This window comes from Littorina saxatilis, linkage group LG11, assembly GCF_037325665.1.
Source record: "Littorina saxatilis isolate snail1 linkage group LG11, US_GU_Lsax_2.0, whole genome shotgun sequence".
In the NCBI taxonomy this organism is placed as follows: domain Eukaryota; kingdom Metazoa; phylum Mollusca; class Gastropoda; order Littorinimorpha; family Littorinidae; genus Littorina; species Littorina saxatilis.
Genome location: NC_090255.1, coordinates 31,908,037 through 32,033,503, shown reverse-complemented (window position 1 = coordinate 32,033,503; position 125,467 = coordinate 31,908,037). Strand labels below are relative to the sequence as shown.

The following is a 125,467-nucleotide window of genomic DNA, read 5'->3' as shown; positions in this document are numbered from 1 at the left end:
GATCACAGGCACCTGATGTAAGTAGGTCACACACGTGTAAATGTTGTGGCCCAGTCCTTGTTTTTGTTTCTGTTATTATTTTAGTTAGCAGGTCTAGTTGAGCACGTATTAAGTATTATGTACCCACTACTAGTTATTGTGCATTTTAGTTAATGGACTGATGATGTCATTTGTATGGAGTCGACGCACGTGCGAGGATATGTATGTGTGGGAGGGGGGGGGGGGGGGCGCGGGAGATGGAAGCTTGCTGTATGTTATGTAATGTATATATATTGTGTGTGATACGTGGAAATGTGATACTATTTATTTGCATGTATGATACAGGTACAAATGTGATAATTGTAGGCTTATACTAGTGATTACTGTGTGTGATACATGAAATGTGATATGAATGTTGTTTTTATATGTTATACTCTTACTTTCTCCCAAGCGCAAGACAAATTCTTCTATGAAAATTGAAGCCAATAAAATTTGAGTTGAGTTGAGTTGAGTTGAGTTGTAACAAGGTTTCAATTAAAGCAGTGGATCTTCAGTTCAACAACCCCTAAAAACCTGATACAGTGATAGTGCATAGTGATATAGTTACATTTCTGAACATTGTCTATTAGTATTACAAATAAACTAATAGGAGAAACGGTGGTCAAAGCGCACACACAGAATCCCACACCTCCATTATTACACACCTACTATAATTAATTGTGAATTAAAGCTACAGCAACTTACTAAAGAGTTGTTCAGATAAAATAATAACACACCGTATACCGGGGCTGCACTAGGCTGGCGCCGGACGGGTAGGCTGCAGCTTCGTGTCGCCGGATGGCCGTCAACACGGAGGTGAGTTACTCCACAAAATCTGATCTAGCATCTCTCCCAGCCCCGATCCTTCGAAAATAATTGTTTGGGGTGAAGCATAAGACTCCATTTTATCTTATGATTGCTCATTTTTGGCTCACGTAAGTATAGCTAGATGCGATGCTAACTTTTGTCTGTCTGTGTGTGTGTGTGCGTGCGTATGTATGTATGTTGTATGTCTGTGGTAGAAACTTTAACATTTGACTGAACACCGAAATACTAATTTTACCTGGTTATTATTTAAGCAACAGCTTTAAAGTATTGAAGCAATGATCAACATTTCGTCGGCACGTATACAGTTAAAGTGTGTATCCAAAGAAAACGGGTGGTGGGGGGTTTTGCGGGGGTAAAAACAGGTGACTGGTTTGTGTCATGTGTGGTATGTAGACCAGGTCAGGGGTCAAGGTTAGGTCAGATCGCGTGAAGCATTGTGGTATAGATACAGTTATCACCGAGCTGCAGTTCGCCGATTCGGAGAAGACGATTTTACATTGTTCGGTTTCGTAGCTCCAGAAAAATAGATAAAGAAGATACCAAAGGAGATTTCCTACAGGTTAATCTGCACAGCGTGTTTCCAGTGTCTGCCCGAGGAAGCGCAGCGCTGTCGAAAGCGCAGTGTCGATCTGGCCATCTCAGGCAGTTGTGTCCCCGTAAGTAGGCTACAGACAGACAGATCTAGATCTAGTGTCTCGCACTCTTGCACCGTGTCACCTATGCTTACTGTGTGTGTGTATGTGTGACGGTGTGATTGAGTTTGTGTTACTGTTGATTTCTTACGTGAGCCTTACGTGCACATATTAATTCGGACTTTGCGTTCAAACTAATAAACTTTCAACGCTATAATTCGGTAAGAGTGTGCATGAAAAATTGTTGATTGAATTCTTATTCATGAAAGTTCTTTTCTTTTTGTTATTTGTACTTAATTACGTCTCCAAATGGCTATTTACACTGATCGCACAACAAAATTGAAACAAATATAATCCTGTAAGCATGTTGGCCACTTACTCTAAAGAAAATGAGCAATCATAAGATAAAATGGAGTCTTTATGCTTTACCCCAAACAATTATTTTCGAAGGATCGGGGCTGGAAGAGATGCTAGATCAGATTTTGTGGAGTAACTCACCTCCGTGTTGGCGGCCATCCGGCGACACGAAGCTGCAGCCTACCCGTCCGGCGCCGGTGTCACGATTTCATCTTTCGCCTGTGTACATATTTCCCCCTCGACATATACTCAAGACTGAAATGTTGTTTCCTGGTAAAATTAAGAAGTGAAATTATTTATGGACGAAAAGCATGTCAGTTTCTTGCATGTGAAGAAAATTGGTGGTAAAATTTAATAGATTTCACCCCCAAAATCGAATTCTTCGAAAACGTGTACTGAGTGGTTAGGTCCCTTGAGTAAGAAGGAAAACATTTTAGGATGAATCAAATTTCTAAATTAAATAAAACAAATTGGTTGGACAAATGAATGTAAGGTACACAAGGTCGCTCATCAGTACTATCGAAGGGTGTTTTTTTGTTCAGTGTAGAGTTTATACTAGATCAACGAGGCTGAGAAGCGAAATATCAACACGGCGAAAGATGAAAACGTCACAGTACCGGCCTAGTGCAGCCACGGTATACGGTGTGAATAATACCCACCAGATTCTGGTGAAACTGATGGTCCCAAAGGCAATCTTCCTTTTTCATCTGTTGTTGTTCCACCAACGCTGTTAGCAGTATTTTGTTTTTGTGACATCTTTCCCTTTGTAATTCACTTTTACTCAGTGTTTGGCTCAGCTTCCAGTTGACAGTTCCATCCTTTTCGTTTTCATCTATAGATCTCCGAGATAGCAAATTTCTTAAACAGTATGATAATCAAGTCGTTCAATTCTGAAATAGACGGATAAGTGGGATCTGACTAAATGCTACGCGACCGCACGCTACCAAACTAAAGCATGTACATGTACTATTTTTGTGTATATATGTCGTATCCATTCTGTACAATTTGCGCATTATGTACAATGAGCAGCATATCGTGCTCATTGTATACAATGAGCAACAAGTTTTGCTCATTGTATACAATGAGCAAAACTGTTGCCCATTGTATACAATGAGCAAGACCATAAAGTTGCACATTGTATACAATGTGCACCGAGTGAGCAAGATTGTTGAATGACGTTCAAGCTACACTGATATATGAATCATAGTGAATGGTAAAGTGTTCAAATAACGATGTTTATTATGTTTAAGCATTGTTTTAATTCTCATTTCGCTAAAACTAAACAGTGTATTAAGAATTTAATTATTGTAAATTAAAGGGGCAGAAAACAGCTAAAAACAACTTTGTTTTAAAAAATTCTTTGATGCATAGGAACCACTTTAGTGAAACCGCACATCGATAGCGCTGTTAGTTTGGCTGGAAATAACATTTAACTTTGTAGTGGAAGTAGAATGACGTCATATTTTTAATTTTAAAACGGCCGTAACTCGCTTCAAATTTGACCAATATGCATGCGTTTTTTGTTTTGTTTTTTTGCTTTCGGCGTTTTGAACTGGCGTGCATGTGATAAGAAAAAGAATGGAACGAAAAATCCAAAACAATTTTTTTGTCAAAAAAATATTCAAAATCTTTTCTTTTTTAAAAATATATTTTTTGTTACATTTACCTAGAGTAAAGAGAAAAGAGTAAGCAATCTCTTTTTGGCCCGAAAACATGAAACGACAGCAACCTGTTGACTGCCCCTTTAATTAAACAATAAAAACAAATACAACAATTAATGTTGTTTCAACACACGCACACACACATAACATTCGTTCATAATAACGCTCACATTGTCATGTCATGCTAAAAGTAAGAGATAGAAACAACAACGTCAGCTAATGAGAGCTAATTAAATTCCTAATGCACTGTATAGTTTTAGCGAAATGAGAATTAAAACAATGCTTAAACATAACAAACATCGTTATTTGAACACTTTACTCACATATTCCATTCAACCATTCACTATGATTCATATATCAGTGTAGCTTCAACGCCATTCAACAATCTTGCTCACTCGGTGCACATTGTATACAATGTGCAACTTTATGGTCTTGCTCATTGTATACAATGGGCAACAGTTTTGCTCATTGTATACAATGAGCAAAACTTGTTGCTCATTGTATACAATGTGCAAGATATGCTGCTCATTGTACATAATGCGCAAATTGTACAGAATGGATACGACATATATATAGTATCTTCACAACATTATCTGACTTTATACCAAGTTTTAAGTCACAGAAATAAAAAATAAGGGAGTTATGATGTATTTTGCGACGAGCTATCGAGCGAAAGTGAAAGCATCGCGGTTCAGCGTCCGACCATGTTCGGGCATTAAAAGGCTAAGAACGCAGGCTCAACCTCAAAATAAAGAATGCTCATGTAATTTTTTTATATATCTAGAATCTTCACAACATTATCATACTTTGTACCGAGTTTTTAGTCACAGAAAAAAAGGAAGTTATGATGCATTTTCGAAGAGCTAGCGAGCGAAAGTGCAAGCATCGGATAGCTGCGTCCGACCATCAGTGTTCGCATTGTTTTTAGAATCGCAGGCAAGACCATAAATTAAAGGCACAGTAAGCCTCCCGTAAACCATCACAGAGCTCCCCGAGCGTCTACATATAGTACAAGCATACTTCCATTTGAACGCTCACCGAACGGGAACATCCTGGCAGCTGCTTTCTGTCGAGAGGCGTGAGAAATTTTCAAAGAATTTACTTTTCGTGGACTTGGTCCTCAACAACAATGGCGCCTCGTTTTGGTTTATGAATACCGGAATTCACGCCCGGACAGTAAGCCTCCCGTAAACCATCACAGATACTGTCAGGCTTTTACACACAGTAAAAACACCCTTCCATTTGAACGCTCATGCACCAAACGGGAACATCCTAGGTGCCCTACGTAAAGAGCGAGCAATTTTTAAAGAATTAATTTTGCAGATTGTCTCGAACACTTTTTGGACCCATCCTGAACTCAGGTCAAACATGAGTTACTTCCCTTCGGGTCTCATTCTATTTATGTAAATTGGCGATAGCCGTGAATCGATGATTATCAAAATGTTTTTGGACCGTGGTGCGTTTTTGCGCTAGACCTAACTTTTAAAATCTAAATAATAAATTGACAGCTTGTTACACAAACATTCTTTAATCATAAAAGAATTCTTTTTTCATCAAGACAAGATCAGTACAATTCGAAGTTGTGAAAGTTTGAAAAAAGAAAAGCCCGGAAGCAGGGTCACGCAAGGGTCGTAGCAGACGACGGTTTATCAGTGAATATCGCCGTTCCTCTCAACAGTCAAAAGCCATCGCTAGAGTTCATGTGAACCACATCCGTTTATTTCGTGCATAAAAACGTGCTATTGTAAATAAGCTCACATCGAGTCGCATTCAAATGACTAACTGACGACTACATTGTGAACAAGGGAAACTGGATCACACGGGTTCACGATGGCTCAGGGGTAAGATAAACCACCCAAAAATAAATTCTTTGAAAATTGTTCGCTCTTTACGGAGGGCACCTAGGATGTTCTCAATCGGTGAGTAAAGGGTGTTTGTACTGTGTGTAAAAGCCTGACCGTATCTGTGATGGTTTACGGGAGGCTTACTGTGCCTTTAATATTCTTATACACTGAGGGGCGGACGAGGGGGGGGGGGGGTTCTGGGGTTTCCGGCCCCCCCCCCCCCCCCCCCAGACCAAAAAAAAAAAAATGTGTGTGTTTTTTTGGCCGGATGAGTTTCAATTTTTGGGGTCTTAATCAGTGACAAAATCTGCTGCCTGAAACTGGTAATGATCATCCTCAGAATGCACCAGATTGCACCATTTTGCATCCTTTTTTTCAAAATTTTCCGGGGGAGCATGCCCCCGGACCCCCTAGCAAGCTAGGCGCTTCGCGCCGTCGGCTCAGCGCTTTGCGCCTTCACACCCATATCTTCACAATATACTTTTTGAACCCCCCCCCCCTCCATAAAATGAACTGATCCACCCCTGTTATATATCTAGTATCTTCAGGACATCATTTGCCTTTACACCGAGTTTTAAGTCACAGAAATAAAAACTTTAGGGAGTTATGATATGCATTTTGGAAGATCTAGCGAGGAGGATGATAATGATGATGAAAATTATGATAATGATGATTATGATAATGATGATGATGATCGAAGGAATGGAGCAAAAGAGAGCGATAACTTCAAAAAGGAACATCAGCATGTACAACAACAACAACAACAACAACAACAACAACAACAACAACAACAACAACAACAACAGTCTGCGTGTGAGTGTGTGTGAGTGTTTGTGTATGTAACGTGAGTCTGTGTTTGTGTGTGTGTGTGTGTGTGTGTGTGTGTGTGTGTGTGTGTGTGTGTGTGTGTGTGTCCGGTATGTTCATGCAATATTCGTATAGATCTAGTATATCCATAACATTATCTGATTTTGTATCGACTCAAGCTGTGGAACTCACAGAATGAAATTGAAGGCACTGCATTTTTTCACAATGACCGTAGTCCGCCGCTCGTGCAAAACGCAGTGAAATTAACGAGCGTGTTTAGCGCGGTAGTGGTTGCGCTGTGCTGCATAGCACGCTTTTCTGTACCTCTCTTCGTTTTAACTTTCTAAGCGTGTTTTTAATCCAAACATATCATATCTATATGTTTTTGGAATCAGGAACCGACAAGGAATAAGACAAAATTGTTTTTAAATCGATTTCGGAAATTTTATTTTAATCATAATTTTTATCTTTTTAATTTTTAGAGCTTGTTTTTAATCCGAATAGAACATAAAAAAAAAATTTTAATCAGAAAATGATGAAGAGTAAGATTAACGTAATTTTGGATCATTTTATAAAAAGATAATTTTAATTACAATTTTTAGATTTTTAATGACCAAAGTCATTAATTAATTTTTAAGCCTCCAAGCTGAAATGCAATACCAAAGTCTAGCTTTCGTCAAAGATTGCTTGGCCAAAATTTCAATCAATTTTATTGAACAATGAGGGTGTGACAGTGCCGCCTCAACTTTTACAAAAAGCTGGATATGACGTCATCAAAGACATTTATTAAAAAAATCAAAAAAATCTGGGGATTTCATACCCAGGAACTCTCATAAAATTTCATAAAGATCGGTCCACTGAGTAGTTTACTCTGAATCGCTCCGCTTATACACACACACACACACACACACACACACACACACAAGGCACACACACACACACACACACACACATTCACAAGCACACATACACACACACACACACACACACACTGGGCACGCACACACACACACACACACACACACACACACACTGCACACACACACACACACACACACACACTGACACACACGCACACACAAACACTCTCACACCATAGCAGTATCATGGGTCGCGTTTGATTGGCTGACGTGACTCACACTGACGCAGACTGTTGTTGTTGTTGTTGTTGTTGTTGTTGTACATGCTGATGTTCATTTTTCTAGTTATCGCTTCCTTTTGCTCCATTCATTCGAGTATCATCATCATCACCATCACTGATTATCATCATCATCATTATCAAAATCATCATTAATATCATAATTTTCATCATGGAGTCATTACATGATCATCCTCCTCGCTAGAGTCTTCCAAAATGCATCATAACTCCCTTATTTTTTATTTCTCTGACTTAAAACTCGATGTAAAGGCAGACGATGTCCTGAAACTACTAGATATATAAGAATATTAAACAACCGTACTTTAATTTATGGTCGTGTCTGCGATTCTAAAAACAATGCGAACATGGTCGGACGCAGCTATCCGATGCTTGCACTTTCGCTCGCTATCTCTTCGAAAATGCATCATAACTTCCTTTTTTTAAATTTCTGTGACTTAAAACTCGATACAAAGTATGATAATGTTGTGAAGATTCTAGATATATAAAAATATTACGTGAGCATTCTTTATTTTGAGGTTGAGCCTGCGTTCTTAGATCAATGCGAACATGGTCGGACGCTGAACCGCGATGCTTTCACTTTCGCTCGATAGCTCGTCACAAAATACATCTTAACTCCCTTTTTTCTGTGACTTAAAACTTGGTATAAAGTCAGATAATGTTGTGAAGATACTATATATAAAAATTTAAAAAAGTACATGTACATGCTTTAGTTTGGTAGCGCAAGGTAGTGCAAGGCCGCGTGGGTCCGCGTGCGGTCGCGTAGTATTTAGTCAGACCGGGTAAGTGCGAGTGACTTCCGATACACATGGTGGCCCGCGGGACGCCAGTGTCGAGAAACCAAGCGAAGGGAAAGAAGCTTTGTGAGTCATCTTTGGTCATCTCTTTATCTCGTTAAGCGTAAGGAAACATTTTCGACACCGTGCACTTGAAGAATCGGCCATCACTCACACACACACGTACACACACATATACACAGACACAGTGACACGCACACGACGCGACCCTTACGGGAGAATACGTACGAATGTCACATAGTTTTTACTTGCTTGGTGCGTCTATGTTTCATGAACAGTACTCTTGATTTTGGTATCGTTGTGTTCCTAAGACTTTGCACTTTCCTTTGGTATAAGGCTCACTGTGTTCAAACACGTGATGATCACCCGATGATCGCGATGATAATGAATAAAGTAATTAGTTTTGTCCCGAATAAGATTAAGATGCATCTATCTATCTATATATATATACGACTAGTGTCTGTGTGTCTGTGTATCTGTCTGTGTATCTGTCTGTGCGCGATGCACGGCCAAAGTTCTCGATGGATCTGCTTCAAATTTGGTGGGCATATTCAGGTAGACCCAGGACACGACACAACCTGGTCGATATTTCAACACGTGCTCTCAGCGCGCAGCGCGGAACCGATTTTGGTTCCACCTCAGCTACCCGGGCCCCCATACCGACACACCATAGCCGCTACACCACATCACAACGCCAAAGTTCTCGGTGGATCTTTTTCAAATTTGGACACCGTATTCAGCTACACCCCGGACACAATATCATCGATGAGATATTTCAACACGTGCTCTCAGCGCGCAGCGCTGAACTCATTTTCGTTTTTGTGTTCATTTCACCATTATAAGTAACTCTTCCTTATCTTCTCCAGTGTTTGGCGTTTATCTCCCTTCCTTCGTGTGGCTTTCCCGTTCAGTTCTAAGTTACTATTACTATTTTTAGAATGTCACTGCGCTGTCCACTGCGCTGTCCACAACGCTTCCCTTGCACCCGTAAGTTGTTCTTACTGTCAAAGTGAAAAGGTCGAATCAATTTATAGCCACGCGAAAAATACACTCTCACCTATCTCTATATATTTATAGATACAGATATGCATCTATATATATATATACGACTAGTGTCTGTGTGTCTGTCTGTGTGTCTGTCTGTGTATCTGTCTGTGTGTCTGTGCGCGATGCACGGCCAAAGTTCTCGATGGATCTGCTTCAAATTTGGTGGGCATATTCAAGTAGACCCGGGACACGACACAACCTGGTCGATATTTCAACACGTGCTCTCAGCGCGCAGCGCGGAACCGATTTTGGTTCCACCTCAGCTATTTTGGTTCCACCTCAGCTTACCCGGGCCCCCATACCGACACACCATAGCCGCTACACCACATCACAACGCCAAAGTTCTCGGTGGATCTTTTTCAAATTTGGACACCGTATTCAGCTACACCCCGGACACAATATCATCGATGAGATATTTCAACACGTGCTCTCAGCGCGCAGCGCTGAACTCATTTCCGTTTTTGTGTTCATTTCACCATTATAAGTAACTCTTCCTTATCTTCTCCAGTGTTTGGCGTTTATCTCCCTTCCTTCGTGTGGCTTTCCCGTTCAGTTGTAAGTTACTACACTGCGCTGTCCACTGCGCTGAGCGTCTTCGGATATTCCCGGCGTTCTGTTACTGTTACCTATTTTTAGAAGGTCAACGCAGTGTACAGAACGTAAATTGGACCCGTAAATTATCCTCACTGTAAAAGTGCAAAGGTCGAATCAATTTATAGCCACGCGAAAAATACACTGTCATCTATCTCTCTATAGATACGGCTTCTCTGTGTGTGTGTGTGTGTGTGTGTAAGTGTGTGTGTCTCTATGTAAGCAACACCTGTGCATTCTTCAGTTCTGTTTGTGATGTGGTCTGGCGGCTTTTGTGTAATTTTATGTACTGGCCTTCCTTTGAGAAGCCATAACTTGCTCAGTCCTGTTTGAGTGGAGTTCGCCTCCAAAGGTGATTAACACGGTTACATTCGTCGACAAGGATGGGACTCAATATGGTCAGGAATGGCATTATGGCCACTGAATCATTTTCGTGCTGTTCCCATTCCACGAATCTGGGAGGGACCTAAGCTTGGCGGGTCCATAGTTCGGACCCGGCGAAGCCGGCGTACGGCTCTAAGTACTTCTTCCTGGCGAAGCCGGCTACCCGGCGAAGCGGGTATTCATTCTAGTATATATATATATACGGCTTCTCTGTGTGTATGTGTGTTTGTGTGTGTGTGTGGGCAAAAGCCTGTGTATTGTAGAGTTCTGTTTGTGATGTGGTCTAGCGGCTTTTGTCTGTCTGTATGTTCTGGCATGTGAGAAGCCACAGCAGATAATATAGGGCCAAGAAATAAGCTCTAAAATTCTCAATCCCGTTTGACAGGACTTCGCCTTCAAAGGTGATTGTGGTGAACCGCCATGCTGTCTGTCTCTGTCTCGCGCCGTTCACCCCAAATTCCCGTTTCTGAGTAACTATTTTTAGAATGTCACTGCGCTGTCCAGAACGCTTCCCTTGCACCCGTAAGTTGTTCTTACTGTCAAAGTGAAAAGGTCGAATCAATTTATAGCCACGCGAAAAATACACTCTCACCTATCTCTATATATTTATAGATATAGATATACATATATATATATATACGGCTTCTCTGTGTGTGTGTTTGTGTGTGTGTGTGTGGGCAAAAACCTGTGGATTGTAGAGTTCTGTTTGTGATGGGGTCTAGCGGCTTTTGTCTGTCTGTATGTTCTGGCATTTGAGAAGCCACAACAGATAATATAGGGCTAAGAAATAAGCTCTAAAATTCTCAATCCCGTTTGACAGGACTTCGCCTGCAGAGGTGATTGTGATGAACCGCCACGCTGTCTGTCTCTGTCTCGCGATTCACCCCGGCGAAGCCGGGTATTCCTCTAGTAAACTTATAAAGCGACTAATACTGGAACCTGACAGTGAGGAGGGTATCACCGCAACTGTTGGTCTACATCCTTAAGTTATGTACCTGTCTACATATTATGATATATATGTCATATATGTTTAGTTATAATTATCTGCAAGTACAACTGCAAGAGGAAGTAGATATTTTGGAAAATATGAAAATTGAAATGCAAATGGCATCTGTAATTAATATTTTGTTGATATCTTCTTCCTCGAGCAGATAATCAAAACCTAACATAACTAGACGAGTACATAAGGATGTAGACCAACTGTTGCAATAGTTAATACCCACCTCACTGCCAGATTCTAATTAGTCGCTGTATCAGGGTATGTTCGTGTTACCTTAATCAAAACACACACACACACAAAATAATTACTTCATTCTACCGTGTTTGATCCAGTTATACACAGTGAGCCTTATATCAAAGGAAAGTGCAGAATCTGAGAAACACAATGGTACCACTCCCCCCGCAGGTTAGGGGGAAGAATTTACCGGATGCCCCCCAGCATGTCGTAAGAGGCGACTAACGGATTCTGTTTCTCCTTTTACCCTTGTTAAGTGTTTCTTGTATAGAATATTAGAATATAGTCAATGTTTGTAAAGATTTTAGTCCAGCAGTATGTAAGAAATGTTAAATCCTTTGTACTGGAAACTTGCATTCTCCCAGTAAGGTAATATATTGTACTACATTGCAAGCCCCTGGATCAAATTTTTGATTAGTGCTTTTGTGAACAAGAAACAATTGCAAGGCCCTATCCCATCTCCCCCCTTTCCCCGTCGCGATATAACCTTCGTGGTTGAAAACGACGTTAAACACCAAATAAAGAAAAGAACGGTACCACTATCAAAAGTATCTAGGTCAAGAAACAAAAATGCATGAACTGATGAAGTAATTGAAAACTGTGAGTTTTGTACGTATTAGTTGACTTAAAAGTTAACCTCCACCTTAAGCTGAGACAGATATATTTATTGAGGGGCAGGGAGAATGAGAGACAAGAGAGGGAATGAGTAAGTACGTGAGAGAGAAATCACAGACACACACTCAAAAAAGGAAAAGAGTTATAGAAAAAAAAAGGGGGGGGGGGAGACAAATTGGCAATTAAGATCACACATACATATATATTATCTTTCTCTCTCTCTCTCTCTCTCTCTCTCTCTCTCTCTCTCTCTCTCTCTCTCTCTCTGATTTTATGAATAACCACATATGTATGCTCTTCATGCCTCATCTTCATTATCATCATCATCATCATCATCATCGTCATTTGTATTATCACGTGCTGAAGTTTCCGACCTCCTTTTGTTCGTTAACTTTTTAATTTTTATTTTTTTAATTATATAATTGTGTGTCTATGCGTCCCAAGGACAGATTGTAAGAAAAGGCGTAGCCTTAAATCTTAATCCTTGTTAAATAAAGTTCAATTCAATTCAATTCTCTCTCACTCTCAGATAAACAGACACACACACTCACACATTTACCTGTCATAAAAAACAGCATGAAACAGAGAAAAGAGTGAGAGAAGAATATGACAGAGAAGGAAACAGAGAGAGAGAGAGATCACACACACATGCCAGTCAGTTGCCAGGAGAGAACGAACGAACGAACTTGAGAGAGAATGATGACATCACCTGTTTGCCCATGTATTAAAATGGTTCATATGGGCCATCGATGACGCTAAGCGTCTCCATCCACCTTCAACAGCTTTAGGTAGCATTGAATTAAAACTATTTTGATTGGTCGTCACTCCCTTCGTCAAATTTATTATGATTTATGTCACCAGATTGGTACGAATTGTAATACAGTTTCACCCCAAACCGTAGCCTGAGTTAGGTACAGTGGTACTCCCCATGTAAGACCTCCCAAAATCTGACAAATTTAGGTCTTAAAAGGGGGGGGGGGTCTTACATGGGGGGTGAGGTCAGGTCAGAAAAAGACAGTGAGAGAGAAAAAATCAGTGACAAAGAGAAAGAGAGAAATACCTTCAGGGTCCGTCGAAGTTGTGGCATAATTACAGTTGTGGTTTGGTGAATTAATTTGATAATCTAATTCAATAAAAAGCAAGAGGTATGTATTTTTTTCTATTTTTTTTTTTACTTTAATTGTATCCTCTACATGTATTTAAAAAAATATTTGGGAGTCAAAAGAGTTTATGTTCATATGGGTGTCAGTATTTGGAAGAGGACTATACACCTGTCACATTTTACACTGGTTTGAAGAAAGATTTCATGGAAGTCTGAGAAGCTTGACACTTTCTCTTCAAGTGGTCTCCCATCGATTGACCACGTTTTCTTGGTCGCTAACGATCGATTGAATCTGAGTTTTTCCTACCTCAAACGACCGCGCGATCGAAATTGCCGTTTCGCCCTTACGGCTCCGTTTCACCACTTCCATCCTCTGTTCCAGAGTCAAAATTTTCCTCTTCTTTCCGCGCGATTGAGCGTTTGAAGTTGAAGGAGAGTTCGAAGCCATGGTCGAAGAAGAAGATCGTTGATGCTCGCGCGTGTGTTTGTTGATTTTTCGAAAGGAAGTGGACAAAGAAAAGGGCATGTTGGGATCGTAAAATTGTGAACGCCGGACATGCGCAATCGAGACCTAAACGCGTCGTCTGTTATATTTCCGGCCGAGTGATTTTTGCGATCTTTTTTCAGAGATTCAAGCAAAACGTTACGATTTTTTGTTAGGTTTTGATTTGAAAATGTCGTCACAAGGTCGCAAATTGTAACAACTAGTCGGTCGCAAATCGGGTTCTGGGGGGAGTCGGCCATGGGGGGTGATTTATATAGCAAAACTAATCCGTCAGCAAGAATGAGGTCTGAGAAGGGAGAGGGTCTCTGATGGGGGGGTCGTTCGTCGGGAGTACCACTGTAACAGAAAATGCTTTCTCAATCTTGGCGAGAACGTCATTAGCGCACATTGGATACCTATACAGCTGGGTTGATAATGGTTATATTTAAGCATGGGAATTTTCAGATCCTGTTCGACAGCCACAATTACATACAATAGATGATGTTCTGTAATAACTGGCTTTTTATGGGCTGTGAAAGAGTGAATACTTTTACTTTTACTTTCCCACGTGACATTGTAGGCTAGTCACTAGCAGAGGGGGGTGTCTGAAACATTTCGACAAGGAACATGTGCAGAAAACTTGCCTCACTATAATGCAATAAGCAAGAGTATTTGTGACCCTCCACCACGAAATGAGTCGCATGTCACCTTTACATGATTTTTATATTTTTTACATATTCCTAAAGAGTTTTTTATGCTCTATCCAGTGGTGAAAACCGTTTTAGAAAAGAGCGAAAACTGTTTGAGTTATAAGCCTGTGACTAAGGTGACCCTCACACTGTTACCAGACACTTTCCGGACTTATATTAAGCCTAGCGCAGAACCGCGTGAGGTGACATGCGACTCATTTCGTGGTGGAGGGTCACAATTACTCTTTCACAACCCATACAAACCCGACATAGTTAATGTATTTTCTAAATTCCCTTACTTGCAATAATACATTATGCATTCTTTCCCTCAGAATCGTGAAAACAACCACAGAGTGAGGCTCTAAAAACATCATGCCTCCAGCACGAGGTCGAGGCGGAGGGGCCCGGGGGGGACAACAGATGACACGTACACAGGCCAGAACATTAAAGCGTGCAGCAGCTGCTACTCCCGAGAAAAATAAGACGTCAGAAGATGCAGAAAAAGCCACAGAAACTATCAGCACAGAGAAGGAGATTGATGGAAGTGGTCAGGATGTTCAAATGCAGGTTTCAGACGAACCTGAGGAGCCAGGAAATGAAGCTGAACGGGAACATTCTGCAGACAATGTAGCTGCTGAAATGGAGAGTACGGCACTAGAAGTAGAAGCGGATGGTACACAGAGTCGGTCTGAATTGGAGGAAGGCGAGTGTAGCTCCATGGAGGAGGATGGCGACAACCCGACGTCTTTCACGGAACAGATTATCATTAATGATGATGACGTCATTGTTGACAACGCTGAACGGAAGGAGCCAGACGATGTGATTATCATTGACGATGACAGCAATGCCGAAGAACCCGCAAGCAAAACAAAGAAAAAGGATAAAACGCCAAGTGGGTTTATTTTCTTTTATCATTATGAGTTCCAGAACCTGTATGGCATAAAATGTAACAGTTAGATGTGGGTGAGTCCCCCGTGAGACTGAGAGAGAGAAAGAGCGTTGGAGTGTTTTTGTGTGTTACTTTAAAAGGATTGAGAATGAACCTAAGATAGTAAGAAAGCCACTGTTTTGAGGTTAGCTTCTTAATCCGTTTATGTTTTTTAACCACGTAGACCTCATTACAAGCTTAATTTGCTTAGTCTATGACTGAATGTTTGAGTCTTACAAGCAATAATATTGCCACCATTTTTGGAATCACAAAGCTTTTGTGTTGCCAGAAACCACCACAACAACATGTATTTGTAAACTTGGTGTGGACTATGGGATTGCATTTTAGCTTCGAAGCTTTAGAATTAATTAGTTAATTTGTTCATTAATGTAGTGATTAAAATCAAGTGTGCACGACTGGCACAGACTTTGTCGAAACAGCCCAACCCATCTCGGTTTCGCTTTAGTGCAAGTTTAGTAGTCTTGGTGATGCCAGGTTTTGGTTTGCAGTATCGCCCTTTTAGTTTCATGCGGACAGATTGACTAAGAGTATTTATTTTGTTTTAAGCGACTTGTTTCACATCTTTAAATTTAATGTTTTCCTTTCTTTGTCAACTCCAGTGTGGCGGGTGCGAGTGTGTCCAGTGCCGTTCGACGACTTTTGCCACATGGACGACCACTTTCAGAAGATGATGCGGCAGTGTCAGAGTTTTGAGTTCCGCATGTCCAAACTACTGCTGCACCAGAGTGTGAAGGACGTTAACAAAATGTTACACTTTCAGTCGAAAAGCGACCATCCGTGGCAACCGGGAGCTTTGCCACACAAGGACATTATCACATCTGGGTAAGCCTTTTGTAGTCGTAACACCCAGCTTGAAGGCAAACTGAATGGAACCCTCTAACCTTGTTGCTCCTTTTAAGTGCCCACATGGGATAAACTATAAAGCGATGATGATATGACTATAAGCCTTACTGTTCAAAGTACAAGCAAGAGAAAAAAACGAAACAACTGTTTCTTCTTCTTCTTCGTTCATGAGCTGAAAGTCCCCCACGTACAATGGCACATTTATGTTTATTTGCATGACCGTTTTTACCCAGCCATTTAGGCAGCCATATGCTAACTTCAGAGAAAAACAACTGTTTATAGACTTTCTGCGTCTGCAACAGGGATGTTGCCAGAAATTCATACCTATAGGACAAATGTCCTGAGGTCTTCGGCATCAATAGGACATTTGACTGCTTTCAGACATTTTAATAGAACATTATAATTTTGTGCAAAACACAAAATCATGTGCACACACACATATCAGTATATGCACCTACATTGTGTGCGTATACTGTTTTATTACTTTTGTTTCAAACAGAACACACACAAAAAAGAAACTTGAAAGTCACCAAAAACCCCAGCACTCTTACTTTTATTGGCACACAAACTGCATGATTTCCTGACAGAGCTTTTTCTTGACAGATTCAAGAAAAGAGTTTGCCTATATAGATGGTCTCTTTGTTGTCAAATTCTAACCAACTAGAACTAAACAGGGTCAGCCATGAATTAAAACACCGTTAGTGTGAATTTCCTGCTGTACCGACACCATCTTCAAGTGACGAAACTTTACTTTCCGTGGTTGTGGAGGTTTCAGCGGCGACACTGTCATTGGCACTGTCATTTTCTTGAATAATGCTATAGCTAGCCGTATTTTCCCATGTTCTTGGCTCTAATGTAGCACACGATGCCGTTGAAACGCCGAACGTGTTCAGTGTTTGCTGTTCTTTGGCAGGCTTTAGTTTTATTCGGTGGCATAATTCAGTGCCGTGCGCTTCATCTCCAACTGAAAGCAAATTAAAGCAGACGCGAGCCTCGGTGAGTTAGAGTTGTCTCCCGTACTCCTAACTTTAGTGTGCTGTAGACGGGTGTACGCAAACGGCTCATACGGTATGATACCGCAAACGGTTCGGAAAACGCAAGATCTGCACTGCACAACTTCAGTGCACCAGTATGCGAGAGCGCTCATCACTTTTTGAAGATTTCTATCACAAAAGAAAAATTATCAAATAATGCACAGTCCGAAGAAATAGAGTTCTTATCGGACAAGGACCGCGTTCAGTTGAAAACGATAGGACATCTGACCGTCATGCGGGGATGTGAATCGGACAGTTGAGCCTTTTAATCGGTCTATGTTCGATGTCTGACGCCTAACAACATCCCTGCTATAAATTAGATGACACCAGTTAATGCATTTCTCCTTTGGTGAAGTTTGAGTACAGCTGAAGCCCCTTCTAAATATCAGAGAAAACCAGGTCTTAGTGAAGGAAGGAGTCTTAAAATGTAGGTAAATTTACAGAGGCTATACAGAAAAAAATCTGAGCAAGAAAGGTCTTCGGGGGGAGGGGGGGGGGGGGGTGAGGGAGTCTTAAATCGGGAGATCTTAAGAATGAGAAATGGGTTCTACTATAGTATTTCTTTGTTTTCAGCATGGTGGAAATGAAGGTGGAGGATGCGTCTTTGGTGGAGTTGGTTCATTCTGCTCGCAGGGCCAAATTCTCGCAGCTACACACTATGCGCTTTGAGCTGAAACGACTGTCCGAAGAAGAGGCCCTGATGACAGATGAGCAGGAAGATACAGAACATGCGGATAACGGTGGGCAGGCTGAGGAAAACACCAAAACGCTGATCAAGAATTCATCTTCACAGGACCCCTCTGCTGCTCAGGAGCTGTTAGGTATTGTGCATTCAGACATCTGGGATAGATTAACCTTCGCCAGCCCGGGTTATCGACTACACACGGAAGACATCGTGGGGCCATGCGGACCCATGCTTCTCAAAGATGCACGCTTTTCCTTCTTTGAGAAACATGGGTCCGCACCGCCCCACGATGTTTGTAGTCTAAATTTGACTTTTTTTTAAAATTTTTATTGCTTCTCGCTGAAATGTTTGGACATAAAAGCTTTTTAGGTGCCTGAGGCATTCTTAAAAGCTCATTAAAAAATTCCAACTAGTTTAAGAGATATTTGTAATTAAACACCCTTCTGGGTCCACACGGACCCACAACCACCGGCGAAGGTTAAAGATACATTCTTGGAGCATTTTTTTTTCCTGGATTTTCTGATCATTTTCTGTAAACCTAAGAAGTGCTTTCAGATCAGATGTGCCTCCTAAACGAAATGAAAATATGCTTCTTTTTTTTTTTAATATCTCTTTTCAAAATTTGGTGGATGTTGAGTATGTCAGGCTAGTGATGCAGGTGGGAAGGAGGTTGGGGTTGTGCAAGTTTGAATATGTGAAATATTCTTTTGGTTGAAAATGAATAACACAATGGATTGATACAGAATAAGAATAAGAATACTTTATTATCTCATCAGGGTTCCCACAGGTCATGGAAAACCTGGAAAGTCATGGAATTTGATTTTTAATTTTCCAGGCCTGGAAAGTCATGGAATTCCAATTCAAGTCATGGAAAGTCATGGAATTTAACAAAAATAAGAAAGAAAAAAAAATTAACCTTTGAAATGACAGGACCAGCAAACATTACCGATAATCTGACTGCGTAGCAAATGCTTGACTTGCTTGTCGAAGAGACACTGCGTAGAAACTGACTCAAATTCAGTGCAAAGCAAGCCAGTGTCAAAACTGGCAGTGACAAGACGTAAAAAGTTTGCGTGTTCGGAAATGGCGACCTGTGGATCTAGTCATGGAAAATGTTATTGAGGCTCATGGAAAGTCATGGAAAAGTCATGGAATTTTGTTTCTAAAAACCAGTGGGCACCCTGTCTCATAGAGAAATTCATGCGTGGTACATAACAATAATACAAACAAGACATTGATTTTACATAAAACATATAGCATATAACAGGGCAGGTTATAGAAACACCTCCCACATACCTCTCTGGACATTCCTTGCATTGTTCTTACGCATTCAAACATGAACACATCCATGTCTCACATGAGGAGTTCTCTTGAACATTATTTTATGAAGCTGGAACAGCTTCTTTTTTTTTGGGGGGGGGGGGGGGTCATAGGTAGTGGAATCTTCCTTTTAAAACCTACAAAACCCTGAGAAAATCAGGTCTTATAATGGTGGTTAACGTACAGATGTTATGAAGAGAATATAATCTTCTTCTTCTTCTTCTTCTTCTTCTTCTTCTTCTTCTTCTTCTTCTTCTTCTTCTTCTTCTGCGTTCGTGGGCTGAAACTCCTACGTACACTCGTGTTTTTTGCACGAGTGGACTTTTTACGTGTATGACCGTTTTTTACCCCGCCATTTAGGCAGCCATACACCGTTTTCGGAGGAAGCATGCTGGGTATTTTCGTGTTTCTATAACCCACCGAACTCTGACATGGATTACAGGATCTTTTTCGTGCGCACTTGGTCTTGTGCTTGCGTGTACACACGGGGGGTGTTCAGACACCGAGGAGAGTCGGCACACAAAGTTGACTCTGAGAAATAAATCTCTCGCCGAACGTGGGGAAAAACTCACGCTGACAGCGGCCAACTGGATACAAATCCAGCGCGCTACCGACTGAGCTACATCCCCGCCCAGAATATAATAGAAAACAGGGTCTTGAAAATGTGTTATTGGGGATTTGGGGTCCTCTAAAGGGAATGGTTGAGGGAGGGGCGGGGGTAACCAAGGCGAGTCGTGTGCAAGCATTTGCTTTTCTTGTTGTGCATGGCACTGACATTAGCTCCCTGAGAAAGTCACTATTGTGGTGAAGATGAGGACAGTGATATGATAACAGCGATTGAGCAATTTTTGTTTAAAAGTGATATGTAGTTAGATTGCTTGTAATAACATACACATTTTTCTTGCCACAGTAAACTTTGCTGTCAGACCGGACAACAGCAGTACTGGTGGTAATGCTGTGCGCAGTGATTCAGGTAATGGTTGGAATCGTGCTAAGAATAATTTGATGAAGTTGTGTTTTGGGGATTAATGTATGTGCGTTGTATGGGGGGTGGGGGGGTTGTTGGTGGAAATTGTAGCGTGAAGTAGAGGTAACTCTTTTACATGTATGTGTATTTAGGTGTGTGTGTGAGGGGGGGGGGGTGATGTCAGTTCTTGTTGTGCGTGTGTGTGTTCAGCCTCACACATGTGTGGGTTTTCTTTATTTGTGTGTCTAACGTCGTTTTCAACCACGAAGGTTATATCGCGACGAGGGAAAGGGGGGAGATGGGATAGGGGAAAGGGGGGAGATGGGATAGAGCCACTTGTTAAGTGTGTCTTGTTCACAAAAGCACTAATCAAAAAATTGCTCCAGGGGCTTGCAACGTAGTACTATATATGACCTTACTGGGAGAATGCAAGTTTCCAGTACAAAGGACTAAACATTTCTTACATACTGCTTGACTAAAATCTTTACAAACATTGACTATATTCTATACAAGAACCACTTAACAAGGGTAAAAGGAGAAACAGAATCCGTTAGTCACCTCTTACGACATGCGGGGTGCAGAGAAATAAGGATGTGGAAAAGAAGACTTTTGGTAAGTGAAATAAAGGTGATGGATCCAGTCAGGTAGAAATAAGACAACAAGAAAAGAATTGGAAAACTGCAGGGAATAGTAGGGAGAGTTTTCTTGGAAGGAAATACAGGTGGAAGGACTGGTAAGGCAGAAATAAGACAAAAGAAGAGAAGTAAAGGGGTGGGGTAGCTCTGTTTAAACGCTCCCGCCGCGTGAAGGCGACCCCATGTGTGGGTGATACAGTGACTGAGTGAGTGAGTGATAAACAAAAGGATTAACTCATCCTGGATTCTTATCGTCTTGGTTGATAGCATTGCCTGTGTTGCAGGGACACAGAAGGAAAGTAAGGCCCAAAAAAAAATAGGTCTGTTTACGGTAACATAGGCCAAAAATATAGGGTCGGTAGGTCGGGATTTTTTTATTTTTTTATTTTTTCTTCCAAAAAACCATATTTTTACGTTATTTTGCTTTTGCTTTTTTTTCCCCAAATGCCAAAAAAAAGTCTAGGGTCGCGCGAAAAAAATAGGGTCGGTCGGGTTACCGTAAACAGACTTTTTTTTTTTTTTTGGCCTGAGGAGTTTTTGTGCTTGCATGTGTGTGTGTGGGTGTATTCAGGCTCACACGTGTGGGTGATACAGTGAGTGAGTGAGAGACAAAAGGATTAACAACTCATCCTGGATTCTTATCGTCTTGGTTAACAGCATTGTCTGTGTGCTTTGCAGGGACACAGGAGGAAAGTAAGGAGGACAGCTACCTGTTTGTGAGGAAAGTTCCAGACCAAGTGCCAGACAATGTTCTGAAGGCCGTCTTTCTGACAGACATGGTGGACAGACAGAGAGGGGAGAACAGCACTGGGTAACTGCAACTTTCTGTCAGTTTGTTTTGGCTTGTCTGTTTTTGATCATACAGAGGTACAGTTGGACCTGCGATGTGAGGCCCCTCTGATGAGAGGACACCTCCCCATAGGGGACACCTGCTGCATTCCCTTTGTCTATTATATTGACTAAAAATAATCAAATGTATATTTGTCATGGCAGGTACTTGCAAGGTGTGAAGCCTGAATTCAGGCGTTTTGACTGGTGTGTTAGCTCTTTCTTATTTGTACAGCTTAATTGCAGTGCGAATGGTTATTCAGAAAAAGGTATTTGACAAAAGCTTTTGTCAAATATTATAACGTTATCAATTACTTAAACATTTTTTAACCCAGATTTGAAAGTGAAACTTACTGCACACTTTCAGGGTTCAGTGAATTTCAGACTTGGTTCAAGTGTGGTAGTAGACCCACATCAAATTTGAAGGTTACGGGGAAGTTGAGTGGGAGATAATGAATGGAAATTTTAGAGTTTTTTAATTTTGAAGCTGAAAGTTTAGAATTTGGCTAGTTTAAAGCTTGTTGTGAGCCTTACTTGTTGCAAGTTTGCTTGACCTTTAACTTCTATCAAGGTCACATTGATGGCAATAGATGAACACCGGAAATAACTCTGTTCGCTTGTATGGGTTGTGAAAGAGTGACTGTTCTTGCTTTTGTTGAGGCAAACTTTCTACACGTGTTCCTTGTCTGCATGTTTCCGACACACTTCTCGCTAGTGACTCGCCTTTGATGTTATGTCAGAAAGTTTGTCTGAAAGCAAGAGTATTCACCGGCACGGTTGGCCTTGTGGTAAGGCGTCCGCCCCGTGATCGGGAGGTCATGGGTTTGAACCCCGGCCGGGTCATACCTAAGACTTTAAAATTGGCAATCTAGTGGCTGCTCCGCCTGGTGTCTGGCATTATGGGGTTAGTGCTAGGACTGGTTGGTCCGGTGTCAGAATAATGTGACTGGGTGAGACAGGAAGCCTGTGCTGTGACTTCTGTCTTGTGTGTGGCGCACGTTATATGTCAAAGTAGCACCGCCCTGATATGGCCCTTCGTGGTCGGCTGGGCGTTAAGCAAACAAACAAACAAATAAGCAAACTCTTTCACAACCTTTGTTATTTTTTTAACAGTGTCTATTACTAGTATTAGCAGCTACTCCCTACCATTGCGAGGGGGAGTTGACTGAACATTTGCTTATCTCTTTTTTTCTTCTTCTTTTTTCAGCACAGCAACTTTTGATTTGGGCTGTCCAGTGGTAGCTGAGAAAAGCTTGTGGCATTATGTCGCAGTTCTCGTAAACCTTGAAGTCTTGGAACTCGCCACGAGTACATCCCAAGGAACAGGTATTATGATCGTTTCAGAAATGCATGATGAATTTAGAGAGATCGGGAGAGAGAGAGATTTTCAAAGGGGAAGAACTGTTTTTGTTGTTTTTTACACAGGTGCATGTTACCTGCTATTCCGACTTGGTCGTGTGACAGACGTTTTTTTCCACACGAGATTACGTTGATTGTCTAACGAAGCCGTCAGGCTGAGTTAGACATCAGCTAATCGAGTGTGGAAGAAAATTCTGTCACATGACCCAAGTCGGAATAGCATTTATGTCTCACAGCTTCAACAGAGGAGAGAACAAACACGTGTTGTGTACTCAAGCTTGACAAACCTAAACACAGCAGCAGCCATTGTGGAGAGATCTACTTTTTGACGGAAGTGACCGAAGAACTGTGAATGACGTCTCGGTATATGTGAATGACGTCACAGTCATCGTCACAGTCTGTATCTTTTGAAGCATCGCATTCTTCATGACGTCTTTCTGTGTCTGCATCCGCGAAATGTTTGTTCATTCCGGAATCTGTCATCTATGTTCAGAACTCTGTCCTTATAGTGTCAGACTAACAGGCCTCCTGAGCGAGCCACTTTCCAAGGGAAGCTAAATTCGCGTATGGAAACAGTACTGTCGTCTGGGATGCCGTTTTCAGTATTCTCAGCGTTGAAGAATTTGTAAAGAGAAGAAACAATAACAGCAGGAGAAATAAAAGTCGTGTGTGCATTTTGTGGCTTTTGGAGGGACAATTTTGAGTTTGAATCCGTTCTTGCCATGCTCCTAAAGCAGGGCCTCACATCCATGAGAGGTAGCATAGGACAAATGTCCTGGCCAATGTAAAAGTGATAGGACATTTGTCCTGAACAAAAACAAATCAATAGGACATTTTTTTCCCGTAACAAAACGTAAATATAATTAAACTTGACTAGTTTCTTGGCACGAGGGTAAAAGAACAAAAATACTTTTCTTGGCAAAAAGGTAACAGAAAATATAAAATAAATTACATCGAGTCAGTGCAGTGTTTCTGTCTCTAAACTTCAACTACTGTGCTGGTTCCTTTCTTTTGCTGAAGAGCATTCGCTTCCTCGTGGATGTCCACTTTTCAACAACCTTCACCACCCACTGTGACTTGTGAATGTCATCCTTTGGCCCCTCCAGGTACACACGCATCAAGCTTGAGACGAAGTTACGCGTGGGGGTGAGGGAGGGGGTAGTGTCTTTCTTCGGCTCCGATGTTTGACTATCGCGATCGACATTCTCACCTGGGCGATCGGGCTCTAACTGCTCTGGGGCTGGAGGAAGCTCAGTTTCCGTGCTACCGACAGATGATGAGGGAAGGGACTTGAAGTGTAATTTCTTCTGTCCCTTTTCTGGGATCAGTTTTCGTTTAGGCGGCATGTTTGTTATTTTCGGGGAAAGCGCGAAGGGAGGCAACTCTCAACTGGCTTCGAGCATTACGAGTTGCGGGCCTTGGAAACTCTTTGGTACTAGAGGCACAAAGTGTCTAATTTCGTCTGCTACACATCGCTTCGCAATACATCGATAAATTAGCATTCAAACTACTGTAAATTGAGAAGTACTGACGATGTCCGGATCAAATGATAGAATAATCGGACATTGACCACTTTGTGACAAAAACAATAGGACATTTGTCCTCCTGCATGAAAAATGTATAGGACATTTGAAAAAAATATCCTCATATGTCCGATGTCCGACGTGGATGTGAGGCCCTGCTAAAGCGTGTAACATACAATCTTGCACACGTTTGCTTTGGGGGCCCGGTAGCTCAGTTGGTAGAGCACTGGACTTGTGATCGGAAGGTCGCAGGTTCGAATCCGGGCAGGGACGGACACGGGTCAACTTTATGTGCAGACCCAGAGACGGAAGCCATGTCCCACCCCCGTGTCATCACAATGGCACGTAAAAGACCTTGGTCATTCTGACATAAGTGCAGGTGGCTGAATACACCTAAACACGCAGACACCTGGGTAGCGCGACTCGGTTGCTGCTAGCTTTCCACTGGGAGGAAGCGACCCGAATTTCCCAGCGATGGGACAATAAAGTAATGAAAGTGAAAAAGTGAACAAATAGTAGTGGCAAAGAAGGAAACCGTGTGACATAGCTTTATATTTGCCGGAAATCATGCGAGCTGTATCACATGGATGTCGGAGAAGAGTTACTTTTATACTTTCATTGTCAAATGTGCATTATTGAGTTTTGTTCCTTTTTAATTTGTTGTGTTTTTTGAAGGGTTTAAGAAAAGTTGTGGGGTCGGGAGGAAAACTTAGGGTCGATAGGGGAAGTGAACACACTGAATTTTCTGTTTCTTGGCCTTACCTCTGTACAATACCATCTGTTAAAAAAAGGTGGACATAAAAATGCTTAAAACAAAGCCTCATGACCACCAGGAAGAGCATCGGTCGTTATGAGTATGAGCAAGAAAAGAGTGACAATCGTACATTGCGGGGACACCTTTTGCGGAAACGTCCATTGTGTGTAATGTAGTTGAATTTAAGTTAACCATATCAGTGTTGGGTGTAGGCACAGTTGGCCTAGTGGTAAGGCGTCCGCCCCGTGATCGGGAGGTCGTGGGTTCGAACCCCGGCCGGGTCATACCTAAGACTTGAAATTGGCAATCTAGTGGCTGCTACGCCTGGCGTCTGGCATTATGGGGTTAGTGCTAGGACTGGTTGGTCCGGTGTCAGAATAATGTGACTGGGTGAGACATGAAGCCTGTGCTGCGATTTCTGTCTTGTGTGTGGCGCACGTTAAATGTCAAAGCAGCACCGCCCTGATATGGCCTTTCGTGGTCGGCTGGGCGTTAAGCAATCAAACAAACAAGTGTTGGGTGTCCAGCATGTAGGTTCCATGAATATAAGTGTTGGATAGAGCACCCATGATCGATAAACAAACCTTCTTTTCTTTGGTGTACTGCACAGATGCTGTTGAAAAGGATGACACGACTGAGTGGGCCAGCATTACAAAAGACCAAGAAGATGTGCGGAAAATGTACAAAACCGTGCAAGGTATGATGGAGGTGTGCAAGGCAGAGATCTTGAAAGCCTTACCCAAGTCCGCCATCCCAGATACGCCTGATGCTGCAGGAACAGAGGGGGGGGTACAGGTATCTGCTGCGGAGAAAGCAGCCTCAGAGAAGGCAAACGCAGAAACCTCAGAGAAAACGAATGCAGAATCCCAAGAGAAGACTATGATGGAATCCTCCGAGAAGCTCAAGACGGAAACCTCGGTGAAGGAGAAGATGGAAACCTCGGACATGAATTCAGGGAAGGACACGTCAGAACAAGGTGAAGGATCAACCAAGAAGAGTTTTGTCCGCTTCCCGGAGTCCTTGAAAGTGCAGGAGGCGACAAAACTGATCAACGACAGGCTGTCTAAATGCCCCTCGAAGAAGAGCTCAAATGTTTCGATGATGTTTTCTCCCTTTTTCTTGCCTAAGGAAATGCAATCTGATCCTGACTGGGACTGCACACCGTACTGCGACATACACATGCACGCATACAAGCAGCCTCGGATAAGCGAGGAAGAATCAGCATGTCCTATGGGACCAATGTGTGTACCATTGAAAATAGCCTTAAATTTGGAAAACATGGTCAGAGCACAGATCGCTATGGCGTCGTTTCAAGACTTGGCAACATGTGCTCTGGCAGAGATTTTGAAGAAGGACGACCTTGGCAGTGATGACTTGACCTCGCTCAAACACATCGTGGATGGGTTACACCGCAGCACACTGACAATGGGAGGCTCAGCGTTGGTGTTTGTGGCGGACATGCGGCTGCTCAGGAGAGACGCATACTTGGTGAGACTGAATGCCAGCAACAGCAAAAAGCTAAGTCTGAGGTTGGCGCCTTTTGAGGGTGCAGGGATTTTCGGGGGAAAGGAGAAGGAGGCTGAGAGCGTGGACAAGACAGCCCAGCAAAATTCTGCAGAAGAGGTCGACAAGGGTGGCCCTGCTAAGAGTTCTGAGTCGTCCAAAGCAGTGCCAGCTTCACCCCAAAAAGATTTGAAGAAAGACAAGGACAGCAAAACAGAGGAGAAAGAACCTGAGAACAAAGTCCAGGACAAAAAAGCTAAGGAGGATAGCCAATCTAAGGCTACCATGGAGGAATGCAGACTAGAGATTGCACGTGTTCTGCGTGAACTCGCTTGTCAGGAGAATCCAGAGTCTGACACTACGCAAGAGGAAGTCGTGCATGGCGACGGAAATGCGGCCTCTCCCGATCTGAAATCGCACGAGATTCTACAGCTGGTGGAAGTATTGAACAGCTTGCTCTCTGCCCCAGGTTTCAACGCCTCATCCTTTGTGCAAGCCACCGCTTTGCCGCTGCGGTACTGGTACTGGGGTACTCACTACAAGGCCGTCACTTCTCTCTTTGAGGGAAACACTCGCCAGCAAGAATGTTTGAGAGGGTTCGGCATCAAGGCGGGTGACCAGGGGTTCATAGTGTTTAACAAGAAGATGGCTATACAGGTGGAAAAAATCGGCCGAAGTCTGACAGCCCTCGCTTGCTTCATGGAGCGAGCTTCGTACGCTCTGAAGCTCTTGAGTGAGCAAGACGAAGTGAGCATTGCCGATGTGGAGTCCATGAGACGCTTGGTGAAGGGGCTGAGTCTCAGAGCCCCGATAGCTGTCGGCGAGACCATCTTGACGGCGGCCTCTTTGCAGGTTACACGCCGTATAACCTTCGTCAACAGGATGCTGTTTGCCCCGGAGGGTGCCAAAATGGAGTTGATCAAAGGCCCGCTCGGCTCGGGGGGGCTCTTTGGTCCCAACGCCACCACGGTCTCCAATCGGTACAGGAAACAGATGGCGAAAGCGAGACGAAGTAAGTCTTTTTTTTGTGGTTAAAAAAAAAGTTAAGTTTATGGAACATTTACTTGTAGACAAATTTGAGTTTCAGTTTGCTTTTATAATTTGTCTGACGGGCGCTGTGGCGGGGTGGTAAGACGTCGGCCTCTTAATCGGAAGGTCGATGGTTCGAATCCCGGTCGCGGCCGCCTGGTGGGTTAAGTGTGGAGATTTTTCCGATCTCCCAGGTCAACTTATGTGCAGACCTGCTAGTGGCTTATCCCCCTTCGTGTGTACACGCAAGCACAAGACCAAGTGCGCACGGAAAAGATCCTGTAATCCATGTCAGAGTTCGGTGGGTTATAGAAACACGAAAATATCCAGCATGCTTCCTCCGAAAGCGGCGTATGGCTGCCTTAATGGCGGGGTAAAAACGGCCATACACGTAAAAATTCCACTCGTGCAAAAAACACGAGTGTACGTGGGAGTTTCAGCCCACGAACGCAGAAGAAGAAGAAGAAGAAGAATTTGTCTGTTATAACATGTTCCATAAATTCACCTTTCTAGGTTTGTTTGTTGCTGGGGTGTTCTTGTGGGGGTTTTAACATTAGTACTACATGTAGTCATAGACCAAATAGCCTGGACCGCCAACTCGACACGTGACCCTTCGAGGGTCGCGTCCGGTTTGAAAGGCCAGCAATTCGAAGACAGTGAAAAGAAAGCACGCTCCAGTTATTTGTGACAATGGGAGGTGACAATGAACTGGATTTTCCAAAACTCCAAACTAAACTTAACAAAACTCATCGAAAAACATGTTCCATATGCACTTTTGCTGAGTTTATTTTAGCATTTTCAGAACTTACCTCGGCAACTTCGTCCATGTTTACAATCGACACCGGATATGACATCACCCTGATTTCTGAAAGGCCATGTAAGTGTAGGTTCCTAAATGCGAGTGGCGCTACCTCGTAATAGAGAGAAAGAGCGGAGAGAGAGCTAGTTGGCGGTCCAGGATAAATGGTCTATGATGTAGTAAACTATTAGTACTGGTAGTCCAGTTCCAGATTTCTTTGTTGTAGTTACCTTCATTCTTCCATTCTTTCTTTCTTTATTTGGTGTTTAACGTCGTTTTCAACCGTTCAAGGTTATATCGCGACGGGGAAAGGGTGGGGGGGGGGGGGGGGGGGAGGGGGGGGGATGGGATAGAGCCACTTGTTCATTGTTTCTTGTTCACAAAAGCACTAATCAAAAAATTGCTCCAGGGGCTTGCAACGTAGTACAATATATGACCTACCTTACTGGGAGAATGCAAGTTTCCAGTACAAAGGACTTAACATTTCTTACATGTATACTGCTTGACTAAAATCTTTACAAACATTGACTATATTCTATCATTCTTCCATGTGACTTTATCTTTGGAAATGCTAGGCTATCTAAATATAAACATATTCTTAAAGATGAGGTAAATTCTTGACTGGAGGTGAGGGGGGGGGGGGGAATGAACATTTTAAATGAATTTATCTCCTAGGATGTTCTGCTTGAAGCCAAAGAAAACAGGCAGAAAAGGCAGTTTACAATTGTGCAACACTACCACAGCCAGACAGCTTATCCCTATTTGAGGAGCTTATGCCGGTGTAGGATCCGGTCCGGTCCCCCCTCTGAAGTAGTCCCCCGGGGGACCAATTCGTAGCAAAAACTTCTCTATAATGGTCCCCCCTTAGACATCCAGCCTCGTTTTTCTTAGGCATTCAAGCCATTTTCAATCTATATCTTCGTCCGGTATTATGTAGTGCACAGACAGCAATCTCTTTGTTTGACTATATTTTGCAGAAAATAAAATAGATCTGATTTATAATGCCGTTCAAAAGAAAAATCACATGAAATAAAATGAATAATAAATAAATACTGATAAGAAGAAATGAAACCAGTCTCTGATTCTTTCCTTTCTTTTCTCTGAAATTGCTGGTAACATTACTAACATTGTAACAAGAAAAACGAGGCTGGATGTCTAAGGGGGGACCATTATAGAGCAGTTTTTGCCACGAATTGGTCCCCCGGGGGACTACTTCAGAGGGGGGACCGGACCGGATCCTACACCGGTAATGAATTGTTTCGAGTGCAAGCATCTGGTTTACCAGACTGTAATTATCTACAAGGTTAATTTTCTTTCTTCAAACTGCTTTTAATCAATGGCAGATTACATGCATGCTTCATTTTTCACAAGCCGGGAATTGTTTGCAAGGCTCCCCCAAAAGCGGCGTATGGCTGCCTGAATGACGGGGTAAAAACGGTCATACACGAAAAAAAACCAATCGTGCAAAATCATGAGTGAACGTGGGAGTTTCAGCCCATGAACGAAGAAGAAGAAGATTTGCAAGACTAATTTTGTTCCTCCAACTCTCTGTATAACAGTGAATGAAGAAAAGACGAAGCGTCCAGCACCAGGTCCAAGACGAGGGAGGGCGGGCGTAGCGGCAAAAAGACTGCAAGGGGCGTACAGAGGCGTTCCACGTGGGGGCAAACTTCTTCACCAGCCTTCAAGGGGAGCTTACCCTGGAGGATCAAGGGGAGCAACTCGGGGGTCGCTGAGGGGAGGCAAATTCGATGCGAGAAGAGGAGGGCGCCCTGGGTCGTCAAGGGGAGGCCAGCAGAGACCGCCACGGAGAGGTGGAAACGTGTCGAGACAAGGACCGAGAAATGTGAACTGGGCGGGTTCAGCCAATAGGGGCCAGATTCCCAGTCTGCTGGAACTTGAAGGTATGCCGGGTGTGGGAGCTACTTACCACTTTCTATACACCCTGTCAATTTTTGTTTCTTTCTTTCTTTCTGGTAATAGTAGACTTACAGTACCCCATCCCCACCCCCCACCGTCCCCTTTGCATATCTAAAGGTTCGGTCAAAAAAATCTGATGCGAAGGAGTCTTAAAAAGAGGGGGGGGGGGGGTCTGGAACCCCCCCCCCTAGCCACACAAAAAAAGAGAGAAAAAAGTATAACAAAATAAATGCATACATGTACATTTGAAAAAAAAAAAAATAATAAAGGCTCAGATGGCACCAGATTTCCCCATTATCCTTGATTTTTTATCAAAGTTTTCAGGGGTGGGGAGGGGGGGGGGGCATGCCCCCGGACCCCCCAGGAGCTGGCCTTTGTCTTTTAATGAAGGTAGTTGGGTAATTTGCTGGCTCAGGTTGCACCAGATCAGTCAATTTTCCTCTTTTTTTTTTAAGTCTTCTTAAATTTGTGTATATGGGGAAGTTTCTTGGCTCAGATTGCTCCATTTTCGCGCCCTCAACTAAACGCTTCGCGTCGTCAAATTGTCCCTTAGAGACATTTGGAAACCCCCCCCCCCCCCCCCCCCCCCCCTCCCTTAAAAATGACGTGATCCGCCCCTGAGGGTAGATCTACAGAGGTTAGATCTACAGAGGTTATGAACAGAAATCCTAAGAGAGGAGGTCTTCCAGGGTGGGGGCAGGGGAAGAGGTCTCAAAAACGTCGTTTCATAATATCTAGTGCTTGTCACCATTGTTACTTCATTGCAATGCATACAACAATTTATTTGCCCAAAAAAATTAGTTAACCTTCACCGTGGGTCGTGGACGACCCAGAGCCTCACAAAATCGTCTTTATCTCTCAAACTATTTGGAGTTTTTAATTGAGACTTCATGTAATCTCTAATCACCATACGGCCTTCCGTTTGCCCAACTTCTGAAAGATTAACTTTGTAAACAAACAAATAAATGATGACGTAATATGAACTACACAGTCCGGATGATGTGGGTCGTGGACGACCCATATGGAATTACGTAAAGAATTGTATCCTTATTTGGATGGCGTGGGTCGTGCACGACCCATACGTTTTATGATGAATCCTTCTTTGGAAAGTTTGGGTCGAACACGACCCACATCATCCGGACTGTGTAGTCTAACGCGTGATCAGGTGAAGGTTAAGTTTACTCATCGTGTACTTCGCTTGTTAAGAAAGGATGTCTGTGGGACCTACAAAGAGTGCACGATCAACACAGGTGTCATCACTTGTTGTGTAGGTTGTGTCATCACTTGTTGTGTGGGTTGTGTCATCACTTGTTGTGTAGGTTGTGTCATCACTTGTTGTGTAGGTTGTGTTGTGTAGGTTGTGTCATCACTTGTTGTGTGGGTTGTGTCATCACTTGTTGTGTAGGTTGTGTCATCACTTGTTGTGTAGGTTGTGTCATCACTTGTTGTGTAGGTTGTGTCATCACTTGTTGTGTAGGTTGTGTCATCACTTGTTGTGTAGGTTGTGTCATCACTTGTTGTGTAGGTTGTTGTACGCTCTGTCCTTGCATCTATCTTTTTCTGGCCCTGTGTGTTTGTATGTTGTGTGTGTGTGTTTGTCTGCCTGTCTGTCTGTCGTCTTGTCTGTCTGTCGTCTGTCTGCCTGCCTGCCTGCCTGCCAGCCTGTCTGCCTGCCTGCCTGCCTGCCTGCCTGTCTGTCTGTAACTTTCATCGGTCTCGAATAGCATTACCTGTTGAGACAATAGACAATAATAACCAACCAACCAACCAACCTCACCTGTCTGTATATTTTCTCAGTGATTTTCTGGATTGCTCTCTCGCTCCACTGGTTGAAAAATCTACTAGGCCAACAAGATCAGGTTTTTTCTGTGTGATTTTTCCTGTTTTATTTCTTCTCCAAGAAGAACAAGAAAAAATACTTCATTGTCTGTTTAAGAAAAAAAAAGCTTCTTCTTCATGGTTTTATAAGTGGACTGTTCAGGCTGCTGTTTCAAGGCACAGTGCGCCTCCCGTAAACCATCACAGATACTGTCAGGATTTTACACACAGTACAAACACCCTTCCATTTGAACGCTCACCAAACGGGAACATCTTTGGTGCCCTATGTAAAGAGCGAGCAATTTTCAAAGAATTAATTTTGTGGATTGTCTCAGTATGTAGACAATCGGACCGTGGTGCGTTTTGGTGCGAGACCTAACTTTTAAAATCTAAATAAGAAATTGACAGCTTGTTACACAAACATTCTTAAATCAGAAATGCTAAAACCCCTTCAGTTTCAGGGGGCTTTGCCCTCTGACCCCCACAAGGGGCGTTGCCCCTTGACCCCTACTGCAGCCCCCAGCCCACCACTTTTTTCCCCTTTTTTTTTTTTACCTCAGGCTGTTTTCATGCCTGATCATAAAAGAATTCTTTTTTCATCAAGACAAGATCAGTACAATTGGAAGTTTTGAAAGTTTGAAAAAAGAAGCGCCCGGAAGCAGGGTCACGCAAGGTCGTGGTTCTTGTAGCAGACGACGGTTTATGCCTATCGCCAGTTCCTCTGAACTGTCAAAAGCCATCGTCAGAGTTCTTGTGAACCACAGCCGTTTGTTTCGTGCATAGTCAGAGGTACATAATAACGTGCTATTGCAGATAAGCTCACAGCGAGTCGCATTCAAATTACTAACTGACGACTACATTGTGAAAAAGGGAAACTGGATCACACGGGTTCACGATGGCTCAGGGGTAAGATAAACCACGCAAAAATAAATTCTTTGAAAATTGCTCGTGCTTTACGGAGGGCACCTGGGATGTTCTCAAGCGGTGAGTGTTTAAATGAAAGGGTGTTTGTACTGTGTGTAAAAGCCTGACAGTATCTGTGATGGGTTACGGGAGGCGCACTGTACCTTTAACCTTTGCCAGTTCGGATTAACGACTACACACGGAAAACATCGTGGGGCCATGCGGACCCATGCTTCTCAAAGATGCACGCTTTTCCTTCTTTGAGAAACATGGGTCCACACGGCCCCACAATGTTTGTAGTCTAAATTTGACCTTTGGTTTTTGACTCACATGCAAAGCAAAAGTGAGTCTATGTACTCACCCGAGTCGTCCATCCGGCCGGACGTCCGGAAAACTTTAACATTGGATATTTCTAGGACACTATTCAGTCTATCAGTACCAAATTTGGCAAAATGGTGTATGATGACAAGGCCCCAAAAAACATACATAGCATCTTGACCTTGCTTCAAGGTCAAGGTCGCAGGGGCCATAAATGTCTAAAAAACAGCTATTTTTCACATTTTTCACATTTTCTCTGAAGTTTTTCAGATTGAATACCTCACCTATATATGATATATAGGGCAAAGTAAGCCCCATCTTTTGATACCAGTTTGGTTTACCTTGCTTCAAGGTCAAGGTCACAGGAGCTCTTCAAAGTTGGATTGTATACATATTTTGAAGTGACCTTGACCCTGAACTATGGAAGATAACTGTTTCAAACTTAAAAATTATGTGGGGCACATGTTATGCTTTCATCATGAGACACATTTGGTCACATATGGTCAAGGTCACTTTGACCCTTATGAAATGTGACCAAAATAAGGTAGTGAACCACTAAAAGTGACCATATCTCATGGTAGAAAGAGCCAATAAGCACCATTGTACTTCCTATGTCTTGAATTAACAGCTTTGTGTTGCATGACCTTGGATGACCTTGATCTTGGGTCAAGGTCACATGTATTTTGGTAGGAAAAATGTGTAAAGCAGTTCTTAGTGTATGATGTCATTGCGATGTTTAGTTATTTGACCTTGACCCTGAAGGTCAAGGTCATGTAAAGGTCAAGGTCAAGCATGTGAGTCGTATGGGCTTTGCCCTTCTTGTTTTTATTACTTCTTGCTGAAATGTTAGGACATAAGAGCTTTTTAGGTGCCTGAGGCATTCTTAAAAGCTCAATAAAAAATTCCAACTAGTTTAAAAAATATTTGCAATTAAACACCCTTCTGGGTCCACACGGACCCACGACCATTGACGAAGGTTAAGAAAAAAAAGCTTCTTCTTTATGGGTTTATAAGTTGACTGTTCAGGCTGCTGTTTAAACTTGTGCATTGTGTCTGCAGAAATTCCAAGGGGGGCGGGACCAAGAGAACCAGATCGCAACATTCAAGCTGTTCACGCCGGCATTCAGGCCCAGATGCAGGCAGCACAGAGAGAGCTGATGATGCTACAGGAACAAGCCAGGGTAAATTTTGTTTCTTTTCGCTGGTCTGATTAAAGGGACTGGTACTGAAATATCAGGTGTTACGTAAGGAAATGTTGCTGACATGATATTGGGACGTGTTGCTCAAGTGATAGTGGGACGTGTTGCTCAATCATAGTGGGACGTGTTGCTCAATCATAGTGGGATGTGTTGCTCAATCATAGTGGGATGTGTTGCTTAATCATAGTGGGACGTGTTGCTTAATCATAGTGGGACGTGTTGCTCAATCATAGTGGGATGTGTTGCTTAATCATAGTGGGACGTGTTGCTCAATCATAGTGGGACGTGTTGCTCAATCATAGTGGGACGTGTTGCTCAATCATAGTGGGACGTGTTGCTCAATCATAGTGGGATGTTTTGCTCAATCATAGTGGGACGTGTTGCTCAATCATAGTGGGATGTTTTGCTCAATCATAGTGGGATGTTTTGCTCAATCATAGTGGGATGTGTTGCTCAATCATAGTGGGACGTGTTGCTGAATCATAGTGGGATGTGTTGCTCAATCATAGTGGGACGTGTTGCTCAATCATAGTGGGACGTGTTGCTTAATCATAGTGGGACGTGTTGCTCAATCATAGTGGGACGTGTTGCTCAATCATAGTGGGATGTGTTGCTCAATCATAGTGGGACGTGTTGCTCAATCATAGTGGGACGTGTTGCTTAATCATAGTGGGACGTGTTGCTCAATCATAGTGGGACGTGTTGCTCAATCATAGTGGGACGTGTTGCTCAATCATAGTGGGACGTGTTGCTCAATCATAGTGGGACGTGTTGCTCAATCATAGTGGGACATGTTGCTCAAGTGATATCAGGAAGCGCTAAGTGTTGCTGACATGATAGTGGGAAGTGTTGCTGACATGATAGTGGGAAGTGTTGCTGACATGATAGTGGGAAGTGTTGCTGAAAGAACAATGAGAAAAGTTGCTGAAGTGGTATGGGGAAATATTGTTCAAGTGACTTAAAACTTGATAAAAAGTTTTAAAAAAATAAAAAAAATAAAAAATAAAAAAATTTAAAAGCAGGATACAAGAAAAAGGGTATTGTGGCTGTTTACACAATATTGATTTTGAAAAACAGACACCCCCGTAAAACAATTCACACTGTTTTTAATTCCCAAAGTTGCAAACGACACATTCAACCAGTATTCAAGAAAAACTAATTGATACTCTTTATCTTTCAGCTGACGCAAGCTCAGATCATGCAGGAGCGTGAACTTCTACAAAACTACGACCAGGGGCCGTTCTATGGGGCAAGAGAAGCCCCATACCAGCGAGAGGTGCGACACGACGAACACCGACAACCAGGTCGCAACAACAGGCCATCAGGCCAGCAGTACTTCCGTGAAAAGGGACCTGCTAGAAGGAGAAATGTGAGTTTGTTAATTTCCAATTTGATCAATTTTGTTTTTATTTGGTTGTTTTTGCAACTATAGCAGGGCTAACACCACCCCCCGCGGGTTAGGGGGAGTCCCATATTGGTTGGGACGAGAAAGAATTTGCCCGATGCTCCCCAGCAAGTCGTAAGAGGCGACTAACGGATTCTGTCTCTACCCCCTGCGGGTTAGGGGGAAGAATTTACCCGATACTCCCCAGCATGTCGTAAGAGGCGACTAACGGATTCTGTTTCTCCTTTTACCTTGTTAAGTGTTTCTTGTATAGAATATAGTCAATGTTTGTAGAGATTTTAGTCAAGCAGTATGTAAGAAATGTTAAGTCCTTTGTACTGGAAACTTGCATTCTCCCAGTAAGGTCATATATTGTACTACGTTGCAAGCCCCTGGAGCAGTTTTTTATTAGTGCTTTTGTGAACAAGAAAAAATTAACAAGTGGCTCCATCCCATCTCACCCCCTTTCCCCGTCGCGATATAACCTTCGTGGTTGAAAACGACGTAAAACACCAAATAAAGAAAGAAAGATTCTGTCTCTCCTTTTACCCTTGTTAAGTGTTTCTTGTGTAGAATAATTATAGTCAATTTTTGTAAAGATTTTAGTCAAGCAGTATGTAAGAAATATTAAGTCCTTTGTACTGGAAACTTGCATTCTCCCAGTTAGGTCATATATTGTACTACGTTGCAAGCCCCTGGAGCAGTTTTTTTATTAGTGCTTTTGTGAACAAGAAACAATTAACAAGTGGCTCTATCCCATCTCCCCCCTTTTCCCGTCGCGATATAACCTTCGTGGTTGAAAACAACGTTTTACACCAAATAAAGAAAGGGCTAACACCTTTCCCGTTCTTGCCAGAAATCCTGTTTTTGAAAACTTTTAATACCGGATTTTCCGGTTTCTTGAAGTAAGACTTTCTTTGTCCCCTCAAGATAATAAAACAAGTCGCGTAAGGCGAAAATACAATATTTAGTCAAGTAGCTGTCGAACTCACAGAATGAAACTGAACGCAATGTAATTTTTCAGCAAGACCGTATACTCGTAGCATCGTCAGTCCACCGCTCATGGCAAAGGCAGTGAAATTGACAAGAAGAGCGGGGTAGTAGTTGCGCTAAGAAGGATAGCACGCTTTTCTGTACCTCTCTTTGTTTTAACTTTCTGAGCGTGTTTTTAATCCAAACATATCATATCTATATGTTTTTGGAATCAGGAACCGACAAGGAATAAGATGAAAGTGTTTTTAAATTGATTTGGACAATTTAATTTTGATAATAATTTTTATATATTTAATTTTCAGAGCTTGTTTTTAATCCGAATATAACATATTTATATGTTTTTGGAATCAGCAAATGATGGAGAATAAGATAAACGTAAATTTGGATCGTTTTATAAATTTTTATTTTTTTTTACAATTTTTAGATTTTTAATGACCAAAGTCATTAATTAATTTTTAAGCCACCAAGCTGAAATGCAATACCGAACCCCGGGCTTCGTCGAAGATTACTTGACCAAAATTTCAACCAATTTGGTTGAAAAATGAGGGCGTGACAGTGCCGCCTCAACTTTCACAAAAAGCCGGATATGACGTCATCAAAGACATTTATCAAAAAAATGAAAAAAACGTTCGGGGATTTCATACCCAGGAACTCTCATGTCAAATTTCATAAAGATCGGTCCAGTAGTTTAGTCTGAATCGCTCTACACACACACACACACACACACATACACCATACCCTCGTTTCGATTCCCCCTCGATGTTAAAATATTTAGTCAAAACTTGACTAAATATAAAAAACAAGCATTTACCCCCATTTTAAAAAAACTCCCTCCTTGTTCAAGGCCTGATTTCCCCACATTTTATGAGGTATGCAAAACTTTGTAATTCATTTCTTTTTGCAGAGTTTGGTTTATGACAGTATTATCACTTAACTGTATAATCTTTGGCAAACGCATATCTGTTCCAATTGCACTGCGGTTATGAAATTAAAGGCCCCTCCTGTTTTTGGAACCGCAGGAGCTTTCTAGTTTGCTGTTAGGTAAATTTTTGGTTCCTCTTTCCTGTCATGCTCTCTTTTTCTTCATGAATTCTTTTCTTTTTTCTGCCTTCTTGCTCATTCACCTGTATTTTTTCCAAAAAATCTCTTCTCTTGTCTCGCGATTCATGTATAGTTTAATCTGTTAGTGTTCTGATGTAAGCCCAGCAGTAGATAGGTTAAGCCTATTTTAACATACTGGAAACTGGTAATCTTCCAGTAGGTATTAATTTAGTTTTACTAAAGCCTGCTGGGACACAAGTAATGGGTTAGTGCATTTGTAAACAGGAATCGCTTGACAAGTGGCCCCCTTCATCCCCCCCTTCCTCGTCCTGTTATGGCTCTACGTAGTCGGCTGGACGTTAAGCAACAAATAAACAAACAAACAAATCTGTTCCAATCCATTAGCAAGAAGCTTAAGAATATATACATTAGGCTAGGAAAAAAACTCTCTCTCTCTCTCACACACACACAGTTCATTTTTTGATGTTGTCATAATTATGTTTAAGACTTTGTTGCATATTATTCATGTAATGAACTTTACAGGTGTACACAGTTTTTTTAAACTTTTGTTTCCAGAGAAACAGAAATCGATAATATGCGCCTGAAGGCTTCTGCTGGGTGTTGCCTGTAGAAAGAGGAACAACTCCCCCCAAAGCACACTACACACCATTCCCAGGACATTTAAACACTAGATTATATATTATGGACTTTATTATGAGAGATGGTTTCAATTGGTGTTTTTGTGTTTGTGTGTGCGTATGCGTGTGTCCCTATGCATGATCGTAGGTGAGCAATTGTTCATTCATATAAGCAATGTTTCTTGTATCCCATTTTGTTATAAGTGGGGTCGGGTCGACTGTAGTATTGCATTGTGTGTCTACATTTGGCCGATTTCTGTTTCGTTTCAAACCTGTTTGAGTTTTCATGCCGTAAAATTGTATTCTTTAACCCTTTCGCTGCCAATCAAAACTTGCGTATGTCACCGTTAGCCATTTTGACGAGTCGAGATTTCTCTCCCCTACCCTGTCGTCAAGGCCAAAAATAGCCTTCAGACGCAAAACCGCGTCACCATTTATGTTTATTCATGAGAATGAGGTATCCTTCCAAGCCATTGGCTGCTATTTGTGTGTCAGCAGTGACGTAGCATTTCTGGAAAATTCCTGAACGGTGAAGACGGGTAAACCCGTCCCAAGGCGCTGCAGCTGCACAAGCGCATGACGGGTATACCCGTCATAAGGCAGTCAAGGGGTTAATGTCAGACATCAGCTTTTTGATTGGTGCTTTTTGACTCACATGCGAAGCAAAAGTGAGTCTATGTACTCACCCGAGTCGTCCGTCCGTCCGGAAAACTTTAACGTTGGATATTTCTTGGACACTATTCAGTCTATCAGTACCAAATTTGGCAAAATGGTGTATGATGACAAGGCCCCAAAAAACATACATAGCATCTTGACCTTGCTTCAAGGTCAAGGTCGCAGGGGCCATAAATGTTGTCTAAAAAAACAGCTATTTTTCCCATTTTCTCTGAAGTTTTTGAGATTGAATACCTCACCTATATATGATATATAGGGCAAAGTAAGCCCCATCTTTTGATACCAGTTTGGTTTACCTTGCTTCAAGGTCAAGGTCACAGGAGCTCTTCAAAGTTGGATTGTATACATATTTTGAAGTGACCTTGACCCTGAACTATGGAAGATAACTGTTTCAAACTTAAAAATTATGTGGGGCACATGTTATGCTTTCATCATGAGACACATTTGGTCACATATGATCAAGGTCAAGGTCACTTTGACCCTTATGAAATGTGACCAAAATAAGGTAGTGAACCACTAAAAGTGACCATATCTCATGGTAGAAAGAGCCAATAAGCACCATTGTACTTCCTATGTCTTGAATTAACAGCTTTGTGTTGCATGACCTTGGATGACCTTGACCTTGGGTCAAGGTCACATGTATTTTGGTAGGAAAAATGTTTAAAGCAGTTCTTAGTGTATGATGTCATTGCTAGGTTTAGCTGAAGGTCAAGGTCATGTAAAGGTCAAGGTCAAGCATGTGAGTCGTATGGGCTTTGCCCTTCTTGTTTGTGTTTTTCATTAATAAACCTGAAAAGTCTTTGTGTGTGTGTGTCCCTATGCGTTAGTTGTTGTATGCGTGTGTGCGTGTGTTCTTTCCTGTGAGCAATGTTTCCTGTATCCTAGTTGGCTCACGAAGTGTAGCCTATGCGATCGTAACTTTGTCTGTCTGTGCGTGTGTGTGTGCGTGTATGTCTGTGGTAGAAACTTTAACATTTCCGAGTCTATGTGTGAGTGGTTATCCAAGACTATGGATAAAGCTCGCATAAGATTACGTCACGGTCAAAAGTGTTTGACGTCAATTAATGCATCATGACGGCATGCCTCCCTGTAGTCTTTCTCTCTCGCGTGGTGTGTGTGGTCTCGGTCATTGTTATTTTGAGCGGGCCGAGACTATTTGGCAGTCGTGTCCCTGTAAGTAGGCTACATGCAGACAGACAGATCTAGATCTAGTGTCTCTCTTTCTTGCACAGTGTCACCTAAGCTTACTGTGTGTGTGGGTGTGTATGTGTGACGGAGTGATTGAGTTTGTGTTACTGTTTGTCTATTTCTTACGTGAGCCTTGAAGGCTTCGCCTCTTGTTTTTTATAAGTTGACCTGTCAGGAAAAAAAACTTGTCTGATTTGTGAATTATTTTTTCTTGGCTGTGCCAGACAATTATCGCCTTCGGTTGCAAAATAACGCATTATGAGATACATTTTTAAATTTTGACAACTATGAATGGAGCAATTACATGTATAAAACAAGTCGCGTGAGGCGAAAATACAACATTTAGTCAAGTAGCTGTCGAACTCACAGAATGAAACTGAACGCAATGCAACGCAGCAAGACCGTATACTCGTAGCATCGTCAGTCCACCGCTCATGGCAAAGGCAGTGAAATTGACAAGAAGAGCGGGGTAGTAGTTGCGCTGAGAAGGATAGCACGCTTTTCTGTACCTCTCTTCGTTTTAACTTTCTGAGCGTGTTTTCAATCCAAACATATCATATCTATATGTTTTTGGAATCAGGAACCGACAAGGAATAAGATGAAAGTGTTTTTAAATTGATTTCGAAAATTTAATTTTGATCATAATTTTTATATTTTTAATTTTCAGAGCTTGTTTTTAATCTGAACATAACATATTTATATGTTTTTGGAATCAGCAAATGATGGAGAATAAGATAAACGTAAATTTGGATCGTTTTATAAAAAAAATTTTTTTTTACAATTTTCAGATTTTTAATGACCAAAGTCATTAATTAATTTTTAAGCCACCAAGCTGAAATGCAATACCGAAGTCCGGGCTTCGTCGGAGATTACTTGACCAAAATTTCAACAAATTTGGTTGAAAAATGAGAGCGTGACAGTGCCTCCTCAACTTTCACAAAAAGCCGGATATGACGTCATCAAAGACATTTATCATAAAAAATGAAAAAAACGTCTGAGGATATCATACCCAGGAACTGTCATGTCAAATTTCATAAAGATCGGCCCAGTAGTTTAGTCTGAATCGCTCTACACACACACACAGACACACACACATACTGGTGTGAGCCACGTTATCCGGTCAGTGAGTTTGCACAATCATTAAGATGCCGGGAAAAATGAGCAGAGTTTACAGGCCGATTCTGTCCAGATTTGAGATGAAACTTTATTTTGTAATTCTAAATGAAGTTGGAAAGAAATCATTCGCCTATTTTGAAACTTTAGCTAAGCTGACATTTTACATGAATAGAGATGCCATGTAGTGTATGTTGACATTTACTATCATAAAGTGGTCAAAAGGCAGCTTAACGGTGCTCATACAAACACACACACACACACACACTTTCGTATATTATAAACATAAATCATCCAAATTAAATATACCGGCCTCTTTCGGTCACATCGCTGCTCTTGCCGCTGCTCTCTCCAAACTACGGCGTCCATTTTCAGTGTCAACTGAACTTATGGCGCGCCGAACTTGTGTGAGGAATTTTACCGCGTAAGCGCGGTCACGTGTTACGCAAGAGGTGTATAAAAAACATGCATCCGTGACATTTTACCTCCATTTTCTTGCCTGACGTAAAACGAAACGAAACTTAATTTAGGGGTATTTATTGACCGTTTTATACGGCTTTTGACAATATTTTCCTATGCTGCCGGCAGGATATACCGACCGGGCATCCTTATGAGGGTGTGTAAACTTGCAAAAGGCAGCTTAACGGGGCTCACACAAACACACACACACACACACGCACATACACCACGACCCTCGTCTCGATTCCCCCCTCTATGTTAAAACATTTAGTCAAAACTTGACTAAATGTAAAAAGACGACACTGAGTTAAACAATTCACTTACTGGTCAGCAGTGTGAACTTACAGCACAGACAATGGAAACTTCGATGCTTTTTCCCCCTTCCGATTGAATGACTTTGGTACAATAATCTGTCATCAATGAACTCATCATTCTTCCCACCAGTCCAGACGTCACCTTCCCACCAATTGCAGACTTGTTTGTCATCTGAGCGAATAAAAGTCAATATAAATACATGTGCACAGGAATGAGAACAAGGATTCTCAGTCATCACAAAAACAAAAACAAGTCGCGTAAGGCGAAATTATAACATTTAGTCAAGCTGTCGAACTAACAGAATGAAACTGAACTCACTGCATTTTTACAGCAAGAGCGTATACTCGTAGCATCGTCAGTCCACCGCTCGATGCACAGGCAGTGAAATTGACAAGATAACCAAATAAATAACCAAAAAACTGCGCGGAGTGTACTCCAGCTCCAACATACAAAGGTACACTCACTTTTCTTCTTCTAAAATTTCCACGTTCCGCTCTTGGCGTCACTGTCCAGCGACAGCGTACTGCCTGGGGTTCCGTGGATGATTTTCCCTAGGGGAACGCTCCGTCAGGGAGGGGGGTTCCACGGAGGCTTCCACAGTGGGTGCTGGTTCTCGCATGTGGTGGTGACTTGGCGTCGCTGCTCAGCGTACTGCCGGAGGTCCCTTTGATGGTGCATTTTAGTGGGGGTCCAGTATGGGGAAATGCCCTCCGTCACGGTTCCTCCCTTGCATGTCGCAACTTCTGCCTTACTTGGCTGCCGTCACAGCTGTTACCGTAGTCCCTGAGGTGTAGAGGACCCGGATAAACTCGTGGGGGCGAGCGAGAGGTGGCTGGGCAGAGAGACACCGAGGTGATCGCCAAGACGCCGGCAAAAGTTCATTCCTCCGGGATGAGCAGCTGGCCTGCACCTGAGACCTACCAGAACGCCTCCATGGAGGACTGCCGTGATCAGTCAACTCAATGGGACTGTCACTACCTGGGCGCTCCAGAATACCCAGCCTGCTTGGAGTGATTGTAGTGCTAGCCTGCCTCTTCCCTTCCCCCTGTGTTGTTGCCACACATAATGAATTTCCCTTTAAAACTGGAAACCTCACCAAACACCACGCCCTGCCTCAGGGGACATCACTCTGTCTGATGAAGGGGGCTCTCAAAAACATAAATGCTTACTAAATATGGAAATCATTCCCACTACCATCCCCTGTCTCAGAGAAACCACTCTGCCTGTGTCATCATCCTAAGATTTTGCGCTGGGGGAGGTCCTTGGGACTATACTATCACTATTTAGGGGAAAAGATGTCAGTCCCAGCCCCACTAACTAGACCTAACAGTAATCTTACCCTGTCTTTCTCTGACACCTTGTCCACCACCTGTACCTGATCTGCCATGTTAGCTCTATGAACATCTCGTCCTGACAGTTGGGATGATAACCTCTCCCTGCCCAACAGGGGAAATCAGTGCACAGCGGCATAACTTCACACAGCTATACCATCGATAAGCGTGTGGTTGGACTTAGAGCAACTTCTTGTCGCCACTCAGAAACTAACTATTCAGAAGCTAACTATGCAGGCGTGTACTCAGGTACCTCTTTCCCAAATCAAGTTTGTAGGGGCACTCTTCTTATTTCATCCCATCGACCCTTGCCTCTTTACTCCCCTCCCTGTTAATTCAAAAGGACTGCAGGAATGTGTTGCGGGGTATGGTGTCACCCTGTCCCCATCTTGGTTCCCCTCCCCGTTTTGATATTAGGAGGACGGCTAGGTCTTTGGGAGAAGGAGTTTTTCTGAGAGTTCACCCTTCGTCCCTTGTGTTACTCATGGACATGAACAAATAGTGTTAAAGAAAATAAACCTGCATTCATAATCATCCCCCTCTGCCATGTGTCTGGGCACATGGACGGGTACAGAAAAGCGGTGATCCCGCCAGCAGGGATGCGAAACACAGTACTGTAAAAAGTAACCTAGTAACATGAGTATAACAAGTACAAACAATCAACACTTGTATCGGGTAAAAAACCCATTAGGCCAAAATAGTGCCTCCCGCCAGAGCTGTGGTGTCATATTGTGAAAAGATATGGGTTTCGGACATATTTCAATAACCTAACTGCATTCTAACAACTATCAAAGCCATGGGATAGACAAAAATAAACCCATGGACGGGCACAGATAAGCTGTTATCCCGCCAGTGATAGTGGGAATCCAGAACATTAATCACATATATTTTGATATAAAAATTTGCAGTACCCACACCTCCATCCTGAGCTTGGCCCACAATGGCGGTGTGGTGGTTGTCAGCCTACCAACAAAAACTATTTTGGAAAATGGTCTGCCTATCCACTAAAACAAATCAGATCCTATATGATGCTGTGCCAGAACCTGCCTCCTTACAATGGGACACTTGAGGCAAAAATAAAACTGTTTATATTTGTTGTTGGATGTTGCAGCATTAAAGACTGAGGTTTCCTGAATGTGTTTCAAGTTTTAAAAAGATAAATGAAAGCAGCGTTTTTTAGATATTGATCAATAAAGACGGGCACCCGACTGATGTTGGATGTTACACTGGACACAGTACAACTAGCCACAGTATGATGATTACTTGCCAGATATTTCTGAATCTAATCTTTATCATTGACTTAGATGCTGAAATTGACATTCACATCAAATCCAAACCAAAATTCAATTTTATTGTCCCATAAATTCATCTGCTCACTGTGTCCTGTGTAACGTCCGACAGCAAGCAGTACACACACATTTCATTAAAAATGCAACAAACACAGAAATCTTGTCAGAACAAAAATAATCTTATTTAATACATTGTGTACCACATCTAAAACCAGAAACAAAGTGACAAACAGTTTGTAAATATAGTCTGCAGGCTGTTGAGCATGTCAGATGTTACACTTGGTAGATGTAGAACTGAATGGACACAGTTTGTGCTGTGTCCACGTAACGACTGAAAGCCGAGGTCACTCATGCCCGGTACATAGACACGTGTGGACGCAAACACATGGTGTTGCCGCTTCAGTCCGTTTTTGCCGTTGTAGTGTGCATTAAAAAGCTTTAAAAACACTAAAAACTTGCAATTCAGTCGTTATATTATGTCGGACGTTACCAGTACGATGTGCCTGACAAAAAATGATAAACACTCACCTTCTCTCTTCTTTGCCGCCATCTTGGGAAATCAAACACAGAGTGCATTCTGGGTAAAGATGGCTTCCCGAAATAATCTTTCTACCGCGAAAATGTAGAATACCTTTTTTGGAATCTGGATATTTTCGTACGTTACCGTTTGACAAAAAAAAAAGTACTGACCTTTTCAGAGCTGAAAGACTGACTAGCACACGGTCTAATGCTTTTTGTGTGGTAAATTACGTTCAAAGAGTGCAATTTGTAGTCGCCATTAACGTGAATGTTGACGACGGCTCACAGTGGAGTAGCAGACGAACTTTTCGTTCACAAGGCACATTTGACATTATGTGTAACGTCCGAAACCGTTCCTTTTCAATCCTTTTTTTTTTAAGAAATAGTTTGAAATTTTTATTTATTGTGGGACAGATTTGAAGACTTATACTTCATCTACAAACACACACAGTAAGTTATAGGTAAGTCGATGGTAAACAAGCAAACAAGCAAAATCCTGAGTTCCCTTGAAGTGTCCCATTCACACTCACTCGTTTCAACCCACGCATCTCGTTTCTTTCTTTTTTTATTGTCAAACAGAAATGACCATATCTAGCACGGTTATGATTATTATCTCTATGGGTTATGTTTGTCATTAAAAAACATTGGTTTGCCATGAAAGATGCGAACAGATAAAAAAAAATGTAATCAAACTCAGGGGGTGACCGTCAAAGCACGTTTTGGCACAGCGTCATATACCCATCGACCACCAAAGCCATGGGGAAGAAAAACAAAACCCATGGACGGGCACAGAGAGGCTGTTAACCCGCCAGCGTGGCCAGTATATAGTGCAGTTAGTCACTAGTAATAAATTTATAAACACAATGTTTATTGCCTATACCCAGTAACTCCAACACAACATGACAGTGTAAAAAACAAACGAATAGTGATCACCCTAGTAGGAATTTGAAAAAAACCAAAATAAGATTATAAAATGATAAAACAAAACATATAACTTCCCCCTCGTTCTTAATACTGTACACACAAAAGGGGCGTCCTCGGCACAACATTTCAACCTTTACATTATTTAAAAATCATGCATGGTTGTAGTGTCCGGTCGCCATCTTAAATTTTCGCTCTTTGTGTAAACTGATATGGGGGCAAAAATATGGAACAAAAAAAAAACTAAAGCACCGTCAACAGACTCTGTGCAATACTAAATAAACCATGCTGTGGTGACCCGGTGTTGTTGTAGCAGAGAAAAAAACCAAAAAAACAAAACAAAAAAACAAGACGGACACACATGTATGCCGAAACATACCACAGAAACTGACGACTGACACGCCCACCCAGATAGTAACTCGTGTCAGGGACTCCTATGTCCGTTAGGGCATTCCCTCCCGCAGAAACTCAGCAAAAAAAAATAACCCAGCTACACTTACGCCGGCGCAGGTTCTTTAGACGAACTTCTGACACCATTGTGGTGAAAGCCGAGCTTTACATAAATGACAGAACAGTTGACAGGACGGAACGCACGCAACACATAACAAATGTAAACACGCACTGCGGCCGGGGTTCACCCAGCCGCCTTGCGTTTGCTACATTAACTTCTCATAATGCTGAGCTCCCCCGGGGGAAACTAAGCATAAGCGCCTCTAACGGACTTACCGTTAAAGGCTGTAACACGAACGTCTTCAAGTCTTGAAGACGGTCGTAGAATCGATGCTGTCAGGTGTTGTCTGGTCTGTGTCTCGCTCGAATCTGCTCTCTTACCCGCCACCTCGTGGCTTTACACTTCCGGTACAGGGGGAATCTAATGGAGTCGTCTCCCTTAGCCTTACAGGGAAATCGACATTCACCACAATACCACTGGGTGTTCAGAGCCTAAATTGCGGCATCATGCCGAAGCAGTGCACTGCAGCTGATTGCAACCAAAAACCAATAAAGGGTTCAGGAATAAGTTTTCATTCGTTCCCGAAGGAATCGCATCTTCTCCAGCAATGGTTAGTGAAGATCAACCGTTTCGACCCGAACACGAAAAAACTATGGAAGCCAAACCAACACGATTGTCTGTGTTCGCGGCACTTTCTCCCGACGGATTTCACCATGCGGACGCAGATCAGCAGACAAGAAAGCCTGCCACATAAAGCCATGCTTAGACCAGACGCAGTTCCAACCATTTTTTACCACTCACAGGGGGGCAAAAATCGGACTACAGTGTCATCGGAACGACGAACTGCTTTTAAACGCAGACGAAAGGAAGTGAGTACATAATATACCAAAAGTTATGTCGGGGAGAGGGGTTGGGGTTGCGCTGGTGTCAGTGGCACCCTGCAGATATATCTCTGGGTGCACGTGGCGTTTTCGTCAGAGAGACAGTAACTTTGGTGAAATGGCATCTGCTCCTAAGGTATTGGAGTACAGTGTGTTTTTTTAAGTTTCAGTTTCTAGCACAGTCTACCTGCATGTGAAAACTGCATGTCCATTGCTGTTGCCGATTTCATACCGCAGTGCATATATTTATTTATTTTTCAAAATAATATTTTTTGGCGAAGTCCACTCATACAGGATTGAGAAATGTAGAGCTTATAGATCTCTAAGCCCTTTTAAAACTGTTATGGCTTCTCAAAGGAAGGCCAGAACATACAGACACACAAAAGCCGCCAGACCACATCACAACTGAACAGAACTCTACAATCCACAGGTGTTGCCCACACACACACACACAGAAGGCGTATTATATCTATATATCTATAAGTATATAGAGATAGATGACAGTGTATTTTTCGCGTGGCTATAAATTGATTCGACCTTTGCACTTTTACAGTGAGGACAACTTGGGGATGCAAGGAAAGCGTTCTGGACAGTGCAGTGACCTTCTAAAAATAGTAACAGAACGGGAATATCCGCGCGCCACACGAAGGAAGGGAGATAAACGCTGAAAACACTGGAGAAGATAAGGAAGAGTTACTGGGAATGGATCCAGAGAAAATCCAAAATTCGGTTCAGCGCTGCGCGCTGAGAGCACGTGTTGAAATATCTCATCGACCAGGTTGTGTCCGGGGTGTACCTGAATATGGTCACCAAATTTGAAACTGATCCATCGAGAACCTTGGGCGCGCATCGCACACACAGACAGACAGACAGACACAAGTCGTATATATATCTATAGATGTATTTGTGGGGCGATAGGCATAGGCCGAGGCAGCTGGTGTTTTGTTCGTGTCACAGACTTTGATGATACTTTACACCAGTTGCAGCATACTAGCACTCACTTGTTACTCTGCGAAACACAACTTTTCTTCTCATTTTTGTTACCCACAGGTAGGATGGGGGGGGGGGGGGGGGGGGGTGAGGTGAGGACTTCGGTGTAGGTTTAGAATTTTCTGTACATAAAAACAAATTAAATCACAAGGAAGAAAAGGAGGAGAGGGGATAACTGTAATGGGTATTGGGTATGCCATATTCAGAAACTTCATCTTTGAAACAATCATTACTTCATCTTTTGAAACTATTAATAAAATATTTTAAAAAATTATCAACCTATTTTTTCCCATCATGTACAGATAATGACTGAGTTGCTTCAGCCTGACACTCCCCACTCATTCCAGGCTGACGCTGAGGTAGAACCAGAGGCATCAGATGAAAGCCAAACAGATCCAATTGGGTAGGTGATGTTGTATGTGTGGATGCAACACTTCATGTGTACATGATTTCAAAATGATTACATCTATAGCTATAACTAGTGATGACATTGCTCGCTCGCTCTCTTTTTGGCTCACGTAAGTGTAGCCTATGCGATGCTAACTTTTGTCTGTCTGTGCGTGCGTGCGTATGTATGTATGTATGTGTGTGTGTATGTCTGTGGTAGAAACTCTAACATTTGAAGACGTCACATTACATTGACGTAACATTATGACGTAAGAGGGTTAGACGTCACGCGAAGGAATTACTGAAAGTCTCGGTCATTGTTATTTTGAGCAGGCCGAGACTAGTTCAGTAGTTGGCAGTCATGTCCCTGTAAGTAGGCTACATGCAGACAGACAGATCTAGATCTAGTGTCTCACTTTCTTGCACAGTTTCACCTATGCTCTTTCTGTGTGTGTGTGTGTGTGTGTGTGGGACGGAGTGATTGAGTTTGTGTTACTGTTTGTCGATTTCTTACGTGAGCCTTGAAGGCTTTGCCTCTTGTTGTTAAAGCTATACAATCTAGCTATTAACCATCAATGTTTTTCTTACACCTTATTGCTTACATTTGCTCTTATAATTATGATGCGTGCAACCAAAATCGTACACACGCATCCCTCAGACTCATAATTAAGTTTAAAAATACATTTAAAACAATTCTTTTATGAATGTTTGCCAATTACAAAAACTCATCATGTGTTCAAATACTGGATCAGCTTCAGAATGTGCTTGTGAAGCAAAGTAGTCTAGGAATTTTTCTTGTCATATTTTTTCCCACTGACCCTACTGATCGTATTCTAGACAATAAAGCGTACAAAATATGGCGAAATCGTGTGGGTTCCCAGGTCTGCACTCTATGTCACTATCTGACACACGTTTTGATCAAAGATTTCTTTTACAGGGGTCACTCGATTGATTATACATGTACAGGCCTTACAAAAACTCAAAGTACACTACCAATTAAAAACTCAACAAAAATTCAGAAAAGGTTCAACTTAGCAACTCTTACATAGCATTACAGGACAAATACGCAAGATAGCTTAAAGGCACAATGGATTGTGCATTCTTAATGTTAATGTTCTTAATTTTATTCACTAAAATTACAAAATGAAAAGGTTGTTTGGTTTACTTGCAAAACATTCCTTTAAAATGTTTTCTTCTTTATCTTATGCTGAAATAACGGGTTTTTTCACGATCCACACAATGCAACACAATAGTAGTTCAATGTTCTTAATTTTATTCACTAAAATTACAAAATGGAAAGGTTGTTTGGTTTACTTACAAAAAATTCTAATTTTGTTTTTATCTTTAAACCAGGATCAAAAGCTACACAACGAGAGTTCTAAGCAAATTAACAACTCAATGAAAATCCAAATGGTTGATCAACAAAGATCAAACGTTACCCATGATTTAGGAATAAAATATTTGAAAATCAGGAGCACTAAAATCTGACTTTTGTAATTGGAAGTTTTGCAACAGTTTCAATGCAACCTCGCACAAACACGAAAATAAAGCCAGGAACGGTGAAAGTTGCAGATACATGAGTCATGATTTCAAACAAATATGTCACAAAACACGATCTAAGGACAATTTTGTTAAGTTCTGAAGAAGTTTTCAGGGGTTTTGGGGGGTTTTCGGAGGCAAGTAGTACCGCAAAAATCATGGTGGCCAAACATGGCGTTCCAAAGCAGACGAAAAACGAGAGAGCCTCTTTGCTCGCCGGCCATTTTGGTTTAACAGCGTAGGGTTCGCTGTTTTGTGGTCAGCGAAATTTGAGATCACCCAGCGGGCGGGAAAGGAGGAATTGTGAATTCGGCCGCCGCGATTTGAACCAGCCTCGGGCAGGTGTTTACGTACAGTTACAAAATAAAAGGCGTTTTAATAACATTAACTCATAACATAACATTACATAAGCGGCCTGATAGGCTTTTCAGCCTTTTGCCTGTTATGTATTTCAACTAATGATTTGAAATATCGGTGTTTATAATTGTGCGCTGCGTACGTCCTGGGACGATCTCAATTGAGTTAAATTTTTACAGAACATAAATTGTCTCCATTGCTTGTCAAGTAAGTTTTTGAACGTGTTTAGTGTTCCTGCTGACAAAATGTTGGGTGGCAAATTGTTCCAGTTATTTACAACACGATTATAGTAAAGAAGTTTGCATACAGGTTAGTTTTAACATTATTTTTCTTAATTTAAAATCATGACCTCTTGTGCTCGAACCCTCATGTAACAGGAGTAGTGAATTAGTAGCGCATATATCATAAAGATTATGTAATATTTTATAGGTGCCTTGCAACCTCCTGTACTGTAAGTTTGGCATATTAAGGAATTTCAATCTCTGTTCATAGCTTTCAAGAAATGCTGCTGAACACTTTCAATGAGTATTATTATGTTTCTTTAATGAGGGTGACCATACCATATTCCTATACTCAAGTATAGGGCGAACAAGCGATTTGAAAAGAGGAACCATGATGTCTTTTGACTTGTACTCAATCTTATGGACTATCATGCCAGAGACTCTGTTAGCTTATTTTGCTGTTTCGTGTATGTGGTCCACAAAAGATAGGCCCCCATCCACCACAATGCCTAAATCCTTCTCAGCATTAGTGATCTCCCGAATACGACCATCCATCATCTAAGTTTCTTTTGGAATATTTTTACCAATGTGCAAAACTGTACATTTTTTGCTGTTAAATTTAATTTGCCATTTTTCTGTCCAATGGGTTAACTTATTATACTGTTTTGTAAGTGAGCAACATTTTCAGGAGATTGTACCTCCATATATAGGCCTTTGTATCGTCTGCGAACATTTTTACCAGACATTCCACAATATCAGGCATATCATTTACAAAGTAAACAAAGTAGGCCCTAACACACTACCCTGTGGTACCCCGCTGGTGACTGGAGCTTCATCTGAGGTATCTTCCCCAACAGACACAAACTGTGATCTTCCCGATAGGAAATCTGCGATCCATCTGACAATACTGTATTCCCACCAATACCATAAGCGTTTAATTTTGTAATCAATCTTTTATGAGGGACTTCGAAAGTTTTCTGTAAATCTAAGTAAATAACGTCCACCGTTTTATTTTCATCTATACTCTCCATCCAGTCGTTTATAGTCGTCAATAACTGTGTTGTACAGGACCTTCCTGCAGTAAACAAAAGGTGGTCTGACAAAAGGTTATTTTTGGACAGATGTTTTGTTGGGGAATCCCTTTCAAAACTTTCAAACACCAGCTGATATTAGACTTCCTTAAACAAACGGCTTATACAAGCAACTAAGATTCTTTTTAGCTAATATTCCAGAGCCTCTCATGTTTTGGTGATTTGTTTAACTTTCACTGTGCTTTGTGGGTCGTGGACGACCCGGAGCCTCACAAAATCGTCTTTATCTCTAAAACTATTTGAAGTTTTTAATTGAGATTTCATGTAATCTCTGATCACCATACGACCTTCCCATTATCCAACTTTTCAAAGATTATCTTTGTAAACAAACAAATAAATGACGACGTAATTTGAACTACACTGTCCGGATGATGTGGGTCGTGGACGACCCATATGGAATTATGTTGTTTATCCTTATTCAGATGGCGTGGGTTGTGTACGACCCATACTCTGCAAAGAGGCGGCAAAACGTTTATTCCTATTTGGATGGCGTGGGTCGTGTACGACCCATACTTTTTACGTTGAATTTTTCTTTGGAAAGTATAGGTCGTACACGACCCACATCATCCGGACTGTGTAATCCAACGCGTGATCCGGGAAAGGTTAATGAGGTCAGCGTGGGGTATTTTCTCGACCAGCTTTGTGAATGTGATGCCAGCACAGACTTCCATGCATAAGCATGCAGATGATTACCAAAACAGCCATATGACAGTGCCATGGAATAATTTTCGTATTCTTACTGCAGTCAGATTAACCATACAACTCCCTTTACCCTGATTTTCTTTAAAGGCCCAGTCTGCCTCAAATGGTTTACATAATGACTGAACTCCCTTTACCTTGATTTTCTTTAACTTTTTAAGGGATGAATTTCGTTGTTTTATGTCACAGCAATGCCTTCAACAGTGAACAGACGGGGACCATCAACGGCTTGAACAGTGAACGTTCAGGGACCATGGCTTCTCACTGCAACATGGAGGAAGGAGACACAGCGATTCTGTCTGGCGTCGAAATAGAGATTGATGTTGCAGAAGAGACAGTGAGCAGTGAACAGACGGGGACCATCAACGCCTTGAACCGTGAACATTCCCAGTCGGGGATCATAAGCACCTTGAACAGTGACCAGTCAGAGACCGTCAACGGCTTGAACAGTGAACGTTCAGGGACCATGGCTTCTCACTGCAACATGGAGGAAGGAGACACAGCGATTCTGTCTGGCGTCAAGATAGAGATTGATGTTGCAGAAGAGACACCGCGGTGTTGGTACATGACTGAACCACAGCCATACGGTAAGGCTAACGAAACACTTGAGATGGGAAACATTGAATTTTCTTTCAAGGCCCAAATGAAGCTTTGCAGCATGAGAGTATAATATATATATATATATATATATATATATATATATAGAATGACCTCAAGAGCGAGAATGCATAGAAATTACGTCATGAGCAAGGGAGATCATCCTTTACTCTGTGTGTGTCTCCACCGCCTACATTCCAACAAGGAATTTTGAAAGCAGGGAGCACACTAGAGGTAATGGAAGAGGTGCTCCCTGCTTTCAAAATTCCTTGTTGGAATGTAGGCGGTGGAGACACACACAGAGTAAAGGATGATCTCCCTTGCTCATGACGTAATTTCTATGCATTCTCGCTCTTGAGGTCATTCTATATTTAACTTTTCTTTAAAAGTACAAGCGATCGAGTGCACATTTTGGCATTTTTAGCAGCGCTCTCATTATAAATTTCTATTTTATATATATATATGTGGTAAGAGGCAGTCATAGAAACAAAACTGGTCTCATCTTGATTTAAACCGGCACGGTTGGCCTAGTGGTAAGGCGTCCGCCTCGTGATCGGGAGGTCGTGGGTTCGAACCCCGGGCCGGGTCATACCTAAGACTTTAAAATTGGCAATCTAGTGGCTGCTCCGCCTGGCGTCTGGCATTATGGGGTTAGTGCTAGGACTGGTTGGTCCGGTGTCAGAATAATGTGACTGGGTGAGACATGAAGCCTGTGCTGCGACTTCTGTCTTGTGTGTGGCGCACGTTATATGTCAAAGCAGCACCGCCCTGATATGGCCCTTCGTGGTCGGCTGGGCGTTAAGCGAAAAAAAAAAAGAAAAAAAAAATCTTGATTTAACCCCTTGACTGCCTTATGACGGGTATACCTGTCATGCGCTTGTGCAGCCGCAGCGCCTTAGGACGGGTTTACCCGTCTTCTCCGTTCCGCGATTTTCCAGAAATGCTACGTCACTGCTGACACACAAATAGCAGCCAGATGGCGTGGGTCGTGTATGACCCATACTCTGCAAGGAGGCGTCAAAACGTTTATTCCTATTCGGATGACGTGGGTCGTTTACGTTAATTCTTCTTTGGAAAGTATGGGTCGTACACAATCCACATCATCCGGACTGTGTAGTCTAAAGTGTGATCCGGTGAATGTTAAAGGCACAGCATGGCTGAAATGTTTCCATGCTGCATGACATCCAAGGGAAGGGTCAGTGGCGTTATTTGAATCAGTTAGACAATGTGGCTTTTCTTTCTTTTCTTTATTTGGTGTTTAACGTCGTTTTCAACCACGAAGGTTATATCGCGACGGGGAAAGGGGGGAGATGGGATAGAGCCACTTGTTTCTTGTTCACAAAAGCACTTTTCAAAAATTTGCTCCAGGGGCTTGCAACCTAGTACAATGTATTACCTTAAAGCTGTGGTCTATTTTATGACTTTACGGGGCTACGAGGTTGAAAAATAGGGATACAATCATGTATAGAATTCTGTACAGCAAACGCTACCCGAAACCCCCATATATACGGCGTGTATGACCTTGAGAGCTTCAGTCAACGCTTGAATTTTGCAGTGGTAACATCCGGTTTGCTCTCTCAGAGCTGAGCATATTTGTCAAGAAGGATCGAGCAGAAAAAATAAACGACTTGGCAGGGATTCGAACTCGAAGGCCTCGGGGCCTCGAAATGTCGGGGCCGATGTCTTAACCGCTAGGCCACTTCACCAGTGTTGTCAAAGATAAAAAAAAGAGATAATTTTATATCATTCTACACTTAAATTACCATTCATGCGTTGCAAAAACGTCAAAATTGCCATTAAAATTTGCCTTTATTTGCAAACATGTTTCACGGAATCGCAGTACATGTTTACACCGTCATGCCACATGACATTCGCGCCATGCAAATAGCTGCGATATCTCTATTTACAACATGCAAGAAAAATGACAAGAACAGTAATTGAATCTCTCCAAAGCTCTGTGCAGTTGAAAACAGACATCTAAGAAATAGTTATACATTGTATTCACTTCTGAACAATGGGCGGATAGAGATATAAATCATGCTGCTTCAAGAATAACATAACATGAATTTATATCAATGTTTTTCCTTCTTTTTCTCAATTGGCGCAGTAGCCTAGTGGTTAGGACATGAGACACAAAGTCTCGAGGTCGAGAGTTCGAATCTTCGCCGGGGCGTTTATTTTTCCCCCTTGATCTCTCTTGAAGATAAAATATGATCAGTCTTGAGAGAGCAAACCGGATGTTATCCCTGCCAAATTCAAGCGTTGACTGAAGCTCTCAAGGTCATACACGCCGTATAGGTGGGGTTTCGGGTAGCGTTTGCTGTACAGAATTCTGTACATGATTGTATCCCAATTTTTCAACCTCGTAGCCCCGGAAAGTCATAAATAGACCACAGCTTTAAGGGAGAATACAAGTTTCCAGTACAAAGGACTTAACATTTCTTACATACTGCTTGACTAAAATCTTTACAAAAATTGACTATATTCTATACAAGAAACACTTAACAAGGGTAAAAAGATAAACAGAATCCATTAGTCGCCTCTTACAACATGCTGGGGAGCATCGGGTAAATTCTTTCCCCTAACCCGCGGGGGGTGACAATGTGGCCTTGTGTGGCCTTTGTTTATAAGGAAGGGATGTTTCAGATCCATAGTAGGTATCATTAAAATCAAGTTTAACTCAATTTTGACTAAATGCAGGCAGTATAAGGTGAATAAAGCATAGTTCTCTCCGAAACAGCAAAAAAGTGAATTTCAACCATACAGACCCTCACCACCTTATTCTGTTTGCTGAGCAGCTGGCCCCCAACAACTTATCTATTATTTTGTGAGAACGGGTCACATATGTTTCGGTGTATAATGCATAAAACCAGCTGTAAAGAAGATTACATTTTGACGTTTTACAGGGATACTGTTTATGTTGGCTGCTGCTGCTTTTAGCTACTGTTAGTGTCACAGGGCTGGATAGGATTGTCCCTCAAAATCAAAGGAGACGAATGTAATACTATCAGAAAGGATCCTAATTTGCACTGCCTTTATGATTGTGTTTTGCTTTCTTTTTCAGTGCCAGTCAGAGAAGATGTTGCCACAGAGAACACAACTACTATGCCTTCTGTGCAGACAGTGGAAGGAAATGCTACAGTCAACACTCACAGTAATACCTGGCTGAAACAAGAGATGCACTCACTAGAAACACAGACTAAAGTTAGCACTCCCATTGAAACAGGTACTAGCCTGAAACAGGAGACACAGACACCAGAAACACAGACTGAAGTCAGCACTTGCAGTGATACCTGGTTGAAACAGGAGATACAGACACCAGAAACACAGACTGCAGTCAACACTCACAGTGATACCTGGTTGAAACAGGAGATACAGACACCAGAAACACAGACTGCAATCAGCAGTGACAGTAATATCTGGATGGAACAAGAGATACAGACACCAGAAACACAGACTGCAGTCAACACTCACAGTGATACCTGGTTGAAACAGGAGATACAGACACCAGAAACACAGACTGCAATCAGCAGTGACAGTAATATCTGGATGGAACAAGAGATACAGACACCAGAAACACAGACTGCAGTCAACACTCACAGTGATACCTGGTTGAAACAGGAGATACAGACACCAGAAACACAGACTGCAGTCAGCAGTGACAGTTCCGTAAAGTACCTTGTAAAGTACCTTGCACCAATTCCGACCCAAAGTAGGGAGTGGGCGCTTACTAGGTACTACATCCTATGCACGAGCAGTTTTCAGTAAAAAATGTGATCTTTGATCACTTCGTAATCATATCTTCCTTCTATTTTCATCATCCATTGTTTGTCTTGTTCGTATTGTCATTAGAAGAGCTTGGGAAGACAAATGTCGTCGCATCCTTTTCTTGTCTGCAGAGGTGCCGCAGTCGGCCGCACTGTGTCTCTGTTTCCCTTGAACAAGGGGTACGTCTTCTGGATATGGGCAGCAGTCTATTTTACTTGGCCAAAGACTGTTTTTGGCAGAGAGAGAGAGAGAGAGAGAGAATTGAATTGAATTGAATTGAACTTTATTTTACAAGGATTTAGATGTAAGGCTACGCCTTTTCTTACAATCTGTCCTTGGGAGAGAGAGAGAGAGAGAGATATAAAGAGAGAGAGAGAGCGAGAGGAGGGGGAGTATTGTGTGTGTGTGTGTGTGTGTGTGAGTGTGTGTGTTTCCATTGGCGTTATTATCCAAATAGTCAAGAGCTGACAGCTTAAATGCAACGGTGTACGATTTGATCCGCAGCATCTTGTAATCATTGACTTGCAGGCGTTTAGATCCAAGGCGTGCAGACACACGTGATAGGGTTTGCAAGAAAGGGAAATCATTCACAAAACTAGCAGATCAAGTGCGGAATTTTTATTTCCCCTGATTTCAATGGTGTAAAGTGGGGGGTGGGCGCTTACAAGGTACTATACCCTATGCACGGTTTTGGACTAAAAGTGGGGGGTGGGCGCTTACTCGATACTGGGCGCTTACAAGGTACTTTACGGTAATATCTGGATGGAACAAAAGATACAGACACCAGAAACATGGACTGCAGTCAGCACTCACAATGAAATATGGCTAAAACAAGAGATACAGGCACCAGAAACAAAAAGTGAAATAAGCCCCCACAGTGATACCTATCTGAATCAAGAGATAAAGACATTGGAAACAGAAACCGAGTGTGGTACATATACAAGAGTGGATAAGCATACTTGTACTGAATGTGGTGCTTGGTTCACACTGTCCGTTCATTTACATGCTAACACACCAGAGAAAGCATGTGTGCACAGACTGTAATGCTAGGTTCCATAAGCTTAGTGGTTTCAACCAACACATGTTAACACATACAGGATAGAGGAAGTATGCATGTACACAGTGTGATGCTAGGTTCACACAGTCTGGTCCTTTGAAGCGACACATGTTAACACATACAGAGGAGAGGAAATATGCATGCAAGGAGTGTAATGCTAGGTTCAATCATTCTGGTAATCTGAAGCGACATATACAGGAGAGAGAAAGTATGCATGTACCCAGTGTGATGCTGGGTTCAAAGGATCCAGTGATTTGAAGCGACACCTGTTAATACATACAGAAGAGAAAAGATATGCATGCGCTGAATGTGATGCTCGGTTTACACAGTCTTGTGCTCTGCAGCAACACATACAGGAGAGAGAAAGTATGCATGTACACAGTGTGGTGCTTGGTTCACACAGTCTGGTCCTTTGAAACGACACATGTTAAAGGGCAGCTGTTGGGTTGTGGCTCTCAAAATCTGTTCATCAGAATGAGTTCTCATGTAATTGAAACTGTACTTAAAAGTTACTTGGTGATTTTAACAGCTTGATAACACAAGTCCGAAGATTTTAGACATGCTACAATGTCTTTAATCAAAGAAAGTTTGCATTCTTGGCTGAGTCAATGCAGCCCGCTCGAAAATTACTTCCCTTGGACGCGTGACGTCAGCGGCGGAATCGGCCGGGTTGAACGGCGCTCTCTTTATGCCGTGTAGTGAGCGCAATCGGATTGTCTAGTCAAGCCCTCAAGCATACTTCACGGGTAGGTGAAGAGAAACTTAGGATGGGGTGTCTTCTCCCAGGCCAAAATTTCGCAGTAAAAAACGGAGTTTATAAAGTGTCTTTCGTCCCCCTCCTGCTTTTGTTCAGGTGTTCCCACTTGAACCCTGTTTTTGTTCAACTTATTGGTATATAATGTCACGCGTCGAGGGACACGAACACACACACACACACTCACACACAGACACACACATGCACCCACAAACACACACACACCACACATACACGTGTAATCACACACATACACACACATACGTGTTATCACACACACATACATGTTATCACACACACACATATATATATATGTGTTATCAATCACACACACACACACACACACACACGATAACCATCACAATCACAGTTTGACAAATTCATCTTTGATTTTTTTGCGGCCGAACCCCCCTCCCCCATATTCCACACTAGATCCACTGTTTCATCTTTGTCTTCGTCTCTCTTCCCTTTATCTTATCTCGTCTACCTACTTGAGTGAGTAACTGAAGAGGTAATGTGATATGAATGCTGTTTTTATATGTTATACTCTTACTTTCTGCCTATGTCTTAATCACAAGCGCAAGACAAATTCTTCTATGTGGAAATTGAAGCCAATAAAAAAAAATTTGAGTTTGAGTTTGAGTCATCATCTCTTTCCTAGATTTTCCCACCGACAGAGTTGGTTTTTGTCTTGAATTCAATACCTCACACGTACACGGTAATTGGCGTGACACTTCAAGCAGACCTTCTTCAGTGTAAAGTGTCTACTGACCAGGGACACGAGGGTCTGTGGTTGAGCAACTTTATGGTTTAGCCAGAGTGGGGGAGTAGCAACAGCATGTGAACCACTTTAGAAATAACTTGTGAAGGTTGCAGTTGGTCAGATCAAAGAAGAGAAGATCAATCAATCAATCAATCAATGACGCTTATATCGCGCATATTCCGTGGGTACAGTTCTAGGCGCTCTGCAGTGATGCCGTGTGAGATGAAATTTTATACGGCCAGTAATTGCAGCCATTTCGGCGCATATTTACCTTTCACGGCCTATTATTCCAAGTCACACGGGTATAGGTAGACAATTATTAACTGTGCCTAAGCAATTTTGCCTTTTGTCAATCGTGGGATCTTTAACGTGCACACCCAATGTAGTGTACACGGGGGGGGAGTTCGGACACCGAAGATGGGAACGTGGGTCCTGAGAAGATACCACCACCCTAATACTTTACTTTGTGCAAGAATCGATCACGCGTACAGCATTACCGATGCCCAGCTGTACTCTGCATTGTACTGTAAACTTCGCAGCGGCCTTATCGGGTTCCGCAGATGACGTCACTGCCAGGCTAACGCTGCGGCGTCTCTTCTTGTGCTGACAGAGTTGTCAGTCGCGGATTTTGAGTCGTTTCGGCCTGCCAACTGCTTCGTTTTCTTGCGGATTGTGAGAACTAGCAGAAAGTTTCACTCATTTTCATGGTGTTAAACTAATGATAAAAGTATCTTCTTCTGGACCAAATCAACAGTTTTTAGTTGAATCAACTCGGAAAACTCTTAAACACGTGTTTGCACGTGACTCCGCGCATTTTTGAGGCCAGGCAACCCGACAGCTGCCCTTTAACACATACAGGAGAGAGGAAGTATGCATGCAAGGAGCGTAATGCTAGGTTCACACATTCTGGTAATTTGAAGCGACACATGTTAACGCATACAGGAGAGAGGAAGTATGCATGCACTCAGTGTGATGCTAAGTTCAAAAGGTCCAGTGGGTTGATCCGCCCTGATATGGCCCTTCGTGGTCGGCTGGGCGTTAAGCAAGCAAACAAACAAACAAACAAGTGGGTTGATGCGACACATGTTAATACATACAGAAGAGAAAAGATATGCATGCAAGGAGTGTAATGCTAGGTTCACACATTCTGGTGCTCGTTTGAAGCGACACATGTTAACGTGTACAGGAGAGAAAAGTTGAATTGTGTGTGCAGTGTCGGATACTAGGATGAGGTTACATTCATGGAAATTCGGGCTGAAATCTCGCTAAGGAAAGCGAGCTGCCATACTTTACAGAGCTAACCATTTTTACATTTAGTCAAGGTTTGACTAAATGTTTTAACGTAGAGGGGGGAATCGAGACGAGGGTCGTGGTGTATGTGCGTGTGTGTGTGTGTGTGTAGAGCAATTCAGACTAAACTACTGGACAGATCTTTATGAAATTTGACATGAGAGTTCCTGGGTATGAAATCCCCGAACGTTTTTTTCATTTTTTTGATAAATGTCTTTGATGACGTCATATCCGGCTTTTTGAGAAAGTTGAGGCGGCACTGTCACGCCCTCATTTTTCAACCAAATTCGTTGAAATTTTGGTCAAGTAATCTTCGACGAAGCCCGGACTTCGGTATTGCATTTCAGCTTGGTGGCTTAAAAATTAATTAATGACTTGGGTCATTAAAAATCTGAAAATTGTAAAAAAAAAAAAAATTTATAAAACGATCCAAATTTACGTTCATCTTATTCTCCATCATTTTCTGATTCCAAAAACATATAAATATGTTATTTTTGGATTAAAAACAAGCTCTGAAAATTAAATATATAAAAATTATTATCAAAATTAAATTGTCGAAATCAATTTAAAAACACTTTCATCTTATTCCTTGTCGGTTCCTGATTCCAAAAACATATAGATACTAGAGGAATACCCGGCTTCGCCGGGGTGAATCGCGAGACAGAGACAGACAGCGTGGCGGTTCACCACAATCACCTTTGAAGGCGAAGTCCTGTCAAACGGGTTTGAGAATTTTAGAGCTTATTTCTTAGCCCTATATTATCTGTTGTGGCTTCTCAAATGCCAGAACATACGGACAGACAAAAAGCGCTAGACCCCATCACAAACAGAACTCTACATTCCACAGGTTTTTGCCCACACACAAACACACACACACACAGAGAAGCCGTATGTATATCTATATCTATAAATATATAGAGATAGGTGACAGTGTATTTTTCGCGTGGCTATAAATTGATTCGACCTTTTCACTTTGACAGTAAGAACAACTTACGGGTGCAAGGGAAGCGTTCTGGACAGCGCAGTGACATTCTAAAAATAGTAACTTACAAATGGGAATATGGATTGAAGCCACACGAAGGCGCAAAACACTGGAGAAGATAAGGAAGAGTTACTGGGAATGGTGAATTCGCCGGGGTGAATCGCGAGACAGAGACAGACAGCGTGGCGGTTCACCACAATCACCTTTGCAGGCGAAGTCCTGTCAAACGGGTTTGAGATTTTTAGAGCTTATTTCTTAGCCCTATATTATCTGTTGTGGCTTCTCAAATGCCAGAACATACAGACAGACAAAAGCCGCTAGACCACATCACAAACAGAACTCTACAATACACAGGTTTTTGCCCACACACACACACAAACACACAGAGAAGCCGTATATATATATGTATATCTATATCTATAAATGTATAGAGATAGGTGAGAGTGTATTTTTCTGCCCACACACACACACAAACACACACACACACACAGAGAAGCCGTACATATATATGTATATCTATATCTATAAATGTATAGAGATAGGTGAGAGTGTATTTTTCTGCCCACACACACACACAAACACACAGAGAAGCCGTACATATATATCTATATCTATATCTATAAATGTATAGAGATAGGTGAGAGTGTATTTTTCTGCCCACACACACACACAAACACACACACACACAGAGAAGCCGTACATATATATGTATATCTATATCTATAAATGTATAGAGATAGGTGAGAGTGTATTTTTCGCGTGGCTATAAATTGATTCGACCTTTTCACTTTGACAGTAAGAACAACTTACGGGTGCAAGGGAAGCGTTGTGGACAGCGCAGTGACATTCTAAAAATAGTAACTTACAAACGGGAATATGGATTGAAGCCACACGAAGGAAGGGAGATAAACGCAAAACACTGGAGAAGATAAGGAAGAGTTACTTATAATGGTGAAATGAACACAAAAACCAAAATCGGTTCAGCGCTGCGCGCTGAGAGCACGTGTTGAAATATCTCATCGATGATATTGTGTCCGGGGTGTAGCTGAATACGGTGTCCAAATTTGAAAAAGATCCACCGAGAACTTTGGCGTTGTGATGTGGTGTAAAAGCTTTGGTGTGTCGGTATGGGGGCCCGGGTAGCCGAGGTGGAACCAAAATCGGTTCAGCGCTGCGCGCTGAGAGCACGTGTTGAAATATCGACCAGGTTGTGTCCTGTCCCGGGTGTACCTGAATATGCCCACCAAATTTGAAGCAGATCCATCGAGAACTTTGGCCGTGCATCGCGAACTCGCACACAGACACACAGACAGACACAAGTCATATATATATATAGATGACTAGAATGAATACCCGGGTAGCCGGCTTCGCCGGGAAGAAGTACTTAGAGCCGTACGCGGGCTTCGCCGGGTCCGAACAATGGACCCGCCAAGCTTAGGTCCCTCCCAGATTCGTGGAATGGGAACAGCACGAAAATGATTCAGTGGCCATAATGCCATTCCTGACCATATCGAGTCCCATCCTTGTCGACGAATGTAACCGTGTTAATCACCTTTGGAGGCGAACTCCACTCAAACAGGACTGAGCAAGTTATGGCTTCTCAAAGGAAGGCCAGTACATAAAATTACACAAAAGCCGCCAGACCACATCACAAACAGAACTGAACAATGCACAGGTGTTGCTCATATAGAGACACACACACACACACACACACACACAAAAACACAGAGAAGCCGTATCTATAGAGAGATAGATGACAGTGTATTTTTCGCGTGGCTATAAATTGATTCGACCTTTGCACTTTTACAGTGAGGATAATTTACGGATCCAATTTACGTTCTGTACACTGCGTTGACCTTCTAAAAATAGTAACAGTAACAGAACGCCGGGAATATCCGAAGACGCTCAGCGCAGTGGACAGCGCAGTGACATTCTAAAAATAGTAGTAACTTACAACTGAACGGGAAAGCCACACGAAGGAAGGGAGATAAACGCCAAACACTGGAGAAGATAAGGAAGAGTTACTTATAATGGTGAAATGAACACAAAAACCAAAATCAGTTCAGCGCTGCGCGCTGAGAGCACGTGTTGAAATATCTCATCGATGATATTGTGTCCGGGGTGTAGCTGAATACGGTTTCCAAATTTGAAAAAGATCCACCGAGAACTTTGGCGTTGTGATGTGGTGTAGCGGCTATGGTGTGTCGGTATGGGGGCCCGGGTAGCTGAGGTGGAATCAAAATAGCTGAGGTGGAACCAAAATCGGTTCAGCGCTGCGCGCTGAGAGCACGTGTTGAAATATCTCATCGATGAGGTTGTGTCCGGGGTCTCTCTGAATAAGCCCACCAAATTTGAAGCAGATCCATCGAGAACTTTGGCCGTGCATGGCGAATACACAAATACACAGATACACAGACACAGACACCGACACACAGACACAAGTCGTATATATATATAGATATGTTTGGATTAAAAACACGCTCAGAAAGTTAAAACGAAGAGAGGTACAGAAAAGCGTGCTATCCTTCTCGGCGCAACTACTACCCCGCTCTTCTGGTCAATTTCACTGCCTTTGCCATGAGCGGTGGACTGACGATGCTACGAGTGTACGCTCTTGCTGAAAAATTGCAGTGCGTTCAGTTTCATTCTATGAGTTCGACAGCTTGACTAAATGTTGTATTTTCGCCTTACGCGACTTGTTGTTCCTTTTTCTTGCATGTGTGTATTGCCCGTTTGCTTTACGCGATCTACACATATTTTGCAATATGGATAAGAACATAAAAAGTATGTCAAAAGTAAACCTAATTTTATTTACATTTACTTCAATCATTACTTTCCTCTGGTTAATTATTTCTTCACAAAGACTACTTAAAATGACTCAAATGTGCAAGTGTTCTCCATAATAATAATAAAGTGTATTTATATTGCGCCTATCCCTTACAAAAAACAAAAATATTTGGCTCTAAGCGCATTACAACATGTGTAGGGACTTGGTACAATCAAGTCTGACAAATACAGTCAGTTTTGATAAGTCGGCCAGTATATGTACAGGGTGACCCCCAAAAAAGAGTACCCAAACAAAACGTCATAAATTGAACAAAAATAAAGCAATCTTCATAAAATTTATTTACACACACAAGTAGCCTCTGCATGATTTGCACAGATAATTTTAGCGTTCTAGCTTGTCTTTCAGGAAAGTTATGCTCATTCTACAGAACGTGCTCCAAATGGCCTCCGCGCCGCTGCAGGCAAACTTGAACTCGCCGCGCTAAGTTATCAATCACCCGCACACACTCCTGTTGCGAGATTCCGCGAATGGTTGTTGTGATGGCTCTCTTGAGTTCTGTGATTGTCTGTGGGTTGTTCCTGTGGACGTTGTCTTTCAGGAACCCCCAAAGATAGAAATCTGGGGGATTTAAATCCCGGGGAGGCCATTTGGAGCATGTTCTGTATAGAATGAGCATAACTTTCCTGAAAGACAAGCTAGAACGCTAAAATTTTCTGTGCAAATCATGCAGAGGCTACTTGTGTGTGTAAACAAATTTTATGAAGATTGCTTTATCTTTGTTCAATTTATGACGTTTTGTTTGGGTACTCTTTTTTTTGTGGTCACCTTGTATTTGACTGTGTCTATTTGCATGTACTTGTGATGTATGTAGATGTATGCACACACACACACACACTGTGACACAAACACACACACACTGTGACACACACACAAACACGTACACCACCACCACAAGAAACACACACATGTATTATGTTGAATTATCTATGAATTGTTTAAACCAAACTCAACCTCCTCTAAGCACAAGACAGTTGCTAGAGACAGATAAAACATGAAGTTTTACAAGCAAAAGTTTATTACACACAGACACACACACACACACACACACACACACACATACTTTCTCTCCTTCAACATCTGCCAGAATAAAGCACAAATTAACAGTAGCTATGAACAGATTTATTTTGTGAAACATGAAGTTTTGCAAGACAACGCTCATCACACACTCAGACACAAACACAGAGAACAAGAAGAGCAAACGCTCGATCGAGTCACTTTCGCAGTTCTGAATATTATATGAGGCATCAGATGGACAGGAAGAAATTGCTATTCACAACACAATGAGTCACGTTCACATAAAATTTGAGCCCGGTCACTTTTATAGTTTCCGAGAAAAGCCCAACGTTAAGTTGTGTGTTGCCGAACAGAAAAGGCTAGTTATCTCCCTTGTTTTTCTGATAACGTTCGTAAAAGGCTACAGATGTAAATACTTTGATGTAAAGAATAATCCTACAAAGTTTCAATCACATCCGATGAACTTTGTCAAAGATATAAAATGTCTAATTTTTCCTTTGACGCTGACCTGTGACCTTGAAAAAGGTCAAAGGTCAACGAAACCATCGTTAAAGTGTAGAGGTCATTGGAGGTCACGACTAAACAAAATATGAGCCCGATCGCTTTGATAGTTTCCGAGAAAAGTCCAACGTTAAGGTGGTTTTTTCCTTTGACGCTGACCTGTGACCTTGAAAAAGGTCAAAGGTCAACGAAACCATCGTTAAAGTGTAGAGGTCATTGGAGGTCACGACTAAACAAAATATGAGCCCGATCGCTTTGATAGTTTCCGAGAAAAGTCCAACGTTAAGGTGGTGTCTACGGACGGCCGGCCGGACAGACTAACACTGACCGATTACATAGTCACTTTTTCTCAAGTGACTCAAAAATGTCATGCAAATGAGAGAAAAATAAATCAATCAACAAGCTGATGTCTGACATCAAAGGCTAAAAACATTTCACATCATGCGTTCTTAAAAAACCCACTTAGTCTAAAGGGGACTCTGCCATATACACACACAATGAGAAGCCTAAGCTAGGGTATATCCCTTTGTATTTTCCACATTTACCTAGAATTTACATTGTAAAACCCAGACAGCAAAAGAATACCATTCAAAAAGGGGAAAAAAGCAGAAAACAGGAATCCTTGACTTGTTTACCCAAGCAGATCGTTGAATACCTTTATAGCTGGTCCTGCTTCAGATTGTACAATTCTGCAAACCACACACACACAGAGGAAAGCACACAGACACACACACACACAGTCAAACACACAAAGCCACACACACAACACAGGAATGCACACACACATTCAGTCATATACACACAGAGAAATGCACACACACATACATAGATGTCAGGGATGGCCAAATTGTCCGGCTGACCACTGTCACTGAAAATTCTGGTAAAATTGAACACTTTTGGTTTAACAATCAAGTTTCTAAGCCATCTAAATACTGCAGATGTATGTACCAGGCCGGCAACATTTCTGGCAGGCTAGTAAAGGCCCGTCCAGACACTCCCGGCCGACCCTGTCCACATTTGACTTATGCTCAAAACGGCGCACCGCGTCGTGCTATGATCGCGAAGCGTTATTTGCAGAAGAATAGCGCGTGTTCTAATTTCTATGACACAGACATAGAACGACGGAAATTTGACCAATCAGAGCAAACCAGAGCGATGACGTCAGCTGCTCGCGGCGCGGCAGTCGAATGCAACTGAACCTTCTTGTCAGCTGACCCGCTCCACTGATACCGCATTGTGAAAAAAATCGTCGATGTGTGGCCACTCGGCAAATTCCGCGCGACGCACAAAACGGCCTGCGGCGCATAGAGCGTAAAACGGCGGCCAAGTCTGGACAGGGCTTTACTTTCTTGAAGTTAGTCGCCTGGCTGGCGAGTTAAAAGATGGAGATTTTGCCATCCCTGGACAGACACATAGACATAGACACCCACAAACACACATCAGAACAAGCAGCACGTTCAAAAAGCATCTCTCACACGGAGACAGGGCCTATTGTCTCTGTCAATTCTTGGAGTGAGTAGTGTGCTCAGGGGTCAGTCGACACACAGCAGAAGCCCTCAGCCACAAATTATTGGTTTCTGTTTCTCTGCAAATAAAAAACAGCTAAAAAACTTGTACAATACTGGCAATACATGAAAACACAACCAAATCTCAATAATACGACAAAGAAGTAAAATAAACTAAAAGAGCAACGGCTACATCCTTTAGAGTGGCAAGGTGCAGTTTCACTGGTTATTGGGGCCAACCGATCATTGCCTATTTTGGCATAACAGATTTCTACTGGTACAGTGGAATCCCGACTGGCGCAGTGGCGGGGTGGTAAGACGTCGGCCTCTTAATCGGAAGGTCGAGGGTTCGAATCCCGGCCACGGCCGTCTGGTGGGTTAAGTGTGGAGATTTTTCCGATCTCCCAGGTCAACTTATGTGCAGACCTGCTAGTGGCTTATCCCCCTTCGTGTGTACACGCAAGCACAAGACCAAGTGCGCACGGAAAAGATCCTGTAATCCATGTCAGAGTTCGGTGGGTTATAGAAACACAAAAATACCCAGCATGCTTTCTCCGAAAGCGGCGTATGTCTCCCTAAATGGCGGGGTAAAAACAATCATACACGTACAATTCCACTTTCAGCCCACGAACGAAGAAGAGAAGAAGAAGTGGAATCCCACCCTCCTCCCTTTTAAGACCTCCCAACATTTTAAGACCTTGCTTCCTTAGATTTTCTGTTCACAACCTCTGCAAATATACCTCCATTTTAACATTCCAGCCTTTTTAAGACATGAGTTTCCCAGATTTCTGGACTTAAAAAAGAGGGGTTCTACTGTATGGTCACACAAAAAATAAAAAAAATAAAAACAGTATTGATTAAAATGGAAATCAACAAACTCACATTTCCCCTTCTGGTAGGTCCCTTTTCACGGAAGTACTGCTGGCCTGACGGCCTGTTGTTGCGGCCTGACTGTGGGCGTCTGTCGTGTCGCACCTCTCGCTGGTATGGGGCTGACCTTGCTCGATGGAACGGCTCCTGGTCGTAGTTTTGTAGAAGCTCATGCTCCTGCCTGATTCGAGCCTGCGTCAGCTGGAAAATAAAGCATACCTTTTTTACTACGTTAATCAAACAGAGTGGAGTTACTTCTGGCTACAAAAAATTCTCCCCATGGAGGAGCAGCAGGCATGGGAATGGCTGAATAAAAAGTCCGCTGAAAACAGGGGAGGGAGCCAAAAACAGGGGGTCCAGGGGTCCTCCCCCGGAAAAAAAATGTTTAAAGATAAAAATCTACGCAATCTGAGGGGTATTTGGGACAAAGTTTAGCATTTAATTTCACATAAATATGCAGGTGTTTTAGCTGCAACTTTTAGCTGCAACCTGAAGTTTTAACAATTCTGAACAAAGGATTGTGCATACTTTATGACTTTCTTGCAAACATTCACTCACTGCTCTCACTCTCAATCATACTTGTCAAACCCACGAGGAAACATGTGATAGGATCCAGCTCATCTTTAACTTTCTCTTATTCCAGGTATTGAATCAAAGGGAATGAATAATACAATGATAAAAAAAATTTTTTTTTTTTTTCGTTAGTAGATGCTCGCTGAGGGCAATGAAACCACGATTGCTGTACACAATTTCTCTGTCACAAAGGGTGCATCTTGCTTGACCGGGCGTGTCGACTTTTCATATGTGTTCACCGATCCGCTCTTGCTTGTCACTAACTTTAACCTCTTTGGAAACCCAATCCCATTTCCACTGGTTAACCACACCTTTTTCGTCATAATCCTGGCCGCGTCGAACAATATTCGATACCGAAGACATGAAGTTTTCTTTCAAATCGAACACAAGAGACGCGTCTTTGTCTCGGGCAAGTCAATCAATCAATCAATCAATGAGTCTTATATCGCGCATATTCCGTGGGTACAGTTCTAGGCGCTCTGCAGTGATGCCGTGTGAGATGAAATTTTATACGGCCAGTAGATTGCAGCCATTTCGGCGCATATTTACCTTTCACGGCCTATTATTCCAAGTCACACGGGTATAGGTAGACAATTATTAACTGTGCCTAAGCAATTTTGCCAGGAAAGACCCTTTTGTCAATCGTGGGATCTTTAACGTGCACACCCAATGTAGTGTACACGGGGGGAGCTTCGGACACCGAAGAGAGTCTGCACACAAAGTTGACTCTGTGAAATAAATTTCCGCCGAACCTGGGATCGAACTCACGCTGACAGCGGCCAACTGAATACAAATCCAGCGCGCTACCAACTGAGCTATATCCCCGCCCCGGGCAAGTAAACCACATGCAGCGGATGTTGCGTGAACGTCTGTTTCATATCATGTGGGACAGCCAAGACTACAAAAGCTGAAGTCAACCGTCAGTTCCGGATAGTGGCTTGTGCCATTTGAAGACACCCGACCGTTTGAGAATAAAAACCTCATATACGATTTTTGAGGGATTTTTTTCCCCCGCTGAAACTCCTCACGAAAACCGCTGAAATTAGCGGATCCGCGGACCATTCCCATGCCTGAGTAGATTGGGGAAGGGAACTAACAAAATATCAGTAGGCTACTGTTTAAAAACCTCTCACACCCTTTTTCCATACAACAACCTTTTATATTCTGTTAATACTTGAATTTTGTCCAACCCATTGCTGCTGGAACACTTATTCCAAATACCAAAACAAACAAAAAAAGAATTCTGGTACTGTATCGCCACATCTTAGGCCCAAAAAAAAAAGGTCTGTTTACAGTAACCCGACCGACCCTAGTTTTTAGGCCCGACTCTAATCTTTTTTTTGGATCGTCTGAAAAAAAAAACCCGCATCCAAAATAGAGCTGTTTGCGCTCAAACAGCAGACGACAGAAGGGAGGTAAGCTCAAAGTACTGTTTATAGTTATGTTGGGCAAAAACAGGGATTGATGAGAAGAAATGAACTGTGAAACATCATAGAGAGGGGAGAACAAAAAAAATGAAAAAAAAAATTGGAAAAAAAATAATACAATTTTTTTTTTAAAAAAGCCGACCTACCGACCCTATTTTTTCACCCTATGTTACCGTAAACAGACCTTTTTTTTTTTTTTGTTGCCTTATACACAACTGGCATTATCACTTCAATATCTTTCCCCTGAAAACAAAGACAAAACAAAATTTACCCTGGCTTGTTCCTGTAGCATCATCAGCTCTCTCTGAGCTGCCTGCATCTGGGCCTGAATGCCGGCGTGAACAGCTTGAATGTTGCAATCTGGTTCTCTTGGTCCCGCCCCCCTTGGAATTTCTGCAGACACAATGCATGAGTTTAAACAGCAGCCTGAACAGTCAACTTCAATCAATCAATCAATATGAGGCTTATATCGCGCGTATTCCGTGGGTACAGTTCTAAGCGCAGGGATTTTATTTTTAATTTTTTTAAAATTTTTATGCAATTTATATCGCGCACATATTCAAGGCACAGGGATTTATTTATGCCGTGTGAGATGGAATTTTATTTACACAATACATCACGCATTCACATCGGCCAGCAGATCGCAGCCATTTCGGCGCATATCCTACTTTTCACGGCCTATTATTCCAAGTCACACGGGTACTTTGGTGGACATTTTTATCTATGCCTATACAATTTTGCCAGGAAAGACCCTTTCGTCAATCGTGGGATCTTTAACGTGCACACCCCAATGTAGTGTACACGAAGGGACCTCGGTTTTTCGTCTCATCCGAAAGACTAGCACTTGAACCCACCACCTAGGTTAGGAAAGGGGGGAGAAAATTGCTAACGCCCTGACCCAGGGTCGAACTCGCAACCTCTCACTTCCGAGCGCAAGTGCGTTACCACTCGGCCACCCAGTCCAACTTGCAAGAATCAGAACAAGGAGAAAAAGAGGAAATAACATAAAAACATGTCTTGATGATAGACAATTCATTCCTCAGTCAGCAAAGTGATTATGAGTTATTTCTAATATGCTGACCGTAAGGAAATGATACAAGGCATGTCGAGAAAAAAGATATCAAGCATGAGCCTTTTAGGCGAATGCTGATATCGTTTGTGAGACATGACTGTTGTCATTTGCTAACAGTCCGCATATTAGAAATAACGGTTTTATTACCGTTTAATTCGACCAAATCAAATGTCGAAGCGACCCCGCGAATTAGACAGAACAGCCGCAATGGGAACTGGAGCGCTCCTACCTGATTATGCCTGTCAGACAAAGAATTCTCGTGACCTGGGTCAGCCAATCAGAGTAATACTCCTGACGTGATGAATATTCACAGATCAAATGCGTTTGACACACAGCAATCTCACAAGATAAACCATGTTCAACATGCGTTTCGGTTGCTTCGCTTTTTCTTGTTGAATAGAGAGCGACAGATTTAGAACCGACTCAAGACGGATGGGAAATGACGTAAAGATATATTTGACGTAACGCGAGTGACGCATTTTCACTTGATTTTCCGAACTTACGTAATTGAGATTTCAAGTGAGCGGGTCGGCATTTCACACTCAGAGGATGGGCGGTACCTTGCTGTTCCGTAAAGCACCCACCGACAAAACTCGCTTATCGGTATTTTTTTAGATAAAGAGAGTATTATCTGACAGCATTTGAAGTGTCATTCTGTAGAATAAATCACGCTGATATTGTTGATTTACATTTTTACTTTCTTTTGTCAATTTTTACCTTGATATACAAAAAGGGTCCCTGCCTGAACGTTATAACATTTAGAGGGTCACCTAGAATCCGTCCTGATTGGTCAAAAAGCCATATGGGGCACTGAATTGGTAATAAAGAGCAATAATAATAATAAGAATAATGATAATGATATTAATGCATTGTAAATCCTAGTATATAGCCTCTTACAAAATTGGGAAAAAAACACCAAGAAAACAAAGAAAAATATACAAAACACTTCCCAATGTAATAAACACACACATTCTCACAAAATTACACCTGAGATAATATGGCACATAAAAAGAAGTATTTTTGGGGGCAAGAAAACTTTACATATACAGTATTGCAATTAATAAACTTTATTGACGTAAGAAGGCTGCAAGGCAAATATTCTTATTCTTCTTCTGCGTTCGGGGGCTGAAACTCACATGTACACTCATGTTGTTGCACGAGTGGATTTTTACGTGTATGACCATTTTTACCCCGCCATTTGTGCAGCCATACACCGCTTTCGGAGGAAGCATGCTGGGTATTTTCGTGTTTCTATAACCCACCGAACTCGGACATGGATTACAGGATCTTTTCCTTGTGCTCTTTGTCTTGTGCTTTCGTGTACACACGAAGGGAAATAAGCCACTATCAGGTCTGCACATAAGTTGACCTGGGAGATCGAAAAAATCTCCACCTTAACCCACCAGGCGCGGCCGGGATTCGAACCCACGACCTTCCGCTTTGGAGGCCGGCGTCTTACCACCAAGCCCGTCACAAGGAAAATATAATACTATTAGAAACAAGAGGCGAAGCCTTCAAGGCTCACGTAAGAAATAGACAAACAGTAACACAAACTCAATCACTCCGTCACACATACACACCCACACACACAGTAAGCTTAGGTGACACTGTGCAAGAAAGAGAGACACTAGATCTAGATCTGTCTGTGTCTGCATGTAGCCTACTTACAGGGACACGACTGCCAAATAGTCTCGGCCCGCTCAAAATAACAATGACCGAGACCACACACACCACGCGAGAGAGAAAGACTACAGGGAGGCATGCCGTCATGATGCATTAATTGACGTCAAACACTTTTGACCGTGACGTAATCTTATGCGAGCTTTATCCATAGTCTTGGATAACCACTCGCACATAGACTCGGAAATGTTAAAGTTTCTACCACAGACATACACACACACACACGCACACACACACGCACGCACGCACAAACGCACAGACAAAGTTACGATCGCATAGGCTACACTTCGTGAGCCAAAAACAAGTAATGGCAACAACAACAAAACTTGGTAAGCAGCTATAACAAGCGTACCTCCAAGCAGACTGGGAATCCGGCCCCTACTGGGTGAACCCGTCCAGTTAACATTTCTCGGTCCTTGTCTCGACACGTTTCCACCTCTTCGTGGCAGTCCCTGCTGTCCTCCCCTTGACGACCCAGAGCGCCCTCCTCTTCTCGCATCGAAGTTGCTTCCCATGGGCGGCCCCCGAGTTGCTCCCCTTGACCCTCCAGGGTAAGCTCCCCTTGAAGGCTGGTGAAGAAGTTTGCCCCCGCGTGAAACGCCTCTGTACGCCCCTTGCAGTCTTTTAGCCGCTACACCCGACCTCCCTGGTCTTGGTGGTGGTGGGCGCCTCATCCTTTCTCCATCATGAAGCCTTAAATTGTCTTGATGAGACAGGTTAGAAGAATCAAAATAAGCCTTGCAAATAATCACAGGCTTGTGAAAGTGATACCGACTAAGATGCATAATTATTAATTTGGATTCAGCTTATTACCGGGGTACTCACTACTGTGCTCAAATAAGGACAAGCTGCCTGTCTGTAGTACAGAAACTGCCTTTACTGCCTTTTCTTTTTTCTTTTTTTTTTGGCCACAATATACAGGAGATAACATTAAAAAGTTGATCTTACTTTTACCCTCTCTCCTTCTTCCTTCACCCTCCCCCCACCTCCCTTCCTGCCTGAACACAAAAACATCTTTTGAAGAATACATTTAAACAAGCCACACAAAAGAATGTGTAAAGCTAGGCTTCGGATTTTAAGGCAAATGGTACATGTAAATAAATGGAGGCAACAACAACAAAGACTTACTTTGTTTTTCTCGTGCCAGTCGTCCCCTGCTCGCTCTGAAGACCTTAGAGAAGTCGGGACCAAAGACACCCCCCGAGCCAAGCGGGCATTTGATCAATTTTTTTTTGACATCCTCCGTGGCCGACTCCATCCTCTTGGCGTAGCTTATACGGCGTGTTACCTGCAAAGAGGCCGCGGTTAAGACGGCCTCGCCGACAGCTACCGGGGCTCCGAGACTCAGCCCCTTCACCAAGCGTCTCATGGACTCCACATCGGCAATGCTCACTTCGTCTTGCTCACTCAAGAGCTTCAGAGCGTACGAAGCTCGCTCCATGAAGCAAGCGAGGGCTGTCAGACTTCGCCAATTTTTTTCGAACTGTACGGGTATATTTTTTCGAAACACCACATACTGGTTTTGACCCTTGGCACCAAGCAAGTGCAAACCTGCCTCCGGCTGAGGCGGCTTCACATCAAAGAGAGAACCAATGGTCTCGTAGTGGCTACGCCAGTACCAGTACCGCAGCGGCAAAGCGCTGGTTTGCACAAAGGATGAGGCGTTGAAACTTGGGGCAGAGAGCAAGCTGTTCAATACTTCCACCAGCTGTAGAATATCATGCGATTTCAGATCGGGAGAGGCCGCATTTCCGTCCCCGTGCATGGCTTCCTCTTGTATAGTGTCAGACCCTGGATTCTCCGAACAAGCGAGTTCATGCAGACAACGTGCTATCTCTAGTCTGCATTCCTCCATGGTAGCCTTAGATTGGCTATCCTCCTTGGCTTTTTTGTCTTGAGCTTTGTTCTCAGGTTCTTTCTCCTTTGTCTTGCTGTCCTTGTCTTTCTTCAAATCTTTTTGGGGTTGAACCTGCACGGCTTTGGACGACTCGGAACTTTCAGTGGGACCTCCTTCACCCTCCTTTTCCTCTTTGGCTGGTCCTTGCTCCATGGTCTTTTCTCCACTCTGAGCCTCGATCTCTTTTCCACCAAAAAACTCAGCGGTCTCAAACGGCGCCGCCCTGAGGCTTAGCTTCTTGCTGCTGCTGGCATTCAGATTCTTCAAATACGAGTCCCTCCTGAGCAGCCGCACGTCCGCAAAAAACGCCAACGCTGAGCCTCCCATTGTCAGCGTGCTGCTGTGCAGCCCCTCCACGATGTGTTTGAGGGAGGTCAAGTCATCACTGTCAAGGTCGTCCTTCTTCAAAATCTCCGTCAGAGCACATGTCGCCAGGTCTTGAAACGAGGCTAGAGAGATCAGGGCTCTGGCTCTGCCTTCCAAAGTTAAGGCCATTTTCAACGGCACAATCACAACCCCCCAAGTATCCGCTATCTCTTTGTTGCTGTTAAATGGCTCCTTGTATGCCTGTGTGCGGATGTCACAGTAGATGTCGCAGTACGGGCGGCACTCACGGTCAAGACTGAAAAGCATGTTCTTTGGCAAGATGGCCTTGGGAAACATGATCGAAGATTTCAAGCTGGAAACATTCCAATTCGACAACCATTTGTTGATCAATTTTGTTGCCTCCTGCACTTTCAAGGACTGCGGGAAGGGGACACTACTCTTCTTGGCAGTCTCTCTCCCTTCCTTTGAAATCTCTTTCCCTGAAGTTTCCTTCTCCGATGTTCCCGTTTTCTCTTTCTCCGATGTTCCCGTTTTCTCCTTCTCCGATGTTCCCGTTTTCTCCTTTTCCGATGTTCCGGTTTTCTCCTTCTCCGATGTTCCGGTTTTCTCCTTCTCCGATGTTCCCGTTTTCTCCTTCTCCAGGGTTTCAGTTTTCTCCTTCTCTGAGGTTCCCGTTTTTTTCTTCTCCGAGATTTCCACAGTCTTCTTCTCCAAGGTTTCCACCTTAGCCTTTTCTGATGTTTCCACCGTCACCTTCTCCGAGATTCTCGTCTTTTTCTTCTCTGAGGCTGCTTTCTCCGCAGCAGATACCTGTACCCTTCCCTCCGTTCCTGCAGCATCAGACTTGTCTGGGATGGCGGACTTGGGTAAGGCTTTCAAGATCTCTGCCTTGCACACCTCCAGCATATCTCGCATGGTTGTGAACACTTCCCGCGCCTCTTGCTGGTCTATTGTGATATCAGCTGACTCCAGGATGTCGTCCTTTTCAACATGGTCTGTGAATAAACCAAAGTAAAAAAGGATTTTGTTCTGGAACATGTTTGCTTTATTTAACAAAAATGTATGCTTTATCCAACGCTAATGGGTAATGTATGGAACATGTAATGATGTGTGCTTTATCCAAAACTAACTGGTAAAGTATGGAACATGAATGCTTTATCTAACACTTGTAGGTAATTCATGCTTTATCTAACACTTATGGGTAATGTGTCAACCATGTCTGCTTAATCCAGCAGTAATGGGTCATTTATCAAAAATGTATGCTTTATCCATCACAAATGGGTAATTTATGGAACATGTATGCTTTATCCACCAATCTTGGTTCAGTTATGCAACAAGTCTGCTGTACCCACCAACCCTTGTTTATTTCATTATTTAATTGATGGAAAGTTTATGCCGTATTCACTGACCCTGGGTTTATTTTATTACCATGGAACATGTGTACTTTATTGACTGATCCTGGTTCATTTCTGGGACCTGTAGGTTAATTAACTAATGACAGTGACGATTGTGTTCTAATTAATAGTGCTGACCGTGATGATGCTGACAGCAGAAGCAGTGAAAGCATTTAGAAGAAATAACCATTTAAACCCTTGAAACATAAAAAAAAAATCAGGTCTTTAAAAAACCAAAAGTAAATTTACACCACAGAGGTTATCAACAGAAAATGGGAAAAGGCAAGGTCTTACTTGGGTGGGGGCAGCTGGAGACTTTTAATGGGAGGGTCTTACATTTTCTGTTTCACTAAATAAGTCACATTAAGTGACCCGACAATCCTTTATTTTTTATTACATTTAGTCAAGTTTTGACTAAATGTTTTAACATAGAGGGGGAATCGAGACGAGGGTCGTGGTGTATGTGTGTGTGTGTGTGTGTGTGTGTGTGCGTGTGTGTGTGTCTGTCTGTCTGTGCGTGTGTGTGTGTGTAGAGCGATTCAGACTAAACTACTGGACCGATCTTTATGAAATTTGACATGAGAGTTCCTGGGTATGAAATCCCCGAACGTTTTTTTCATTTTTTTGATAAATGTCTTTGATGACGTCATATCCGGCTTTTCGTGAAAGTTGAGGCGGCACTGTCACGCCCTCATTTTTCAACCAAATTGGTTCAAATTTTGGTCAAGTAATCTTCGACGAAGCCCGGACTTCGGTATTGCATTTCAGCGTGGTGGCTTAAAAATTAATTAATAACTTTGGTCATTAAAAATCGGAAAATTGTAAAAAAAATTAAAAATTTATAAAACGATCCAAATTTACGTTTATCTTATTCTCCATCATTTGCTGATTCCAAAAACATATAAATATGTTATATTCGGATTAAAAACAAGCTCTGAAAATTAAATATATAAAAATTATTATCAAAAATAAATTGTCCAAATCAATTTAAAAACACTTTCATCTTATTCCTTGTCGGTTCCTGATTCCAAAAACATATAGATATGATATGTTTGGATTAAAAACACGCTCAGAAAGTTAAAACAAAGAGAGGTACAGAAAATTAAAAGCGTGCTATCCTTCTTAGCGCAACTACTACCCCGCTCTTCTTGTCAATTTCACTGCCTATGCCGTGAGCGGTGGACTACGAGTATACGGTCTTGCTGCGTTGCATTGCGTTCAGTTTCATTCTGTGAGTTCGACAGCTACTTGACTAAATATTGTATTTTCGCCTTACGCGACTTGTTACATTTAGTCAAGTTTTGACTAAATGTTTTAACATAGAGGGGGAATCGAGACGAGGGTCGTGGTGTATGTGTGTGTGTGTGTGTGTGTGTGTGTGTGTGTGTGTGTCTGTCTGTCTGTCTGTCTGTCTGTGCGTGTGTAGAGCGATTCAGACTAAACTACTGGACCGATCTTTATGAAATTTGAAATAAGAGTTCCTGGGAAAGATATCCCCGGACGTTTTTTTATTTTTTTTCGATAAATGTCTTTGATGACGTCATATCCGGCATTTTGTAAAAGTTGAGGCACACCCTCATTTTTCAATCAAATTGATTGACATTTTGGCCAAGCAATCTTCGACGAAGACTTTGGTATTGCATTTCAGCTTGGAGGCTTACAATTTAATTAATGACTTTGGTCATTAAAAATCTGAAAATTACTTTTTAAGCCTCCAAGCTGAAATGCAATACCAAAGTCCGGCCTTTGTCGAAGATGCTGGATATTTTCGTGTTTCTATAACCCACCGAACTCTGACATGGATTACAGGATCTTTTCCGTGCGCACTTGGTCTTGTGCTTGCGTGTACACACGAAGGGGGATAAGCCACTAGCAGGTCTGCACATAAGTTGACCTGGGAGATCGGAAAAATCTCCACACTTAACCCACCAGGCGGCGTCAGGGGATATCATACCCGGGAACTCTCATGAAAAATGTCATAAAGATCAGTCCAGTAGTTTACTCTGAATCGCTCTGCACACATACACACAGACACACAGACACCACGACCCTCGTCTCGATTCCCCCCTCTATGTTAAAACATTTGTCAAAACTTGACTAAATGTAAAAAGGAGGGTGTCTTAAAATGGAGTTAAATTTACAGACCATCTGAGAAAGGAAGGTCTTAAGAAGGAGGAAGTCTTAAATTGGGGGTCTTAAAAGGGACCCCCGGGGGGGGGGGGGTTCCACTGTATCAGGAATCTCTCTCCCTTTCTCTCATCTAAAAAGATTGGCAGTCTCCTCACATAGTCCCGACATCGAAGGGAACGACTCTCAAAATGTTTACTTCTTTTTCAGAGTGTGGTGTCCGATACACGGGGTGATATCGGGGCAAAGCCGAAAAGTCATCACCTTGCAGTGTTCCTTGCGCAGTGGCAATTTCCAAGACTTCCAGATTTACGAGAACTCCGTCATATTGCCGCAAGCATATCCCTGCCTCCTGTGGAGAGCCCGCATCAAAAGTTGCTGTGCTGAAAAATACAAGGAAAGGAACATTACTTAAAATACATTAACGATTTTTGGTACATGTATTACAGTCGAATCTGACTATAATGACCACCCAAACATTTTTCATTTTTTATTTATTGTTTTTTTGCGAATGCATACAGGATTATGATCTTCCACTCATTCCGTAGAGTCACACAAGCAGGGATGTGGGAGATCAAACTTTTCTTCTGCCCGACAGGCTAGGACCTTTTGAAACTGGCTGGCTCACAGATTTAGTCGTCAATCAAAAATAAACGGAAACAAAGTTGCAGTTACCCAGTGCTGTTCTCCCCTCTCTGTCTGTCCACCATGTCTGTTAGAAAGACGGCTTGCAGAACATTGTCTGGCACTTGGTCTGGAACTTTATTCACAATCAGGTAGCTGTCCTCCTTTTCTTCCTCCCGTGTCTCTGCACATACACACAGACAATGAAATCAACCAAGATGATAAGATTAAGAATCCAGGATGAGTTGTTAAAGCTCAAGAATACCAATACATTTGTAGTATTTATTGTCTATGGAAAGAGAATGGACACAATTTAATTAATGCAGCTCGGATCAATGTATGACTAGTGTTGAAACCGTCCCCTGTGTGTGTGTGTGTGTGTGTGCATGTGGTGTGTGTGTGTGTGTGGTGTGGTGTGGTGTGTGTTTGTGTGTGTGTCCCTTCTGTCCAAGAATCTGACTTTAAAAGGCTGAGCAGTCAAATAAATTCTGTCTATTTTCAGTTGTCATGCTGGTCAGTGCACAAAAGACTCTTTAAGGTCAAACAAAAATATATGTTGGTTTAGGGTAACGTGACCAAAAAAGATAGGGTCGGTAGGTTGGCTTTTTTAATTATTTTTTTAAAGTTCAAATTTTTTTTTTAAAGATTTAGTCGAGTTTAAAGGAGGTTACTTCCCTTAGTCTTGATATGGTTTGCAAAATGTGCCTTTTTTTTTTTTGAGAAATGAAAAAAAAGTGTTGGGGTCAGTGGGGAAAAATAGGGTTACCCTAAACCAACATATATTTTTGTTTGGCCGAACAGTTTTGTTATAGTTTTTATTATAGACGTGACAGGCTCAAGATTTTACAGGCTTTTTATACAGGTGCGCAGTGGGAGACTTGGGGAGGAGAGTTGGGACACACGCACACACACGTATCAGGTGGCACTATCCATGCATAGTCAAATCAGTCATTGTACTAGGCTATCCCTCTGTCATTTAAGCATGCCAGTTACCGAAGAGAAAAGATTCAGAAGGAAAGTCAAGAAGGAAAGAGCATCAGACATGTCTGAACCTGACAAACACCACATGGTCGATGAACATTTTCCGTGTTCGCTCTCACCTGATCCAATTCCTCTTGGAATTGTGGGAGATAAAATCATAGATTGATTCGAGCTGCACTGTGTCCCCTCTTCTTTTCAAAAGTCAATTTCTCACTTTTACCAGTGTTCTTCAGCTCTACTCATCCATAGACTTGTTTCTCATTGATTCACCCACTCACTTATCCAAATACTCTTACACATATATATATATGGCCCAAAGTCAGAATAGGTGTCCATTTTTGTGACATACAAAATCAATTTTAAAAATGAACATTTTCTTTGTTTTGAAAATAGAGATGTATTTTAGAGCATAAATACGCAAGGAACAGCTATGATTTAAGAAAACTCATGTTTGATCACTTCACAGATTCAGGTTTAAAAGTTTGCAGGAGTTCATAACTTCACACCGTCACAAAATTTAGACTTGTTAAATCATTGTTGCTACATGTATTGGGTCTGTTTTAGACATCTGAGCAAATTGCTACAGCAAATTACTTTGCATTTCAAGCAAGTTAAACTTGTTTTGGCCACGCATGATGCAGATGTGAACTCCATTAATGGGAAGTTCATAACTTCACATAATTTACTTTTATTGGTATAATAAATTTAATTTATACAGGCAGGAAACAATTTGTTTTGTTTTTTAATCTGAAAAAGGTGAGCTGGAACATGAAGGTAATTTTTGAAGATGAAGTGTGGAGAAGATTTTTTGGTTATCTGTATTATTTATAGAAATTAATATTGTCACAATTTTTTCACAGCAAATATTGGCATAAGTTATCATTAAATCTACAATTTTGCTGTTTTTGTGCAAAATGTGCTTGAAAAGTACCATCAAAAGGATTTCAATACACCAAAATGTTTGTCTGACTCAAAGAGTTGGCAGAAACTGAAAGTATTTTTAGAATGTCCTAGGAGTTCATAACTTCACACCGTGACATCACAAACTATGGCTAATTCAAACCAAAGTAAGAAAGTGCATATGTCATCTTATTTTCTCTCCAGCTACTCTTTGTAATCAACATACAACTAAGTAATAAAAGTAAAACATTTGTGAAAACAAACGATAACAAAAATCATAAAATGTGAGCGTGCGCATAACTTCACAAGAATTTTTGTTATGTTGGTCTCTAGTACAGTTACTGTATAATATATTTGCAAAACAATGACAAACTGAGAACACAGAGTTATAGTATAGGCTAAAGCTGCACTTATATTACAAAATCAGATTTTAATTGCCAAAATAAAACAAATTGTTTGAAACTTGTGAAAGTTCATAACTTCACATCAATCGCACATTTATACTAAAATAACTAACTAAAGTCTCTTGCAAATAATTCTAAACAACTTAATGATTTACTTAACCAAACTCAGTCATGAAAACTGTTACCGAAATCATTATTTAGTTAGTGTTTATGTCAGCTGACTGTGTGTTCATAACTTCACATCATTTATTTAACTGAAAAGCTACGTACTAAAATCTGCTGGTAATTAAAATAAAAATGACATCAAACTGTAACAGCCTACTCTGGAGAAGAGCAGCACATCATTTGAGGTAGTGATTTAGTGTAGTAAATTAATTATTGTGGATAAATCATACTCATGGCATGTGTTCATAACTTCACACCGTGGGGCTGAGGGTCAGTTGATGTGAAGTTATGTACACCGTGCAGTCAACCCAGATTCATGCTGGAATTATCAAAATGTAATTTTGAGGGTTGATATTCAGAACACTTCTTACAAAATGTCCAGATAAAGTCAAATGTACTCTTTTGCTATTAACAAGGCATTATTTTAAACACGCCCTTGAAAAATGAGCTTGAGTTATGTGAAGTTATGAACTTCATGACAAAACGGCTAAGTACTTCAGAAAGAAACAGTCAGCAGCCAGTAGATTCTTTTTGTGATGAAAATCATGGTACAGTGTAATTTGGAAACTGAAAATAGTCATTTTACATATATTTTGGGTTTTGACATGAGTTAGTAACTCTCACATAAAAATAGTGCGCAAGACACAGAGAAAATGGCTAACTAAAGCATACTGCTTGACTTTAGTGACAAAAATTGCTTAGTATCTAAATCTAATGTACTTTTATATGCAAAATTGCTGTTCCACTACAACCTTAACTTTCATGGCTAGCATTTAAGGACAAAAAACACTCTCAGTGGAGATAGTAGGAAAGTTCATAACTTTCTCACAAGAATTTTTTATTTCTCAATTACTCAAACACCAATGAATGAACTTGATGCAAACTTTCAGTGTGACTGCTGCTAGTGGATCCAAATGCATTACAAAGCTAGGTGTTCCCCAACCAGTCAATTTACTCTTTTTATAAGGCAAAAGGTTGGAAAGTTCATAACTCTTTTTTCACAAGAAAATCTGCACGTAAACTTCAAACTACTTTTGAACATGCAAAAACAAGTCAAACAACCCTTTTTATGTTTTATACCTCTGCAAAACATACTGTAAAATACTTTTTTACAAAAATATATCAGGTTTCAATCTTTAATTATTATTTAGAGCTGATCAGTGAACAAATATGAAGTCTTACGGAAATAGTTATGAACTTTCTGTGAAATTTTGTCTCCCCATTTTCTGCAGGCTCACTGACAAAATTCAAAAACTTTGCTTTGTCAAAGGTACATTTGAGTTTTACTGGCTCAGTGAAAAGTCATTCATGACATTCTGTCCCATAAATATGACAGAGTAGACCATGTTTCAATATGCTGTAAGGTCATGTCACAAAAAATGGCCAAAATGTAGTGCTGCTGACTTCAGATAATGGCGACATTTTCATTAAAAACAACAACTGAGCACACAATGTTTCTCTAGGTGTGTACTTCATACTTTTTTTTACAAGTCTCATTAATCTTTACAAGGATTTTATTTTTCTTTGATGTACAAATCAGGTTAGAGCCAAGGTTGCACAGCTATTTCAGCTGTGGACACCATTTCAGACTTAAGGCCATATACTAGCAGTTAAGCCCGGCTTCGCCCGGGAGTAAGCGGAGCCCTGTAGCAATTTAAGACGCTCGCTATCCCATTATCATTAGCTTTACCTCCTTTGTTTGGATACAAAAAAAGAGTTATCTCCCTTACCTTCTAGAAATTTCTGGAACTGTCCAGTTAATTTTTCTTTCTTCATTTCTTCCCCTCATAGGAGCAATAGCGAGTCTCTAATATCACTGGCATGATGTGCTTGCTACAGGTGAACAGTAGGCACTGAACTGGTCTTGCACCATATAGGCTGTATTCAATAAATGGGAGGTCCATAATCTGAGAAAGGAAACAATGAATCAAGAAACTAAAACCCAGGTGCACATCTGCGGCACCTAGGGAGTGTACGTGCACACTATCTTGTTCCTGCCTCTTGCCATCTCAGAGGTATGGCGACCACAGACAGACAGACAGACACACACACACACACACAGACAGACACTCTCTTTTATTTATATGTATAGATAGATATATATGTAAGTGTACGCACTCAAAAAAGCATAGCAACACACCTTCACAAACAGAGATAAAGTTCAGACTTTCACACAATTGCCCCTCTGACCCCATTCACATACAATCCAGGAATCCTTTCTTATGAAATCAAGCATTCCAAAGGTAATCCTGACTGACCAGTTAAAAGTTCAACAAGTCACTAGACAAACTCTCAGTCAGTACAGTCTGTACATCCAAACTTTAACATGTCAGTGACCAATAATGAAGCTTCGATTGAACCTTGTAGACGCACACAACTGCCACCCCCCCCCCCCCCCCCCCCCCCAAGCAGAATACAAAAACTGTTCCCACTTCAGGCTGCAACACACCCAACCCACTCCCCAGACCTGTTTACCCCCAACACTTGACAAGAGTAATGCTAATGGTCAAGTCAAAAAATAGTAATCTGATGACCAAAGTAGTAACCCAGTGGTTACAAACAACAATATTAGCAACACAAACCTAATTTGAAGCACATTTGAAAATCGTAGTCTGGACTCAAATGGAGTATTTTTCCCCCCAAAAGCCTACAAAATAGTAATAAATTACTCCAAAATAGTAAGGGTAAACAGGTCTGACTCCCCCCAATCATTTGCAAATGACGAAACACAATCCCAAAACTACACAACTTCATCATCTGATTCTCCAGCATGATTTCAAACTGTACCTGAATCACTGCGGTCGGCATTCTCACCAGTACTGATGTGCTCAGGTGTGACAGCAAAGTTTACTGTGGACAGAAGAATTTTCCTTTCTACAATTTATTACAGAATGTAACTCGAAAATTTTTAATTAAATTTTCATTTGATTAATATACTTACCCGAGTCACATATTTAGCATTGACGCAGTCGAGATGCTAGGTTGACTGAAAAAACGCTATCCCGTCTATAGTATAAGGGAAGCAACCCAAGCAAAAAAGTAGCAAGCTTGCTACCCTGGGTTGCCTCCCGTAGCGTACATCACGCCACAGATCTCGTACCCAATACGAGACACCCTCATTCGACTTCTAGAATACAAAGAAACTAAAAGCGGGGAAGGTGGGAGGGAATTACCTATGTGACTCGGGTAAGTATATTAATCAAATGAAAATTTAATTAAAAATTTTCGATTAAATTACATATTCTTACTCCGAGTCACATATTTAGCAGATAACTCCAACAAGGTGGTGGGTAAGATCAAAAAGTTCAAACTCACTTTAAAGTTCTGGAGAGACAAAAACCAGCTGCCGCCAAGGAAGGAATGGGCCGAGACCCATCCTGACAGGGGGCAGCAATGTCTGCAGAACCTGATAAGACAAAATCCTAGCGCCAGAAGCTGTGCGCAGGACATCATCCAAACCTCATAGGCCAAAAAAGGCCAAGGAGGAGGCCCAGGCCCTGGAAATGAGCTCGGGCCGAGCCGAGGGAAAGATAGCATAAAGCTATGACAAGGCGGAGGGAAAGAAAATCCCTTGCCAAGAAACTGGCCCACTGCCAAAAGTCAGGAAAGGATCCCGTGAGAAAGAAACCACTGACTCACTCTAAACCCTTGCCAGGAACTGGCCCACTGCCAAAGGACAGAAAAGGACCGAGAACCACCCTGATTGACAGCCGAGATGTCTCTCAGGCAAGAAATGCGAAAGACAACATCAGAGAGCCAGTAAGCTGTGCCCAGCACTTCTTCCAATCTTTTGAACCGTAAAACAGTCCGGAAAAGGACCCCAGTCTTGGATAAACCCAAGTAGAGGGAAGGACAAGCTGTCCCCCCCCCCCCCCCTTAAATTGGAAGGAAATGCTAATGGCCTGGAAAAGATCCGTGCGTAAGGTTGCCGGCTAAGCCCTGAAAAGGACCGACCCTCACGGAGACCATAAGGCAAACATGCCAAAGTAAGGAAACTTTGGGATGGAGTGAGGCCCAAAAGGCCCTTGAGAGAACAGTCAGCTCCAGAAGAGTGACCAAACTCCAAACTGGAAAGAGAGAGACGCCTGAGTACCAAGTACCAGAGTCCAACTCAATAAGCAAAACTCAAGGGAGACGGTCACCAGTCGTCCCCTGCCCATCCCTGCGAAAGCAGAGAGAGGGGTAAAAATGAGGACGAAGCGACCTAAGGTAGTGCGTAAGCACCGGAAATGCGGACCCGCAGTGGCCAAATCCTAATGTGACCGGAGACCGGAAACAAAATGACAAAAGCCAGCGTGTTCGCAGAGCAGACTGCTTGTAGGTAATTGAAAATGAATCAAAAAACCCAAAACAGAAAGAACGAGGCTGGTAAGAAAGACGGAAAACCGTGAAGCGAACCAGCCGTCAGCCTCCCGAGACCAGAGTTCTCAGGAGAAAAAAGTAATAGTCATAGTTGCAAGTGAAAAAGGGGTGACCAGGCCGGAAGCCCAACCCAGCAGAAATCGTCCCAACTCACATCATGCAAGCATGATGGAGAAGAGAAAGAGACGAAATCCGCAGTCACAAGAACCAAATTGCCAAAGTCACAACACGACAGGCAGGAGACTATAACACAGGCTAAGGCCGAGAGCCTTGCTGCCCGTAGGCCGGCCATTGCACCAAAGTACCCAAAGTACACAGGCACAGTAAGAAACCAAAAGTTTCGGCCGCCGAAACAGATGCTGGCCTAGAGGCCAGCACCGAGAAAACTGGAACATTAGCTAGACCTCTGCCCAAAAAGGGGAGGAGTAGCCAAAAAACCTGAGAAAAAGAGAAAAGCCAAGAATGACTTCTCAAACATGCATTACCCAGACAATGCACCCTCAGGAAAATCTGAATGTTACTTCCGAGGCCAACTCAAGTGAACCTTAAGTTTGGACGAAACACCAGAACGCGTCTGATCGCTAGAGAAAGACAGAGTCAGACTCGGCGAAAGACAAACCTGGACCAAGTCCAGAAGCTCGTGGCAAAGAGAAAACGGGGAAGCCCAAAGGCAAAAAACCCCCTTTAAACGGAAATCGACCTCTCAGCACCCATACGCTGGGAAAAAGAAAGAATGTCGAAGCCCGAAGCCACAAGCACAAGGAAAGCAACAACCACCACCGCCAACGGATGAAATGACTGTTGCTCCAGCCGAGGCTAAAACCCCGCAGTCCTAAGGCCAGCTGTTGTTCCAAAAACCCAGCGTACCTATGACGGCTGTGAAAGAAACAATCTCACCTGAGCTGAGGACTTAGGCCGCTTAGGCTGAGTCCGCTTAGGTATAGCTTGCTTAGGAGCGGCCTGCTTTTGCTGCTTTCAGATTGAAGCTCAAAAGAAGGGAACCGCTGTTCTCTGTTGGTCTCAATCCCCTGCTTCTGGCATGAGAGGCCAGGCTGCCGGAGAGAGACCGTCCACCAAGGATGACGATCTGAGAATGTTCCTTGTCAACTCCTCAGAAAACCGGGAGTGGGCAAGAAACAAGTCCCTTCTGCACGAGACCGCATGGAAATAGTGCAGAGAGGACAGCCTCATCTGTGCCTCGTTCACCCTTGTAAGTGTGGAGAGGAGTGAGACACTTCCTCCGCCTCCTGCTCTTTACTAAGGGTAAAGGGCGCCAAGGAATCTGCCAGAGCGCGAGAAAGCGCCCGCAGGAGAGTCTCGGAGATGGAACTGAGTTCCAAAAGTTGTCAGCCCCCTTCCTCTGAGAATAGGAGATTCTGCCCATAGAACGGCAGAACCGAATCCTTCCTCAACGGCTTCATAAGAAGCGAAGGAAGTTCCGGCGTGACCGAAAATGGTGCACGCGGACGGGGAAAGGCCAACAGGAGGCTTCGAGACGACCTTGGCCAAGGCAACTTCCTCTGGTCCGCTAAGGGCACGAAGGAGGAAGCCTGCGCAGGAGCGGCAAGGTATTCCGATGCCAGCTCCGAAGCTGAACCCTGAGGAACCGGCAACGAAACCGACGCCGGAGGCAACCCCCTGTCGAAGAGGGGGGCTTGGCGAAAAGGCAAAAAGCTACTAAGGGTGATTCTTCAAACCAGAAGTAGCTGCTTCCTCTTTGCCAACCTGAAGTCCTTCCTGTTGGCAATCGATTGTGCTCATTCCCTAACAGTAACTGAGAGGAGGATGAGAGGAATCAAAAACCAAGGAAAGTGGGAGAGAGGAGCTAGCGGCCACCACCGGAGTGTGTGGATGCTGCTGTCCCAACAGAGGCAAGAAGCCTATATGCCCATAGGGCAAGCCTTGTTCGAAATTCACCGGCAACCAAACGGAAGCAGCGGGAACTGAACCGGAAAATCCGGGAGGAGCCGGAAGTGCGGCAGCAACAGCAGCGCTATGCCAAAGCTGGTGCTGAGCCACCTACGAGCTGAAGCTCGGAACCCAAAGGTAGGCCGTAGGCCAGAACCGGAAGTGACAGTAACCTGTGCACTACCCGCTTGACCTACCTTCCTGCCAAGGCCGGAAGCGAAGCTGCCGGAAATGGCTGCCGTGCAAAGGGCAAAGCTCAAACCGGAAAGGGCCATGGGCTGCCCACACACCGATGAACTAACATTTCCAGCAGGAGCCGGAAGAGAAGCTGTCGCGGACGACTGCTTACGTATAGCGCAGCTCAAGCCGGATGGGATCATTATTTGTCCGCTTTCCAACGAGGCACTACTTCCGTGAACCGGAAGTGCCGCTGTCGCGTACGACTGCCGACGTAAGGCAAGGCTCGAACCGCACGTGACAGTAGCCTGTGCACTAACCAGTGAACCTACACTTCCGGTCGGAACCGGAAGAACAGCTGTCGCGGGCGACCGCTGTCATAGGACAAGACTCGAACCAGACGTGACAGTAGTCTGTGCACTAGCAAGTGAACCTCTACTTCCGGCCGGAGCTGGAAGCGGCTGCCGCGAACGACTGCTGACGTAAATTCGGAAGCTGGCCAGAGCCGCCGAAGGCAGCTGCTCCTCGTCCACGGACCCGAAGTCCGAAACGCCACCTGAAGGGGACGGCTCATAGCCAAAAGAACCCGACAAATGACGCTGCGAGGGAAGGCCGTAAGCCGAACGCCCATCCTGTTGGCCATCGATGAAACTCGCCCCCTGACTAAGAGGAAGATGAGAGTCACCAACAACCGAAGGCAGCTGAAGAGAGGAGCTAGCGGCCACCACCGAAGTAGGTGGCTGCTGCTGTCCCAACAGAGGCAAAAAGCCTGTATGCCCAGGAGAACCACCGTATTCGAAATTCACCGGCGACACAACGGAAGCAGCGGGAACCGAACCGGAAAAGCCGGGAGGAGCAGGGAGTGCAGACGCAACAGCAGAACTATGCCATAGCTGGTGCTGAGGAGTCTGCAAGCCACAACCCGGAAGCCCTAGGCCGGAACCGGAAGTGACAGATGACTGTGCACGACCCGTTTGACCTACATTTCCTGCCCAGGCAGGAAGAGCAGCTGCCGGAAACGGCTGCTGTAGCAGGGCAAGGCTCGAACCGGAAGGGACCATGGGCTGTCCGCAAACCAGTGAACCAACACTTCCGGCCGGAGCCGGAAGGAAGCTGCCGCGAACGACTGCTTACGTAAAGAGCAGCTCGAACTGGAGGGGACCATGGTCTGTCCGCAACCAGTGAACCACCACTTCCGGCCGGAGCCGGAAGGAAGCTGCCGCGAACGACTGCTTACGTAAAGAGCAGCTCGAACCGGAGGGGACCATGGACTGTCCGCAACCAGTGAACCACCACTTCCGGCCGGAGCCGGAAGGAAGCTGCCGCGAACGACTGCTTACGTAAAGCGCAGCTCGAACCGGAGGGGACCATGGTCTGTCCGCAACCAGTGAACCACTACTTCCGGGAACCGGAAGTGCAGCTGCCGCGGACGGCTGCTGCGAGCACATACCTTGCGTCGACCGTATCCCCAAAGGGACCTGCTCAGGTGCACTCCCGCAAGCGGAAGCCACCGAGCGCCGGCCGAGAAGAGAAACGCCTCCCTGTGCACGGACTCCAGAGCCATCACAGAAGCCAGCAGGCTGGACAGGTGATCAGGAACAAAGGAAGCCAACGACCGAGGGTCGCACACCCCCGGGAGGGAGGCAGAGCTGGAAACAGGGTCCGTCCGCGACATTTCTGTACGAACGAGCGTCCGAATTTCTGGAATCAAAGAAGACAAAAGGCTAGCAACAAGAGCGCCAGCCTCCGGCGCAGGTACAGGGGTAGAAACGGACGTGGTAGCGGCCACACCCGCCGCCCGCGAGCCAGACGAAGTTTCCTCCGGAGCCGAAATAGGCACAGAAAAAACGAAGTTAGTCTTCGGGTCAGAAACGTGAACCGTGGGGTTCCTAGCAGAAGAGGTGGAAGCCGAGGACTTAGGTTTAACAGGGCCTTTGCCCTTACCCTCGGCCTTAGCCGCTCGCTTTTTCTCACTATCAGACATGCTGTCACACGAGAAAAACAAACTACTGAAAATACACAAGTCTCTAGGACGTAAAACTTCAGCAGAATAAACTAGCACTAACGTACAAGCTACAAGCAGCTACCAATGCTACTGGTAAACGCTCAAAGTCCGTAGCACGGACCCAAACTAACCAGCAAAAAACACCACGTGTAAGCGAAAAATGGCGACCAAAATGGCGACCAAAATGGCGGCCACAGCAACAAACTACTGAGCAAAATTCGTAAGTCCGCGGACGGAAAAATTCTCAGCAGAATGGCAATGCAAACAACAACAAAAAGGAACAATCTCACCGCTAGAAACAGCTATGAGCAGACGGGGAGCCGAGGCCGGTAGGTGTCAAGCAGACAGCAAAAACGGCCTAGGAGCGAAATCAAGCACGACCTGTCTCTCTGGCTGAAAGATGTCGAATGAGGGTGTCTCGTATTGGGTACGAGATCTGTGGCGTGATGTACGCTACGGGAGGCAACCCAGGGTAGCAAGCTTGCTACTTTTTTGCTTGGGTTGCTTCCCTTATACTATAGACGGGATAGCGTTTTTTCAGTCAACCTAGCATCTCGACTGCGTCAATGCTAAATATGTGACTCGGAGTAAGAATCGAAAATTTTATTGTAAATTTTCATTTAATAAATATACCTACCCGAATCACATGTAGCAGTTGACTCAGTCTAAAGTGCTAGGTCTGAAAAGGCTACCCGTCTAAGGGGAGCAACCCCAACTAAAAAAGTGTAAACGTAGCTATGGTAATGACGACGCACCCAGGGAGTTACCTCCCCTCCTGCGTACTACGTCACTACTGCTACTGACCACGTGACCCCTATCATTCGACTCGAAGAATAAAATCTCCAAATCATAAGCGGGGTAGGTGGGAGGGACTACGATATGTGATTCGGGTAGGTATATTTATTAAATGAAAATTTACAATAAAATTTTCGATTAAATTACATATTCCTACTCCGAATCACATGTAGCAGATTGAAACAACAAGGCGGTGGGCAAGAAAAAGTTCAAACTCACTCTCAAATCCTTGTCAAGAGCTGACCCCCTGCCACCATGGCAGGCAAAGCTCTAGATCCATCCTGGCGAAGGGCCGAGATGTCACGCAGGTAAAAATTCATGAAGACATCCTCGGAACGCCAGTATGCGGTGTGTAGCACCTCCTCCAGTCTTCTTGATCGTAATACGGCCAAGGAGGAAGCCCAAGCTCGCGTCTCGTGAGCCCGAGCTGATTCCAGAGGAAGGACAGGCTGTGTCCCCCCTTCATTGCGGCGGCTCCACTCGTAAGCATGCTTAATGAGCGCCGACACCCACCGGGCCAGAGTCGTCTTAGTAATATCCTTATGTCTCTCCGTATTGAGAGAAATAAACAAAAGCTTTTGAGCTGCGGATCTAAGAGACTGAGCACGGGCAAGGTAGATGTGAAGGGCTCTAACAGGGCAATTTACTAAGTCTGGGTCATTCGGAGCCAGAATAGTGGACAACGGCCTGACATGAACCAAAGGAGAAGCTCGCTCGGGAGCCTGGTTTTTCGCAAGAAACTCAGGTCGAAACCGCAAGGTAACGGACCCATCTGATTCAAAGGAAATGTCGTCCGAATTACCGGAAAGAGCGTGAATCTCACTGCCCCTTCGTGCCGATGCTAGCAGCAAAAGGAAAAGGGACTTGCGTGTAAGATTCGCAAAACTGGCATCTCTGAGAGGTTCAAAATCCGCTGAACGCAGAAACTCCATGACCAATAAGAGATCCCACTTAGGAACGGGCGTACGAGACTTGACGTCAGAAAGGGAAGCGCCCTTGATGACTCCAGCGATCACGCCACTAACATCTATAGAGCGACCTATCTGGCGTAGGGTCGCCGAGATGGCCGATCTTCTTACTTTCAACGAGGCAGCGGAAGCTCCCTGAGAGGACATGAAAGCAAGATGGTTCGCCACGTGCATCGTGCGGGGCGCCGTAGCATCCAGCCGATGCTCGTGACACCAGGTAACCCAGGCCCTCCAATGTGACTCATAAACGGACGAGGTAGATGCTCTGTGCGAGCGTCCTACCAGGTCCATGGTCAGATCTGATGCCCCTTTGCGCCTCAGAGAAGACCGCACAACCTCCACGCGTGAAGATTCAGCATCTGAGGCTCTGCGTGGAGGCTGCCGGTGTGAGGCTGTACCAGTTCTCCTCGCGTGAGAGCGAGAGGAATGGGAGGGCCCTGGGCGAGTCTCAGCAGGTCCGGGAACCACGGCTGAGACGGCCAAAGAGGAGCGATCAGCAGGAGGGACGGGCCCTCCTGCTCCGCCTTCCTGAGAACTCGCGTGAGCAACTGGAATGGCGGGAACGCGTAAGCCTCCAGGCCTGACCAGGAAATGTCCATCGCGTTCGTCTCCCACGCCTCGGGATCCGGGAATGGTGAGACGAACACTGGTAGTCTCTTCGAGAACCTGGTGGCAAAAAGGTCCACCTGAGGTTTCTGCACAAGAGACCAGAGACGATCCAGCGCTCCGTGAGTGATGGTCCACTCTGTTTGAAGCACTCTGTCGGAGCGGCTGAGCGCGTCCGCCAGAGTGTTCAAGCTTCCGGGCAGGTACCTGGCCGAAAGCCTGATTTGATGCTCTGAACACCAAATCAGGATCTCGCAGGCCCTGGCCGAAAGCGACGGAGACCGCGACCCTCCCTGCTTGTTGATGTAAGCTGCCACTGTCGTGTTGTCTGTAAACAGACGAACATGCTTGGCCTGAAGGGAGGGCCGGAACTTGTCCAGAGCTAGAGCCACGGCTTCTAGCTCCAGCAAGTTGATGTGCTGCATCCTCTGATCTGCCGACCACAGACCTGACGCAGTCAGCTGGTCTGTGTGAGCCCCCCACCCCACCAAGGACGCGTCCGTGAACAGGTCCAAGTCTGGGGCAGGAAGGGCTATCGGCACGCCCCTGCACACCCACTCCGTGTCCAGCCACGGAAGGGTAGCGGATTGGAACCATCCCCGGAGAGGGATGAGGGCATTCCAATCCACCGTGGGAGAGTCCACGAACGGCCTCAGCGCCAGCTGAAAGGGACGTTTGTGGACCCTCCCCAAGGGGACCAGGAGAGCCATGGACTCCATCTGCCCTAAGATGGAGGCCAAAGTCCGCAGGGAGGCCCTCGGGAGAGGCAAAGTGGAGCGTATGCATGCCTGGAGCTTGTCCACCCTCTTCTGAGAGGGCTGAACAGTCCAAGCCACCGTGTCGAAAGACATTCCCAAGTAGGTGAACGTCTGACACGGCGTCAGCTCCGACTTTGATCGGTTGATCGAGAAGCCAAACCAGTTGGCCTCCCGAAGAACCGATTGGGTATCCTGCTCGCACCCCGCCTGACTCTGACTCAGGATGAGCCAATCGTCCAGGTAGGCACGTAGCCGGACACCCCGCGACCTCACCAGCGCGCAGACCTGTCTCACGACCATGGTGAAGACCCAAGGGGCGAGAGACAGGCCGAAAGGAAGGGCGCGAAACTGGTAAACCTGACTTGCCCACCGGAAACGAAGCCATTTCCGGTCGGCTGGATGCATAAGAATATGGAAGTATGCATCCGTCAGGTCGATGGAAGTCGCCCAATCTCCCGGGCGGAGAGAGTCCCTGACCGACGCTGGCGTCTCCATCTTGAACCTTATCTCCCTCAAAAAGGTATTGAGGAACGACAGGTCCAAGACAGGACGCCATGCCCCTGAGGCTTTGGGGACGGCGAAAAGCCGTCCGTAAAACCCAGGGGAGCTGTGGTCGAGGACTTTCTCCACTGCGCCCTTCTGCACCAGGGAGTCTATTTCCGACCGAAGGACGGAAATGGCTTCCTGCGAGGAGGGAGGCCTGAACGCCGGCGGACGCCTGACCAGAGGTGCCTTGCCATCTTTCCAGAGAAGACGGAAGCCCGACCTCACGACCCCCACGATCCATTGACTCTGTACAGACACGAGCCAGTGGGAAAGTGCCCGGGAAGGGCCCCCCGCCATCACCAGAGTGGAGGGCGGGGTGGGGGGGAGATCGGGAGCACTTCATTGGGGGTGAGGCTTGCTTCCAGAGCCGCCTCTCCCCCTGCCGGAAGACGGTCGTCTTCTCGAGCCCCGAGAAGAGGAACGTCCACGACCCTTGTCTGCCGGTTTGGGAGGGCCAGCAACCTTAGCCTGCTTCGGCTGAGAAGGCTGAGACTGCTTGGACTGCTTAAGGCTGTGCAGGGAAAAGTCAGAGAACTGCTGGTCCCTGTTAGCCTGAATTTCCTGTCTTCGGGCATCAAAAACGAGATGCCCAAAGAGGGAACCCTCCAAGACCGGTGAGGCACGCAAGGTGTCCTTGGTCGCCTGATCCGAAAACTGAGAGTGTGACAGGAAGAGATCCCGACGACACATAACAGAGTGCGCATAGTGCACAGCGGAAAGTCTCATCTGTTCTTCGTTGACCCTCGCAAGAGCGGCCAACAAAGTGGAGACGTCATCCGCATCCTGATCCTCGCTGAGAGAGAACGGATTCAGTGAATCAGTGAGGGCACGAGAGAGAGCCCGAATGAGAGTCTCAGCAATGGAGGCAAGCTCCAGCTGCTGACGCCCTGCCTCTTCAGAAGCAATCAGAGTGTTCTCAGAAAAGAGCACACCGTCATCCTTCTTGATAGGCTTGGCCAACAAGGCCAGCATCTCCGGAGGAACTGTCAAAGATGAACGCGGGAGAGCGAAAGCATCCAACAAGTTCCTAGGAGACTTCTGCAAAACCAACCGCCTGTGAGACGACAGAGCGAATGCAGAAGCCTGAGAAGGCGAAGCCATCCACTGCTGTGCCAGCTCCGGAACGGAGCCGTGAGGCACGAGCAGCGGAACCGGAAGTGAAGGAATTCCGCTTCCGGAAGGAGATGGCTTGGCCAAAACTTGAGAAAGCTGAAAGGCTATGGATGGAGACTCCAAAAACCGGAAGTATGAGTCATCCTCCTTCCCAGAGCGAAAATCAGCCATCGCGGACGGTGCCGTCGAAGCGGCAGCCGAAGAGACCGAAGCCCCTTCCGCGAAATATCTCGAAGTGACCTCAGCAGCGGCCTCAAGAGCCACTTTGAGTCTCTCCGGATAACCAACACGTGCAGCCTCGCTGGCGACGGAGTGAATATCCGAAACCTCCGGCGAAGGACCGAAGTCCACGTTGCTGGTAGAAGGGCGGTGAACGCCGTAACCGGAAACCGGAAACCCGTCCACTCCAATACCATCCGAACTCATGCCCTGAATAGGGAAAGAGTAAGAGGACGGCATGCCCGCAGCCGCCGGAACCGGAACCGCAGTCGAAGCAACAACCGAAGACGGAAGCGCTGACTGCCCCGGCCAGGGCTGAGACACCTGCCCAAAGGGCTGGTGATGCCCCCCCGCGACCGCCACCTGAGAGGAAGCGGAAGCAGAAGAAGCAGCAGATCCGGTCTGAGCCGGAAAAGTATCAGACGCGACCGCGAAAAGCGGAAGCGCAGACACTGTGGACGGCGGCCGGAAGGCCGAATGCCCAGAGGGCCACGTCCGGTCAACCCCGGAAACGACCCCAGCGGGTGCGTACATCGGGGGACCTATGCTTCCGGCGAGTGCCGGAAGCGCAGCAGACGGAACCGGCTGGTCGACTCCGGAAACGACCCCAGCGGGTGCGTACGTCGGAGGACCTACGCTTCCGGCGAGTGCCGGAAGCGTCGAAGCCTGAACCAAATGCCGCCATTGCTCATCGACACGATGGTCTTCCGTGAAGCCAAAGTGAGAACGAACAGGGGTTTGCGGGTCGTGAACCCGCCGAAAAGGGCTGCTTCCCAGCAGGGAGCGTCCAGCGGCCTCACGAGGACCTACGGACCAGCCCAACTTACTTGCGTCGCCAACCACAGCGGTAGAAGGCACAGAAGCAACCGCCTCGGTCAAGGACAGCGTCACAGCCGGAAGCGGAAAGGAAGCCATCGACGGGACAACGGAAGTCGAAGGCTGAGAACGCACCATCTCCTCTCTCACCAACGTGCGAAGCTCGGGAACCAGCGAAGAAAGCAACGATGAAACCAGCGCCGTCGAATCTGCAAGCGGCAGAGAAGACGAGCGAGAAACAACGGTACGCGTAGGTTGATTAGACTGCCCCACAACCGGCTGGTCATTCGGGGCAGAAATAGGGACCGTCATAACATTATTGTTAGCCGCGTCAGAAACAACAACCAAAATAGGCTTAGGGACAGAAGTGGAAGACTTGGGTTTAATTTTCCCTTTCACATCAGCCTTGCCGCGCTCGCGCTTTTTGTCTCCGTCAGACATGCTGACAACAAAATGGAGACACAAAATTCCAAAATGGCTACCACAAAATACGTGACCAACACGTGGCCGAAAATTTCAAGTAGCAACAGAAAATTACGTTCGATACAAGTAAAGGAACGAGCTCACCAACTACCAGTGCAGCGGGTGAAGAGACGGGTGTGGGTGCCGGTGGGTGTCTAAGCAAACACCAAACAGCGAACTTCCACTAGAGCCAAAAAATTCACGACCTGCTCCCTAGAAAGCTGAAGTGTCGAATGATAGGGGTCACGTGGTCAGTAGCAGTAGTGACGTAGTACGCAGGAGGGGAGGTAACTCCCTGGGTGCGTCGTCATTACCATAGCTACGTTTACACTTTTTTAGTTGGGGTTGCTCCCCTTAGACGGGTAGCCTTTTCAGACCTAGCACTTTAGACTGAGTCAACTGCTACATGTGATTCGGAGTAGGAATATGTAATTTATTACAGAATGTAACTGCTGCTTTACAACAACAACACTAAAACTTTGCTCCATTGTCATCATCTCTGTTATCAGGGTCACCGCAATCAAGACTTTGACTCGGCACTTGACGACAGAATTAGCAGTCTGATATTGATAACCACACTCAGATGACATTAACCAAGCATTAAACATAAGCTCAACAAGGAAAATGAGTTTTAATTTGTTTAGGAGACGTATCTGAAAGCACTCCCCAGGGACAGAAAAAGGTCTAAGTATGGCTGTTCACAGACTCAGACAGCTACGGGTCAATGGACCTAGATTGAAAATACAGTGGAATCCAGCTATAACGAACCTGGGTATAAAGAAATCCCTCTTTTAACAAACTGCCATTGATTTCCCGGCAGACAGCCTTCTATTTCTTACTTGTTACTTTCCGGCTACATCAAACCTTTTTTGCATAACGAACCCCACTTTTAACAAACACGTTTTCATCGCCCCAGAACCATTTTGTCGCTAAAAGTCACAAGGCTACAACGAACTGATGTCAATAATTGTCTCCAAAGACAAAAATACACAAACACAAGTGCACATCGCGTGATGAGCGAACTCGGAACAAACAGCGGGAGGTGCACGGAACAGCCACCGCCGCTGTGTTTTCACTATTCCACTGCCACAGAAGCACGTGTTGCTGCCAATACCCTACGTCGCTACTTGCAGGCAAAGTGCAGCGATGTCTGTGACTTGGATATGATCTCCAAATTGGAGTGTACAAGGGAGAAGTGTGCCAGTTCTGAGCAGCGTAACTTATATTTGCAACTTTCACCGTTCATGGCTTTATTTTCGTGTTTGTACGAGGATTTACGAAGGAGCAGAAGCACTAATCACATGACGTCATCAATACTTGTGCTTTCGAGTAACAAGAGTTACCTCCCTTGCACTGATATTGTTGCATCGATTTCGTCGAAAATCCGGCTCTCAACACAAATATAAGGGTGCATGTAGCATGAATCAGGCTTACTTTTCACAGGCATGTCCAATACTTCACTTTGAAGATAGATTTAGTTAGTCTAGATGGGGTTTTCAGAGGGTTTTTTGACGGACACGGAGATTGATCAGAATGTACATGTACATGCTTTTACACGACTTTTTAAATTTTATTTCTAAAATTGTGACAGTAATGAACATTTGAACTATGCCTCTCTCTATGGATTATATTATGAAGCTGTTGAAAACATGCAGAGATTGTACTCTCCAAGGAAAGATCGATGGGACGATCATTTGAAGGTGAGTGGGAAAACTTGTCTTAAGGCCATTTAGGGTTGGAAACTCTACAGCGAATTGCTGATATAACAAACTAAAATGTATCTCCCTTGAGATTCGTTGTACCCGGACTCCACTGTATATACAGTTCTTCTTCTTCGTTCATAGGTGGAAACTCTCACGTACACTCCCGTTTTAGCACGAGTGGATTTTTACGTCTATGACCGCCGTTCAGGCAACCTACGCCAATTTCGGGGCAAGCATGCTCGGTATGTTTGTGTTTTTATAACCCATATCTAGAACTCTGACATGGTTTGCAGAACCTTTTCCGTGCAAACTTGGTCTTGCGTGTACACACGAAGGGGGGGTAAGGCATTAACAGTCAGAATACCTCATAGTCATACATGTCAAAACTATCAATAGTTGACCTGCGCTGGTTCATATGGTGCGCCAAATTGATATTACTATCGTTAACTGTTATGTAGGGTTTTGAAACTATCGTTAGCTGTTATATAGAGTTTCGAAACTATCGTTAACTGTTATATCGAGTTATATCAATAGCGCGTTCGTGCGCATTATTGCTAATACTATGTATAACAGATAACAAGGGTTTTGCAAAACGGCGGGATGGTGCGCGCAAGTGATATTACTATCGTTAACTGTTATATAGAGTGTCTAAAAATAGCGAAGGCGTAGTCGGATGTTTCGATGCCGGCAAAATGGCTGTTGAGCGTTTCGTTCGAGCGAATTTGCACTAAATTACTACAACATTTAGTAGATCATATTCAACCGTCATCTGATGTCCATCATTTCGCTGCTTCGTTTAACGCTTCGTTAAAAATCAAGTAATCAAATCTTCGTTTACCGCGAATATTCTGTAGGCCTACCGTCTTCAAACCGCACACGTGGAAAACGGTACGGCCGAAAGTACAAATTATATGATAGAATAATTTAAGAAGACGACAACAGAAGAACGGTCAAGCATTTCCTAATGTTGTAGTTTGTTTAAATTTGTGTTTCTAGTTAAAATGTACATTTCGTAGCAAAAAGACAGTTTTGCAATGTCATTTCAGGGTTTTCCCGTTTGGGAACGATACCAACGCGCTTTTGACAAAACTATTGTTAGCTGTTTTATAGAGTTTCAGAAACTCTACATAACAGCAAACGACAGTTTCGAAACTCTATATAACAGTCAACGATAGTTTCAAAACCCTATATAACAGTTAACGATAGTAATACCAATTTGGCGCACCATAGGTTCAGACCAATGCATCTGAACTAAACAGTATGCATCAGTGAACAAAGACCAAGGCTTGATAACAATGCTGTCTAAAAACCTAACAACCAGGCATGGGAATTGAAAAAAGAAAAAAAAAGGCTGAAATTTTGTAAGTAATATTAAAAAGTTGACGGCGCAATGCGCCTAGCCTTAATAGTGGGGTCCAGGGGCATGCCCCCCCCCCCCCCCAAAAAAAAGTCTCCAAAGAACCCAAATTGTGCAATTTGGTGTCATCTGAGCTCCAAGTTTGCCATTAAATTCAATTTTCAGAACCATTTTTGCCTCCCCCGTTTATTTTTTCGGCGGACACTTTTGCTTTCTCGGCTGAACGAGAAAAAAAATCTGCGGAAACTTGCCTTTCTGCGGACAATTCCCATGCCTGAACAACCTTAGGGGTCCGAATGGACAATATCTAACAACCTTAGGAGACTGAATATATCATCCCCCGAAGTCGAGTAAGGCTGCCTTAAGGGTGGGGTAAGAACAGTCATACACATAAAAACCCACTCGTGCAAAACACACAGGAGTAAACGTGGGAGTTTCAGCCCATGAACGCAGGAGAAGAAGAAGAAGAAGAATGCATCATAATCCAACAGCTTTAGGGGTTGGTATGCACATTACCTAACAGTGCCTCAGCCGAAGGATCCTGCGAGGGCAAATCCTTTGTCAGCTTTTTGGCGTCTCCTTCAACCTGACCGTTATCTACATGTTCTGCGTCCTTCTTCTGCTCTGTCAGCAGGGTCTCTTCTCGGGACAGTTGTTTCAGCTCAAAGCGTATTGTGTGTTGCTGCGAGCATTTGGCCCTGCGAGCAGAATGAACCAACTCCACCAAAGACGCATCCTCCACCTTCATTTCCACCATGCTGAAAATAAACAAGGAAAACAAATGCTTATACAGTGGAACCTCCCGTAACGACCTCTCCCAAGAACGACCCCCTCCTTTTGCCGACCGAATTTCTCGGCACGGATGCCTTTCACACTGTAACTAACCTCCCAAGAACGATGCCCTCCTTTTTCCGACAACCGACCTACCTACATAGGGTTAATAACGACTTTGAACTTTTTACCAGTGAGTGTCAAAGTTCATAATTACTCAGTACACGTGGAACACGCACCCCATTAGTCACGCATCAAGAGTCAGGGGTGGTAGTCTGTAGTCAGTAGTGCATGAAAGTCCAGTGGCCTATACGGCTGTCCTCTTGCCACCTATAGCTGACCCAGTTTACAGACACTGACCTTCTCACCCGAGGCCAATGACCAAGTTTTACCTATGAGGCCGTGTGTGTGTGTGTGTGTGTGTGTGTGTGTGTGTGTGTGTGTGTGTGTGTGTGTGTGTGTGTGTGTGTGTGATGTCTGCCTGTGCGCTGGTGTATGCACATGTATACATCATGCTAACCCATAATTATGCACATCAAATGAGAAAAAAAATGGAATAACGAACACAACTAAAGACTGAACTGCCCAACAGTTGCCTCCCCTGTGAAAAAAATTATACCTCTTAAACTCCCAATAAAGACCCCTCCTTTTTACGACCGATTTTTCTGGACATTTTCAAGGTCATTAGTTGGAGGTTTTACTGTACGACTCACCTTTCGTCATCTGTGACATATGACTCAAAAACATTTACTCAAAAACAGAAAATATTTACTGCTCTGGCTTCATAAAATATTTTGAGAGAACAATGATTTCCTAATTATTAATATTAACCCCAACTTGACCCTATTACAATTTGCACCACCAGCCCTTCCATCATGCAATGCCGACCAGCTACCTTGAAAAATTGCCTGATCAAAGTCATGCAGAATCAAACGAAACTGTGTCTTTTATGTTTGTGTTAACAGTGCTATTGCAAAATTCCTCTCATTATCGTTGACTGAATCTGTCACTGTTTCTCAGAAAGAAAAAAAAGAAACATTAATTGAAACCCATGTTCAGAGAAGTTCATTGAATGAGGATGTTGTTGGAGGATATTTCAATCGTTTATATTCACAAGGTGAGGTGAGTGATTGACTGCAGCTAGTTGGTGAACTGACGGCCATTTTAAAGAGATCAGAGGGGTCCATTCAGCCTGTGTTTATGTTGGGTGTTCCTGTCACAAGAGCATTACCCAAAGGTGTTAGCTTCCGCGCGAGTCATGGATCCAGGATGCCACTGAATGTCGCTTCCTGCTTGGAACGTTGGGTCAGCGTCCTTCACGCTCTCCTGCAGCAGCAGCTTGGACATGCGGAACTCAAAACTCTGACACAACCGCATCATCTTCTGAAAGTGGTCGTCCATGTGGCACAAGTAGCTGAACGGCACCGGACACATTCGAACCCGCCACACCAGAGCTGGCAAAGAAAGAAAATCATGGGAGTAGCTGAAAATATAAAGAATGTACCAGTAATGGTGATCTTTGAAAACAAACTATGCAAGTTTAATTCTTACACTTACACTTACAGATAGGTCTTACCCTAATGCATACATGCATAAAGGTTATATAGGGCTCTGATAGTCTCTGGCAAAATTAAAGAAAGCCACATGACTACCATTGTATCTAAGTGGTGTCTTCAGTCTACACTTTCTTTTCACTGACACTGGCAGGCATTAATGGACTATAGGGCAATGTTAGCTTACTGATCTATGCTAGTACTACAATGTAGTACTAAAGTTGAACCTGTTGGTAGTGACCACCAAAGGGACCAAACGAAAAGGGGTCATGTGGTCGAAATGGAAAGGTGAACAAGAAGAGCAAACGCTCGATCGAGTCACTTTCGCAGTTCTGAATATTATATGAGGCATCAGATGGACAGGAAGAAATTGCTATTCACAACACAATACAGATGTAAATAATTTGATGTAAAGAATAATCCTATAAAGTTTGAATCAAATCCGATGAATAGTTTCAGAGATATGATATTTCAATTTTTTTCCTTCAAGACATACCTGTGACCTTGAAAAAGGTCAAAGGTCACCAAAGCAGACGTCAAAGTGTAGAGGTCACTGGGAGTCACGTTCACATAAAATTTGAGCCCGGTCACTTTTATAGTTTCCGAGAAAAGCCCAACGTTAAGTTGTGTGTTGCCGAACAGAAAAGGCTAGTTATCTCCCTTGTTTTTCTGAAAACGTTCGTAAAAGGCTACAGATGTAAATACTTTGATGTAAAGAATAATCCTACAAAGTTTCAATCACATCCGATGAACTTTGTCAAAGATATAAAATGTCTAATTTTTCCTTTGACGCTGACCTGTGACCTTGAAAAAGGTCAAAGGTCAACGAAACCATCGTTAAAGTGTAGAGGTCATTGGAGGTCACGACTAAACAAAATATGAGCCGGATCGCTTTGATAGTTTCCGAGAAAAGTCCAACGTTAAGGTGGTGTCTACGGACGGCCGGCCGGACAGACTAACACTGACCGATTACATAGAGTCATTTTTTCTCAAGTGACTCAAAAACCGTGATTTACTCAATTAGACAGAGGAACAATTTTTTTTCCGGAATCTAATGGGATGGTCGTAATGGACAGTGCCCTGTGGCACTGACTTCTGTTGTAGCGAAATGTATGGAGAGGCTTGTTTGTAACAAGCTCACTGAGTCTGTGGCAGATCGCATGGACCCCCTTCAGTTCGCATATAGGGCAAAGAGAGGCGTCGAAGATGCTACACTCACGCTTATCAACATGATTGTCAGCCATTTAGATACAGCAGGGAACACGGTTAGAGTTCTTTTTATGGATTTTTCATCAGCCTTTAATACGATTCAGCCCCATATACTTATCCAGAGGTTAGTCCAGTTAGATGTGAACAATAATTTGATTTTCTGGATCAGGGAGTTCCTATGCGATCGGCCACAACGTGTCAGCCTCAGCAACCGTTTGTTTGGTCATTCTGTGCTTTCAGACGAAGTTGTTTTAAACACCGGGGCCCCACAAGGTTGTGTTCTCTCTCCTGTCCTTTTTTCCATTTACACAAACAACATGCTTTTAAATGATCCAGTTCTAGCCCTCATTAAATATGCAGACGACATGGCCCTCGTTGGGCGTCTGAAGGACGACGAAACTTTGTCAAAGTATTTTACCCAAGTTGATCTTCTGAATGAATGGTTCAAGTCCAGTTTCTTGCAGTTGAATGTAGGCAAAACAAAAGAAATGATTTTTGGAGGAAAGAGTGATAATTGTGGTCCCCAAAAAGTGAGAATAAGCGACAAGGAAGTTGAACTTGTGGAAACCTTCAAATATCTTGGGGTTTCAATTGACAATAAGCTGACTTTTAGTGATCATGTTCATGCTGTTTATAAGAAAGCTCAGCAGCGACTTTTTCTTCTCAGGAAGCTTAAATATTTTAATGTCAATCAAAGTGTTATGGAACTTGTGTATCGCAGTTTGATTGAAAGCATACTGACTTTTAACATTGTGACATGGTATGGTACCACAAATGTTAAAAACAAAGCTAAACTCCACCGCATTGTTGCGACGGCTAGCAAGCTTGTTGGGCAACCCCAACGACAGCTGACCAGTCTCTACGAAGCTGCCATTAAGCGGAAAGCTCTCAAAATTGTCCGTGATCCGATCCATCCTCTCAACCCCTGTTTCGAAATTCTCCCTTCAGGTAAACGTTATAAGGTCCCTTTGGCACGCAAAAACCAGTTTAAAAAGTCATTCCTGCCTTCTGCAGTCACCATTTTAAATTCTTCTCGCATCACGTAGAGGCTGGTCGGCTGGGAAAAAACAAACAATGTGTACATGTGAAGGTGTGTGGGAAATATTTGTAATGTGATTACTCGGCTGTGAAACCCAACTCCTGTGATATGAGAGGGTAAATTTACATAGTGCAATATCATATTTGATTGTATCCCTTTTATGTTTTATGTTTTATGTGTGTCGTCCTATACAATTGTTGTTATAATCGTTTACAGGCAGACAGGGTGTGCCGAAGAAAAATTTCCATTTTTATGTAATATTTTAATGGACAATAAAGTGCTGTTATTATTATTGTTATTGTTATAATTATAGTCATTATAAAGACAGACCTGTTTACCCCCATAAGTGTTTTGGAGTAATGCTCAGCCCCAAAAATAGTAATCCTGGCACAAAAATAGTAATCATCCAGCATTTGTCGCCAATTACAACGCACATGACAACTGTGTCTGCGAAACGCAATCATGCACCTATATATATCCATCATTCACAAACAAAACACATCAGTCAGTTTTTGTAGTCATCATAATTTCAAAGAAGATCACATCAAAAGCACATGCATCACTGATTCTTTTTCTTTTGCTCGCTGTAGGCCTTTTTCAGTGAGTCAAGCGCTTCTCTACTGTACTTGCGCTTGCAGCATGAGTGAGGGCGAGACTTCACCACTAGAAGGCTCTCCAGCGTCTCATCAGACAGACATGATCTCTGGTCAGTCATGTGCTTTTTCACCCCATTTTACCATTGAAAAAAAACAATGCCAAACATATGAATTAATAAAAAAAATTTTTTTTTTAATGAAAATCGTAGTCTTGACACGGATAGCGGAATGGCGTATTTTTTGCAGAAAATCGTAATAAATTACGCCAAAATCGTAAGGGTAAACAGGTCTGTAAAGAGGTGGTCACTAGGGCAGGATCTTCAGCTGTACTACGAAGAAGTCAATGAAGAAAGAATCTGAAACTATTATTTTGTGCAGATTCACCTGTAAACACACATGTACATACAAACCAAATTGTTCACAAGAATGCATTCTCGCTCACAGTCACACACACACAAAGAGTGCATGTATGCATTCACACAATCTACAATCTGCATTCAGTGATTCACACAATCTATGTCTCTTTCACTCTAAATTTCACACACACAAACACAGACACTACTCACTAGTCACAGAGTTTAAAATTGACAGAGACATTCAGCACCACACTCTCCAGCTGACAGTCCAGACTGATTATACTGACTACAGAAAAATAATGTTTTTGCAGTAATCACTCATCAAAGTATTCAAACACACACACTCTTCTCAACTTTCTAATGGTATATAATCTTTGTAACTTATCATACATTTAAAAAAAATCAAATTACAACCAACCTGGAGTTTTATTCTCTTGTTCCCCTGCGCGTTCCTCATCATTTCTTTTGTCATCCTCGATGATAATCACGGCTTTCGGCTCACTTTGTTCAGCATTGTCGACAGTGGCGTCATCAACATCAATCTGTTCAGCTTTATCATCAGTCTTTTCTGGGACTGACGCCCGCTTTTTTCCATCCTCTGCCACGGTGCTACACTCGCCTTCCTCCATTTTACTTCCAGGCTGACTCTGTGTACCATCTGCGTCTGTACTTTTCATTTCAGCAATAGAACTAGAAGCAGTTGCATTGTCCACCTGTTCTGCTGTGTATTCTGCCTCTGCTGGTTCGTCTGAAACCTGCATTTGAACATCCTGACCACTTCCATCAATCTCCTCCTCTGTGCAGATAGTTTCTGTGTTTTGTGCTGCATCTTCTTCAGCTTCTGGTGACCTATCTTTCGTGGGAGTTGCAGCTGCTGTACGAGTTGATTTTCTGGCCTGTGTGGCTGGTTGTCTCCCCCTGGCCCCTCTACCTCGTCCCCGTGCAGGAGGCATGGTGTTTCCGGATCCTCACAGTCACACGGTTGATTTCAGCATTCTGAACAAAATAATGCATAATATAAAACTACAATTTTGTAAAATATGCGGATCTCAGTTTAATTTTAAATGCAAAGCATCAACGGTGACAACAAACACGGATGAGAACAAGCAATAGCATCTTAACATTTGAACAAGGGGACTGGAGAGGCGTCGAATTCCATTAGACATTACCACTACCGTGCCATTGTCTAGATACAGGATCTAAAATTAGTTAAGTGCTTGCAAAATGCATGGTGAAAATGGGTTTCCTTGCAAGTGCATAATATCAACCAAAGATTATTATGGTTAATGACAAAATGTTGTGAACAAAGATGATTGAAAAAGCTTCTGACCGTCAACTAAGCTCCACGACTATCGCAACTGTCCACCATGTTACCGGAAGTCTCGCACACATGTTCCCCAAGAACAGAGATATGTACGATTTGGGTCTGACTAAATGCTACGCGACCGCACGCGGACGCACGCAGCGTTGCACTACCAAACTAAAGCATGTACATGTACTATTTTTTATGTATATATATATATATATATAGTATCTTCACAACATTATCTGACTTTATATCAAATTTTAAGTCACAGAAATAAAAAATAAGGGAGTTATATAATTATAGCTATTCTGATGGACACGTGGGGGAATTCGGGGGCTGTGATTGGATGGTCTCACACATGACATGGCATTCAGACGTTTCGCACTTTCGCCGTTTCGCACTTTGACGATTCGCAGAAAAAGTTCGAATCGTCAGCATCAGGTGCGTCATAGTGATAGGTGCGAATCGTCACAAGGAAAAAGTTCGAATCGTCAGCATAATAAGGTGCGAATCGTCATAGGTGCGAATCATCATATGTTGTGAAGTTGTTAAAACCGTGCCTGATTTGACCAAAGTCCAGCTATAGATTTTGGTGTTGTTTTGCGCTGGTCTCTCCCTTTGAGTCCTCTGCGGAAGAAGACCTTTTTCGATCGGCATACCGTGACACTAGCGTGCACATGAATGTGCTTCGTCCGCCTGTCATGGGAAACTGACTTGATGGACAAGTAGTAGGGGAAGGGGGGGGGGGGGGGAAGAGAGAGACTGAGAGAGAGAGAGAGACTGAGAGAGCCGGAGAGCCTCGGGGAGCCGGACTGAGAGAGAGAGACACAGAGAGACAGAGACAGAGACAGCTAGACAGCCTGAGCAACAACAAATAATGCTTATATATTTCAAATCCCAACATTTTCAATTTCAATCCGGCGGTTTATTAGAACAGCACACACAAATCAAACTGTTTCACTCAGTGACTATTTCAATCCGGTTTATTCCCAAGTAACCTTCCCACATGGATCCCACTGGATCCCACATACGGTGACGTTCAATCAATCAATCAATATGAAGCTTATATAGCGCGTATTCCGTGGGTACAGCCGTGTTCTAAGCGCTTGTCAAAGTTGTCAACACGGCAAAGAAACTAACATCTGCAGACGGACACAAACGGCACACACTAGCAAACCCTGATAAACCGCTACAACAAACAACTGTTTAACAACAATGTACACATCAATAGCTAGGTCCAAACAAAATAATATCAAACACAAAGAAAACACCTCTCACAGAGCACAGCAAGTCGAACATGAAAGTCGCAGCCAGCTACGAACGGGAAGAACTGAGTCTTCAACCTTCTCTTGAACGCTGGGGAAGTCCCACATGGGCGCCATGTGGGATTTGATTATGACTTCCAGTGGGAGCCCCAGTGGAAAGTAAATGGGACACGAGTGGGAAACGGGTGGGACACGACTGGGAAACGGGTGGGACACGAGTGGGATCAGGGTGGGAAACGAGTGGGATTCACGGGTGGAAAACGAGTGGGATTTAGGCAGGAAGCGAGTGGGATTCAGGCAGGAAGCGAGTGGGATTCAGGTGGCCCGGGAAGCAAGTGCAATTCAGGTGGGAAACAAGTGGGGTTTAAATCGGAAACGTGTGGGACTTCTTCTTGATTACATTTAGTCAAGTTTTGACTAAATGTTTTAACATAGAGGGGGAATCGAGACGAGGGTCGTGGTGTATGTGTGTGTGTGTGTGTGTGTGTGTGTGTGTGTCTGTCTGTCTGTCTGTCTGTGCGGCGTGTGTGTGTGTAGAGCGATTCAGACTAAACTACTGGACCGATCTTTACGAAATTTTACATGAGAGTTCCTGGTAATGATATCCCCGGACATTTTTTCTTTTTTTCGATAAATGTCTTTGATGACGTCATATCCGGCTTTTTGTAAAAGTTGAGGCGGCACTGTCACCCCCTAATTTTTCAATCAAATTCGACGAAGGCCGGACTTCGGTATTGCATTTCAGCTTGGTGGCTTAAAAATTAATTAATGACTTTGGTCATTAAAAATCTAAAAATTGTAAAAAATTAAAAAAAATTATAAAACGATCCAAATTTACGTTCATCTTATTCTTCATCATTTCCTGATTCCAAAAACATATAAATATGTTATATTTGGATTATTTGGATTAAAAACAAGCTCTGAAAATTAAAAATATCAAAATTATGATCAAAATTAAATTTTCGAAATCAATTTAAAACCACTTTCATCGTATTCCTTGTCGGTTCCTGATTGCAAAAACATATAGATATGATATGTTTGGATTAAAAACACACTCAGAAAGTTAAAACGAAGAGAGGTACAGAAAAGCTTGCTATCCTTTTCAGCGCAACTACTACCCCGCTCTTCCTGTCAATTTCACTGCCTTTGCCACGAGCGGAGGACTGACGATGCTACGAGTATACGGTCTTGCTGAAAAAATTGCAGTGCGTTCAGTTTCATTCCGTGAGTTCGACAGCTTCGACTAAATGTATTAATTTCGCCTTAAGCGACTTGTTCTTCTTCTCCTGACTTCCGTAGAGGACTGGGTTTTTGCGAACGTCTTAAGTCCTGCGAATTTGAAAATCATCAATGTTTGTTTGTTTGTTTGTTTAACGCCCAGCCGACCACGAAGGGCCATATCAAGGCGGTGCTGCTTTGACATATAACGTGCGCCACACACAAGACAGAAGTCGCAGCACAGACTTCATGTCTCACCCAGTCACATTATTCTGACACCGGACCAACCAGTCCTAGCACAAAACCCATAATGTCAGGCGGAGCAGCCACTACTGAGATTGCCAATTTTAAAGTCTTAGCCGTATGACCCGGCCGGGGTTCGAACCCACGACCTCCCGATCACGGGGCGGACGCCTTACCACTAGGCCAACCGTGCCGTTAATCAAAATCATCAATGTAGGGGAAGGGCTCCTAATATGGACCACTTTTTGTTTTATGCTGATAACTAGCTTGTTTTCTTGCGAAGAAGTTTCATTTTGTGTTTGGTACTCCTCTCTTAGGCGGTTAACCGTTAGGCCTAATTAGAGTGAAATAGCTTTGATAGACATGCAGCAAAAATTAAATACAGAAAAATCACAAATGGTCCATATTAGGAGCCTGGGCGCCTAATATGGACCAGTGAAGCGGCCTTCACGAATCACTGTAAAAAGCCCCCTATACTTGATACAACTTATAGTGTACAAGTCAGACTAATTAAAATATGCTTTAGATTTATCTGTTTCGGGTTGATGAGAGCATTATTTGAAGCACACCAGGAAACTAAAGAAGCTTATCAAAAACAGAGTGAAAATAAGTGAAATTATCAATTTCAACAAAAAAAGAGACTTTTTGTTATATTTTTTCTAAATCTCGAGGGCTAGTTATAGGTTATTTCCAGCAAGCTTCTTAATGAATGAATAAAAGTAGCCTTTAGCTTTTATTTTCTTCGATTTGTTGAAGGTGGTCCTTATTAGGGGACTCGCACATACTTTGAGATTTTGCTATTATTTTTTGTTTGGGTCAACACTGCGCTAACATGTAACACATGCGGTCTTAGCTGTCATATATAGCAATTTTTGTGTGATAAAAGCTTTGGCTGTGGACAGAAACGAGTCCGTTTTAGGCGGCAAATTTAGAGTGAACGCTGCCAAAAGTGAAAAAAAGAGAAAAGGCCTAACAGTTTTGAGATTTGTGTTTCTGCAACTGTTTTGACATGTGCAAGTTATCCAGAGAGGGTGAATACAGCGAATAAAACTTTTTTGAGCGCTCAGTCTAGCGCCGTTAGTTTGTCAGAACAGGAGGTGGTCCATATTAGGAGCCGGTCCATATTAGGAGCCGATCCATATTAGGAGCCCTTCCCCTATAAAGAAAAACAACAACCAAGAACAACTGATACACACAGATACAATCATATTCAAGCACATCTCGTCGGCATTATACTTGTCTCGTCTAAATATCGGACCCTATTGCTACGCTGAAAACACAATAGCTGTTAATGATGTATTTTGCGACGAGCTATCGAGCGAAACTTCGAAAACATCGCGGTTCAGCGTCCGACAATGTTCGCGTTGATCTGAGAACGCACAACATTATCATACTTTGTACCGAGTTTTAAGTCACAGAAGAAGAAACAAGTCGCGTAAGGCGAAAATACAACATTTAGTCAAGCTGTCGAACTCAGAGAATGAAACTGAACGCCGCAATGCAATTTTTCAGCAAGACCGTATACGTCCACCGCTCGTGGCAAAGACAAGAAGAGCGGGGTTAGTAGTTGCGCTGAGAAGGATAGCACGCTTTTCTGTACCTCTCTTCGTTTTTAACTTTCTGAGCGCAAGGTAGTGCAAGGCCGCGTGCGTGCGCGTGCGGTCGCGTAGTATTTAGTCAGATCGAATGATTTGAGTATCATACCGAATAAGAATAATGCTATTCGAAGTCTGTTGGAAACAGAGGCATGGAGAAAGAATCTAGAAGTAGAAGTTGAAAAAGACAGTTTGTCAGCAAGTGCAAATACTCATTCTCCGCAGGCTCGTTGAAGGTAGGTGGATCCATCTCAGTTTTCTTTCGTCCGGCTGCATCAGATTCCTCTCCGGTGTGACGTTTTCATCTTTCGCCGTGGTGATATTTCGATTCTCGGCCTCGTTGATCTATTTTTATTTTATTTTATTTACGAGGATTTATATCGCGCACGTACCTCACCACACAAGGCGACTCAAGGCGCATGTTACCTATTAATGGCGTGTGAGATGGAATTTTTTACACAATATATCACGCATTCACATCGGCCAGAAGATCGACTGCCTTTAGGCGCTGCATCCACCTTTCACGGCCTATTATTCCAGGTCACACGGGTATTTTGGTGGACATTTTTATCTACGCCTTATATACAATTTTGCCAGGAAAGACCCTTTTGTCAATCGTGGGATCTTTAACGTGCACACCCCAATGTAGTGTACACGAAGGGACCTCGGTTTTTCGTCTCATCCGAATATAAGTGTATAAACTATACACTGAACAAAAAACCACCCTTCGATAGTACTGATGTCGATGAGCGACCTTGTGTACCTTACATTCATGGGGCCAAATTTGTCCAACCAATTTTTGGCTCACGTAAGTGTAGCCTATGCGATCGTAACTTTGTCTGTCTGTGCGTGCGTGCGTGCGTGCGTCTGTGCGTGTGTATGTCTGTGGTAGAAACTCTAACATTTGAAGACGTCACATTACATTGACGTCACATTATGACGTAAGAGGGTTAGACGTCACGCGAAGGAAGTACTGACAGTCTCGGTCATTATTATTTTGGGCGCCGAGACTAGTTGGCAGTCGTGTCCTTGTAAGTAGGCTACATGCAGACAGACAGATCTAGATCTAGTGTCTCGCTTTCTTGCACAGTTTCACCTATGCTCTTTCTCTGTGTGTGTGTGTGTATGTGTGTGTGCAGGGCCGGACTAGGCGAAGAGGAGGGGGGGGGTTGCCAGTGGTGGGCCAGGGGGATGTCCCCCCTGGCGGCAGGGGCGGATCAGTTCATTTTATGACTGGGTTTTTTCAAAAGTATATTGTGAAGATATGGGTGTGAAGGCGCGAAGCGCCGAGCCGACGGCGCGAAGCGCCTAGCTTGCTAGGGGGGTCCGGGGGCATGCCCCCCCGGAAAATTTTGAAAAAAAGGATGCAAAATGGTGCAATCTGGTGCATTCTGAGGATGATCATTACCAGTTTCAGGCAGCAGATTTTGTCACTGATTAATACCCCAAAAATTGAAACTCAATGTAAAATAAAGAAATGCATACCTCATTCAATATTTTTATTTTTTGGCTGGGGGGGGGGTCCGGAAACCCTAGAACCCACCCCACCCCCCCTCGTTGTGGGGGTCAGGGGGCGAAGCCCCCTGAAGCTGACGGGTAGGTCATATTCTGAGATAGGAAAATGGTCGCTCCTTGCATGAAACGGCATAAAATAAACAATAATAAAAAAAATAAAAAAATAAGTAAGGTACATGTTTAGGCTAGGGGGGGGGTTGCGCAACCCCCATAACCCCCCCGGTAGTCCGGCCCTGGTGTGTGTGTGTGTGTGTGTGTGTGCGTGTGTGTGTGTGTTTGTGTGTGTGTGTGTTACGAAGTGAGTGAGTTTGTGTTATGTTACTGTTTGTTGATTTCTTACGGGAGCCTTGAAGGCTTCGCCTCTTGTTTTTATTTAACTTAGAAATTTGATTCATCCTAAAATGTTTCCCTTCTTACTCAAGGGACGTAACCACTCGGTACACGTTTTCGAATAAATCGATTTTGGGGGTGAAATCTATTACATTTCACCACCAATTTTCTTTACATGCAAGAAACTGACACGCTTTTCGTCCATAAATAATAATTTCACTTCTTAATTTTACCAGGAAACAACATTTCTTGAGTATATATATATATATATCAATAGGAGGCTTATATCGCGCATATTCCGTGGGTACAGTTCTAGTCGCTCTGCAATGATGCCCTGTGAGATGAAATTTTATACGGCCAGTAGATTGCAGCCATTTCGGCGCATATTTACCTTTCACGGCCTATTATTCCCAGTCACACGGGTATAGGTAGACAATTATTAACTGTGCCTAAGCAATTTTGCCAGGAAAGACCCTTTTGTCAATCGTGGGATCTTTAACGTGCACACCCCAATGTAGTGTACACGGGGGGTGTTCGGACACCGAAGAGAGTCTGCACACAAAGTTGACTCTGAGAAATATATTTCCGCCGAACGTGGGTTTGAGCGGCCAACTGAATACAAATCCAGCGCACTACCAACTGAGCTATATCCCCGCCCCTACTTATCGAGGGGGAAATATGTACACAGGCGAAAGATGAAATCGTGACACCGGGACGGTATTCCCAGCTGTGTCCGTATAAATGTTCAATATAAATGTTACAGAAAGTCATATATGGATGATATGCACGTAGGTATAGTAATTAGTATACATGTAAGAGAACCAGTGTGGCAGTAGGCTTTGTGTTCATTTTAAGTTACTTACATGTAATCATATATATTTCCCGCATAAAGTATATGGCCAAGTATATATATGTAGGGTCTGATTGCATGCTAAATTTTGCAATGCAACTTCTTTGACAATTGTCACACATACATTTTTATGGCATTCTCCCGAATAAGCCCCGTGGAAGTGACGCCACCTACTGAAAGAAATGTGAATATTTTGAGATTCATTCAGTGTACGTGGCCGTGAACCTCACAAGGTTTTAAATCAGGGCATTGCCATTTTACTTCTGCGTTCATGGGCTGAAACTCACACGGTTTTTAGTTTTACGTGTATGACCAATTTTACCCCGTCATTTACTTTAGGCAGCCATACGCCGCTTTCGATCAAAAGGGACTTACACAGGGTTTAGCCTGGGAGAAAAAGGCGATGGGACATTTGTCCCCCTCAACCAAATTCCGATGGGACATGGTCGAAGGCAAGAAGCGCCAAAGAGGCCTGTACGCGTTTTGACCAAAGATGCAAAATGGTGCAATATATGGTGCCATCAGAGAATTAGCCGCTATATGGTCACGATTCGTGTTATCTGTGTGTGTGTGTGTGTGTATGTGTGTAATCTGATGTAAAGTGTACATTTGATGGCGCAGTGGTATGTAATGTCAATGCGCCCTTTGACGCACGAAAGGGAATTATGATGGGACATTTTCAGATTTAATGCGCCAGTGGCGCAGGGCGCACTAGTAAATGAAACCCTGCTTACACAATGTGTTTTCAATTTTTCAGCTGTGGAAGGCTCAGAGTTCCTAAGATGGCAAGCACAGAGAGCAACATGGAAGAATCTGAAAATGGTATAGCAACTGCCGCGCTCACAGCCAATGAGTCCAGTGCTGTTGCTGCAGCTGCTGCTGATGGTGATAGTGGTGAAACTGCGGTGAAACGGGAAGTGACGGAGGCGAAAGTGGAGGTGTTGTCTCACGGCGAGATCATGCACGTCGTCAAGGATACACTTGCAGGACTCATCTCAGTGAGACTAATAATTGTTGATTTTTGGAAGGATTTGAGGAGCTAGTGTGAACATGGTTTTTTTTTTTTGCATTAGCAGACTTTTGTGTGTGTGTGTGTGTGTTGGGCAGGAAGTAGCAGAAAACATGTTTTTGTGGTTGTTTGAGGTGTTGATAAGGCCAAAAAAATAAATAGGTCTGTTTACGGTAACATAGGCCCAAAAAATAGGGTCGGTAGGTCGGGATTTTTTTTAATTTATATTTTTTTTTCTTCAAAAAAACCATATTTTTACGGGGTTTTTTTTTCTCCCAAATTCCAAAAAAAAAGTCTAGGGTCGCGCGAAAAAAATAGGGTCGGTTGGGTTACCGTAAACAGACTATTTTTTTTTTTTTGCCTAATATATTGATTTGAGGTATGCAGCTTTTTCTCTTGTCTCCTTTCAGAAAAAAGATAGCACCAGTGTGTGTGTATGCATGCGTATGGTGCGTGGATGCGTGTGTGTGTGTGTTATACATGTGTGTGTGTGTCAAATGCATTTCTGGTTATTATTTAGGTAGTGATGACTATCTTGATACATGCATCAAGAGTGTTATTCTGTTTCACCACAGAATGACCCACTGTTGAAAGACCTTCACCCCTATGTGACCTTGGAGGAGGTCAACTCCATGATCGCACTGGAGTATGGACAAGCTATGGTGGTCAACGTGGTGCGTGGTGACGGCGATGTCATGCGTAAGTTTAAAAACTATTTGTTACTGCCTATTGAAAAGATTATTTTGTATAGGCCTGCAAAAGTTGTGCTGGGGAAATTAATGTACAATCGGCTAGCTTGCAAAATGTTCCACTAGCCCTACCCCCAAGTACAATTTCTCAGAGAAATGGAAATGTTGCAAATATCTATGTCTTGCCCTTGGACTGAATATATATATATATATTTGCAAGATATTTCACGTTAGCAGAGGTTTCCTTTTTAATTCAGCAGAGTATTATCAAGGCAGCTAGATTTCACGGTAATGCAATGAATCTATTTTTGATATAAACATGGGGGGGGGGGGGGGGGGGGGGGAGAGAGAGGAAGTCATGCCTTGGAAAGGCTTTTTTGTTGTTGTTTTTTTTGCCGCAGACCCATTCTTTTTGCAGTGTATTCTTGACAAAATGTCTTGCGTTTTATCGCAGCCATTCAGTCGTGATTTACGTTGCTTTTTATCTGCTTCCAGCTGTGGTGGTGAAACAGGACGCGACTCTCCTTGACCTGAAGCATGGCGTCAAGCGACTCATGACGTTGCAGCTCTTGCGTAGCACTGAGGGTGCTCCTGCCATTAACTGGTACGTAATGTGCAATACAGTGGAACTCCAAAAATCTGAAAAAATAGGTCTTAAAAAGGAGTCTTAAAATGGAGGTAAATTTACCGATGTTATGAACAGAAAATGTGAAAAGTCAAGGTCTTAAAAAGGGAGAAGTCTTAAATTGGGGAGTCTTAATCAGGGGGTTCCACTATTACCAGATAAACCCCTGTGTGGTTCACCCTACTGCTGAGTGAATCTGAAAGGTCACTGTTCTTTTGGTACAATGGTACCTTCCATATGAGGCCCCTCCGATGGGAATTAAGACACCTGTCAATAATGGACACCTGCTGTCCCTTTATATATGTGAGCTAGATCAAATATACCTGTCAAGACAGGCCACCTGCAATGTAGGGACACTTTCAGTTGGTCCCGAGAGTGTCCTTTCATTACAGGTACCACTGTAAGTGACGTCACAGTGTTAATTCAGTTAAACAGGCCTTGGCGTGTGTGTGCGAGTGTGCGAGGGCTGTATTTTGTATATTGATTATTTGATACATGTATAAATGTGTCTCCAGGAATATGTTTTGTTTTAATCTTGTGTCGATACTATTTAGTTCTGCCTCGTTATTAGCCATTGAGTATAACTGTTTTATCATCATTGCTTTGTTGTTGTTCTTTGGCCATTTACGTTGAATGACTTGTTACACATCGACATTGATAGTTTTATTCTTCTTCTTCTTCGTCGTTCGCTAGATAGTTTTATTGAAAGAACCTTTTCTAATTCCTATTAACTCGATGTTCTTTAACTATATTTATACATAAATGCATATTGTAAAGCAGTATGCATTGTTAGAGGATCTTCTAGTAGCAGTGTTCAAATGTCGAAGCTGCTTTTCCCAGTTTTACCTAAGAGACCGACTGTATATGGTGTTATTGTATTTGTCAGACTTGATTGTATTAAGTCCCTACACATGTTGTAATGCGCTTAGAGCCAAATAATTTTGTTTTTTGTAAGGGATAGGCGCAATATAAATACACTTTATTATTTATTATTATTATTATTAAGAGATTCTTCCTTCTTTTGGAGGGATTTCTCCTTTTTGATTCCTCATTTTACTCTGTTTGATATGAAAAATTGGACAAGTTTTATTCCTTGTGAAGCAAGCAGAGGGTGCTTGTGTCATTTAAGTGTTTTATGGGAATAGGGCTTTGTGTGTTCACTATTTTCCCAGTTCTTTTAATTGGTAAAGTGATCAGTTCAATTCTACTCACTACACCGCCGATAAACAAAGGAGTAAAAGAAATTATGTTTTGTTTTAACACGTTGTACCCCACCTATGTGAACCAAGTTCTTTTTAGCTGAGACTAGCTGTGCTGCAGCAGGTCACTCAGAATTGTAGTAACGGTGTATCAACACGCTGGAATGCAGGCGTTAGATCAATGTTACAGGAAGCGACTGAAGCTAACAGTCTGAGCAGAATGTGGATATGTGCCAAATGAAAGCAGATGCAATGTAGTGACTATGTGTGTACGGACATATCCGTACCTGGTCATATAGAGCCATATGAGTGGGTATGAATATATATATCCGTACCTGGGAGACAATGAGTTAAACAATTTGTTCAGAAAAATTCAGATAACAATGCCGCATACAATCAAATGAATAAGTGGAGCACAACAAGCAAAGCTGTGGACTGGGTGGCCGAGTGGTAACGCACTTGCGCTCGGAAGCGAGAGGTTGCGAGTTCGACCCTGGGTCAGGGCGTTAGCAATTTTCTCCCCCCTTTCCTAACCTAGGTGGTGGGTTCAAGTGCTAGTCTTTCGGATGAGACAAAAAACCGAGGTCCCTTCGTGTACACTACATTGGGGTGTGCACGTTAAAGATCCCACGATTGACAAAAGGGTCTTTCCTGGCAAAATTGTATAGGCATAGATAAAAATGTCCACCAAAATACCCGTGTGACTTGGAATAATAGGCCGTGAAAAGTAGGATATGCGCCGAAATGGCTGCGATCTGCTGGCCGATGTGAATGCGTGATGTATTGTGTAAAAAAAATTCCATCTCACACGGCATAAATAAATCCCTGCGCCTTGAATATGTGCGCGATATAAATTGCATAAAAATAAAAAAATAAAAATAAAATAAAAATCCCTGCGCTTAGAACTGTACCCACGGAATACGCGCGATATAAGCCTCATATTGATATTGATTGATTGATTGAAAGCTTATACACGTGCTCTTAAAAGCCTTATGTTTTGTTTCAGGCGCTACATCTGGAAGCATTACTGGCTCTTCTTTAATGGAGAAAAACTGAGCGACGACAACAAGCTACTGAAAGAGTGAGTACAACTACAGTTCTCTCTTTCTCTCGCTCCCTCTCGTCTCTCTCATTATTTTGTTATTGGTTTGTATACAGTAGAACATCCCATTTAAGGCCTCCAAAACTCCAAGAAAATCCGGTCTTGAAAAGGAGGGAGTCCTTAAATGGGGGTACGTTTACAGAGGTTATGAACAAACAGGGTCTCAAAAGGGTGGGTGTCTCAAATCGGGGGGTATTTTAAGGGTGGAGGGGGGGGGTTCCACTGAATTATGAATTAAGAATTTGTTTGTTTGCTCGCCCAGCCGACCACGAGGGGCCATATCAGGGCGGTGCTGCTTTGACATATAACGTGCGCCACACACAAGACAGAAGTCGCAGCACAGGCTTCATGTCTCACCCAGTCACATTATTCTGACACCGGACCAACCAGTCCTAGCACTAACCCCATAATGCCAGATGCCAGGCAGAGCAGCCACTAGATTGCCAATTTTAAAGTCTTAGGTATGACCCGGCCGGGGTTCGAACCCACGACCTCCCGATTACGGGGTGGACACCTTAACACTAGGCCAACCGTGCCGGTGAATTAAGAATATTGACCACCAGTTCACAAGAGTTTCTAAGAGTAAGACCACAATTATAAGTTTAACTTGTTGTGCTCCTTTGTTGTAAATAGATTCCACGGCTTTCTAAAACATATGTGAAATAACCAGGTGTTTAAACAAACTCGTATGATTTTTGATGGGAGATGTTTTCATTTTCGTACTGTAGCAAGAATCTGAAAATTGAAATTCTTGCTCATATATTTTGACATTCATGTGTCTGGTGGATATAAAATGCTGTGGAACTTACATTCTGATAAAAACAATCAGTATATGTACTACAAGCCAATGCTGTAAGACAGGTTGTGAATGTGATGTACACTGACAAAAACTGGCTCCTAGAATGCCTAAAATTTGACGTGCAACAGATCCATAATAGGAGTTGTTCATATTCTGTGCAGGTGTGGAATACGAAACCGTGATGAAGTCACATTCATGAAACGCCTGAGAGAAAGATGATATACACCAGGGAGACCTTAATTAACAACCAAAAAAACGTCACCACAGACATTACGAATCCGGATTTCCAGCATATACCGGAAGAATCCCAGCCATGCATGGCTGGATGAAAGGGGTGGACCAGTTGTGTTGGCTGGCCACAACTTTCAAGGGTTTGATTGTCCACGACTGTAGCAAGCTCAGTGGTTTTTGAACAAGCATTTCTGAACGATTGTTCAGAAAGGGTAGACACATTACTCCTCTTCAAAGCACTGTACCCTGACCAGGAAAGCTACAGCCAAGTACATCTGGTGAACCATATCCTGGGGGTCAAGTACGATGCGCACAACGCTCTGGCTGATGAGAAAAGTCTGCAACAGCTGTTCTGCCGCTCTAACGCTGACGATGACAACACCCCTGTGCTGAAATTCAGCTTTACGACACTTTCGATCAATTGGCATTCCAGGAAGAAGCAACTAAAATGCGGACACACTCAAAAGTTTAGTGCATGAAAAGGTTCTGTCATCACAAATGGCCCTAAAAATGGGAAAGTCTGGACTGTGTCTTTGGCATCTTAGTGTCTCATTCAAACAAACGATGTGGACCTGAGGGGCTGAAACAATTGCTAACTGAAAGAACCAGGGGTGTACCATGTGTGACAACGTGCAAGAAGGTCTTGGATGGTATCCGCCACTTCCAATTGTAACTACAGCAGTCCCTGTAAATGTACGGCCCCCGGCGTGAGCAGACACCGGACATGTTCTGGCAGATTTGCTACACACAGTGTTTTCTAGTGATGCTTGTATTTTCAGTCCGAACTGTTGGGCATACCTGCAATGTGCGGAAAGACGATAGTCAAATTTGAGTCAGCAGTGGAGTACGGCACTTGGGTTTTCCGTCTTTCCTTTATTGCATTTAGAAGTAATTGCACTGATATGCACTCTTTTCTTGTCTGTCCGACATAAACAACAAAAACTACAGTGAGCCCCGAGTCTGATAAGTTATATTTAACAACACTTCTCTTTAGCACTGACTGTACACACATGTATATTATTTATTTATGAATGAAGTGAATTCTTCTTTTCATAATGGCAGTTGATGCGTAGTGTTGTGGTTTGTTGGCGTGCGCCGTGCGGCCCAACACATACGTCTTCAGCACTCGAGGTTTCTGTCAGGGTTACCTCACCCTTAGCTCATGGCCCAAGGACCTGCCCTGTGAGCACAAGGTTGGTCCATATTAGTCTGGCCTCTACCTTTCCACCTGTCCAGCTTGGGAAGCCCTTCCAGGAGTTTACACTCCCGCTGGCATAGCTCTTAGGGTCACCGAGACACGCAAACCACCACACCACGTTAAGGAATGGACCATGTGGTGGAAGTGAATTGCCTAATCTTTGCTTTTTTGTTTCTTTAAATAAACAGATGAAGCGGTGCTTTAGTGGTGTGTGTTTGGTTGTGCGTGTGTTAGTGTGTGTGTGTGTGCGTGCGTGTGTCCATGCATGTGTGTGTGTCCATGCATGTGTGTGTGTGTGCGCTCGCAAGCAAAATTTCCAAGGGAAGTACCAGCTGTCTTCAGGTTCCTGGTTTGCATTTAGGAACCTATGCTAAACCAGATGGCACCAGCTTATTAGTTAGCTTAGGCAAGGAAGGATTTGGGACGCCAACGAATAGTCATATTGCAGAAGGAAATGTACAGCTGGTGAATGTAGCGCATTTTGGCTTGATTTTATAAACGGAGAAGCTCAAAGATAATAACTCATTCCGGACCCGAAATCAGACCGCATTGGTTGTTAAAGCGCAGAATTTATTGTTTTTTTTATGTTAATAACCGGAAGTCGCTATCGTTCATGGGGCAGGCAACTCCCGTGAACACTGCACCAGGGTGAAGCTCTTTTTGTTGTCATTAGTTACATGCCCGATTGAACAACTTGATCACCGAAAGCAGACGCAAGAGAGCAAACTCCCTCCTGCACTTCAGTGATAAGAACACGTAACTAAAAACCTAACCGGTCGCAATAATGAATCTTTTATCACAGATGCCGTAAGCCGCCTGCTTCACGTCGTACGAACGGACATGCAACTAACAATAAAAAATAAGGGGCTTGACACTCTGGTGCAATGGCGTCATCTGGTTGCAAACAACAGAAAACACTAAATTCTGCTAAATTACGACCATTGCGGTCTGATTTCGGGTCCAGAATTAGTTATTATTATTCTCTTTAAGCCTTTCCATCTATAAAAATCGAGCCAAAATGCTCTACGTTCACAAGCTGTAAATTTCCTTCTGTATTATGACTATTTAATAACGTCCCAAATCCTTCGTTGCCTAAGCTAACTTGAAGCCATCTAGTTAGTGTAGGTGACCCAAATGCCTGGTTTGGAACGCGTACCTCCCTTTCTTTTTGATACAAGAGAACCCCCCATTACAGTCTCCAGATTTAAGACTTTCTCTTTCTTTAAATCTTGTTTCTTCAGATTTTCTGCTCATCACACCAGTAAATCACTAAATGTATCTCCATTTTAAGTCTCCTTTCTAAGACCTACTCAACTAGTGTGCAGGTCTTACAGAGGAAGGTTCCACTGTTTATATTTAAACTCAAGTGGCAATTATCCCCCTTGACACAAGTGACATTCACTCCAATACACTATGCAAAACATGCATTGGGTGTTCGTGTGTGTGTGTGTGTGTGTGCAGGTTTGTTTATGTGTTGCACCATCTTAAACGAAATGAGTCAGATCGTTGTCAGTTTAGAGATCAAATAACCAAAGGAAATTATTTAGCGCTCTATATGCAATACGACATATGTAATGGAGTAAACAAGAGTTATACCGAAACTTTCTCCTGGCACCCGAGAGAAAAACAAGCATTGAAATGAACAAGCGACTTTCATATAGGATGTTTATTCCAATGCTTGTTATTCTCAGGTGCCAGAAGAAAGCTAGATTCCGTATAACTCTCACTTACTCCATTACACGTGGTGTGCACATCGAGCGCTTACTTCCCTTTGGTTATTTGATATGTGTTGAACCATTATTTGTTTATAGACATTGGAAGTCGAGGAAGAAAAAAGTTAAACGTGATGTGATATTGGCTGAATTGTTCTATATATTATTTCCAGGGATTTCATGGACAGCAGATGTATGTTAGGTGCAACTGTTCTTGTCATGGGCAGTTTTGACATCATCCAAGATCGGATTACGTTGTCTGTGACTAATTTTGTGTGTCTTGTTTTCTTGGGGCAACTGTGAGTGCATGTATGTTTCCGAGTGTGCGAGCAGAAAGACTGATATGCTAAAACACACACACACACAGGTACACACATGCATTATGCACTCACAGGTAAACAGATACAGAATAAAAACAACAACCGAGTCCTTGTGCTCGACATCTTAACAATTTATTTGATGCCAGAAATCACAGAAATCATTAACATATGTACAATTATCAAAAACTAATTACAAATGTACAATCCCTCAATACAAAGACGAACTTGACTACAATTACACAGAACTGTGCGTGTATAGTATGCTTGGTCGATGTATGTATTGTAAAGCGCTAAGAGTAGACATTTTTCTAGAATAGCGCTATAAAAGTTTGCATTATTATTATTATTAACTAACTTAACACACAGAGTAACACTATCAACAAAGTCAAATATTTAGAATCAAATACATTTACACAGAACTAACCTAAACTACACTCATGCTAACACTGCATGTGTTGGTCAAATGTTCGGAATTAAATACAATTACACAGTACTAATCTAAACTAAATTTAATACAAAAGCTAATCAAATGTTTACACTATCAAGAAAGTCAAATATTTAAACTCAGATACAATAACACAGAACTAACCAAAACTTCACAACACACAAAAGCTAATATAAAAAAAATTACACTATCAAGAAAGTCAAATGTCTAAAAATCAAATTCAATTACACGGAACTAACTCAAACTACATGGAACACACAAGCTAACACTGCATGGTGTTGATTAAATGTTTGGAATCAAATACAATAACACAGAACTTACCAAAACTTCTGTTAGAGAAGTCAAGCTCCAGAGAAAACAACCGTTGTCCTCAATGGCTACGGGAGTGGTATCAGTGAGAACTATGTACCGGCCAAGCCCCTAAGCGGTGGCTTGAAAGAAAAGTGAGGCGAACACCTGTGAAAACCGGCAGTGTAACCCTCTAGGGAGCGAAGTACTGCTAATGTTGTGTTTGAGTAAACGACAGTACAATAGAGATTGCCTGCCGGGCCCGTGTTCTAAACCTGATTGCCTGTTAGTTCTGTGTTACCAGCCCGCAATCAGGGAAGACACGTCTGGGTATCGGTAACCTGATCCGGCTCTCAGACCATGCTCCTAACAAATCCCGTCCCGAGGGAGGGGTGAGTGAGCGTCTTACGACTGAGTTTTAATTTCCGATGAGGCATTACGTGGAGCTAGTTCTGAAACCTTGGGAAAAAAATCTTCAAGAGAAGAGAACTGACTTTGGAAAAGAAGTGGACTCCGTCAAGTTAGAGGAGGCCGCCGCTGTATAGCCAAGCGGTTCCATTAACTGGAACTTCAAGTGCTGGTAACCTGAAGTTCGATATCCCCGAAGGTAAAAGGACGGTAAGCTAAATCTTCTTCTGCCTAAGTAGTGCAGAAGTGACTCATCCTAAAATGTCGTTAGAAACCATGCAGATGGATCTGAGTAGCCTATGTATGATCCGAGGCTGCATCCCTGAAACTGGAGTTTCGTGATTCAGCCTTCGTTGGCTTAATCAGGGACAGCCTTCGTTGGCTTAATCAGGGACCTACATTAGATATGTCAGGAAAGAGTACTATTTGCGAAGTAGGCGCAAAGCCAAATTGTGCAAAATCCAGGGGCCCCCGCTGGGAAGACTACAACTAAGAGTGTAGTTTGTTAACCCCCGGTAGAAAAGGACCCTGAGGAGCGTAAAGCTGACGTTGAAACACTGAACCAGAAGGTGTGCGTTTTAACTGTAGGCCTAACTGCCAAACACCGCGTTCACTATCTTTTGCGTCTAGGAAAAAGACCCCCAAATGCGGAAAAGCTTTAGTGCCGAACATAAGGGTCGCCCCATGATGGTGACCTTAGTTCTGCTCGTAACACTAATTGAAAAAATTTGGACGGTTTGAGAGTGCTTCATGTTGTCCAGCAAAAGTCGCTGACGTGCGACTGTGAAGCCGTTTATCCTTAAACAAATAGGCTTATACGTCTGAAGCTAGCCAAAAATCGTCAAAGAGTCCTAGATTGACGTTACCCAGTCTCCTGGTCCGACTGAGTGCGTCTCTGACTGACGCGGATGTCTCCATTGTGAACTTGCGGATTTATCTCAGAAATCCGCCATCATCACTAAAATTAGCCTGTTCCACCCTGCCCCATGTACCACCCTACCCCTCCCTCCCCTCCCTCCCCTACTGCCAAGAAGCAGTGGGCTAAAGAATAGCCCGAGCGTAATTCAAACAAGTCGCGTAAGGCGAAAATACAACATTTAGTCAAGTAGCTGTCGAACTCACAGAATGAAACTGAACGCAATGCCATTTTTCAGCAAGACCGTATAC

General features: G+C 43.3%; 5 protein-coding genes across 6 annotated transcripts in view; 3 read left to right on the top strand and 2 right to left on the bottom strand.

The window, feature by feature from the left end:
- Nucleotides 1-2,699, bottom strand: part of LOC138980253 (uncharacterized) — an 18,364-nt gene extending 15,665 nt beyond the window's left edge. Inside the window, exon 1 of the mRNA XM_070353101.1 lies at nucleotides 2,495-2,699. Within this exon, the coding sequence (XP_070209202.1) occupies nucleotides 2,495-2,591 (97 nt within the window). The 5' untranslated portion in view covers nucleotides 2,592-2,699. The remainder of the gene's footprint in view (nucleotides 1-2,494) is intronic.
- Nucleotides 2,700-8,089: 5,390 nt separating this feature from the next.
- On the top strand, nucleotides 8,090-40,164 carry LOC138980593 (titin homolog). The gene is made up of 12 exons (XM_070353496.1): nucleotides 8,090-8,166; nucleotides 14,579-15,138; nucleotides 15,795-16,017; nucleotides 17,646-17,893; nucleotides 19,988-20,050; nucleotides 21,358-21,490; nucleotides 22,715-22,833; nucleotides 25,754-27,658; nucleotides 30,034-30,378; nucleotides 34,493-34,614; nucleotides 35,813-36,001; nucleotides 38,627-40,164. Exons 2-12 carry the CDS (start codon nucleotides 14,619-14,621, stop codon nucleotides 38,642-38,644), a joined length of 3,885 nt encoding a protein of 1,294 aa, XP_070209597.1. The 5' UTR covers nucleotides 8,090-8,166; nucleotides 14,579-14,618; the 3' UTR covers nucleotides 38,645-40,164.
- A 7,114-nt stretch (nucleotides 40,165-47,278) lies between these two features.
- LOC138980598 (glutamate--tRNA ligase-like) lies at nucleotides 47,279-57,511 on the top strand. Of its 2 annotated transcripts, XM_070353505.1 has the most exons (4): nucleotides 47,279-47,818; nucleotides 49,123-49,223; nucleotides 53,304-53,701; nucleotides 56,776-57,511. In XM_070353505.1, the coding sequence occupies exons 1-4, from the start codon at nucleotides 47,279-47,281 to the stop codon at nucleotides 57,477-57,479; spliced, it is 1,743 nt and encodes a 580-aa protein (XP_070209606.1). In that variant the 3' UTR covers nucleotides 57,480-57,511. The 2 variants fall into 2 exon arrangements, with proteins under 2 accessions (XP_070209606.1, XP_070209607.1); XM_070353506.1 differs by lacking the exon at nucleotides 47,279-47,818 and having other exon boundaries at nucleotides 48,915-49,223.
- An 8,759-nt stretch (nucleotides 57,512-66,270) lies between these two features.
- LOC138980591 (microtubule-associated protein futsch-like) lies at nucleotides 66,271-107,396 on the bottom strand. The gene is made up of 12 exons (XM_070353495.1): nucleotides 107,284-107,396; nucleotides 106,372-106,949; nucleotides 102,432-102,654; nucleotides 100,946-101,187; nucleotides 85,422-85,484; nucleotides 80,236-80,368; nucleotides 79,825-79,943; nucleotides 74,944-77,034; nucleotides 74,168-74,518; nucleotides 71,335-71,456; nucleotides 69,076-69,264; nucleotides 66,271-68,273 (listed from the first exon to the last, which is right to left on the bottom strand). Exons 2-12 carry the CDS (start codon nucleotides 106,904-106,906, stop codon nucleotides 68,256-68,258), a joined length of 4,086 nt encoding a protein of 1,361 aa, XP_070209596.1. The 5' UTR covers nucleotides 106,907-106,949; nucleotides 107,284-107,396; the 3' UTR covers nucleotides 66,271-68,255.
- A 4,300-nt stretch (nucleotides 107,397-111,696) lies between these two features.
- On the top strand, nucleotides 111,697-121,318 carry LOC138980252 (U11/U12 small nuclear ribonucleoprotein 25 kDa protein-like). The gene is made up of 6 exons (XM_070353100.1): nucleotides 111,697-111,816; nucleotides 115,033-115,273; nucleotides 115,860-115,983; nucleotides 116,469-116,577; nucleotides 118,804-118,878; nucleotides 119,860-121,318. The coding sequence occupies exons 2-6, from the start codon at nucleotides 115,058-115,060 to the stop codon at nucleotides 119,915-119,917; spliced, it is 582 nt and encodes a 193-aa protein (XP_070209201.1). The 5' UTR covers nucleotides 111,697-111,816; nucleotides 115,033-115,057; the 3' UTR covers nucleotides 119,918-121,318.
- The last annotated feature ends 4,149 nt before the right edge of the window (nucleotides 121,319-125,467 follow it).

Coding starts and splice junctions, on each gene's coding strand:
- LOC138980598 (XM_070353505.1), top strand. CDS start 47,279: ATGCTGTCAGGTGTTGTCTGGTCTGTGTCTCGCTCGAATCTGCTCTCT. Junction 47,819..49,122: donor TTAAACGCAGACGAAAGGAA/GTGAGTACATAA, acceptor CATCATGTACAG/ATAATGACTGAGTTGCTTCA. Junction 53,702..56,775: donor GACTGAACCACAGCCATACG/GTAAGGCTAACG, acceptor TTTCTTTTTCAG/TGCCAGTCAGAGAAGATGTT.
- LOC138980252 (XM_070353100.1), top strand. CDS start 115,058: ATGGCAAGCACAGAGAGCAACATGGAAGAATCTGAAAATGGTATAGCA. Junction 115,984..116,468: donor TGGTGACGGCGATGTCATGC/GTAAGTTTAAAA, acceptor ATCTGCTTCCAG/CTGTGGTGGTGAAACAGGAC. Junction 118,879..119,859: donor GACAACAAGCTACTGAAAGA/GTGAGTACAACT, acceptor TATTCTGTGCAG/GTGTGGAATACGAAACCGTG.
- LOC138980591 (XM_070353495.1), bottom strand. CDS start 106,906: ATGCCTCCTGCACGGGGACGAGGTAGAGGGGCCAGGGGGAGACAACCA. Junction 80,369..85,421: donor TGCCGACCGCAGTGATTCAG/GTACAGTTTGAA, acceptor GTGTATGTGCAG/AGACACGGGAGGAAGAAAAG. Junction 71,457..74,167: donor GATTCCCAGTCTGCTTGGAG/GTACGCTTGTTA, acceptor TTGTGTCTGCAG/AAATTCCAAGGGGGGCGGGA.
- LOC138980593 (XM_070353496.1), top strand. CDS start 14,619: ATGCCTCCAGCACGAGGTCGAGGCGGAGGGGCCCGGGGGGGACAACAG. Junction 20,051..21,357: donor TGCTGTGCGCAGTGATTCAG/GTAATGGTTGGA, acceptor TGTGCTTTGCAG/GGACACAGGAGGAAAGTAAG. Junction 30,379..34,492: donor CAGTCTGCTGGAACTTGAAG/GTATGCCGGGTG, acceptor TTGTGTCTGCAG/AAATTCCAAGGGGGGCGGGA.